The 144,179-nt window shown below is 44.8% G+C and overlaps 1 non-coding gene and 2 pseudogenes across 1 annotated transcript; all 3 read left to right on the plus strand.

The window, feature by feature from the left end:
- The first annotated feature begins 19,012 nt into the window (after positions 1-19,012).
- Positions 19,013-19,134, plus strand: LOC130363244 (U2 spliceosomal RNA; annotated as a pseudogene).
- A 791-nt stretch (positions 19,135-19,925) lies between these two features.
- LOC130363236 (U2 spliceosomal RNA) lies at positions 19,926-20,035 on the plus strand (annotated as a pseudogene).
- Positions 20,036-20,851: 816 nt separating this feature from the next.
- Positions 20,852-21,039, plus strand: LOC130363245 (U2 spliceosomal RNA). Its single transcript, XR_008891770.1, has one exon. It is a non-coding gene; the product is annotated as a U2 spliceosomal RNA (small nuclear RNA).
- The last annotated feature ends 123,140 nt before the right edge of the window (positions 21,040-144,179 follow it).

Consider the following 144,179-nt stretch of genomic DNA (forward strand, 5'->3'; position numbering starts at 1 on the left):
CAAAATGAGATCATTCGCACTTATTACAACGCCCTGGACTCTCTCACACATAGCAGAAAATTGCATTGTGTGATTAATTGCCTTCATTGTAATTTTCAGAAGGAGCTAATCATACGTTTTATAACTGGCTGTGTAAGGGGGTGTTAATGATCCTTTGCATTTAGATCTGTTGTATGACATGTTTTATTGTTGCAATTTTGGTTTTTATGCTTAAAATGTTTTATTTTGTTTTCTTATGCTTGTGGGTCCTATTGCAGCAGTCCAGTGGGAGTGCAGATGTTAGAATAAGGGAAGACAACTGTCGGATGCTGGGAATTGTAGTCATCTGCCAGTCACGGTGGATGTAGCTCTGGTCACAATGGCTCAAGGGCTTTCACAGGAATCCCCACTGCTTCCTTGGCTGGCACAATGTTGAGGGGGTTACATGATAAATGTTGATTGTTGTAGTTCTTCTGGGCCACACTATAATTATGACTTAAAGGGGTACTCCACCGGAAACCATCTTATCCCCTATCCAAATGATAGGGAATAAGATGTCTATATGCCGGGACACCTGCAATTTCCGCTGCGGCACCCCAGTCATCCGGTGCACGGAATAAAACTCTGCAACGTGGCAGGATGACTGACAACTACAGCCGCCAAGCCCCCTCCTTTCATGTCTATGGGAGGACGCTTTACAACTATGTACTAGCGGTCACACCCCAGCCTATAGACATGAATGTGTTACTGTTACGCCGAGCGCTCCGGGTCCCCGCTCCTCCCCGGAGCGCTCACGGCGTCTCTCTCCCTGCAGCGCCCCGGTCAGTCCCGCTGACCGGGAGCGCTGCACTGTCATGGCCGTTGGGGATGCGATTCGCACAGCGGGACGCGCCCGCTCGCGAATCGCATCCCAGGTCACTTACCTGTCCCGGTCCCCGGCTGTCATGCTCTGGCGCGCGCGGCTCCGCTCTCTAGGACGCGCGCGCGCCAGCTCTCTAGATTTTAAGGGCCAGTGCACCAATGATGGTGCCTGGCCCAATCTTCCCAATTAGCTTGATTAGTTTCCACCTGTGCACTCCCTACTTATACCTCACTTCCCCTGCACTCCCTTGCCGGATCTTGTTGCCCTTGTGCCTAGTGAAAGCGTTCCTTGTGTGTTCCTAGCCTGTGTTCCTGACCTCCTGCCGTTGCCCCTGACTACGATCCTTGCTGCCTGCCCTGACCTTCTGCTACGTCCGACCTTGCTCTTGCCTTATCCCTTGTACCATGCCTATCTCAGCAGTCAGAGAGGTTGAGCCGTTGCCGGTGGATACGACCTGGTTGCTACCGCCGCTGCAAGACCATCCCGCTTTGCGGCGGGCTCTGGTGAAAACCAGTAGCTACTTAGAACCGGTCCACCGACACGGTCCTCGCCAAACCCTCTCTGACACAGAGAATCCACCTCCAGCCTGCCGATCCATGACAGTTACGGATGCTGCAGCTGCTGGCCCGGAGGTCACAGGGGTCACCTCCGTGATCATACATCTTATCCCCTGGTGGCAGGGTCTATTGTACTAATCTATAACCAGAATTTTCCTGGAGATAGGAAAACCCACAAACTCAAATATAACAGGTTGTCTGAAACTTGCAGGCTCCCTTCTAGTTCATGTTACATCACTAGTCCTACTAGTCACTCTGTCTTTCCTGAGGGGAAACCTAGTGGGCTGGTTCCCAGCTTTTCACAAAAGTCTCAATGCACATAAAACCTGCAATTCCTAACTGAAAGATACAAATCTCTCAAGTTTTGATCTTGTGCCTGGCCTAAAGCCTAGTAAGGTCCAAGGGTGATGCTTTAGTACTCTTGTACAGATTGTATAACTTTCTTTTTTCCCTCTTCAGTGTCTGTCTCTTTTGCTAGCTTTCAAGAGGGGGCAAGAAATATAATCACTAGTTTAAAGTTCTTTGGAGCAACTGGAACATCCCAAGCAGTCCTGGGTACAAGACTAAGGCTAGGATTCCGGGTTTTTTTTTCCAGGGTTTTTTTCACTGAAAAAAATAACGCAAGTGCAATTTCCTGTGTCTGACGTTTTTTCGGGTGTTTTTGCTTTTGAGTTGAAATAGCATTTTTGGCCCCTTTGGCGCTTTTTCAAAATGTGTTGGGTACCAAAAAAAACAAGAAAAAAAAAGATGCAGTAGTGATGGGAAAAAACGTATTTAAGGATTTTTTTTTATAATGAACTTTTATCAAATTTTTTAAGAAAGTGTGTATGTGTGTTTCACTTTTTCTCTCTCTATTTTTTGGGTAGTACTACTACTCCCAGCATGGAACAGACTGTTCCATGATGGGAGTAGTAGTACTTGTACTAATAGACATATCGCCCCGGGTGTCAGTCCTGACACCCGATGCGATCGTCCATAATATAGCAGAGATGCAGAGTGGCTCTATATAGCGCTCGCATCTCTGCACTATACTCCGGCCAGTGATGTGAATAGAACATCACTCATTCATATTTTCCGCCCAGAATGGGGATTGGCCGGATGGTTGCAGCCAATCACTGCTCTCAGAGGAAAATATGAATGATCAATGTTCTATTCACATTACTGGCCGGAGTATAATGCAGAGATGCAGAGCACAGGAGAAAGGCACTCCGCATCTCTGCAATAGATAGGATGATCTCAGCGGGTGTCAGGAGTGATGCCCACTGTGATCTGTTCTTAACTGCGGTTACTACTACTCCCAACATGGAGCACACTCTGCAGTTAAGGAAAGATCACAGCGGATGTCACTCCTGACACCCACTGTCATCCTCCTGTATAATGTATAGATGTGGGCGGCCGCTGTTCTATGGTTCCCTGCACTGACGCATATATACACCTATTCATATTTCCCACAGAGTGTTGTGATTGGCTTGAACCATCTAGCCAATCACAACTCTCTGCGGGAAATATGAATAGGTGTATATATACAGCAGTGCAGGGGACCATAGAAGAGCTGCTGCCCCATCTATACATTATACAGGAGGATCACAAGGGACCCCTGTCAATTAGTACAGGTACTGCTATTCCCATCATGGAACAGTGTGTTGCATGCTGGGAGTAGTAGAACCACCTAAAAAATTAAGAAAAAAAAGTGAAAAACACACACATTACATTTTTAGTATTGTTGGCTATATTTTTTGTGGCTTGCCCGCACACATAAATTGATCCCTGTTTAAAATTAATTAAAAAAATGTTATAAAAAAGAAACATTTTGTCAAAGTGTACCTGTCATCAACAAAAACTTTTTATATAATGTAGATAATACCAGTATATGTATATTTGTAATCTACATTGGTTAAAAAATATGTATATTTTTGTCCCTGCAGCTATTGCCTGGGTGTCTTTATGAGGAGTCCAAATACAGGAATGTGGGTGGACAAGCAGGGCTCTGTACACTGAGGACAAACAGGGCTCTGTGCAGTGAGGCTCTGTGACATGCCCCCGTCTCACACAGCAGGATGATTGACAAGCCAGTATCCTGCACAGAGCCCTGCTTGTCCTGTCCTCACTTCCTGTATTTGGACTCCTCAGGGGCAATAACTACAGGGACAGCACTTTTTTACCTATAAATATACACATTTTTTAACCAATGTATATTACAAATATACATATGATTGTATTATCTACGTTATATAAAAAGTTTTTGTTGACGACAGGTACACTTTAAATACTATTTTTCCCATAACTACTGTATCTTTTTTGTTATTTTTTTTAACGGTACCCTACGAAATTTTATTAAAAAGGTATCTCCATCACTTTTTTGGATAGCAAAAGTCCAAAAAAGATGCAAAAATGGCAAAGTTAAAACCCACATGGTGTTTTTCTTCTATGGGAGAAAAATGCCACGATTTCAGGGAAAAAAATGCCATAGGCTCAACATGCTGCAATTTAGCAAAACCGCCAAGAATCTGAAAAACACCAGAAAAGAGTTTAAAAAAAGCCAAAAGGATTAAAAAACCTGAAACTGAAAAACTCCAAGTTGAAAAAGAATTTTGCGATTTCTCATTGATTTATAACTAACATCTGGCTTCAGCGTTTTTGGGCCGAAAAAACGCCATGCGGCAAAAAAAAAAACAAAAAAAAAAACAAGTGGAATTCCAGCCTTAGGCTTTGTTCGCAAGCCCGAATTTCATAGAATTTCGTATAAAAATTCTGCATGAATTTATAGCCAATACACTTCAATGGGATTCAGCTGTCCCATTCACACAGCAGAATTTGTGCTGCAGAATTTCCACAGCAGGAATTCCATTGAAGGGAATGGGCAATTAATTTCTGAGAAATTTACTGCAGAATTTCTACGCAAAATTCCGTTCAGAAATTCTGCCATGTGAACATAGCCTTACTCTTCATTAGTGATGAGCGGCATAGGCCATATTAGAATTCGCAAAATTTGGTCAATATATGGACGAATATTCGTTGTATGTTCGTGAATTTCCCATATTGGTTTACTTTTTTCCATGCAAAATTTGTAATTAAATTAGTATAGTGCGCATGCGCGATCATATCTTTCAACTCTCTGTGGGCAACTTTCCTATTGGTTTCTAGGGATGTTGTTAACCTCTCACAACTGTATTTGCATCCTTCTCTGTGGCCCACAAGCTAAAAGAAGGGAGGGATCAGTGTCCTCTGGAAGGGCCGAAATTCACAAATATTTGCATATTCGCATATACGAAATATTTGCGCTCCACACCGACTCACATAGTAAATACACAAGCTGGAAGAAGGGAGGGATGATCACTATTTTTTTTTTACACAGTACACAACATTGTGATGTGTACTGTGAAAAAAAAGGAATATTCGTCATTCCGAATATATAGCGCTATATATTCTAAATATTCGCCAAATCGTGAAGTGCCAATATTGGTAAAAATTTGCAATTCGAATATTCGCGCTCAACACTAATCTTCATATGGAAAGAAGCTTGACACATCCTCTCTCCATGTCAATTAGATTAACTCATTGGCCCACATTTATCATTGCAGTGCAAGTTTTTGCATTTTTTTACACTTTTTTTTTTGTGTGCTGATAATGTGTAGGAGCACCAAATTTATTAAAAGGTAAAAGAGCTTTGATAAATTTTGTGCAGGTCCACATTTTCAGAAATTTCTGTCTACACATACACCAAAAAGCTACACCATGTCTGAGCTGGAGTAGTTTTAGAGACTTTTCAATGGCTTTGTGCCTTTTTTTGCTCCCTTTTACAAAAAGGCGCAATGATAAATCCCTTCTATATCATGTGTATTGCCAAAATCAGTGGATTGCAACTCAAAATCAGCAGAAATGTGTAAACAAAAAGGGGCAAAAAAAGGCGCAAAAAAACCTGCTTGCGCCTTTTTTGCCCCTTTTTAAGACACAAAAAAACAGTCTAAAGACAATGATAAATGTGGGCCATTGACTTCCTCTCTGAAAAGAGAAAGCCAAAGGCAAGCTGACTGGTGTATATGGACATGTAAGTGCACATATTAGCCTCTTCCTCCTAGACAAACCTGCTAACCACCCTTTTTAACATGCCTTTTAATGTTTTATTCAACCTGTATAACTTAAAGGGGTGTACCAGGGAAAACAAATGGTTTCAATTTAACTGATGTTAGAAAGTTAAACAGATTTGTAAATTACTTCTATCTAAAAATCTTAATCCTTCCCGTACTTATTAGCTGCTGTATACTGTAGAAAGTTGTGGTTTTTCTAGTCTAAACACAGTGCTCTCTGCTGACACCTGTTTGTTTCAGATATAGAAAAACTTTTAATTAAGAAAAAAAAATTGTTACCACATTCCAAGATCCATGGGAGACATTTATCATTGTAGGTGCAGGTGAATCATTTTTTACACTTTTTTTTATTTATTTTTTTCCTGTCAATGTGTAGGAACACCAAATGTATTAAATGGATGCAGGGCATTTGATAAAATTTGTGCAAGTATACATTTCCTAGAATTTCTCTGGTTTATTTGTTGCACAAAATATTGAAACTGTTTATCCTACTTTGCAAAAATTTGCGACTTTTGTACACCAGAAGCTAAGCCAGGTCTGGGCTGGTGTATTTTTGTGATTTTTTGGAAGTGTTTGTGCAAAAATGTGTGACTTTTCACAAAAGTCACAGTTAATAGATACATGACCACTGCATAGTGAAAAGGTTAACTGATGTACTGCAGGTCAACAGTGTGAAGAATGTCTATTTGAATATTTGCAAAAAAAAAAAAAAACACTGGGGGATATGTATCATTTCCAGTGTATAATAGAAGTTTTTTACCCCTCTGCCTGTTGTCTAAATTTGGCGCAGCTGCGTTAAATTTATCATTCTTGTGCAGCTACTTTCTTGAATTGCGTTTAAATTTAGAATTCTCCTCAGAGCATAAATTTACACCGCAGCTCTATTTAGTAGGAGCTTTGTCTGCAGCGTATCTGCACCTAAACAGTAAATGTGTCCTCGTTATTAGTTTTAGAATTTTTTTTCTTCATTATGTAGAGTTTTAATCTCACAATAATACCACTTTTTGCATCCAATTATAACACATCAATAATACCAATGTCCTTATTCATTTAACATCTGTGACACCCCTGTGCAAACCACCTCAAATGTACATGGTGCACTTTAACTTATGGGCCTTGTTGTGCGCCTGCAGAGCACTTTGCGCCCACACATGTTGTATCTCCATACTCTGGCTAAATTGTGTCCCAAAAAATGGGGATCTTTTTTCCCATTTACCTCTTGTGAAAATGTAAAGTATGCGGCAACACCTGCATGTCAGTGTAAATAATTTTATTTTGATACACTAACATACTGGTGTAGACTCCAACTGTTCCTTTTCATAATGGGTAAAATGAGAAAAAGCCCCCCAAAATCTGTAAGGCAATTTCTCCCGAGTACGGCGATACCCCATATGTGACCCTAAAATGTTGCCTTGAAATACGACAGGGCTCCGAAGTGAGAGCGCCATGCGCATTTGAGGCCTAAATTAGGGTTTTGCATAGGGGTGGACATAGGGATATTCCATGCCAGTGTTTCCCAAACAGGGTGCCTCCAGCTGTTGCAAAACTCCCAACATGCCTGGACAGTCAATGGCTGTCTGGCAATACTGGGAGTTGTTGTTTTGCAACAGCTGGAGGCTCCATTTTGGAAACAGTGCCGTACCAGACGTTGTTCATATTTATTGGGGAGGGGAGGGGGGCTGTGTAGCGGTATGTGTATATATAGTGTTTTTTACTTATTTTATTTAAGTGTAGTGTAGTGTAGTGTTTTTAGGGTACAGTCACACGGGCGGGGGTTGACAGCGAGTTTGCTGCATCTCAATCTTGCAGCACTCCCTGTAAACCTCCGCCCATGTGAGTGTACCCTGTCCATTCACATTGGGGGGAGAGGGAAACATTCAGCTGTTGCAAAACTACAACTCCGAGCATGCCCTTTGGCTGTCCGTGCATGCTGGGAGTTGTAGTTTTGCAACAGCTGGAGGCACACTGGTTGCGAAACACGGAATCAGACTCAGTGTTTTGCAACCAGTGTGCCTTCAGCTGTTGCAAAAACTTCAAATCTCAGCATGCAGTGACAGCAGAAGGACATGCTGGAACTTGTAGTTATGCAACAACTGGAGGCATACTGCTACAACTCCCAGCATGCCCTTTGGCAGGCCGTGCATGCTGAGGGTTATAGTTATGCAACAGCTGAAGGCACACTGGTTGCAAAACACTTGAAAGTTTTTTACTTAACTTAGTGTTTCCAAACCAGTGTGTCTCCAGCTGTTGCACAACTTCAATTCCCAGCATGCATGGTCTGTCAGTGCATGCTGTGCGTTATAGTTTGGAGGCACAGCTGGAGGCACACGAGTTGGGAAAAAGAGTTAGGAAACGAACAATGTTTCCCAACTAGTGTGCCTCTAGCTGTTGCAAAACTATAATTCCCAGCATGGCCAGACATGCTGGAAGTTGTATTTCGGCAATATCTGAAGGGTCAGATGTTGACATACTACAACTCCCAGCGTGCTTGGGCAGTCTGGGCATGCTGGGAGTTGTAGTTTTGCAACAGCTGGAGGTCCACAGTTTGTAGACCACTGTATAATGGTCTCCAATCTGTGGTCTTCCAGATGTTACAGAACTACAACTCCCAGCATGCTTCGACAGAGTGGGCATGCTGAGATTTGTAATTTTGGAACATCTGGAAGAGCACAGATTGGAGACCATTATACAATGGTTTCCAAACTGTGGCCCTCCAGATGTTGTAAAACTACAACTCCCAGCATGCCCAGAAAGCCAAAGGCTGTCTGGGCATGCTGTGAGTTGCAGTTTTGAAACTCCCAGAGGCAGCAGTGAGATCGCTTTACGGCAATCTCACTGCTGCCAATGAAGATGCCGCCCTGCTGCCGGAAACTCACCGCCGGGACGCACCACCCCCAGGATCGCCTGGAGGACGCCGCTCGCACCGGGACTGCTCAGGACACCGCATGGCCGGGTAAGTGACGCCGGGGGACGGGTAAGGAACACTTAGAGCGGTGTGTGTCCCGATCCCCGTGATCCGGACTCACACACCGCGCTGCTAAGTATTCTCATAGCGAAACGCTGCTATCAGCTAGTCAGATTTGACTAGCTGATAGCAGCGATCTCTGGGGGGTGGGGGGGTGGGGGATGAAACCCCCCGTGGTCACATGATAAGATGGCTGGCTATCAGTGATAGCCACCATCTTACCGGGTGCTGGGGAAAAGTATAACGGAAAGCAGTAAATTTTAAAAATAAAAGGAGAATGATCTACAGTGTTAAGTGGATTACAAAGCTATTTTAATGTGACGGAGCTTGTTCAATGATAAGTAAGCTATCAAACATTTCCTATGTAAATGTATTAAATTGTTGGATCATAAAATAACAATACCAATATACAAGTGATCTAATGAATAACTGAACTGGAAACAAATATTCTATATGCAAATTATTTTAAAAGTGCTTTGGAATAACCAAGGAGTAAAAAGCAATATAAAGCAAACCAAATGAGGAATTGAGATAGGAAAGTTAAAACATTCTGGTGGTTCCTTAGCAGTACTTTCCTTCAGAAATAGAAAGGATTGCTACGTGCAGTTAAAGTTGCCTTATATTTACGGGGGAAAGGTGCGTAAAAATTTTTGGTGCAAAGGAAAAGAACGCAGGTAATAAATCCATGTGTACTATATATGCAGCTCCAAGGTACCCTGACTAGGCCACATCTGAACGACATGCTCTACCAAAACGTGAGCAAAAAAAAGGGCTTGCGCAAAATTTTGCGCAAAAAAAATACACACAAAACAGGGGTAAAATCTTTGATACATGTCCCCCACTGTGTCTAAACTGCGCCAAGTATAGACAAGAAAACAGCTCTAAATGCAATGATAAATGTCCCTCCATAACTTTTTCTCTTGACAGAGCTGTGTGGGCTTGTTTTATAAAAGGTTTATTTGCGATTGCTTTTGGAGATGGATAAACAAAATACAGAATATTTTTACAGCAATTACCATGCAGGTTTTTTTAACGGTTCAGTATTGTGCCCATGATGCCATGTTTAATGTGGATAAGTGCTGTGATGAATAGAAGACCTTAAGCTCTGCATCTTTCAGTGAGGCTCTGTGCAGCTTTCAGCTGTGTAGCTTTCGTCTGTGCAGCTGTCAACCAAGCTCAGTGCAGAGAAACACTTCCTGAGTTCGGTCTCCTGCCAGGCCAGGAGGAGACCAAACTCACTGTATTAATTGTGGCAGGGAACAGAACAGAGCCCCCTAGTGGCCATTTTTTCTATTACATTTTAATCATATTTATGTTGATAATTTTAAAAGCATGTGAATGGGAAAGTGTCTGCTAATTACACAAGGTATACTATATTTAAAGTTTTATTTGGTGACAGATACACTTTAACCCCTTAAGGACAATGGACGTACTCCTACGCCCCCGTTTCCGAGTCCTTAACCCGATAACGACCATGGACGAGTATAGACGTCCAGGTTGGCGGCCGTTCCCGCACCTGGACGTCTATACTCGTCCATTATTCTCGTGGGTGCTGCCCAGTGCACCCACGAGATCGCGGCAGGGACTCGGCTGTATCACACAGCCGGGACCCTGCTGCACTGCCAGGACCGAAGTAAACTTCGGTCCCGGCAGTTTTAACCCTTACAGCCGCGGTCGGAAGTGACCGCGGGCTGTAAGTGTTATGACAGAGGGAGGGAGGGAGCTCCCTCTGTCACTCCTGCAGCACCCCGCATCGCAATCGCGGGGTACTGTGTGTGTCCGCGGCTGGCCGGGACCTGCCACACTGCCGGGAGTGAAGTTCACTTCACTCCCGGCAGTTTAACCCTTACAGCCGTGGTCAGAAGTGACCGCGCGTTGTAAGGAGTTCTGACAGAGGGAGGGGGCTCCCTCTGTCTCCTCTGCAACACCCCGGAGCATCGCGGGGTGCTGTGTGTGGCCGCACTGCCGGGAGTGAAGTTCACTTCACTCCTGACAGTTTAACCCCTACAGCCGCGGTCAGAAGTGACCGCGCGCTGTAAGGAGTTCTGACAGAGGGAGGGGGCTCCATCTGTCTCTCCTGCAGCACCCCGGAGCATCGCGGGGTGCTGCTGCATACCTGGGCAGCCGGGGGTCCTACAAAGACCCCCAGGTCTGCCCTGGGTATTGCCTGCTAGTGAAATATGCTGCCTGCTAGTGAAAACTGGCAGGCAGCATATAACTGCAATGCTTTGGAATACTAAGTATTCCAAAGCATTAAAAAGTGTAAAAATAAATAAATAAATAAAATAAAAGTGTAAAAATAAATAAAAATGTAATAAAAGTGTAAAAAAATATATATATATTAAAAATACATTTATTAAATTAATCTAATAAAAAAAAAAGCATAATGTGTAGGATCGCATTGGCGGACATCCGCAGCATGTAATATGCTGCAGATGTCCGCCACGTGATCCTACACATTATGCAGCAGTCACGGTAATGAGCTCGCTGCTGCGGCTGGGTAGCTTTGTGCGTCCACTCATAGCGGCGGATTTTCCGCCAGCAGTCATGAGCGGACACACTGAGCTGCCCAGCCGCAGCAGTATTGGATATATTCGCCATGAGCGGGTGCTTATTCCCACAACATGGCGGATATATCCTTCAGGAGCCTTAACTGTCACAGACAGATGCGTTATACTGCCAGCCGACCAAGGACCAATCAGAGAGGTCCCTGGTCCAGCCAATAACTTGTAGGGGTGCGGTATATAAATGGGGTCACTTGTGGGGGTGGGGGTACTGTTCTGCCCTGAAAGCCAAATGGCGCTCCTCTCCTTCTGAGTCCTACCACGCGGCCAAGGAACCATATATGGCCAAAGCGGGGGTATTTCCGAACATGGGACAAGCAGCTAAATAAAATATAGGGTGCATTTCTTTCAATATCAGAAGTGATGTACAAAAAATATACCCCCCAAATGATGCATTTGTGAAAAATTGCAATTTTCGAATTTTTAACACTGACTTTGTAATAATTCCTGCCAAAAAACAATGGTGTTAAAATACTCACTGTACCCCCTAGCGAATACCTTGAGGGGTCTAGTTTTTAAAATGGGGTCATTTGGGGGGGGGGGGTGTTCCTATGTTCTACTACCTTTTAATTTCTGCAAACCTTGCAGAGCACATAAAAAAAGATGTACTTTTCAAATTTTCAAAATTTTCAAAATTTCAAGTTAAATTGTTAGGCTTCTAACTAATTTAAAATGTTAATTAAAAACTAAAAAATGACGTCAAAATAAAGTAGACATCTGAAAGTATAAGTTTCATAAACTATTTGGTCAGTATGTATAAATATATGCAACCAATTAGTGTTAAAATAGCAAAAAATCATAATTTTTAGTAAAAATTTCATGATTTTTTGCATTGTAAAAAAAAAACTACAAATGATATCGGCTTACTTTTACTATGTACATGAAGGACAACTTGTGACAAAAAAACAATGTCAGAATTATCGTGATTGGCAAAATGTTACCAGAGTTATTCTCTAATAAAGACAGACATCCCCGATTTGAAAAAACAGGCCTGGTCTTTCAGGGGCGTACAGGTTTATTTGCATTGATCCTTAAGGGGTTAAGGGCCGAGGACGTAGGAGCACGTCCTGTCCATTCCCGGCCCCCCGCCGCTAGCCGGAGGGGAGCCGGTGCCCGATGCCTGCTGAAATCGTTCAGCAGGCGTCGCGGCATATCGCCCAGGGGGGTCATTATGCCCCCCCCCATGTCGGCGATGGCCGCAGATCGCTGGACAATTCAGTCCAGAAATCTGTGGAGATTCCGGGTCAATCGGGTCTCCAGTGACCCGGAATTACTGGCTGATCGGGGCCATCAGAGACGGCCCCGAACAGCCATAGACAGCAGGGGTGAGGTGGCACTGGTGACACCTCACGATCGCCCTGATTCGTCGGCCGGTTTACCGGCTGACCAATCAGGGCGCCTGCTGCGGGTGTCACTCCCGCAACCCACTCCGCCCCTCTTCCAGAGGACGTGAGCGGGTGCGGGACGTGCACCCCGGGTGCTGGGGACCCCGATCCCCGGCGTTACTGTTGGGATCGGGGCCCCAGGAGCGGCGACGGTGAGGGACTGACCTGCGCGGCATGGAGCAGCAGCAGGAGGTGAGTGACAGCCTCCTGCTGTTGCTTAGCAACAGCTCCCAGCATGCAAAAAGGGCATGCTGGGAGCTGTAGTTATGCAACAGCAGGAGGCAGACCACCACAACTCCCAGCATGCCCTTATGGGCATGCTGGGACTTATAGTTTTTCAACAGCTGGAGGCACATTTTTTCTATGGAAAAGTGCACCTTCAGCTGTTGTATAACTACAACTCCCAGCTTGCACCATCAGCTAAAGTGCATGCTGGGAGTTGTAGTGGTGCATCTGGTGGTTGCATAACTACAACTCCCAGCATGCCCGTTGGCTGTCGGTGACTGCTGAGAGTTGTAGTTTTGCAACAGCTGAAAGCACACTGAGTTAAGTAGCAAACCAGTGTGTCTCCAGCTGTTGCATAACTACAATCCCCAGCATCCCCAGCCAAACTAGTATGCCTCCAGCTGTTGCATAACTATAAGACCCAGCATGCCCTTCCGCTGTCCGAACATGCTGGGGTTGTAGCTTTTGCAACAGCTGAAGGCACACTGGTTGCAAAACACTGAGTTTGTTACCAAACTCGGTGTTTCACAACCAGTGTGCCTCCAGCTGTTGCAAAACTACAACTCCCAGCATGCACTGATAGACCGTACATGCTGGGAGTTGTAGTTTTGCAACAGCTGGATGTCCCCCCCACCCCAATGTGAATGTACAGGGTACACTCACAAACTGCCAGCGATAAACTACTGTGAACCCCCGCCCGTGCAACTGTACCCTAAAAACACTACACCACACTAACACAAAGTAAAATAAAAATTAAAAAACACTACTTATACACATACCCCTACACAGCCCCCCTCCTCTCCCCAATAAAAATGAAAAACGTCTGGTACGCCACTGTTTCCAAAATGGAGCCTCCAGCTGTTGCAAACCTACAACTCCCAGCATGCACTGATAGACCCTGCATGCTGGGAGTTGTAGTTTTGCAACAGCTGGATGTCCCCCCCCCCAATGTGAATGTACAGGGTACACTCACATGGGCGGAGGTTTACAATAAGTATCCGGCTGCAAGTTTGAGCTGCGGCAAATTATCTGCCGCAGCTCAAACTGCCAGCGAGAAACTACTGTGAACCCCCGCCCGTGTGACTGTACCCTAAAAACACTACACTACCAAAAAATAAAATAAAAAGTAAAAAACACTACATATACACATACCCCAACACAGCCCCCCTCCCCAATAAAAATGAAAAACGTCTGGTACGCCACTGTTTCCAAAACGGAGCCTCCAGCTGTTGCAAAACAACTACTCCCAGTATTGCCGGACAGCCGTTGACTGTCCAGGCATGCTGGGAGTTTTGCAACAGCTGGAGGCACCCTGTTTGGGAATCACTGGCGTAGAATACCCCTATGTCCACCCCTATGCAAGTCCCTAATTTAGGCCTCAAATGCTCATGGCGCTCTCACTTTGGAACCCTGTCGTCTTTCAAGGTAACAGTTTAGGGTCACATATGGGGTATCGCCGTACTCGGGAGAAATTGTGTTACAAATTTTGGGGGGTATTTTCTGCTATTACCCTTTTTAAAAATGTAAAATTTTTGGGAAACCAAGCATTTTAGGTGAAATTTTTTTTTTTACATATGCAAAAGTCGTCAATCACCTGTGGGGTATTAAGGTTCACATTACCCCTTGTTACGTTCCCCGAGGCGTCTAGTTTCCAAAATGGTATGCCATGTGTTTTTTTTTTTTTTTTGCTGTCCTGGCACCATAGGGGCTTCCTAAATGCGGCATGCCCCCAGAGCAAAATTTGCTTTCAAAAAGCCAAATGTGACTCCTCCTCTTCTGAGACCTGTAGTGCACCAGTAGAGCACTTTTCACCCCCATATGGGGTGTTTTCTGAATCGGGAGAAATTGGGCTTCAAATTTTGGGGGGTATTTTCTGCTATTACCCTTTTTAAAAATGTAAAAATTTTGGGAAACCAAGCATTTTAGGTAAAAAAAAAAGTTTTTTTTTTTACATATGCAAAAGTCGTGAAACACCTGTAGGGTATTAAGGTTCACATTACTCCTTGTTACGTTCCCCGAAGGGGTCTAGTTTCCAAAAAGGTATGCCATGTGTTTTGTTTTTTTGCTGTTCTGGCACCATAGGGGCTTCCTAAATGCGGCATGCCCCCAGAGAAAAATTTGCTTTCAAAAAGCCAAATGTGACTCCTTCTCTTCTGAGACCTGTAGTGCGCCAGCAGAGCACTTTTCACCCCCATATGGGGTGTTTTCTGAATTGAGCTGCCATGTGGTTTTTTTTTTGCTGTCCATATGGGGTGTTTTCTGAATCGGGAGAAATTGGGCTTCAAATTTTGGGAGGTATTTTTTTTACATATGCAAAAATTGTGAATCACCTGTGGTGTATTAAGGTTCACTTTACCCCTTGTTACGTTCCCCGAGGGGTTTAGTTTCCAAAATGGTATGCCATGTGTTTTTTTTTTTTGCTGTCCTGGCACCATAGGGGCTTCCTAAAGGTGACATGCCCCCCAAAAACCATTTGTCGCTCCTTCCCTTCTGAGCCCTCTACTGCGCCCGCCGAACAATTAACATAGACATATGAGGTATGTGGTTACTCGAGAAAAATTGGGTTTCAAATACAAGTAAAAATTTTCTCTTTTTTACCCCTTGCAAAAATTAAAAAATTGCTGTCTTCCAAAATTGGGTCTACAAGAACATGCGAGTGTAAAAAATGAAGATTTTGAATTTTCTCCTTCACTTTGCTGCTATTCCTGTGAAACACCTAAAGGGTTAAAATGCTGACTGAATGTCATTTTGAATACTTTAGGGGGTGCAGTTTTTATAATGGGGTCATTTGTGGGGTATTTACAATATGAAGACCCTTCAAATCCATTTCAAACCTTAACTGGTCCATGAAAAATAGCGAGTTTGAAAATTCTGTGAAAAATTTCAAAATTGCTGCTGAACTTTGAAGCCCTCTGGTGTCTTCCAAAAGTAAAAACTCATAAATTTTATGATGCAAACATAAAGTAGACGTATTGTATATGTGAACCAAAAAAAATGTATTTTGAATATCCATTTTCCTTACAAGCAGAGAGCTTCAAAGTTAGAAAAATGCAAAATTGTCATTTTTTTCATCAAATTTGGGGATTTTTCATCAAGAAAGGATGCAAGTTACCATAAAATTTTACCACTAAATTAAAGTAGAATATGTCACGAAAAAACAATCTCGGAATCAGAATGATAACTAAAAGCATTCCAGAGTTATTAATGTTTAAAGTGACAGTGGTCAGAATTGCAAAAAACGCTCTGGTCCTTAAGGTGTAAAATGGCCTGGTCCTTAAGGGGTTAACACTTGCTGTGCACAGCATTTGACAATGGCTTATGCTTACAGCATAACTGCTTACCTTTAAGTGGTAACTGACCAGCAGGGATACATTGTATGCCTCGCTGCTCAGTCAACAGAGGAGCAGGGACTCCTGTCTTTGACCTCACTCCTGTACCGATTCTTCTAAAGCACATCATACAAAAAACTGATTCTGACAAATCCTCTTCCTTTCATTTGTTCTGAATAACATTGCTCAACTCTAAATATAATAACCATCAAGACGATTCTCACTACCATTGAGGTGCAAATTACTTCCATTTGTGCAAAAAAAAAAAAAAAATCCTTGCTTAGCAATTGTTTTTGCAAGAGACGTCACATAGACATTAATGCTTTGTGTAAACAGTGTACAAATGATTCGACATTTCTGGATTGTTCTGCCCTTTATTTTAGTTTTATCTTTTATAGTTGATCTTTTTATTTCATTCAGAAATAAGTGTCTCTTAGCAACAATTGGCCAAAGGCCAGATGTGCCCAATATTTTTATTATAAATGTTTCATTTTTATTACATATTAATATTTTAATCATATTATACATTGTCATTACATAATCAATTTACATTTGACAAACAATGAAAAAAAATCTGTTCTTTCTGTAAGCCAGCTGCTGCAATTCCTGCTATATACAACTGCAGCCCCTGTACGATGGCTTTTAAAAAAAAATCAAACAGGGCAATGTTTATTTTAAAATAGCATTTATCTCCGAAGTGTCTTGAAAGCTTTTTCAGTTCATTGATTTCCCTTTCACAGATGGCTGACTTGCTTACCAACTGTTGCTTGATATTTATTACATTAATTTACTTATGAAGCGAAGGTTTCACTCCAGAGTGCAGAGGTATTTTACACCTAGCTGACAAATCCAATGCCATTCTAATTGGACTGCCATACTTGGATTGCCATGCCTGACCTTGGTCATAAATCAGTGTGGTCCATGTTTCCCACATTCACCTTAGACATGAGCATAGCAGAAATATTGATCAAAATGCAGGGATATAGTGTGGCTTTTCGCAGAACTCTTCTGGCAACTCTGTTACAGTTATTTGGTAAAAGAAAAACTGTGACAAACATTTTTGTGTTTGAAAGTATTTTCGGAGGGTCTAGATTTTTTGTTTGTTTTATTTGCCTTATTATTTACTAATGTACAATTCAATGTTTATTATCCTCCTAACATCTTATTTATTAACCCTTGCCTTATTAGTTTTATTGAGGCTTGCAGTTATGGTTTATACTTGCAGTCAGGGTCGTATTTGTCGCTTGAGGGCTTGTGCCTAGTACAGTAGTGTACTAGTATAGTAGTGTCAAAAACTGTAGTAGAACTTGGCAAAATATTAACTTTCTAATTTACTTTATAAGAAAAAGTTATTTCCTTTTTATAGAAATTATTGCTAATAAAAAAAAAAACACTAGGGGTCCTTATACCATCCAGAACATCCTCCTGTGTGGCGGCAGCAGCATCTATGTTCAAGCTGAACCACATGCAGGGACAAAGTCCAGTAAGTAAGGGTGGGAAAGCACTCCTCTGTGCTCACTCCTGTCCTATCAGACTGCATCATGAAAACAGAGAGAAGGGGGCTACAGAGCAGCCTGTAGTGATTGGATGAAGGGATGAACACCTACTGTAGATTACCTTGCATTCAGCTTCATCATGAGTGGATCCTGGCAAATGTGATCCCTTGGGTGACAGTCACAGGCAGTTTTTCTGGTATCTAGCTATAAGCCCATTGAGTCACAGCATCTAGCCAGATGTGCCTGGTGCCAATGCAAGTATTGGTACTGAATGCTTTTGGAAATTTAACACCATGAGTTACTACCATCACATAATTTGGGATTTAGATAAGAAAAACCTGAATTTTATATGCAATTCATACTGCTACTAAAAATACTTTAAAAATACGATAAAATCACTACCTCTTCTATAAAAGTGTGGTAGCTTGGGCGGTGTAGGGTGAATAGGGTGTAGCTGTGCAGTGATGAAAGGGTGTTGAATTAACCCTTAACTGTCGTGACGCCAGGGTGAGGGTTCCTCCTCATATATATATATATATCCTACTGCAACCCGTCCCAGGAACGATAGGGAGGAATAAAGGATTGTCCAAAACCAGAATTGTAGTAAACTGGAAATAACTTTACTGCAGATTTTAGGCAGGATGAAATCAGCAAACAGTCTATACAGAGGACCGGTACTTGGGCTCCTCACAGGTTGGTTGGGACCTTGTAGGGAATAAGCTTTGAGGCTTGTTTTACGCTGTTCCACTGAATTTAGGGGTTTGATTTAGGTTCAGTAGTCACGTAGGATTTTAGGAGAGAGTTGGATAAACTCAGGCCTAGATTTGTCTTGTAGGTATGCACGGAGATGTGTTCTCTCTGTTAGTCCGGAACCCAAGAGAGAGTTGATTGGAAACAGCACACTTATATGGCAAGGGGGCAGGCTCAAAGCTTATTGGATCCCCAAACCTGTCAGTCCTATTACAAAAGATTGAGGTACATCAGGTGGCACAATCACGTGACCTGGAAGGTCCTTAACCTTAGCATAACACATTTACTGTAGATCACATGACCTAAGGTCCTGGAAGTAACCTTTATAAAAGAAAATATGTACAATATACACACTAAATTAAAGAAGGAGGAGGCGACTAGGGGTTATCCCATTAAGAGACTCTTATCAGGATGAAGGAACTCTGACTATGGTGACTTACGACACAAGGTACAGGACCATGTCCAGTAGCGGGACACCACAAAAGCTAACCTGTTTACCATAATTACAAGTGTATTGCTGGGATCCAAAGTAAACGCTTGTAGGCACCTACCCTTGGTGGTTGTGCAGACCCAGCACAACTTTGAAATTAGCATATATGTGTGTATCATCATGTGTCCCTGCCGCCTGAGAAAGTGGCTGTTGCTGTGAAATGCATTGCATGCTGGGTAATAAACCTGATGTTTCTTATGACTTGGTAGTGGAAGCTCTCTCCTCCATCTGGAGGAATTGTTTGCTGTACCTGATCCTATTGTACTCTGTTCAAATGATAATAATCCCTTCCATAGTGGGAAAAGCCCTAAAGTATACCTCCATCGCTTCTCGGCCTTTTGGCTAAGATCAAGTGTAGTATCTGTTCTTATCAGTTTTTCATGCCGGTGGACAGTAACGCCGGTATGGGGCTGGTGGGGATGGGTGCTGCATGGAGGATGCATAGTGTACCAGGGCTTTCCGGGGCTGGTTCTGAGGAATCAGCTCGACGGCTGCCCCGATGTGACCTGTTCCCTCCGGGTCTCGCCATGAGGCTGAGAGGGTCTAGAGCCGAGGTACTTTTGTGCCTCGGGGAGTGGTGACCCCGAGGTGCCGAAACTCACTGGGAGGATAGACTCACTGAGTTGAAGCACGGGCACCATAATCTCTTCACCTTGTGGCACTCACCTCTTGATTCCCGGCCTTCTGGCTAGGATCAGAGAAATTTTTATAGATCCGGCCGGATGTCCGGGCAGTATATCTGCACACATTCACTTATTTATTTCTTTTTTGTCTCACTGTGTCACTTTTTGCGTGTTGTGTGTTCACAGGATTTGTCAGGATGCGGTAGCCCTTCTGGGTGTCCCTCCTGGCGGTCTAGGGGAGGTGTGTGTGGCCATTAGGTTCCGCACCTCCCTGCAAACACCCCGGGTACTCCTGCTTTGGCAGGGTACCTACCGTAATCGGCTCTGCGGGCAGATACCTTGGCTAACGCTAAGGGGGATGCCGGGAGCATTTGTGGTCCCCTAGTAGCTTCGGCGAAAAGGGACATCGAACCTGGAACCTCGCAGGTACCTTTTGGTCCGGAGGCGAAGGGTAAGGTTTGTTGGGGGGCCTCTCTCCTATCGGAGAAGGGCTTGCGATAGACCGCATCCTTTGTGCACGTTTTTTTAGTGTAACACGTTTGCACTTTTTCTTGCACTTTGGGTGAATCGAAAGCACGTTCCTCGGCTTTAGATAAAAGAAAAGATACCTCCATCGCTTCTCGGCCTTTTGGCTAAGATCAAGTGTAGTATCTGTTCTTATCAGTTTTTCATGCCGGTGTACCGTAACGCCGGTATGGGGCTGGTGGGGATGGGTGCTGCATGGAGGATGCAGGTGTACCAGGGCTTTCCGGGGCTGGTTCTGAGGAATCAGCTCGACGGCTGCCCCGATGTGACCTGTTCCCTCCGGGTCTCGCCATGAGGCTGAGAGGGTCTAGAGCCGAGGTACTTTTGTGCCTCGGGGAGTGGTGACCCCGAGGTGCCGAAACTCACTGGGAGGATAGACTCACTGAGTTGAAGCACGGGCACCATAATCTCTTTACCTTGTGGCACTCACCTCTTGATTCCCGGCCTTCTGGCTAGGATCAGAGAAATTTTTATAGATCCGGCCGGATGTCCGGGCAGTATATCTGCACACATTCACTTATTTATTTATTTTTTTGTCTCACTGTGTCACTTTTTGCGTGTTGTGTGTTCACAGGATTTGTCAGGATGCGGTAGCCCTTCTGGGTGTCCCTCCTGGCGGTCTAGGGGAGGTGTGTGTGGCCATTAGGTTCCGCACCTCCCTGCAAACACCCCGGGTACTCCTGCTTGGCAGGGTACCTACCGTAATCGGCTCTGCGGGCAGATACCTTGGCTAACGCCAAGGGGGATGCCGGGAGCATTTGTGGTCCCCTAGTAGCTTCGGCGAAAAGGGACATCGAACCTGGAACCTCGCAGGTACCTTTTGGTCCGGAGGCGAAGGGTAAGGTTTGTTGGGGGGCCTCTCTCCTATCGGAGAAGGGCTAGCGATAGACCGCATCCTTTGTGCACGTTTTTTTTAGTGTAACACGTTTGCACTTTTTCTTGCACTTTGGGTGAATCGAAAGCACGTTCCTTGGCTTTAAAAAAAAAAAAAAAAAAAAAAAAAAAATACCTCCATCGCTTCTCGGCCTTTTGGCTAAGATCAAGTGTAGTATCTGTTCTTATCAGTTTTTCATGCCAGTGTACAGTAACGCCGGTATGGGGCTGGTGGGGATGGGTGCTGCATGGAGGATGCAGGTGTACCAGGGCTTTCCGGGGCTGGTTCTGAGGAATCAGCTCGACGGCTGCCCCGATGTGACCTGTTCCCTCCGGGTCTCGCCATGAGGCTGAGAGGGTCTAGAGCCGAGGTACTTTTGTGCCTCGGGGAGTGGTGACCCCGAGGTGCCGAAACTCACTGGGAGGATAGACTCACTGAGTTGAAGCATGGGCACCATAATCTCTTCACCTTGTGGCACTCACCTCTTGATTCCCGGCCTTCTGGCTAGGATCAGATAAATTTTTATAGATCCGGCCGGATGTCCGGGCAGTATATCTGCACACATTCACTTATTTATTTCTTTTTTGTCTCACTGTGTCACTTTTTGCGTGTTGTGTGTTCACAGCATTTGTCAGGATGCGGTAGCCCTTCTGGGTGTCCCTCCTGGCGGTCTAGGGGAGGTGTGTGTGGCCATTAGGTTCCGCACCTCCCTGCAAACACCCCGGGTACTCCTGCTTTGGCAGGGTACCTACCGTAATCGGCTCTGCGGGCAGATACCTTGGCTAACGCCAAGGGGGATGCCGGGAGCATTTGTGGTCCCCTAGTAGCTTCGGCGAAAAGGGACATCGAACCTGGAACCTCGCAGGTACCTTTTGGTCCGGAGGCGAAGCGTAAGGTTTGTTGGGGGGCCTCTCTCCTATCGGAGAAGGGCTTGCGATAGACCGCATCCTTTGTGCACGTTTTTTTATTGTAACACGTTTGCACTTTTTCTTGCACTTTGGGTGAATCGAAAGCACGTTCCTCGGCTTTAGATAAAAAAAAAAAATACCTCCAAATTATTGATCCACAGTGGGATACTTAACCCATAGAGTTTCATTAAATAAAATGCATAGCCCACAATATATATTTTTATCATATACATTTCTACATAATAGAATCAATAGTGCAGTTGCCCATAGCAACTGATCATTACTTCTCTTATTTTGCACAGGCCTCTTTAAAAATTAAGGAAGGAATCTGATTGATTTTTAAAGGCACCTGCACCACTCTTCTTCTATACAGGTGTTGATCCATCTCACCCATATCTTTTAATTGTATAGCAGCCTAATGCAGGCCAAAAGTGCAAATTTGTTATCTTCTGTTTGGTGAATATAATCCTAGGCGGTATATTTAGCATATAAATTAGGACATTTCCTGACATACAAAATGTAGATCACTAACATAAACTGAACAGGGCATTAGACGCAGTACTGTAAAGTAACTAATACCACCACAGCACAGCACAGCAGTTCCAGAATGAGCATCCCAGTAACTAAATAGCACCATTGCTACTAAGCTAAGGCTCCTGACTTTGGTCTACTCTACACCACTCCACTGATATGGGCACATAGCAGCAGAGACCACTACATGACAATGTAACCAAAGAAAGCTTACCTCTCATATGGCAAATTTGTTGTACAAATTTACACTATTTTATACATCTAGATCATTCCTCCTTGTTATGGAGTTTGGTTTGGTATTTTTCTATTTTGTATCCTAACCTGTATTCCTGTATGTTTTGGAGTTTGGTTTTGTGGAGTCTGTTCAGACTCATCCGTTTCTCAGTCCAGTGTTCTGTGTCTTATATTTCTGTTTCATTCTAGGCCAGTATCTTGATCTAGAAGTCTATTTGGTGTTTGTATTGATGTCCCGCCATGTTTGGAGTGGGGAGTCTTGTTTGTTTCTTTGTTCTATGTCCAGTGTGAACTGTGGTTTATGTTTCCTGACCTGTTTAGTGTTTTACATTCAGTTCATTTGTTCAACCCCTGCATCTCCTCGTTTCTGTTATGTACTTATTCCATATCTAGTCTTGTTTATTTATTCACATCTGCCATTTATCTTGATTCAGGATTCTGAACTGTATGTTAGTACGCTATATTCTGCCCTGTTTGTATATTTATATCCTGTCTGGTTTATCTGGTTGTTTTCCTGTTATGTTTCTGACCTGTCCCGACTATGTACAGTATTATTTGTGTACCTTACGCCAACTGCACTTTAGCGCAGGGAAGGACCGGCTCCAAGTTGTCAATACGCCGTTTAGGGCAGATGGGCAAGTAAGCAGGGAGTGTTTCTAGGGAAAGCTTTGGGCTCACTCTCCCTGTCCAACCCCGGTCTTGAAAATTAATAATAATAATAATTCTAAATAAATACAGATTTCCAGAGACCCTGAACTAGTAGATGCCCAAACTAGACTCCCCTATCTAACTAGTAACCATTACGGATAATAGACAATATATATTAAGAAGTAAAAGAACCCCCTTAAAGGAGAATTGCAGGGAAACATACTAATCACCTATCCACAGGATATGGGATAATTGTCCGACCACTGGAACCCCTCGTGATCACCCGTACAGGGCCCCGGCATTGCTGCACTGTGCAGCGGCTAATGCACGTGTTGTCAACCTCACTGAGCCCACCTACATGCCCTCCCATACAGCTCTATGGGTGAGGCGTGGATGCACAAATGCTGCATCCCTGCCTCTCCCATAGAGATACATGGAGGGGGTGTGAAGCCGCGGCAGATCCAGGGCCCCGTGCAGGAAATCGTGGGGGTCTGGGCCCCAGCATTCGGATCCCCCACTATCAGACACCTGTGGAAAGGGGATACGTTTATTTCACTGCAGATTTCCTTTAATACAAACTCCAGATCCCTTAAAAAAGACCCTAAATCAGATTTATTTTAATAAAGACCTCGGAACAGATCCACATTCATACAGACCCTAGACCAGACCCCTTTTCAGACCATATCTTCCGTGTACCAGATTACAACCCAAAACTAGACTCTAAATCAGAACCCCTTCATACAGACAAAATATTACATTTATTTAAAAAAATTTATATGATGCAGATGCACATTTTTCTTCGCTATTGCACTGCCGTGAGTCTGTATTCTCCCTTGTCAGCTAAAAGTTAATTGGTTAATTTAAGTTAAGTTAATTTATTGTATATAAAAAAGAAAAAAGGGGGGGCACTGCCTGGTGGAGTATATCAGTAGGTGTGCATCCAAATGCCACACCAATGTGATATACACTGCTCAAAAAAAACAAGGGGAACATTTAAACAACACAATGTAACTCCAAGTCAATCACGCTTCTGTGAAATCACACTGTCACTCAGGAAGCAACACTGATTGACAATCAATTTTACATGCTGCTGTTCAAATGGAACAGACAACAGGTGAAAATTATAGACAATTAGCAAGACATGCCCAATAAAGGAGTGGTTCTGCAGGTGGTGAAATCAGACCACTTCTCAGTTCCTATGCTTCCTGGCCGATGTTTTGGTCACTTTTGAATGCTGGCGATGCTTTCACTCTAGTAGTAGCATGAGACGGAGTCTACAACCCACACAAGTGGCATAGTGCAGCTCATCCAGGATGGCACATCAATGTGAGCTGTGGCAAGAAGGTTTGCTGTGTCTGTCAGCGTAGTGTCCAGAGCATGGAGGTGCTACCAGGAGACAGGCCAATACATCAGGAGATGTGAAGGAGGCTGTAGAAGGGCAACAACCCAGCAGCAGGACAGCTACCTCTGCCTTTGTGCAAGAAGGAGCACTGCCAGAGCCCTGCATGTGTCCACTCAAATCAGAAACAGACTCCATGAGGGTGGTATAAGGGCCCGACATCCACAGGTGGGAGTTTGGCATTTGCCAGAGAACACCAAGATTGGCAAATTCGCCACTGGCGCCCTGTGCTCTTCAAAGATCAAAGCAGGATTACACTGAGCACATGTGACAGACATGACAGAGTCTGGAGAACATTCTGCTGCCTGCAACATCCTCCCGCATGACCGGTTTGCCAGTGGGTCAGTAATGGTGTGGTGTGGCCTTTCTTTGGGAGGGGGGGGGGGGGGTCGCACAGCCCTCCATGTGCTTGCCAGAGGTAGCCTGACTACCATTAGGTACCTAGATGAGATCCTCAGACCCCTTGCGAGACCATATGCTGGTGCTGTTGGCCCTGGATTCCTCCTAATGCAAGACAATGCTAGACCTCATGTGGCTGGAGTGTGTCAGCAGTTCCTGCAAGAGGAAGGCATTGATGCTATGGACTGGCCCACCCGTTCCCCAGACCTGAATCCAATTGAGCACATCTGGGACATCATGTCTCGCTCCCTCCACCAATGCCATGTTGCACCACAGACTGTCCAGAAGCATACCTCATCAGGAGCATGCCCAGGCATTGTAGGGAGGTCATACGGGTGTGTGGAGGCCACACACTACTGAGCCTCATTTTTACTTGTTTTAAGGACATTACATCAAAGTTGGATCAGCCTATAGTGTGGTTTTCCACTTTGATTTTGAGTGTGACTCCATATCCAGACCTCCATGGGTTGATAAATTTGATTTCCATTGATCATTTTTGTGTGATTTTGTTGTCAGCGCATTCAACTATGTAAAGACGAAAGTATTTCATACGATTAGTTCATTCATTCAGATCTGGGAGGTGTTATCTTAGTGTTCTCTTTATTTTTTTGAGCAGTGTACTGACCTTATGAAGCTTGTGCTCTTAATAGGCACAACTGTGTAGAGGATGTAGAAGGTACATTATAGATGAGCTGTCACACTCTGACCAGATCCCACACCTTATAGGTGCGGATAAACAGCAAGTGGACAAACAATCCACTTGTCAGATGAGTATGCATTCCAACACAGCAGATCTGCTGCAAAATGTCCTGTAGCTGGAAATTTGTTGCATTCACTTGAAAGGGGTTGTCTTAGTGGCAAGCACATGAATTATAGATTTCTGCTAGTAACATTCTGATGAATTAAACAGTTGAAATCATGTCAGCAAATAAATCTGCACATGTGAATCCATCTGAATAATAAAAAGAATTTGACATCCATTTTGAATTAGATGTCCTATTTCACCAATTAGCAATTACCAATTACACACCATTCAATGATAAATAAATGCCAAGATTTTCTTTTTATTTTATTGTCTATTTGTTTTCTCAACAAGTGTGTTCTAAACAAATTAGTTGGAGAATTAGCCCCATGTGTATAACCAAACAAATATGTTTTTACTAGTCCAAGGATCATAATTTGCAAAGTCCATAGTAATTTGGAATTTGTGGAAGAAAAAAGCCATCATTGTGATTTCCAACCTCAATAAGCATGGCTGAATGTACATATAACTTAACAAATAACCTTTCCACTTGTCGCCTATTTGCCTCTGTGGAATTTAGTATCTTTTAGAGCGAACGTTTTAATGAAAAAAACATATGTGCTGCAATTGAAAAAAAAAAAAAAGGAATCAATAGCTTTGTGGTATATTGTTCATTGCCTTCAAAATCTGAACAGCTGGGACTGATAAAAATACCACCATAAACCCAATTGCCTCATAAAATCCCTCATTTTATATTAATGTAAAGTATCAGAACTGGAGCACTTTGTTTTATACACTCCACTGCAGAGTCCAGCTTCACTTGGAATGTATTGAAATACACTAGCTCTCCTGAGCTTTAGTTTAGCCTATTATGGCAATCAATTAAAATGCCTCCTTCTGTTGCAATTCATAGAAACATGGTATGTTCTATCCAGCAGGTTTTACACTTCTTTACTGAAAAGTATCTATTGTCTTATTCTCTACATTTCAAAACATGCAAAAAAAAAACCACCCCTCAGCATCTACCTTCATCTAATCTTAATTAATCTATTATGAACACTGACATTTCTTGTACTAAAAAAAGACTTGTATGGATAATAATCATGTTTATTTATATACCGTCAACAGATTCTGCACCACTTTACTATTTTGAAGGTACAAATGAAGACAAGTTAAACACTAAATATTCAAACAGGAAAAGTGAGGAATGGGGTTGAGACAAAAGGCAGAAACTTTTTCTCAATACAATGGTTTAGCCATGTTTTACAAATAGGGTGATTACATGTTTTACAAATAGGGTACCAGTTACCAACTAAATTTTGAATGTGTAAAGTTCATCGAACATGGGGGGGGGGGGGGAGGAATGCTGAATATGGCACATTTGATGTCTTCAAGACCTAGAGGTCTCAAAATGGGGCAAAGCGATAATACGGGATACCAATTAGGGAATATTAAAAAGGTAATAAAAGTTCCTGTAAACCGGATAGTATAACTAGAGGTAAGTGAACTGAACCCACAGAACCCCAGTTTGGGCAGAACGTTGCTTAAAAATTGATTAGGCTAAAACTCGAACTTAAGGTGGTTCACTTTGGCAGAACCTGCTAGAAAACCTCAGCCACATGACAGAAAGGATAAGAATCAAGGATCACATGACCTCAGGTAAAAGCAAAATGTCTTTCAAACAGCTCTCCCAGGCAATCAGGAGACGGTATAGGGGTGATGTCAAAGCCACTATAAAAACCTATGCACATAGCTTTAGTAGCCATTATAAAGATCGCAAGTGTTAGGTGAAGATCTCTGTGAGGGACACTAGATCTCTGCAGACAGCTGTTTCGGGGTTTTTGCCCCTCGTCAGTACAGAGCAGGGTGATCTGGCTTGGCTGTGGTGAGAGGCCTGAGGCTTTAAAAGGGGTCAGTACTTTCCCCAGGGAGAGGACACCTCTTCAGGTGTAACGGAGATTCAAGTTAGGCCATTTAGCACTCCGCAGGCATTCTGGGTAGGAGAATATGCAAAGCAGATCATTACACAACCTTTTCAGGTAGTGTTCCCTTGTATCAGCTTAGCTCCTGTTAAGGAATATAAAAAGCTGAACGGGATGTATGCCAAGCCAGACTACTCCCCAAAAGGGAAGTTTTGACCCATCTGCAGACAGCTTTTTATTTATTTATTTATTTTTTATTTTTTTTTTAAAGCCGAGGAACGTGCTTTCGATTCACCCTAAGTGCGCAAAAGGGAAGTTTTGACCCATCTGCACATTCCCCTACCCAGAATGCCTGCGGAGTGCTAAATGGCCTAACTTGAATCTCTGTTACACCTGAAGAGGTGTCCTCTCCCTGAGGAAAGTACTGACCCCTTTTAAAGCCTCAGGCCTCTCACCACAGCCAAGCCAGATCACCCTGCTCTGTACTGATGAGGGGCAAAAACCCCAAAACAGCTGTCTGCCCCATCCCGTCCCACCCCCGCCCCTCCTGCCCCATCCCGTCCCACCCCCGCCCCTCCTGCCCCATCCCGTCCCACCCCCGCCCCTCCTGCCCCATCCCGCCCCACCCCTGCCCCCCGTACCCCACCCCGGCCCACCCCTGCCCCGTCCTCCCCTGCCCGGCCCACCGCTGCCCCGTACTCCCCTGCCCGGGCACTCTCTCCTGCCCCCCGCCCCACCCAGCCTCCTTTCTCTCCTGGCCCAGCAGCACCTAACCCCCCTCCAGCTGCTGGTGCCCGCCCTTCGGAGGACTTTCCTGTGCTTCCTCCCCCAGGTACCATACAGAGGAAGAGGAAAGGAAGGGACAACGTATCAGAAGAGTCCCACAAAAGAAAGATAATCGAGACCTGCGAGACCCCTCAAGCTTCAGATGAGGAGGAGGAGATGGAGCAGGTCTGCGAGAGCCTTGAAGCTTCAGAAGGAGAGGAGGTGATGGAGCAGGCCCAAGTGGAGCAGGTCCAAGCAGAGCCAGTCCAAGCTCAATCTATGGAAGAGCTGCTGCAGGACCCAGAGGTTAAGAAAATCCTGGACACTCCGTCCAACACGGTCTACGACGAGTTCTTGGAAGGGCGCTACGAGAAGCCACACGAGCCGACAGGCGCCAGAGAAGAGGACCCGTCCGACCAGACTGGTAACTAGTATCAGAACTAACCTCTCTTTTTATTCCCATGGCTGATCTCAACATCTTCTGCATTAATGTGAGGAGTATTAGAGCTTGGTTTAGATTTCAGACTGTTCTTACGTTCTTAGATTCCCAGAGGTGTGATGTTTACATGTTGCAAGAATGTGCTTTGTCTGCTTCTAGGTCTTACAACCATCTGGCCAGGCAGTGGCCTCACGGCCCTTCCTACTGGTCTGGTGGGGGCGACAATAGGTCTGCGGGGGTGGCCATCCTGATCAGGGGAGGTAACTTTGCACTTGATTCCGTCCGGGAGCTCGTCTGTGGCAGACTTCTTGTCGCAGACGGTTCCTGGGCGGGTGAGCCCGTGCGGCTCATCAACGTGTACGCCTCCCCTGAGAGGGATGTCCGACTGGAGGTTCTCCAGGCCCTGCGGGCTGAACTCGCCACCACTAGGGCAGTAGTGTTGGGTGGTGACTTCAACTGCCCCATTGAGGTGGACGGGCGCAGTTCTGGCACATCCGCCAACCTGGACGTGACGTCTAAACTGCTGATTGAGATGGTGACGGAGGCATCCTTGCAGGACGTTGTCGGGTCCGTCGGGAACGGCTCCGTAAACTATACGTGGAGCCGCCCCGATGGCTCGCTCCGTTCTCGGATAGACTTCATCTTCACTTCGAGAGCAGTCAGAAAGGTGTCGTACTCTATGGTCCCCTGCTTCTTCTCTGACCACAGGGCCATTCGATTCCGGGGGACTCTGGGCCATGGATTCCCACCTGGCCCGGGCTCCTGGAAGTTGAATTGTGCCCTGTTGGAGCAGAGGGAGGTCATGGAGGAACTTAGGGATGCGTACCTTGTATGGCGAAATGACAAATGTCTGTTCAAGTGCATCAGCGATTGGTGGGAATATGTTAAAGTCGAATTCCGTTGTTTCTTTCAGGCAAAAGGCAGACAACAGGCGTGTGCGAAGAAGTGGGACTTGAGGAAACTGCAGCGCGAGCTGCGGTCCCTGCAGGACCTGCTCCAGTGTGGCTGGGACGTCAGGGAGGAGCTGGAGGAGACCAAAAAGAGCTTGAAAAGGCACTTTGAGGAGGAATCCAAGCGAATCGTCTTTCGTTCCAAGGTGGAGAACCTGGAGAAGGGTGAGAAATGTAACTCTTTCTTTTTCAGGAAGCTCCATGCCGGCCACACGCCCCTGACTGAGCTACGAGATGAGACCGGACACATGAGGAGCGGCAAGGAGGAAGTGATGGGGGTCGTCCACGACTTCTACAGCAACCTCTACGCCCCCAAGTCATCCGACCCCGAAGCCGCCGAGAGGTTCCTGTCAGGTGTCACTAACGTTGTTGATCCCGCAGGTGCGGCGGCTATGGACGATCCCTTGACGGTGGGGGAGCTGCTCTCTGCCGCTAAATCCTTTAAGCCCGGCAAGACCCCGGGCAGTGACGGTCTCCCGGCCGAGCTCTACGTAGCGCTGGGTGACCTGATCTGTCCGGACCTGTTGGAGGTGTACGAGGAGATGGTGGTGGGGGGCAGAATGCCTCCGTCGTTGAGGGAAGGGATGATCACGATCTTGTATAAGCGGAAGGGGGAGAGATGTGACCTGAAAAACTGGCGTCCCATCTCTCTCCTGAACGTGGACTACAAGATCCTCGCCAAGGTGCTGGCCAACAGGCTGAAACCTGTCATGGGGCAGATCGTCCATCCGGACCAGACCTGCAGCATTCCTGGCCGCAGGATTGCCGACAGCCTTGCCCTTGTGAGAGACACGGTCCATTACATCCAGGACCGCGGGGGCCGCGCCGCCCTGGTCAGCTTAGATCAGGAGAAGGCGTTCGACCGTGTCTCCCACGCATTCATGGACAAGGTTTTGCGCAGGCTGGGTCTGGGGAAGATGTTTTGCTCTTTTGTTAACGTTATGTATTTTGACATTTACAGCACGGTGTTGGTGAACGGCTGGAAGACTGACCCCTTTCCTATTCTTTCAGGGGTTAGACAAGGCTGCCCTCTTTCACCTCTCCTTTTTGTTTGTGTTATAGAGCTCTTCGCTGAGACTATCCGGCAGAATGGAGAGATCAGAGGGATCACCGCACCAGGACCAGATCGCCACGAGGTCAAGTGCTCGCTCTACATGGACGACGTGACCGTCTTCTGCGCTGACCAGCGTTCGGTGACTGCACTCGTCCAGACCTGCGAGGACTTCGGCAGAGCTTCGGGGGCAAAAGTCAACTGCGGGAAGTCGGAGGCCATGCTCTTCGGGGAATGGCACCTGGCTTCTTCCGCCCCCTTCCCCTTTACTATTAAGCCGGACTTCATTCAAATTCTTGGAGTCTGGTTCGGGAAGGAAGGAGCGGCCCTTAAGTCTTGGCAAGACCGACTAGGAAGGATAAACTCGAAGATCGGACTGTGGAGCTCCAGAAAGCTCACGATGGAAGGCAAGGCACTTGTCCTGCGGAGTGAAGTTTTGCCTGTGCTCCAATATACCGCACAGGCCTGGCCTCCCCATACCACCGTTTGCAAGGCCATCACCCGGACAGTGTTTGGCTTCGTCTGGGGCAAAATGGACAGAGTCAAGAGGACCGTGATGTACAAGGAACCCCGCAAGGGTGGGAAGGGAATACCCGACATCCCCGCTCTGCTGAGGGCCTCCTTTGCATGTGTCACGGTGCAGCGGACTCTTGTAGAAAAGACTGGCTCAGCGGGCAGGTCCATGTCTCGCTTGCTTCTCATGCCCCTCTGGAGACAGCTGGGCTGGGACAAGTGGGACAGCTCCATCCCTTACAACTGGAACACTCCCTGGTTCTATGGGGATGTTGTCCGGTTTGTGAGGGAGCACCAGCTGGAAGGACTGAAACCAGACCTATGGAAGCCAAAGACAATCCACAAGCTCATCCGAGCTAAGGACTCGACCGAGCTGGTTCCGGGACTCCCCGCAGCCACTGCAGAGACAGTTTGGAACAATGTGGCCTCAAAGCGGCTTACCAATGGACACAAGGACTTGTCGTGGATGGCCGTCATGGGAGGTCTCTCTCTCAGGTCATTCATGCATGCCCGCAACCTGTGCAAGACCCGGTACTGCCCCCGTTGCCCCTACGTGGAGGAAACATCTTTCCACGTGTTTTGGCAGTGCCCCTTTGCACAGGGTCTGTTGGACGCCCTAGAACAGGAACTCAGAGACTCAGTGCCCAGGAGCTGCCTATCGTACCATTCGGTGCTTTACGGCCTGTTCCCTGGGACCCACGACGTGGAGGCCATCCAGGAGGCCTGGCGCCTTATGAACTGTTTTAAGGACGCAGTGTGGCTTGCCAGGAACCGCCTCGTGATCAACAGGGAAAACATGTCCGTCCGGGACTGCCGCAGGTTCATCAAGAACCTGCTTAGAGACTATTCCATCTTGGACAGCTCGGCCGTTGATGAGGAAGAAGAGGAGTGAAGACCCCTCTCCTTCTCCCATGTCTCCCTGAAGATACAGCCCAACAGTTTGGCCCTGTGATCCGCCCCCTCCCTACCCCCACATAGTCGCCCACACCCCTACCCCGATCACAGATTGTATTATTTGGTTTTTGTTTGATCTCTTGTGCTTTTCTATTGCAGGATTGAGCTGAATGTTAGAGTAGCATGGTGTGCGATGTATAGCTTAGGGAACCTTTGCTGTGTATTGTACTATCATGCTTTGTGTGACTGTAATTTATTGTACGACTTGTAATGACTGAACGGAAAATAAAGCTCTTTCAATCAAAAACAGCTGTCTGCAGATGGGTCAAAACTTCCCTTTTGGGGGGAGTAGTCTGGCTTGGCATACCCAAGGGTGGGAAGGGAATACCCGACATCCCCGCTCTGCTGAGGGCCTCCTTTGCATGTGTCACGGTGCAGCGGACTCTTGTAGAAAAGACTGGCTCAGCGGGCAGGTCCATGTCTCGCTTGCTTCTCATGCCCCTCTGGAGACAGCTGGGCTGGGACAAGTGGGACAGCTCCATCCCTTACAACTGGAACACTCCCTGGTTCTATGGGGATGTTGTCCGGTTTGTGAGGGAGCACCAGCTGGAAGGACTGAAACCAGACCTATGGAAGCCGAAGACAATCCACAAGCTCATCCGAGCTAAGGACTTGACCGAGCTGGTTCCGGGACTCCCCGCAGCCACTGCAGAGACAGTTTGGAACAATGTGGCCTCAAAGCGGCTTACCAATGGACACAAGGACTTGTCGTGGATGGCCGTCATGGGAGGTCTCTCTCTCAGGTCATTCATGCATGCCCGCAACCTGTGCAAGACCCGGTACTGCCCCCGTTGCCCCTACGTGGAGGAAACATCTTTCCACGTGTTTTGGCAGTGCCCCTTTGCACAGGGTCTGTTGGACGCCCTAGAACATGAACTCAGAGACTCAGTGCCCAGGAGCTGCCTATCGTACCATTCGGTGCTTTACGGCCTGTTCCCTGGGACCCACGACGTGGAGGCCATCCAGGAGGCCTGGCGCCTTATGAACTGTTTTAAGGACGCAGTGTGGCTTGCCAGGAACCGCCTCGTGATCAACAGGGAAAACATGTCCGTCCGGGACTGCCGCAGGTTCATCAAGAACCTGCTTAGAGACTATTCCATCTTGGACAGCTCGGCCGTTGATGAGGAAGAAGAGGAGTGAAGACCCCTCTCCTTCTCCCATGTCTCCCTGAAGATACAGCCCAACAGTTTGGCCCTGTGATCCGCCCCCTCCCTACCCCCACATAGTCGCCCACACCCCTACCCCGATCACAGATTGTATTATTTGGTTTTTGTTTGATCTCTTGTGCTTTTCTATTGCAGGATTGAGCTGAATGTTAGAGTAGCATGGTGTGCGATGTATAGCTTAGGGAACCTTTGCTGTGTATTGTACTATCATGCTTTGTGTGACTGTAATTTATTGTACGACTTGTAATGACTGAACGGTAAATAAAGCTCTTTCAATCAAAAAAAACAGCTGTCTGCAGATGGGTCAAAACTTCCCTTTTGGGGAGTAGTCTGGCTTGGCATATATCCCGTTCAGCTTTTTATATTCCTTAACAGGAGCTAAGCTGATACAAGGGAACACTACCTGAAAAGGTTGTGTAATGAGCTGCTTTGCATATTCCCCTACCCAGAATGCCTGCGGAGTGCTAAATGGCCTAACTTGAATCTCTGTTACACCTGAAGAGGTGTCCTCTCCCTGAGGAAAGTACTGACCCCTTTTAAAGCCTCAGGCCTCTCACCACAGCCAAGCCAGATCACCCTGCTCTGTACTGACGAGGGGCAAAAACCCCGAAACAGCTGTCTGCAGATGGGTCAAAACTTCCCTTTTGGGGAGTAGTCTGGCTTGGCATATATCCCGTTCAGCTTTTTATATTCCTTAACAGGAGCTAAGCTGATACAAGGGAACACTACCTGAAAAGGTTGTGTAATGAGCTGCTTTGCATATTCCCCTATATATATATATATATATATATATATATATATATATATATATATTTTTTTTTTTTTTTTTTTTTTTTTACATGCGCTTATATATAATTTATAGTGAAAAGGTGAAAAAAATATTAGTCCGTAGCCACCATGTGGGAATGAGACCTGAGAAAGCCTTTGGCTCCCGTGGGCCAAAATGGGGTTGTAAAACTTGTGGTAAATGTGTTGCATGTGTTAACATTGAAACAACCAACATGTTTGTCAATTCACAGGGAAAGGAATACCAGATTACCCACAGCATTTCATGCAACACAATTGGAATCATATATCACGCCACATGCCCTTGCCGCTTAATCCATATAGGACTTGCCACTCGAGAACTGCGCAGACGGGTCCGAGAGCACGTACTGGAAATCCTTGCGGCAGCCAATGAAGAGAACTCATCCAGACTTACTACAATTCCCCAACACTTTAAAGAACCTCATGGATTTGACCCCGCAGGATTCCGGGTAAGGGGCATTGACCGGATCCTGATTAGCCCCAGAGGTGGGGCTTGGAAAATACTTCAGGCTTGGCTTAAAATGAAATGGATACATAAACTGAATACTATGATTCCTAGTGGTTTGAATGACAACATTAGCTTTGTTCCATTTGTATAATGATCATAAATACTTACCTTTGATCCTGATGCATTTTTAAGTCTGATCTTAAGGGTTACTTTAGATTTGACTTTTTAACTTGTATTTTTTGTATTAAAAATTTTATTTTTTAATTGCTTTTATCATGTGACATGTGCTATAAGTATTAATAGTTTTCCTCTCTCTTTGTTCCCCAGCTATGCTGTTTGGACCACAATTTACTTCTTTTCCTTCCTCCAATTTATTCTTGCCCAGACATACTGTACTAATGCATACCTAATTGGCATTTGAAGCTGATAAATTAAATTACCTTGAATCCAGTACCTATGATATAATTAGTCTTGAACTGCATGCACTTTATTATATGAGACATTAATTTTATTAACCATATATACATTTAATTTTACTTACCTATCATTTTAATAATTTGTAATTCATTCACACACACATATATATATATATATATATATATATATATATATTTTATGAATCACTGCTTTACTATTATGAACTTTTATCATTTTATTTATATTTTGCACCAAATTGTACATTATTACATGTTGTTATTTTTTTACATTCACTATAAATCATATATGAGTGCATGTAAATATATATATATGCATTCATAAATTTTCTCCTAATAGTATGCTCATGTTTACAGTTCACTATTATGAATTCACAAATATATTTTAATTACATTTATTTACACTTTGTATTATTATTATTTTATTATTGTATACATTATCATATGTTACTTACATTCAATTATTATGTACTTTATATTTTACTCTATATACTATATATTTTTACATGAGTGCAATATACATGCATTCATAGGTTTATAAGCTATATAATATTTCTCCTTTTATAATATACCTATGTTTATTCAATATTATTAGGTATTAATAAACATTGCTTTCACAGGTTGGGGTATGTAATCCACCTATTCACGCTGCACTAGTCACGTCACTTTGTTGTTTTTGATCACTGTGTGTTCACCTCATTTTTGTTGTGTTATTATGATCTTCTATCTCTATATGCATGCACCAGCAAAACGGCATCCTGATGCCTCTGAACATACTGCTTGCAAACACAGCGATATTGGGAATGGTCTTCTCGTCGGGAGTAAGCACCTAGCCGGTCATGTGATCAATATTGATCATGTGATTTCGGCTTTGGTGCGTAGTCTCGCGAGACACGGGATCTTACAGACTCAGAGGTATGACGTACTTCTAATAGATAACACAGCTGTGTACTAGCAGCAAGAGGAAGAACTATCAGATTTATTAGGCTGTAAATTATTGGCTAGCATGAATGGTGTGAATGCGAGAATGTATGTTACTGACCAATGATGGAAATATATAACCACAGGTGACCTGGAGTTAGCCACGCCCCTGAGGAAGCTCAACGGAGCAAAACATATGTAGGGGTCTGGCACACTCCTTGGTAAGGCTTAATATATGATTGGTACTTGTTATCTTTGTTACTGACTTTTCCCCTCGGCATCTGTACTTGCATCTATGCTATATTCTTATATTCAGTCACTATTGACTATATGGGAGTGTGTTCAATTGATTATATATCCATGTATGACATTTTCTAGCCTTCAATTGTTTGTGTCTACTATAGGGATCTTCTATTGTGCCATTATCCTTTTAAATATTTTATTATAATCCTCGTTATTTTCAATAAAGATTTACCTGGTTTTCTACAGTGGGAAAAAATGTTTAGTCAGCCAACAATTGTGCAAGTTCTCCCACTTTAAGAGGAGAGAGGCCTGTAATTTTAATCATAGGTATATGTGGTGAGGGTGTTGGAAGGGCAGATGTTGTTAACCCCATGTGTTCATGACGACAGGGCGTGGTTATCCTCTACACCACCCAAGGAAGGTATGGCCGCTGGTTCCTGGGCCAGGCGCGGGGTAAATAATCACTCCGATAAAAGGTTACGGAACAACGGTACTTTACTGAGGCAGACAGATGTTAAAGTCTTTAGAGTTCAGTTCAGGCCCAAGAAGATGCTCAGTGAATCTTAGGAGGCTTGTTGGATCACTGGGACTTGTAGTAGACTTAGACTGTTTGTGCAACCCACACTGATGCAAGTACAGATGCCGAGGGGAAAAGTCAGTAACAAAGATAACCAGTAAATGACAGACTTGACAGACTTGACTATCTTCACTAGGCTTGTCCCCTTTATTTGTGCTTATTAGGCTTTGACTTTTACCTGCAGGGGTTGCTGGTAGTTGCTGAATGGTTGCGTGACTAGGCCTTGGTCTCACTCAGGAACACCAGAAAACTCTCAGGTCTTCACTTGACTGTACCTCAGCATGCACTAAACTGAAACTAAGCTGACTCTTCCCAGATATATAAGGGAGCAATTTGGAGGAATCCCATAGGTCACCAACAAGTCACCTTGCACCTTCCTTGGTTACAGAGGCCTTGACAACAATATTTAAAGAGGCACAAGTACCTCAAAAGATTAACCAGCATATAACAAAAGAACATTTAACCCTTTAGAGTCTGTAGGAGGGATGTGGACCCAGAGGAACACTGACATAGAAAACACCACACAGGACGGACAGGTGTACAGGAGGACAACTCCTGTACTGGGCTACCACATATACCTCAACTATGAGAGACATAATGAGAAAAAATCCATAAAATCACATTGTCTGATTTTAAAGAATTTATTTGCAAATTATGGTGAAAAATAAGTATTTGGTCACCTACAAACAAGCAAAATTTCTGGCTCTCACAGATCTGTAACTTTTTCTTTAAGAGTCTACTCTGTCCTCCACTCGTTACCTGTATTAATGGCACCTGTCCACAACCTTAAACAGTCACACTCCAAACTCCACTGTGGCCAAGACCAAAGAGCTGTCAAAGGACACCAGAAACAAAATTGTAGACCTGCACCAGGCTGGGAAGACTGAATCAGCAATAGGCAAGCAGCTTGGTGTGAAGAAATCAACTGTAGGAGAAATTATTAGAAAATGGAAGAAATACAAGACCACTGATAATCTCCCTTGATCTGGGGCTCCACTCAAGATCTCACCCCGTGATGTCAAAATGATCACAAGAACGGTGAGAAAAAATCACAGAACCCCACAGGGGGCCATAGGGAATGACTTGCAGAAAGCTGGGACCAAAGTAACAAAGGCTACCATCAGAAACAGACTACACTGCCAGAGACTGCTTAACCCGATAACTACCATGGACGTCTATGCTCGTCCAATGGCCGTTACCGGGGTATGACAAGGGCTCCCGACTCAAGTCTGTGTCATACCAGCCGGCCCCCAGCTGATTCCTGTAGCTGGGAGCCGGCGTTAATAGCCAACATGCGGAGATCGCCCCGGCCAGCTATTAACCCTTTAGATCGCCACTGTGCCTGTATCCAGTCCCTATTGGTCCAGTGGGGTGGATTGCCCCAACCCCCCCGCAGTGTGATCGTGCGCACGGGGGGGGGGGGGGGGGCGATCCACTACTGAGGTAGCCTGAGGGCTTACCTCTCCTGCTGCGGGGGCTCCTGTGCTCTGAATGATACAGCCTGGCAGGGCCAGGCTTTATCAATCAAGCGCAGAGCACACAGATCAATGGGATTGTATGTAATCATATTGATCTGTATGAGGGATCAAATGATTCCTCCTAAAAGTCCCCTAAAAGAACTAAAAGTGTAAAAAAACAAAAAAAAAAAATACGTTTTAAAAAAGTTTTTAAAAAGTTTTAAAAAACACACATTAACCCCTTTCTTATTAAAAGTTTAAATCACCCCACTTTTCCCAAATTCCATATAAAAAATATATAAACATAATAAAAATAAACATATATGGCATCGCCGCGTGTGTAAATATCCAAACTATAAAAATGTATCATAAATTTAACTGCGTACTTTTAGTCACTTTTCATACCATAAAAAAAGAATAAAAAGGGATCAAAAAGTCTGATCAAAACAAAAATGGTAGCGATTAAAACCATTAATCAGCCCTCATACCACCCTGTACGTGGAAAAATATAAAATTTATAGGGGTCAGAAGAGGACAATTTTAAATGTATTAATTTTCGTGCATGTAGTTAGGATTTTTTCCAAAAGTACGCCAAAATCAAACCTATATAAGTAGGGTATCATTTTAATCGAATGGACCTACAGAATAAAGGCAAAGTGTAATTTTTACTGAAAAATGCACGACGTAGAAACAAAAGCCCCCCAAATTTACAAAATGGTGTTTTTTCTTCAATTTTCAAGGATTTTTTTTTTTCGTTTCACAGTAGATTTTTGTGACTGATGTGACTGATCTCATTACAAAGTAGAATTGGTGGCGCAAAAAATAAGCCCTCATATGGATTTTTAGGTGCAAAATTGAAAAGGTTATGACTTTTAAAAGGTAAGGAGGAAAAAACGAAATTGCAAAAACAGAAAAATGCTTGGTCCTTAAGGGGTTAAGCCAGTACATGTCCAGGCAGGTCAGAAGTTTGCTAGAGAGCATTTGGATGATCCGGAAGAGTATTGGGAGAATGTCATATCGTCAGATGAAACCAAAGTAGAACTTTTTGGTAAAAACTCGTTATGTTTGGAGGAGAATGAATGCTGAGTTACATCCAAATAACACCATACCTACTGTGAAGCATGGGGGTGGAAACATCATGCTTTGGGGCAGTTTTTCTGCTTAGGGACCAGGACCACTAATTTGTGTAAAGGAAAGAATGAATGGGGCCATGTATCGTGAGATTTTGAGTAAAAACCTCCTTCCATCAGCAAGGGCATTGAGGATGAAACATGGCTGGGTCTTTCAGCATGACAATGATGCCAAACACACAGCCCGGGCAACAAAGGAGTGGCTTCATAAGAAACATTTCAAAGTCCTAGAGTGGCCTAGCCAGTCTCCAGATCTCAACCCCATAGAAAACCTTTGGAGGGAGTTGAAAACCTTTTGGAGGGAGTTGAAAGTCCGTGTTTCATAACAACAGCCCCAAAACATCACTCCTCTAGAGGAGATCTGCATGGAGGAATGGGCCAAAATACCAGCAAAAGTGTGTGAAAACCTTGTGAAGACTTACAAAAAATGTTTGACCTCTGTCATTGCCAACAAAGGGTATATAACAAAGTATTAAAGTATTGACATGAACTTTTGTTATTGACCAAATGCTGTATTAATTTTCTACCATAATTTGCAAATAAATTCTTTAAAAACCAAACAATGTGATTTTAAAATCAGAGCACACAGCAGGGGCATGTTGGTCAGTCTATTCCCCACTGCTCATCTTTGCACCTCCTGTGCGCTCTGATTGCACGTGGAGCAGGGCAGCAGCGGGGACATGTCGGGCGGCAGTGGGGAATATATGAATGAGGCAGCATTGGGGGGTAAAAGTCAGGTACAGCGTTGGGGAATGGGGAATGAGCAGCAGGGAATTAAATGGCCTGTCCCTACTGTGCGCTGTGACAGCGCTAGAAGATGAGAAGATGCCTGGGCAGCAGACAGGGGGGAATCATACATATACACATGGAGGGAATAAAATGAATATACTTGGACACACGGAAGTTTAAAATCCCTGCCGGGAGCCCTGAATGGCTCCTCCGTACCGGCCATTCAGGGCTCCCAGCGGGGAATTAAAAAATGAAAGGAAAATACATTGTACATCGCAGGGGAGTGGAGCATGCCGTACGCTCCCATGCTTAATAACTTCTAATAGCATCGGGTCTCAGAAGTGAGACCTGATGTGATCATTCCCTCAGCCCCTGTACTACAACCCCCATCATGGAACAGAGTGTGTTCCATGATGGGGGTAGTAGTATAAACACTAATATAGCCTCCCCAGCCACCGTCAGACTCCCACAGCCGGAGAACTACAACTCTCATTCTGGAAATAAGTCTGTTCCATTATGTGAGTAGTAGTCCCGGCTGTAGGAGTCTGTAGGCAGAGGTGTTAAAATGGCCATAAAATAAGGGTACATGACGGATGTTCTAACGGGTCTTAACAGATGAATATGCCTGTATTTTCAACGTACGTTATTCAGCCGTTAGCACCCATTATTTCATCAGTTATTATACATCTGTTTTTACACAGATAACTGATGTTTAATAATAACGGATGAATGCTCATAATGTGAAAGTAGCCTTACTTCGCTATAACTTAAATTAATTTCGACTTGGACAAACTTTTTTTTTCTTTTCTTTATTATATTAAATAGAGATGAGCGAACTTTTGAAAACTTTGATTCGGCTGTAATTGTAATCCCTTATATGGTATGCAGATCTGTATATAGCTGGTATATACCTCTATATAGTCCTATATATAATCACTTATATGGTATACAGGATCTGTGTACAACATGTATATACCTCTATATGGTCCTGTATATAATCACTTATATGGTATACAGGTCTGTATGCAGCTGGTATATTTGCTCCTTGTTTAGTGGTATCCAATGGTAACTGCATGACTTGTATATTTAGGTGCTTTTTTGGGGGTGGGGGCAGTATTTCCTTCTTTGACCCGGGCAGCAGAATGCTATCTACCTACTAAGTAGCCCTACCTGATAGGGGAACATGTCTATCAGGGGCCCTTTCTACCTACAGGGGATCCTTATCTGCCTACCTGATAGGAGTGGCGATAATAAAAGCCATGCTCTTCAATACCCCACAGCTGCGGCACTGACACTCTCGGTCCTCACTCATCTCCACTACTTATGTATCCTCTCAACAGGAACTGCCTGCTCAGCCAATCACTGGCTACACCAGTGTCCTGCCTCAGGTAGTGATTGGTTGAATAGGCACTAGTGTGGTCTCCACAATATCACTGTGTGGAGCACAGAAGGGGGTACTTTTATACTGTGTGGGACATCACAAAGGAAACTATTACCAGTTGGGGCTTTACTATATGTATGGGAAATTTGTGTAGGTTGTGAAACGGCTGGATGGGAAGGTACAGGAAAAATGTGCAGCCTAAAATGTTTGTTTGGCAGATTCAGCAAAGCCAACTGGTGGCTGAAAGAAATTAGCATGATGGTCTGGGCAGGTTGGAAAAGAAAAGGGAAAGTAAACAGATATACAGTAGGTATATATCTCTATATGATCCTATATATAATCACATATGGTATACAGATCCTGTGTACAGCTGGTATCTACCGCTATATGGGCACTGTATAGGGGAATACTGGACTGTATAGTGGATTTATTTCATACAGTATGGTGATATTATCTAGTTATTGTGTGGTAGTAGGTTTCTTCCTTGTAAACTGGTATTATTGGCCATGGAAAATAATCTTACCTACATTAACACACACATATATATATATATATATATATATATATATATATATTTATACGCTGTATTTGAATAATTAGAGTCACGCTGGGGTCCTTGCTTTATTTGGTCAGGGGGCCCTGAGTGTTGTCAGTCTGCCCCTGTTTGTGTCATCAGCAAAAAGACATACCATACCATCGAGACCCTTTGCAAAATCACTAATGAAGATATTAAACAAAATTGGTCTCAGTACAGATCCCTGAGCTACCCCACTGGTAACAAGACCTTGCTCTGAATATTCTCCATTGACTACAACCCTCTGTTGTCTGTCACAGTCTAATCCACTCAACAATATGGGAGTCCAAGCTCAATGACTGTAGTTTATAGATAAGTCTTCTATGTGGGACAGTGTCAAAAGCCTTTCTAAAATCTAGATATGCGATGTCTACTGCCCCTCTGCCATCTATTATTTTAGTCACCCAGTCAAAAATCTATAAGATTTGTTTGACATGATCTCCCTGAAGTAAACCCATACCGCTACTCCCACCATCATTCACTCCCACTTACACTCCTCTCATCCACAACACTACTACACCCATCTTTCTCACATCCTGCACCCTTAGATTCCTGCTGGCTGGGACTTGTAAATCCATGGCTGTCTGGGACTTGTAGTATAGCCAACTTTAGTAAAGTCCTTTGTGCAGTCTTAGTTCCTGCTGGGGTCGATGCAGATGGTTCCTCCTCCATGGGCGATGTTGCTTCTGGAGTCTGGAGCTGCCCCACCGTGTGAACCCCAGCTCCTCCCACACTCTCTGACACACAGGAAATCCCGGCGCCTAGGCACTCCGCAGTGGATCCTGGCGCCCAAACACTCCCCCTCCCTTCACAGAGGAGTGCCCCGCAGCGCCTGCAGAACATATAGTACTCAGAGGACCTCCCCCCGAGCACACAGACCGATCGATCTCTGCCACCAGCACCCGGACACTCCCCCCCCCTCACACGGAAGTGCTCCACAGCGTTTATAATGCCCACAGTTCTGGAACAACATTCTATGGATAGATGAGACCAAGATCAACTTGTACCAGAGTGATGGAAAGAGAACAGTATGGAGAAGGAAAGAAACTACTCATGATCCTAAGCATACCAGCTCATCAGTGAAGCATGGTGGTGGTAGTGTCATGGCGTGGGTATGATGGCTGCCAATGGAACTGCTTCTCTTGTATTTATTGATGAGGTGACTGCTGACAAAAGCAGCAGGATGAGTTCTGAAGTGTTTTGGGCAATACTATCTACTCATATTCAGCAAAATGCTTCAGAACTCCTTGGACGGCGCTTCACAGTGCAGATGAACAATGACCCAAAACATATTGCAAAAGCAAACAAATAGTTTTTTTTAACCCCTTCAGGACGGAGCCCATTTTGGCCTTCAGGACCGGAGCGTTTTTTGCACATCTGACCACTGTTAATTTAAACATTAATAACTCTGGAATGCTTTTAGTTATCATTCTGATTCCGAGATTATTTTTTCGTGACATATTCTACTTTAACATAGTGGTAAATTTTTGTCGATACTTGCATCCTTTCTTGGTGAAAAATCCGTAAATTTGATGAAAAATTTGAAAATTTTGCATTTTTCTAACTTTGAAGCTCTCTGCTTGTAAGGAAAATGGATATTACGAATACATTTTTTTTGGTTCACATATACAATATGTCTACTTTAGGTTTGCATCATAAAATTGACGTGTTTTTACTTTTGGAAGACACCAGAGGGCTTCAACGGTCAGCAGCAATTTTCCGATTTTTCACAAAATTTTCAAACTCAGTATTTTTCAGGGACCAGTTCAGGTTTGAAGTGGATTTGAAGGGTCTTCATATTAGAAATACCCCATAAATGACCCCATTATAAAAACTACACCCCCCAAAGTATTCAAAATGACATTCAGTCAGCGTTTTAACCCTTTAGGTGTTTCACACGAATAGCAGCAAAGTGAAGGAGAAAATTCACAATCTTCATTTTTTACACTCACATGTTCTTGTAGACCCAATTTTTGAATTTTTACAAGGGGTAAAAGGACAAAATTTTTACTTCTATTTGTAGCCCAATTTCTCTCGAGTAAGGACATACCTCATATGTCTATGTAAAGTGTTCGGCGGGCGCAGTAGAGGGCTCAGAAGGGAAGGAGCGACAAGGGGATTTTGGAGAGTACGTTTTTCTGAAATGGTTTTTGGGGGGCATGTTACTTTAGGAAGCCCTTATGGTGCCAGAATAGCAAAAAAAAAACACATGGCATACCATTTTGGAAACTAGACCCCTCGGGGAATGTAACATGGGATAAAGTGAACCTTAATACCCCACAGGTGTTTCACGACTTTTGCAAATGTAAAAAAAAATAAATAAATTACCTAAAATGCTTGTTTTCCCAAAAAATTTGTATTTTTAAAGAGGGTAATAGCAGAAAATACCCCTAAAAATTTGAAGCCCAATTTCTCCCGATTCAGAAAACACCCCATATGGGGGTGAAAAGTGCTCTGCTGGCGCACTACAGGTCTCGGAAGAGAAGGAGTCACATTTGGCTTTTTGAACGCAAATTTTTCTCTGGGGGCATGCCGCATTTAGGAAGCCCCTATGGTGCCAGGACAGCAAAAAAAAACCCACATGGCATACCATTTTGGAAACTAGACCCCCTCGGGGAACGTAACAAGGGGTTAAGTGAACCTTTATACCCCACAGGTGTTTCACGACTTTTGCATATGTAAAAAAAAAAAAAATTTTTTAACTAAAATGCTTGTTTTCCCAAAAATTTTACATTTTTAAAAAGGGTAAAAGCAGAAAATACCCCCCAAAATTTGTAACACAATTTCTGCCGAGTACGGCGATACCCCATATGTGACTAAACTGTTGCCTTGAAATACGACAGGGCTCCAAAGTGAGAGCGCCATGCGCATTTGAGGCCTAAATTAGGGATTGCATAGGGGTGGACATAGGGGTATTCTACGCCAGTGATTCCCAAACAGGGTGCCTCCAGCTGTTGCAAAACTCCCAGCATGCCTGGACAGTCAACGGCTGTCCGACAATACTGGGAGTTGTTTTGCAACAGCTGGAGGCTCCGTTCTGGAAACAGTGGCGTACCAGACGTTTTTCATTTTTATTGGGGAGGAGAGGGGGGCTGTGTAGGGGTATGTGTATACGTAGTGTTTTTTACTTTTTATTTTATTTTTTGTGTTAGTGTAGTGTAGTGTTTTTAGGGTACAGTCGCACGGGCGGGGGTTCACAGTAGTTTCTCGCTGGCAATTTGAGCTGCAGCAGAACGTTTGCGGCAGCTCAAATTTGCAGCCAGATACTTACTGTAATCCTCCGCCCATGTGAGTGTACCCTGTACGTTCACATTGGGGGGGACATCCAGCTGTTGCATAACTACAACTCCCAGCATGCCCGTTGGCTGTCGGTGACTACTGAGAGTTGCAGTTTTGCAACAACTGTAGGCACACTGGTTATGTATCACTGAGTTTGTGACCTAACTCAGTGTTTCACAACCAGTGTGCCTCCAGCTGTTGCAAAACTACAACTCCCAGCATGTACGGTGCATGGTGTACGGTGACTGCTGAGAGTTGTAGTTTGCAACAGCTGGAGGCACACCGGTCGTGAAACACTGAGTTAGGTAAAAAAAAACTCTGAGTTTCACAACCAGTGTGCCTTCAGCTGTTGCAAAACTACAACTCTCAGCAGTCACCGACAGCCAACGGGCATGCTGGGAGTTGTAGTTATGCAACCAGCAGATGCACCACTACAACTCCCAGCATGCACTTTAGCTGTTTGTGCAAGCTGGGAGTTGTAGTTATACAACAGCTGAAGGTACACTTTTCCATAGAAAGAATGTGCCTCCAGCTGTTGCAAAACCATAAGTCCCAGCATGCCCATAAGGGAATGCTGGGAGTTGTGGTGGTCTGCCTCCTGCTGTTGCATAACTACAGCTCCCAGCATGCCCTTTTTGCATGCTGGGAGCTGTTGCTAAGCAACAGCAGGAGGCTGTCACTCACCTCCAACGATCCAGACGCTGCAGGTCAGTCCCGCTGCCGCAGCTGCTCCTGGGGCCCCGATCCCAACAGGGGCGCCGGGGATCGGGGTCCCCAGCACCCGGGGTGCACGTCCCGCACCCGCTCACGTCCTCCAGAAGAGGGGCGGAGCGGGTGCGGGAGTGACACCCGCAGCAGGCGCCCTGATTGGTCGGCCGGTAATCCGGCCGACGAATCAGGGCGATCGTGAGGTGGCACCAGTGCCACCTCACCCCTGCAGGCTCTGGCTGTTCGGGGCCGTCAGAGACGGCCCCGAACAGCCAGTAATTCCGGGTCATCGGGTCACTGGAGACCCGATTGACCCGGAATCGCCGCAGATCGCTGGACTGAATTGTCCAGCGATCTGCGGCGATCGCCGACATGGGGGGGCATAATGACCCCCCTGGGCGATATGCCGGGATGCCTGCTGAACGATTTCAGCAGGCATCCGGCTCCGGTCCCCAACCGGCTAGCGGTGGGGGCCGGAATTCCCACGGGCGTATGGATACATGCGTATCCATACGCCCTATGTCCTGAAGAGGTTAAGGGAAAGATGTGGAATGTTATGCAATGGCCAAGTCAATCACCTGACCTGAATCCGATTGAGCATGCATTTCACTTGCTGAAGACAAAACTGAAAAGAAAATGCCCCAAGAACAAGCAGGACCTGAAGACAGTTGCAGTAGAGGCCTGGCAGAGCATCACCAGGGATGAAACCCAGCAATGTCTGCTGACGTCCATGCGTTCCAGACTTCAGGCTGTAATTGACTGCAAAGGATTTGCAACCAAGTATTAAAAAGTGAAAGTTTGATTTATGATTATTATTCTGTCCCATTACTTTTGGTCCCTTAACAAGTGGGAGAGACATATGCAAACTGTTGTAATTCCTACACTGTTTATCTGATTTGGATGTAAAAACCTTCAAACTAAAGCTGACAATCTACAGTTAAGGCCCATCTTGTTTGTTTCATTTCAAATCCATTGTGGTAGTGTGCAGAGCCAAAAATGTTAGAATTGTGTCGATGTCCAAATATTTATGGACCTGACTGTACCTGTAGGTCAGTGTGATGCTACAAAATAAGAGAGACAAGGCAAGGCTTATGATTGATCGAAAGTAACTCCCCATAAAAGTAGTACGCATTTAACACCTTAACCCCTTAAGGACCAAGCCCATTTTCACCTTAAGGACCAGAACATTGTATGCAAATGTGACCACTGTCACTTTTAGCATTAATAACTGTGGAATGCTTTTACTTTTCATTCTGATTCCGAGATTGTTAAAGTAGAATATGTGACGAAAAAAACAAAGTGGTACATTTTTGGCGTTATTTGTATCCTTTCTTGGAGAATAAATCACAAAATTTGATAAAAATTTTGAAAATTTTGCTTTTTTTTTTTACTTTTAGACATACCAAATAAATTATACATTGATTCACATATGCAATAGGTCTACTTTATATTTGCATCATAAAGTTGACATGTTTTTACTTTTGGAAGACACCAGAGAGCTTCAAAGTTCAGCAGCAATTTTCCAATTTTTCACAACATTTTCAAAATCGGAATTTTTCAGGGACCAGTTCAGTTTTGAAATGGATTTGAGGGGTCTTCATATTAGAAATACCCCATAAATGACCCCATTATAAAAACTGCACCCATCAAACTATTTAAAATGACATTCAGAAAGTGTGTTAACCCTTTTTGAAATTTTACAAAAGATAAAAGGAGAAAAAGCCCCAAAACTTTGTAACCCAATTTCTCTCGAGTAAAGAAATATCTCATATGTGGATGTCAAGTGCTCTGCGTGTGCACTACAAGGCTCAGGAGGGAAGGAGTGACAATGAGATTTTGGAGAGTGAGTTTTTCTGAAACGATTTTTTGGGGCATGTCACATTTAGGAAGCCCCTATGGTGCCAGAACAGCAATGAAAAACAATATGGCATACTATTTGGAATTTACACCCTTCACAGAACATAACAAGGGGTCCAGTGAGCCTTAACACAAGTGTTACCCCACAAGTGTTTGATGACTTTCCGTTAAATTCGGATATGTAAATGAATATTTTTTTCATTAAAATGCTAGTTTTCCTTCAAATTTTACATTTTTACAAGGGGTAATAGGAGACATTGCCTCCCCAAATTTGTAACCCCATCTCTTCTGAGTATGGAAATACCCCATGTGTGGATATCAAGTTCACTGCGGGTGAACTACAATGCTCGGAAGAGAAGGAACCACATTTGGCATTTGGAAAGCACGGTGTACAAGGTGCGCTCTGAGCCATGTTGTGCGTTACAAAATGTGGGGTTCTTTTTTTCCTTTTACCGCTTGTGAAAATGAAAAGTATGGGGCAACACCAGCATATTAGTGTAATTTTTTTTTTTTTTTACACTAACATGCTGGTGTAGACCCCAACTTTACCTTTTCATAAGGGGTAAAAGGAGAAAAAGCCCCCCCAAGTTTGTAACACAATTTATCCCAAGTACGGAAATACCCCATGTATGGCCCTAAACTGTTGCCTTGAAATATGATAGGGCTCCAAAATGAGAGAGTGCCATGCACATTTGAGGACTAAATTGGGGATTTGCATCTGCCACAAAATTACCCTACCACAGTGTTTCCCAGACAGGGTGCCTCCAGCTGTTGCAAAACTTTCTGCATGCCTTGAAAGTCAGTGGCTGTCCGGCAATAATGGGAGTTGTTGTTTTTCAACAGCTGGAGGCTCTGTTTTGGAAACAGTGCCATACAAGATGTTTTTTTTTCTTTTTTCTTTTTTCGGCGGGGGGGGCTGTGTAGGGGTATGTGTATATGTAGTGTTTTACTTTTTATTTGTGTAGGTGTAGTATAGTGTATTGTTTTTAGGGTACATTCGCACGGGAGGGGGGGGGGTTTACAGTGTACCCTGTACATTCACATGGGGGGGGGGGGGGGCAAACCTCCAGCTGTTGCAAAACTACAAATCCCAGCATGCACTGACAGACCATACATGCTGGGAGTTGTAGTTATGCAACAGCTGGAGGCACATTAGTTGGGAATCACTGAATTAGGACACAAACTCTGTTTCACAACCAATGTGTATCCAGCTGTTGCAAAACTGCAACACTCAGTATGCATTGACACTCGAAGAATGCTGACAACATGCTGAGAGTTGTAGTTTTGCAACAGCTGGAGGCACACTGCTACAACTCCCAGCATGCCCCTTGGCTGTCCATGCATGCTGGGAGTTGAAATTATGCAACAGCAGGATGCACACTTTTTCATAGAAAAAATGTGCCCCCAGCTGTTGCATAACTACAACCCCTAGCATGCACAGACTACCAAAGTGCATGCTAGGAGTTGTAGTTGGAACTCCAGTTGTTGCAAAACTAAAACTCCCAGCATGCCTTATGGCTGTGCATGCTGAGAGTTGTCGCTAAGCAACAGCAGGAGGTGAACAGGCCTCGCCTCCTGCTGTATCCTGCCGCCGGGATTGCCCCCACTGCTGCTGCCGCTCCTGACGCTGCTCCTGATGTGACCCCCACAGGGCCAGGGAGAGGTAAGAGACCCCCGCCGGCCCTGATCACCACCCCGATTGCTGCCCAGCAGGGTAGAGATTGGATCAATCACGTGATCGTGAGGTGGCACCCTCACTCCTGCTGGGTAAGGGTGAATGGGGCTGTCTCGGACAGCCCCATTCACCCTTTTATTCCGGGTCACCAGAGACCTGATTGACCCAGCATCGTCGCAAATCTGTTGAAAGATTTCAGAAGGCATCCCGGTCCGGGCCCCACCTGGTGCGTGGGGGGGACCGAAATTCCCACGGGCGTACAGGTACGCCCTGTGTCCTTAAAGGGGTACTCCGATGGTCATCGTGTTTTTCCGTTTGTGACTTACCCTATTTGTTTTGTTTCATTTTTATTCTTGTTGTTTAAGCTACTCTATTTCCGTTCTTTGTTGTCTTTTTATCCCCCACTTTTTTTTCCTATCTTTGCTTCTATTTCCTGTTTCTTGCTGTGCTGAAAACTACAAATCCCAGCATGCCACATGCCTTGCTGGTTTGGGGCGACTCCTTTTATTTTTTTGTTTGTTTGTTCCACCCTTTACCCATCCTACTATTTTCCCGGGTCAGCCCCCTTATACACAGCACACTAATATAATCAGCCTTGGTTGGGATACGCTGTCATACACACACAAAAGGGACTACAACTCCTAGCATGTGTCATTCAGGAGACTTCAGTCTGTGGTATAACACCAGTATACTGCATCTGTAGTCTCCTGGGGGTTGTAGTTCACCACACCTCTGTAGGGCATACACCAGTGTTTCCCAACCAGCGTGCCTCCAGGTGTTGCAAAACTACAACTCCCAGCATGCCCTGACAGCCTTTGGGCATGCTAGGAGTTGTAGTTTTGCAACAGCTGGAGGCACGCTGGTTGGGAAACACTGGTGTAACATGATGTGTATGCTGAATAGGCTAGAACAGTGTTTCCCAACCAGTGTGCCTCCAGCTGTTGCAAATCTACAACTCCCAGCATGCCCAAAGTCTGTCAGAGCAGGCTGGGAGTTGTAGTTTTGCAACAGCTGGAGGCACACTCGTTTGTAAGCACTAGCATACACACACACAACAGGGACTACAACTCCCAGCATGTGTCATTCAGGAGTCCCCCCCCTCCCCCTTCACATATAGGGGGAGATTTATCAAAACCTGTGCAGAGGAAAACTTGCCCAGTTGCCCATAGCAACCAGTCAGCTTGCTGCTTTCATTTTTATGAAGGCCTGTGAACAATGAAAGAAGATATCTGATTGGTTGCTATGGGAAACTGGGCAAGTTTTCCTCTGCACAGGTTTTGATAAATCTCCCCCATAGGGATCATTCCCATTATGAGATTTATTCCCCTGCAGTCCATACATCCCCAGCCCGTGCACCTTCTCATCCTCCCCTTCAGATAACACTTATCTTCTCTGTGAGGTCCTTCTCCTGTGCTGACCTGCGTCCTTAGAATACAGAGCAGGGGGAGGTGAGGGGCTGTGTACTCAGCTGGATGAGATGAGGGGGCGTGGCTTATTCCTCTCATGCAGACAGAGGGAAAAAAACTGTGACATCTTGTCCACAACAGACTCAGAACTGTGGACAACAGTAAAAGAAAACCCTCTGAACTACAGAACTTCCTGCCCAACAAACAGGTAAGAAAAACACATACATGCTGCCAAAACATATAACATATGTATATTGCAAAAAAAACAACTTACAAAGAAGATGCCATATAGTCAAAAAAATTTACCACCGGAGTACCCCTTTAACCTCCCTGGCGGTATGATTCTTTCTGGAAATTTGTACCAAAAGCGGTACAATTTTTTGCACTGAATTTCACATCTCCCCCCGTCCATTTCACATCTCCCCCGTCACATTCCCCCTCCCTTGTCACATTCCCCCTCTCCCTTGTCACATCCCCCCCGTCACATTCTCCCCCCCCCTTGTCACATTCTCCCCCCTCCTTGTCACATTCCCCCATGTCACATTCTCCCCCTTCATGTTACATTCCCCTCCCCCTGTCACATCCCCTCCTTCATGTCACATTCCCCTCCCCCGTCACATCCCCCCCTTGTCACACCCCCCCCCTTCATGCCACATTCCCCTCCCCGTCACATCCCCCCGTCACATTCCCCCCCTGTCACATTCTCCCCCTTCATGTTACATTCCCCTCCCCCCTGTCACATCCCCCCCTGTCACATTCTCCCCTCTGTCACATCCCCCCTGTCACATTCCCCCCTTGTCACATTCTCCCCCTTCATGTTACATTCCCCTCCCCCCCTGTCACATTCCCCTCCCCCCCTGTCACATTCCCCTCCCCCCTGTCACATTCCCCCCCTGTCGCATTCCCCCCCTTGTCACATTCTCCCCCTTCATGTTACATTCCCCTCTCCTGTCACATTCCCCCCCCCCCTTGTCACATCCCCCCCCCCCTGTCACATTCCCCCCTTTGTCACATTCCCCCCTTTGTCACATTCCCCCCTTTGTCACATTCCCCCCTTTGTCACATTCTCCCCCCCCCCCCCCCCCTTCTCACCTTCTTGTCCTGCAGCAGAATACACTAGGTTTGCCGGGCAGATTTCAAACCTAGTGTATTTCCTGCAGAACAAGCCCTTTCCCCTTCAGCCAATCACAGGCATTACACCACTGCGGCCTGTGATTGGCTGAAAAGTGAAAGGTCCTGTAAGATGAATAGTGAAGAGAGCAGGGACCAGAGCGCACGGAGGGGAACAACATCTGCAGGGACCAGGATTAGGTGAGCAAAATTTTTTTATTTTACTACTTTTTCCTTTTTCACTTAGCTCAGTGTTTTTCTAACAGGGTGCCTCCAGCTGTTGTGAAACTACTACTCCCAGCATGCCTGGACAGCCTTTGGCTGTTCGGGCATGCTGAGTGTTGTAGTTTTGCAACAGCTGGAGGCCCCCTGGTAGGGAAACACTGACTTTTAGTATTTTTCTTTACCTGCTCTGGCCGGCCCCCGCAACGGGAGCCGACCTGAGCAGATAATCGCATGTTTTCCAGGGGGCCGCATCGCTATATCGCATTGCTTTTGCGATATATCGTGCAGCCCGGCCGGGAACTCTGCAATTCTACCCCGAGCGTGACTCGGGGTTACCGATCCTGGCAAGGAAAATTAACCCCGAGTCACGCTCGGGATTACTGCGCAGGAGGTTAACTACCAGGATGTCAGGGCGTACCTGAATGCCCTATGTCCTTAAGGGGTTAAAGGGGTACTCCACTGGAAAACATTTTTTTAAATCAACTGGTGACGACAAGTTAAACAGATTTGTAAATTACTTTTATTTAAAAATCGTAATCCTTTCAGTACTTACCAGCTGCTGTATTCTACATAGGAAGTTCTTTTCTTTTTGAACTTCCTTTCTGTCTGACCACAAGTGCTCTCTGCTGACACCTCTGTCCATTTTAGGAGCTGTCCAGAGTAGGAGTAAATACCCATAGCAAACCTATGCTGCTCTAGACAGTTCCTGACATGGACAGAGGCATCACCAGAGAGCACTTGTGATCAGATAGAAAGGAAGTTCCAAAAGAAAAGAACTTCCTCTGTAGTATTCAGCACCTTATAATTACTGGAAGGATTAAGATTTTTAAATAGAAGTAATTTACAAATCTGTAAAAATTTTTGGCATCAGTTGATAAAAAAAAATGTTTTCCAGTGGAGTACCCCTTTAACCCCTTAAGGACTCAGGGTTTTTCCGTTTTTGCACTTTCGTTTTTTCCTCCTTACCTTTTAAAAATCATAACCCTTTCAATTTTCCACCTAAAAATCCATATTATGGCTTATTTTTTGCGTCGCCAATTCTACTTTGCAGTGACATTAGTCATTTTACCCAAAAATGCACGGCGAAAAGGAAAAAAAAATCATTGTGCGACAAAATCGAAAAAAAAAACGCCATTTTGTAACTTTTGGGGGCTTTCGTTTCTACGCAGTGCATATTTCGGTAAAAATTACACCTTATCATTATTCTGTAGGTCCATACGGTTAAAATGATACCCTACTTATATAGGTTTGATTTTGTCGCACTTCTGGAAAAAATCATAACTACATGCAGGAAAATTTATACGTTTAAAAATGTCATCTTCTGACCCCTATAACTTTTTTATTTTTCCATGTATGGGGTGGTATGAGGACTCATTTTTTGCGCCGTGATCTGAAGTTTTTATCGCTATGATTTTTGTTTTGATCGGACTTTTTGATCACTTTTTATTCATTTTTTAATGATATAAAAAGTGACCAAAATACGCTTTTTTGGACTTTGGAATTTTTTTGCGCGTACGCCATTGACCGTACGGCTTAATTAATGATATATTTTTATAGTTCGGACATTTACGCACGCGGCGATACCACATATGTTTATTTTTTATTTTTTTTACACTGTTTTATTTTTTTTATGGGAAAAGGGGGGTGATTCAAACTTTTATTAGGGAAGGGGTTAAATGACCTTTATTAACACTTTTTTTTAACATTTTTTTTGCAGTGTTATAGGTCCCATAGGGACCTATAACACTGCACACACTGATCTCTAATGCTGATCACTGGCGTGCATTAACACGCCTGTGATCAGCATTATCGGCGCTTGACTGCTCCTGCCTGGATCTCAGGCACGGAGCAGTCATTCGTCGATCGGACACCGGGGAGGCAGGTAAGAGCCCTCCCGGTGTCCGATCAGCTGTTCGGGACGCCGCGATTTCACCGCGGCGGTCCCGAACAGCCCGACTGAGCAGCCGGGTCACTTTCACTTTCACTTTAGAAGCGGCGGTCAGCTTTGACCGCCGCTTCTAAAGGGTTAATACCGCACATCGCCGCGATCGGCGATGTGTGGTATTAGCCGCGGGTCCCGGCCGTTGATTAGCGCCGGGACCCACGCGATATGATGCGGGATCGCGGCGCGATCCCGCTTCATATCGCGGGAGCCGGCGCAGGACGTAAATATACGTCCTGCGTCGTTAAGGGGTTAAGGACAAAGGTTTTTTTGGTTTTTGTACTTTAATTATTTCCTCCTCACCTTCTAAAAATCGTAATGCTTTCAGTTTTCCACCTACAGACCTATATGAGGGCTTGATAGCTGCCAGGCCCAACCCGCTATCATGTGGGATCAGTTTGTGACCCTGCATCAGAGCTGGGGAACGAGCGCAGTGCGTACAGGTATGCCCTGCATCCTGGAGAGGTTAAGAAGTTATCCAGGAATGGAAAAACAGCTAATTTTTTTTTTACAAAAACAACACCACTCCTGCCCCTATGTTTTGTGTGGTATTACAACTTTGCTCCATTCACTTTAATAGAACTGAGCTGCAATACCACATACAACGTAAGGACAAGTGTGTTGCTGTTTGTGGAAGAAATCAGCTCTGTTTTTCTAACTGTGGAAAACTCCTTTATCTGTGTTGCTAAATGAACTGACACAAAGGGAGCAAAACTATTACTTTACAGCTTTCCACTAAATATGTATGTAGAAAAACAGTTTTTTTTTTCATATCAACTGGCTCCGGAAAAGTTAAACAGATTTGTAAATTACAATTCAGGTAGAAGAAACAGACATGGTCGCACATCTACATATTGTAATTTGATCTCATTGCTTCTCAGCATAAATTCAAAAACTAACAGGTTGTTAGTATACATTTTGATCAAAAGGTACAACCCCACTCGCCACGTCAAGGCCACCTAATTAGAGTGGGTCCCTAACGTCCCTAGCATAAAATGGCGTAGCACTGGGTGGTGACCACCACCGCCACAACACCAATGCCCACAGGGGGAACGACCCACTGGTAGAGCGGCCCCAGTGCCACTGAAACCAGTCCATGGGTCGCACCTCCCCACAGACACGGCGCCACGGCAGCAACGGATGCCACACAGCACCACACCAGTGTGAACAAGGTGTAAAAGCTCACTTACCATTGCACTCCCAGTCAGACTGGGAGGCTGCTAGGAAAAAAAAGGCCCTTTTGTAGCTAACTACTACTTATATAGGGTTGGGCTGAGGGGGTGGGGCAGAGTGCAGACACATGGTAAAACAAAAAAAAGGAGGGGATAGAAAACACAATGTGAATTCAGGTAGAAGAAACAGACATGGTAGCACATCTACATATTGTAATTTAATCTAATTGCTTCTCAGCATAAATTCAAAAACTAACAGGTTGTTCGTATACATTTTGATCAAAAGGTACAAGCCCACTTGCCACGTCAAGGCCACCTAATTTGAGTGGGTTCCTAATGTGCCTAGCATAAAATGGCGTAGCACTGGGCAACACCAGTGCCCACAGGGGGAATGACCCACTGGCAGAGCGGCCCCAAAGCCACTCAAACCAGTCCATGGGTCGCACCTCCCCACAGACACGGCGCCACGGCAGCAACGGACGCCGCACAACACCACTTCCCCACCCCCTCAGCCCAACCCTATATAAGTAGTAGTTCGCTACACAAGGGCCATTTCTTTCCTAGCAGCCTCCCAGTCTGACTGGGAGAGCATGGTAAGTGAGCTTTTGCACCCTGTTCACACTGGTGTGGTGCTGTGCGGCGTCCGTTGCTGCCATGGCACCATGTCTGTGGGGAGGTGCGACCCATAGACTGGATTGAATGGCATTGGGGCCGCTCTGCTAGTTGGTTGTTCCCCCCGTGGGCACTGGTGTTGTGGCGGTGGTGGTTGCCGCCCAGTGCTACGCCATTTTATGTTAGGGACCCACTCTAAATAGGTGGCCTTGACGTGGCGAGTGGGCTTGGTACTTTTTGATCAAAAATGTACACTAACAACCTGTTAGTTTTTGATATTATGCTGAGAAACAATTAGATCATTATACAAGATTGTAGATGTGCGACCATGTTTGTTTCTTCTACCTGAATTCAGATTTGTAAATTACTTCTATTAAAAAATCTTAATCCTTCCAGTACTTATCAGCTGCTGAAGTCGAGTTGTTCTTTTCTGTCTGAGCACAGTGCTCTCTGTTGACACCCCTGTCTGTCTCAGGAACTGTCCAGAGTAGGAGAAAGTCCCATAGCAAACCTCTCCTGCTCCGGACAGTTCCTGAGAAAGACAAAGGTGTCAGCAGAGAACACTGTTGTCAGACAGAAAAGAACAACTCAACTTCAGCACTGGAAGGATTAAGATTTTTTAATAGAAATTATTTACAAATCTGTTTAACTTTCTGGAGCCAGTTGATATGAAAAAAAAAAGTTTTTTTTCCCCCTGAGTACTCCTTTGACGACCACGAGTGTAAATTTACGCTCGTGGCCAACTCCCGTTATGTTGATACCCGGCAGGTCCTGGTTGCTATCAGCAGCAAGGACCCATGGCTAATACTGGACATAAGCCTTTAGACTCCGCAATCAAAGTTGACCATGGCATCTAAAACGGGAGAAAAGCCGGTTAGCTAATTTTTGCTGTACGTACTGCCGTGGTGAAATTGCGGTGTCTCGAACAGCTGAGAGGACAGCTGGAGGCTTCTTACCTTGTCCCCTGCCGTCCGATTGTTGCTCTGCGGCTCCATGTCTGAAATCAAGACTGGAGCAGCAGAGCACTGTTCACACTGATCAATGCAATGTTTTATCATAGCATTGATCAGTGGCTGCAACCAAGGTATTGCATGTTATAGTCCCCAATGGGGGCTATAACATTCCAAAAAAAGTGTAAAAAATAGTTAATAAATGTGATGTAACCCCTTCCCTAATAAAAGTTTGAATCATCCCCCTTTTCCCATTTAAAAAAAATAAAAATTTTAATAAAAATAAACATATGTGGTATTGCAGCATGCATAAATGTCCGAACTAGAAAAATATAATGTAAATTAAACAGCACGGTCAATGGCGTACACGTAAAAAAAATACCAAAGTCCAAAATTGCTAATTTTTGGTCACTTTGTATACCCTAAAAAATTTATAAAATGCGATAAAGTCCCATCAAAACAAAAATGGTACCGATAAAAACTTCAGATCATGGTGCAAAAAATTAGCCCTCATATATCCCCGTATGCAGAAAAAAAAAATTATAGGGATCAGAAGATGACAATTTTACACATACTAATTTTGGTCCACATAGTTACATAGTACGGTCGAAAAAATACATATTTCCATCAAGTTCAACCAGGGAATTAAGGGGTAGGGGTGTGGCGCGATATTGGGGAAGGGATGGGATTTTATATTTCTTCATAAGCATTAATGTTATTTTGTTCCAGGAATGTATCTAATCCTGTTTTAAAGCTGTTAATTTTTCCTGCTGTGACCAGTTCCTGAGGTAGACTGTTCCATAAGTTCACAGTTCTCATGGTAAATAAGGCGTGTCACCCCTTGAGACTAAACTTTTTCTTTTCCAGACGGAGGGAGTGCCCCCTCGTCCTTTGGGGGAGTTTAACCTGGAACAGTTTTTCTCCATATTTTTTGTATGGGCCATTAATATACTTATATACGTTTATCATATCCCCTATTAAACGTCTCTTCTCAAGACTAAACAATTGTAACTCCTTTAATCGCTCCTCATAGCTAAGATGTTCCATGCCCCATATTAGTTTAGTCGCGCGTCTCTGCACCCTTTCCTGCTCCACAGTGTCCCTTTTATGTACAGGTGACCAAAACTGAGCTGCATATTCCAGGTGAGGCCGTACCAGTGCTTTATAAAGGGGGAGTATTATGTCCCTGTCCCTTGAGTCCATGCCTCTTTTTATACATGACAATATCCTGCCGGCTTTGGAAGCAGCAGCCTGACATTGCATGCTATTCTGTAGTCTGTGATCTACAAGTACACCCAGATCCTTCTCTACCAGTGACTCTGCCAGTTTAAACCCCCCTAAGACATACGACGCATGCAGGTTATTAGTACCCAGATGCATAACTTTACATTTATCCACATTGAACCTCATTTGCCAAGTGGATGCCCAGACACTTAGTCTATCCAAGTCATCTTGTAACCTATACACATCCTCTATAGACTGTACCGTGCTACAAAGCTTGGTGTCATCTGCAAAAATAGAAACAGAGCTGTTAATACCATCCTCTATATCATTGATAAATAAATTAAACAACAGCGAGCCCAGTACTGAACCTTGGGGTACACCACTAATTACCGGGGACCAATCAGAGTACGAATCATTGACCACCACTCTCTGGGTACAATCCATGAGCCATTGTTCAATCCAGTTACAAACTAAAATTTCCTAACCCAAAGACCTTAACTTACCTGTCAGACGTCTATGAGGGACAGTATCAAATGCTTTAGCAAAATCCAGAAACACTATATCCACAGCCATTCCTCTGTCAAGGCTTCTACTCACCTCTTCATAAAAGCAAATTAGATTGGTTTGACAACTTATATCCTTAGTAAACCCATGCTGGTTATCACTTATAATACAATTATACCCTATGTATTCCTGTATGTAATCCCTTATAAGTCCTTCAAACAATTTACCCACAATGCACGTTAAACTTACCGGTCTATAGTTTACTGGGGAAGACCTAGAGCCCTTTTTGAAGATTGGCACCACATTCGCCTTGCGCCAGTCCCTTGGCACAATACCAGACACCAGAGAATCTCTAAATATCATGAACAGGGGTACAGATATTACTGAACTTACCTCTCTAAGAACTCTTGGGTGCAATCCATCTGGCCCTGGAGATTTGCTTACATTTATATTACTTAACTTACCTTGTACCATCTCTACATTAAGCCAGTTCAGTACATTACATGATGTGTTACCAGCACTGACCTGGCCAATGTCAGCTCCTTTTTCCATAGTGTATACAGAACTAAAGAACCCATTCAGTAGCGCATTCAGTTATAATTTTTTTTTTTTTAAGTAGTAAAATAAAATAAAACCTATATAAATTAGGTATCCTTGGAACCATATGGACCTACAAAATAAAGTTATTGTGACATTTTTACCGAAAAGTGTACTGCATAGAATCGGAAGCCCCCAAAAGTTACAAAATGGCGTTTTTTCTTTTTTTCAATTTTGATCAACAAATATTATTTTTCTGCTTTTGCTGTAAATTTTGTGGTGAAATAATTGATGTTATTAAAAAGTACAATTGGTGGTGCAAAAAAAAAAAGCCCTCATATGGGTCTGTAGGTGCAAAATAGTAAGTGTTATGATTTTTAGGTGAGGAGGAAAAAACGGAAATGCAAAAACGGAAAAACCCTGCGTCCTTAAGGGGTTCAATTCCAATTGCACAACAAAACTAACATTTACCAATATAAAATGGTTGTGCTTAGTGTGTGTGGCACTCGCATTCTGTGCAGGGCTGCCGCTCCAGTCTCGGAAACTTCTGTGTTTCTTGGGCTGGAGATGTGACGTCATGCCATGCCCCTTTGTGACGTCACGTTCATGAGGGCACCCCAAAGAACATCTGCCCCATAAGAGACCAGCATTATAAATGACACATGTGGCCCTATGGCAGATCTTGCAATAGGGGCCCAGAATCCACAAGTTACGCCACTGTATGCCTATCAATGTTGAGCCAATCATGTGACATGCTTCCATCCTAAGACCCACAATATTTTCTTTCCTTCTGCACGTGTGTGAAAGGATGATGTTAATATTGCAACTCATTTGCTAAACACTCTCTAAGGGTACATTCACACCTTGATAAACTCACAGCGAGTTTCAGTACCATTCACTTCAGTAGGTCCCCGGAAAATCTGCGATAGCAAACTGTGAACTGCTGGCTGACCTATTACAGTGAACAGTAGTGAAACTTTCAGCAAATTTCCTGCCACAGTTATCAACGTGTGAAAATATGCTTAAAGGGCATTTAAAAAAAGCCTCTCAGAAATATATACCGTATTTTTCGACCCTATAGGACGCACCGGCATATAAGACGCACACAATTTTAAAGGTGCAAAATCTAGAGAAAAAAAAAGATTCTGAATCCAACAGTGATCTTCAACCTGCGGACCTCCAGATGTTGCAAAACTACAACTCCCAGCATGGGAGGTAATACTCACGTGTCCCCGCGCTCCGTACCCGTCACCGCTCGTCACCGCTGCCCTGGATGTCGCTCCATCGCTGTTGCCGCGTCCCTGTGGTGTCCCCGACACTCCGGACGTCTTCTTCCCCGGGATCCACGCTCTCCGTCGTCGTCAGCATGTCGCCGTCAGCACGTCGCCGTCATCACGTCGCTACGCACACTGCTCCTATTGGAAGACGGGACGGCGTGCGCGACGACGTGATGACGTCAAAGGAGAGTCCCGGCCATGCAGGGGATCCCGGCATGGAGCAGACACCGAGGTGGCAGGTAAGGTCCCTCCCGGTGTCCTGTAAGATGTTCGAGATGCCGCGGTTTCACCGCGGCGGTCCCGAACAGCCCGACTGAGCCGGGTTAGTGTCACTTTCGCTTCAGATGCGGCGGTCAGCTTTGATCGCCGCATCTGAAGGGTTAATACAGGGCATCACCGCGATCGGTGATGTCCTGTATTAGCCGCGGGTCCTGGCCGTTGATGGCCGCAGGGACCGCCGCGATAAGTGTGTATTCGCCATATAAGACGCACCAACCTGCGTCTTATACGGCGAAAAATACAGTATAAGAAAAAAAGAAAGCACTGTGTACCAAATCTGATGTAGAATTCAAACCACCTCCTAGTAAACATTTTACCAGGCAGCCTCCGTTCCCCACACAGCAAGAAAGCCATGAAGAAATTGATGCATTCTCACATGAATCATACATTATCGTGTTTATTATACTTATTTATATTTTACACAGGGTAAATCATTTCCCACAGTTTAGTTTTTGATTTATTGATGTAATAATAACACCTGGTACTGCTGTAAGTTATTATTACGTTTGATTGCCTGCGTGGTTTTAAGACCTATAAAAACATCCTTATTGCTTAACACCTGGTGAGGCTTTAAAGCTGGAATAAAGCAGTCTAGTTATTCTGCACTGTCAATGGGATAGTTTACAGAATAATCATCTCTACATTGTTCTCAGAATAATGTCCTAGACTAAAGCAATTTCTCATCTGATGATACTTACAGTATATTCCACAGCTCTGTTTTAAGAAGAGAATGTTTAGTAATGATTGAATGCCAATACATATGCAAACTTCCAGTCAATGTCTATATGATTGCAGATCATGTTTTCATTACACAAAAACACATTCAGCTTTAGCATTGGGGGCTGTTTATATATTTCTATACTGGCATATACATTTCTTTCATACTCTCTTTAATAAAAAACATATAAATGAACAGCTGCATTTTTGTGCCAGAAATGCAATCGGCAACATCCCTCTTCACTATGGCACAATATGTAAAGCACAGATCTAAACATCTTGGGTAGATTTTTTGGCCCTCCTCAGTCTGCAAGTTAAGTGTGAGTACAACTTGTGAAACTTTTGTGGTTACACCTGTTTTGTATACTTAGTAGTATTTGGAGCTGTGTGCCAAGGATTAAGCAGTATTGCAATTTATTCTGTCAAAGGCCTGTCTCCTGGAACTTCCCATACACCCCACACACAAGCCTTTGTCAGTTACATAGAACTGCTGAGGTATTGTGTGGTGGCAGGCTCCAGTAGGAGGAGGAGGATCACTTCTTATCAGGTCCTTTGCGCCTGGCAGCTACAGCATAATGTTTGAAGTGGGATATCATTAGCAGTGTGCATGGAACTAAGACACCCCAAGGCCAAGACTTTAAAGGGGAACTCCAGTACATACATTCTAACTACTGGGACCCACTGTGATCTCCGGCCCTGCACCCAGCCCTCCGCTCCATGCACGGATTGCTGTCAACCACTTGTACGAAGCAGTGGCCAACATGCCCCTTCCATGTTCTCTATGGGAGTGTTGAATATACACATACGATGTATCTCCGGCTCTCCCACAGAGATAAATGGAGGGATGTGTTGGCCACCACCACTTTGTGCAGTGATCGGCAGTAATTTGTGCACAGAGCGGAGCCATCTCTGTGCATGAATAGAATGTAAGGAACCAAAGGGTTAACTTGCACTGAGAGCTTTTGTTTGGTCTTGTTGCTTTGGTTACGCCTGTCTGCTGAGACTGGTCAGCTGACCTTGATTGAATATCTGGTCTGGACGTATTTAAGTGGGCAGTCTACTCACAGTCTTTGCTTGCTAAAGAGTTCTGTTTGTCCCCTAGCTAGCTTTTTACTGTATCCGTGATATCTGGCATTTTGATCCTTTGGTTCTGCTCTCTGACCTGACTCTTCTCTCTGATATTAGCAATTTTGTACTTTGACATCTCCTGGCTTTTGACTCAGATCGTGGACATTTACACATTGTGTGAGTGTGTTAGTTTTGTTTTGTCTGTTCTCTACTGTCCCTTGACCTGAGTCTGAATTATTGTATTTTATTTTTTTGACATTTTACATCCCTCACTTGTCTAGGAAAGGACTTTTACCATGGTTAAGGACCTGTCGTTTAGGGTAGGTATGTAAGTAGGCAGGGACAAGGGAGTGGGCGAGAATTAGCATGACCAATTACTAGTAACATAGTTCATAAGGTTGAAAAAAGACCAGAGCCCATCAAGTTCAACCTATAACTCTAATGAGTCAATACTGAGTTGATCCAGATGAAGGCAAAAAAAACCTCATACTCGAGGTAAAAATTCCTTCCCGACTCCAAATGGCAATCAGAATAAATCCCTGGATCAACCTTCTGTCCCTATAGATCTAGAATCCATAACCTGTAATGTTATTATTCTCCAAAAATGCATCCAGAGTTCACCATGACCACTTCCTCAGGCAGAGAATTCCAGTCTCACTGCTCTTACTGTAAAGAATCCCCGTCGCGTGCTGGTGTAGAAACCTTCTTTCCTCTAAACGTAGAGGATGCCCCCTTGTTATAGATACAGTCCTGGGTATAAATAGATCATGTGAGAGATCACTGTACGGTCCCCTGATATATTTATACAAAGTTATTCGGTCTCCCCTAAGCCTTCTTTTTTCTAAACTAAATTACCCTAATTCTGATCATCTTTCTGGGTACTGTAGTCCTCCCATTCCCCGTATTACTCTGGTCTCCCGTCTTTGAACCCTCTCCAGGTCCACTATATCTTTCTTGTACACTGGTGCCCAGTACTGTACACAGTATTCTATGTGTGGTCTGACTAGTGATTGTACAGCGGTAGAATTGTTTCCTTGTCGTGCCCCTATTGATGCACCCCATGATTTTATTTGCCTTGCCAGCAGCTACCTGACACAACAGCTTAATTTACTATTAACTAAGACTCCTAAATCCTTTTCCACATCATTTATCCCAAGTGTTTTATTTAATACATAATCCCAGCTTGGATTTTTCTTCCCCATGTGCATTACCTTACATTTATCAGTGTTGAACCTCAAATGCCACTTCCCAGCCCAAACCTCCAACCTATCCAGATCCATGTGTAACAGTGCACTGTCCTCTATAGTGTTTACCACTTTACAGAGTTTAGTATCATCTGCAAAGATTGCTACTTTACTATTCAACCCCCCTAAAAGGTCATTAATAAATATATTAAATAGAATAGGACCCAAGACTGGCCCCTGTGGTACCCCACTGGTAACAGTCACCCAATCAGAATAAGTACCATTAATAACAAGCCTCTGCTTCCTTTCACTGATCCAGTTACTTACCCACTTCCACACATTTTCCCCTAGTCCAAGCATTCTCATTTTATGCACCAACCTTTTATGTGGCACCGTATCAAATGCTTTGGAAAAATCCAGATATACGACATCCAGCGATTGCCCCTGGTCCAGTCTGGAGCTCAGCTCCTCATAAAAGCTGATCAGGTTAGTTTGACAGGACCGCTCCCTCATAAAGCCATGCTGATATAGAGTCATACATTTATTTTTAGCAAGATACTCCAAAATAGCATCCCTTAGAAAACCCTCAAACAATTTACATACAACAGAGGTTAAACTAACAGGCCTATAGTTCCCGGGGTCACCTTTTGACCACTTTTTAAATATTGGCACCACAGTTGCCATTCGCCAGTCCTGGGGAATGGTTCCTGTCACTATAGAGTCCCTGAATATAAAAAATTGGGGTCTATTAAATTACTTAATTTCTTTAGAACACGGGCGTGAATGCCATCTGGACCTGACGATTTGTCTATTTAGATTTTTTGTAGGCGGCACAGAAGTTCTTCCTGGGTTAGACAGGTGACCTGTACTGGGGAGTTTACCTTACCTCTCTGTGTTTCACCTGGCATTTCATTTTCCTCGGTAAATACAGTGAAGAAGAATTGGCTTAATATATTAGCTTTTTCTTGATCCCCGTCTATAATTTCTTCTTTATCATTTTTTAAGGGGCCTACACTTTCATTTTTGACCTTTTTGCTATTTATATAGTTAAAGGAGTAGTCCAGTGGTGAAAAACTTATCCCCTATCCTAAGGATAGGGGATAAGTTTCAGATTGCGGGGGGTCCGACCGCTGTGGCCCCCCACGATCTCCTGTACGGGGCCCCACCAGCCCGCGGGAAGGGGGCGTGTTGACCACCGCACGAAGCGGTGGCTGACACGCCCCCTAAATTCAACTCTATGGCAGAGCCGGAGCGCTGCCTTCGGCAATCTCCGGCTCTGTCATAGCGATATATTGAGTGTGTCGGCTGCCACTTCATGTGGTGGTCAACACGCACTATCTGACAAGCGAGTCCGGGGCCCCATACATAGAGATCACGGGGGGCCCCAGCGGTCGGACCCCCCGCGATCTGAAAAGTATCCCCTATCCTTAGGATAGGGGATACGTTTTTCACCACTGGACTACCCCTTTAAAGAACATTTTGGGGTTAGTTTTACTCTCTTTGGCAATGAGTCTTTCTGTCTCTATTTTTGGGGCTTTTATCAGTTTTTTTTACATATTTTATATTTTTCTCTATTGTTTTTTTAATGTTTTTTCACTGCCATCCTGTTTTAGTAGTTTAAATGCTTTACTTTTGTCGTTTCTTGCCCCCTTAACATTTTTATTCATCCATATTGGGTTTCTTTTATTTCTGAGCCTTTTATTTCCATAAGTTATATACATCTTACAGTGAGAATTTAAGATATTTTAAAAAGTCTCCCATTTAGTGTCAGCATTCTTGTTTTTGAGGACATTATCCCATTTTATGTTGTTCAGGGCTTCTCTGAGTTGATCAAACTTTGCCTTCCTAAAGTTCATTGTTTTCGTGGCCCCTCGAGAGATTCCGTTATTGAAGAACAAGCTACAATGTATTATATTATGGTCACTATTTCCTAGGTGTCCTTCTACCTGCACATTAGTTACTCTGTCAGGTCTGTTGGTTAATATTAAGTCTAGTAAGGCACCCCCTCTGGTCGGGCCCTGCACCATTTGGAACAGATAATTGTATTTAGCTATAGTCAGAAACCTGTTTCCTTTATGAGATTCACAGGTCTCAGTCTCCCAGTTTATATCAGGATAGTTAAAGTCCCCCATTATTATCACCTCATTCTTATTTGCTGCCTTGTTTATTTGCCTCAGTAATTGATCTTCTGCCTCTTCCATTATGTTTGGTGGCTTATAGAAAACCCTATCAGAATTTTTATTTTCCATATATTTTTATTTTCCATATATTTCTACCCATTATGACGCCACATTATCATTTCTCTCCCATATATCCTCCTATCCTCCTGCAGTGCGACCTTCAGACTCGATTTCACATACAGACACTCCTCCCCCTTTCCATTTTGTCCGATCCTTCCTGAATAGACAATAACCCTGCATGTTGACCGCCCAGTCACAGCTATCGTCCAACCAAGTTATACCCACTATGTCATAAGACATCAACCACTCCAGTTCCTCTGTTTTATTGGACAGACTTCTGGCATTAGTCAACATGCAATTCAAAGGTGTATGTTTTTTCTTCCTATGAAGCCTATCTCTATTAACTATTTTAACCCCTCACTCAGCTCCACCCATAATACATTTATAAGTCCCACCTCTCTATCTACACTATCTTCCCCCTCTACGTTGTAGGCTCCCTCCCGGCTCCCTCCCACCCAGTCCCTAGTTTAAACACTCCTCCACCCTTCTAGCCATCTTCTCCCCAAGCACAGCTGCACCCTCCCCATGGAGGTGCATACATTGTGCAAGATGCACATTGGACTGCCTTTTCCAACAATGAGGCCATACTAGATTTGGGTATTGCAAAAATTAACAGTAAAAAACAATCAAATATTTAAATTAAACTCCCTGAATTTAACCCCTTAAGGACGAGCACTTTTTCACCTTAAGGACCAGAGCATTTTTTGAACATCTGACCACTGTCACTTTAAACATTAATAACTCTGGAATGCTTTTAGTTATCATTCTGATTCCGAGATTGTTTTTTCGTGACATATTCTACTTTAACTTAGTGGTAAAATTTTATGGTAACTTGCATCCTTTCTTGGTGAAAAATCCCCAAATTTGATGAAAAAAAAGAAAATTTTGCATTTTTCTAACTTTGAAGCTCTCTGCTTGTAAGGAAAATGGATATTCACAATAATTTTTTTTTGGGTTCACATATACAATATGTCTACTTTATGTTTGCATCATAAAATTTATGAGTTTTTACTTTTGGAAGACACCAGAGGGCTTCAAAGTTCAGCAGCAATTTTGAAATAAAAAAAAAAAATACAAAATCACTATTTTCCATGGACCAGTTCAGGTTTGAAGTGGATTTGAAGGGTCTTCATATTAGAAATACCCCATAAAAGACCCCATTATAAAAACTACACCCCCAAAGTATTCAAAATGACATTCAGTAAGTGTATTAACCCTTTAGGTGTTTCACAGGAATAGCAGCAAAGTGAAGGAGAAAATTCACAATCTTCATTTTTTACACTTGCATGTTCTTGTAGACCCAATTTTTGAATTTTTGCAAGGGGTAAAAAGGAGAACATTTTTACTTGTATTTGAAACCCAATTTCTCTCGAGTAAGCACATACCTCATATGTCTATGTTAATTGTTCAGTGGGCACAGTAGAGGTCTCAGAAGGGAAGGAGCGACAAATGGTTTTTGGGGGCATGTCACCTTTAGGAAGCCCCTATGGTGCCAGGACAGCAAAAAAAAAAAACACATGGCATACCATTTTGGAAACTAGACCCCTCAGGGAACGTAGCAAGGGGTAAAGTGAACCGTAATACCCTACAGGTGTTTCACGACTTTTGCATATGTAAAAAAAAAAAAAACATTTTTACCTAAAATGCTTGGTTTCCCAAAATTTTTACATTTTTAAAAAAGAGTAATAGCAGAAAATACACCCCAAAATTTGAAACCCAATTTCTCTGGATTCAGAAAACACCCCATATGGGGGTGAAAATTGCTCTGCTGGCGCACTACAGGTCTCAGAAGAGAAGGAGTCACATTTGGCTTTTTGAAAGCAAATTTTGCTCTGGGGGCATGCCGCATTTAGGAAGCCCCTATGGTGCCAGAACAGCAAAAAAAAAACACATGGCATACCATTTTGGAAACTAGACCCCTTGAGGAACGTAACAAGGGGTAATGTGAACCTTAATATCCTACAGGTGTTTCACGACTTTTGCATATGTAAAAAAAAAAAAAACATTTTTACCTAAAATGCTTGGTTTCCCAAAATTTTTACATTTTTAAAAAGGGTAATAGCAGAAAACACCCCCAAAAATTTGAAGCCCAATTTCTTCCGAGTACGGCGATACCCCATATGTGGCCCTAAACTGTTGCATTGAAATACGACAGGGCTCCAAAGTGAGAGCGCCATGCGCATTTGAGGCCTAAATTAGGGACTTGCATAGGGGTGGACATAGGGGTATTCAACGCCAGTGATTCCCAAACAGGGGGCCTCCAGCTGTTGTAAAACTCCCAGCATGCCTAGACAGTCAGTGGCTATCTGGCAATACTGGGAGTAGTTTTGCAACAGCTGGAGGCTCCGTTCTGGAAACAGTGGCGTACCAGACGTTTTTCATTTTTATTGGGGAGGGGAGGGGGGCTGTGTAGGGGTATGTGTATATGTAGTGTTTTTTACTTTTTATTTTATTTTGTGTTAGTGTAGTGCAGTGTTTTTAGGGTACAGTCGCACGGGCGGGGGTTCACAGTAGTTTCTCGTTGGCAGCTTGAGCTGCAGCAGAAAATTTGCCGCAGCTCAAACTTGCAGCCGGATACTTACTGTAATCCTCCGCCCATGTGAGTGTACCCTGTACGTTCACATTGGGGGGGGGCATCCAGCTGTTGCAAAACTACAACTCCCAGCATGTACGGTCTATCAATGCATGCTGGGAGTTGTAGTTTTGCAAGCGCTGGAGGCTCCGTTTTGGAAACAGTGACATACCAGACATATTTCATTTTTATTGGGGAGGGGAGAGGGGCTGTGTAGGGGTATGTGTATATGTAGTGTTTTTTACTTTTTATTTTATTTTGTGTTAGTGTAGTGTAGTGTTTTTAGGGTACAGTCACACGGTCGGGGGTTCACAGTAGTTTCTCGCTGGCAGTTTGAGCTGCGGCAGAAAATTTGCCGCAGCTCAAACTTGCAGCCGGATACTTACTGTAATCCTCCGCCCATGTGAGTGTACCCTGTACGTTCACATTTGGGGGGCGGGGGAACATCCAGCTGTTGCAAAACTACAACTCCCAGCATGTACGGTCTATCAGTGCATGCTGGGAGTTGTAGTTTTGCAACAGCTGGAGACACACAGGTTGTGAAACACCGAGTTTGGTAACAAACTCAGTGTTTTGCAACCAGTGTGCCTTCAGCTGTTGCAAAAGCTACAACCTCCAGCATGTACGGACAGCGGAAGGGCATGCTGGGTCTTGTAGTTATGCAACAGCCGTAGGCATACTACATTGGCTGGGGATGCTGGGGATTGTAGTTATGCAACAGCTGGAGACACACTGGTTTGCTACTTAACTCAGTGTGCTTTCAGCTGTTGCAAAACTACAACTCTAAGCAGTCACCGACAGCCAACGGGCATGCTGGGAGTTGTAGTTATGCAACCACCAGATGCACCACTACAACTCCCAGCATGCACTTTAGCTGATTGTGCAAGCTGGGAGTTGTAGTTATACAACAGCTGAAGGTACACTTTTCCATAGAAAGAATGTGCCTCCAGCTGTTGCAAAACTACAAGTCCCAGCATGCCCATAAGGGCATGCTGGGAGTTGTGGTGGTCTGCCTCCTGCTGTTGCATAACTACAGCTTCCAGGATGCCCTTTTTGCATGCTGGGAGCTGTTGCTAAGCAACAGCAGGAGGCTGTCACTCACCTCCTGCTGCTGCTCCATGATGCCGCCGCACAGGTCAGTCCCTCGCCGCCGCCGTCGCTCCTGGGGCCCCGATTCCAACAGGGACGCCGGGGATCGGGGTCCCTAGCACCCGGGGTCTTCTTCCCGCACCCGCTCACGTCCTCCGGAAGAGGGGCGGAGCGGGTTGCGGGAGTGACACCCGCAGCAGGCGCCCTGATTGGTCGGCCGGGAAACCGGCCGACGAATCAGGGCGATCGTGAGGTGGCACCAGTGCCACCTCACCCCTGCTGGCTCTGGCTGTTCGGGGCCGTCTCTGACGGCCCCGATCAGCCAGTAATTCCGGGTCATCGGGTCACTGGAGACCCGATTGACCCGGAATCCGTGGCAGATCGCTGGACTGAATTGTCCAGCGATCTGCGGCAATCGCCGACATGGGGGGACATAGTGACCCCCCTGGGCGATATGCCGCGATGCCTGCTGAACGATTTCAGCAGGCATCCGGCCCCGGCTCCCCTCCGGCTAGCGGTGGGGGCCGGAAATGCTCAGGGCGTATCCATACGCCCTCGGTCCTTAAGGACTTGGAAACGGGGGCGTATGGATACGCCCTATGTCCTTAAGGGGTTAAAGACCCTTAATTTTAAGTCCCACTCACTTGTATACTTCACACTCTTGTATACAGACTAGCTCTAGCTCAGACAATCGCTTAGTATACTTTCTTTTATAGTTACCAGACTCCACCTCCCTCTTCCACTGCCTGGAAGTGAATGCAAAGACTGCACAGACTGCACAGAAGCACCAGACTGCATCTGTTTCATTTTTGGTCAGATGCAGAACCTTACTCAGTTGGTCCAGGATTTAGCTGAAAAGGTACAGAAGCTAGAGATATCTCAGTCTAGAGTCAACCAGGACTTGGAACACCAGGAGCAGCTGATTCAAAGATTAATGGCCAGAATCCTGGAGCTTGAGTCATCACACACTACTGATCCTATTTCTCCACCATCAACCCCTTAAGAGCCGGGTGGTGGTGGTGAGGAGCAGGCTGGGAGGAGGATGAACACCCCTCCCCCCCCCCTTGCTGGGAACCCATGGCCGCGGGTGCTTTTTAGCCCTGGAGACCTGTCTGCCTACCGCCTGACAAACCCTGAGAGACGCTAGTGCTGGCCCTCTAGATGCACTGGACCCGGATATTCACATTACGGCACAGCTCTTAAACCTCAGCGCTTGTGTGCTAGTACATACCGGTCACCGGAGGTGGTTGCTGGGGCGGCTGTGGATGGGGGGCCCCTGTCTGCTTGACGAATCCCCGGAAGAGGGTGCTGGAGATCGGGGGAGCAGTGTGGCCGGAGTTCCACGGGAGCGAAAGGGAAAGAGAAGCTTGGACAGCAGGCTTCTGGGTGAGGGACGGAGCGACGCTGTACCACGTAGGACGCCGCTGCACGCCATCGCTTCACTGGAGGTGTACGGAGGAGCGTGGCAGCAGGAAACCAGCGAGAGCGCCCAAGACCTGAGGAGGCAGAGTGAGAGGCTGCCTCCAGGGATAAGACCAAGCGGAGAAACGGGCGTTTAGGGGAGGGGGTTTGGGGGAGGGGGTTGGAATGCCCAGAGGGGGTGGTGATGTTGTTTTTTGTTTATTTTCCTCTTTTTTTTTTCCACCGTTCAGGATGCTTAGGTGCTCACATGGAACGTTAGGGGACTAGGTGATAATATCAAGAGGATGGCAGTAATGGGGGTAGAGAGAAATCACCTCCCATGTGTGGTGGGGCTGCTCGAGACACACCTTACGGGGGACACAGTGCACCTACTGGGAAGAAATTGGTGGGGTAGTAGTCACACTCAAGGGGAGTTTCGGTTTTTTTCATAGGCTCAAAAAATGGGAATTGTTTGGGAAGAGGGTGGAGGAGTATGGGCGCTTTATTTTTTTATATGGTAATCTGGACGGTCTGATTTGTGTTTTAGCCTTTGTCTATATCCCTCCTCGTTTCTCCTCAGACATTCTGATTAAGCTTTTTGATTTTTGTGCAGGGAAGAATTGTTCTATGTTCCTGCAGTGAGACATGAATTGTGTAGGCTCAGAGGATTTGGATAGACTCCGCATGCAGGGAGCAGTTAGAAGTATGGGGGTGTCCCCATTGGCTAAAATCTGCACGGAGTTCGGCTGGAGGGATATCTGGAGGATGCAAAATCCGGAAGCTAGAAAATACTCTTGCTGGAATAAAACCAGCCGAACTCTGTCCAGAATAGATACATGTATTGTTAACTTGCAAAGCTGGGATAAAATAAGCCAGATCCGCTATCTCACCCGCTGCTTGTCTGACCACGCAGCGATAGAGATAAATATTGTCACGGTAGGGATGCCCTGTGAGGGGTTGCCAAAAATCAATGCACACTGGTTTACACTTATAGATAATGGAGGGATACTAAAGAACCTTGAAGAGTACTTTAGGAATAACTGGGGGACAGCGAGTGACCAAATGGTATGGGAAGCAGGGATGGCGTTCCTCAGGGGAGAGTTAGTTAGAGCAATTAAAAGAAAGAAGCGGGAGTTCAGAAGTAGGGAGGAAGAGTTGAGGAGGAATTGCGTGAGGCAGAAGAACAGCAAATACGGAATCCCACGGAGGAAGGAAAAAAGAAGTGGCAGGAAGCCTTGGACGGCTATCTGTTAAGTAAAAGTAAGAATAGGTTCCTCTTTCAGGGACACCAGAGACTGGTAGAGGCCGGCACCTCAAATAAGTTCCTGATGTCATTGGTGGGTCAGCAGATGGCCTCTCCAGGGCCTCAGAAAGTTATAGGTAGGGAAGAGAAGGAATGTGTGGGAAGGAAAGAGGGTTTAGAGGATTCAGGGAATATTAAAAGGAGCTATATACATCAGAAATACATAAAGAAAGAGAAGAAATAAAAAAGTACTTAGAAGAAGTTATGGAGGAAATGGAGAATCTAGTGAATGTGGGGGAACTAGAACATGCCCGTAAAAAACGCGGGGCAATACTACCCCCGGGAGTGACGGCCTCCCCTTTGAGGCATGCAGAAGATGCAGCAGTTGCTTGCTACCAGCATTGAACCGAGTTTTGTCCTCTAGCGGGGAGGGACTAGGGCTGCCGCCCTCTATGAGGGAATCCATCATAATTCTACTGCTGAAGGAAGGGAAGAGTGAGGAGGAGATGGGCTCGTACAGGCCCATGTCCTTGCTCAACACTGATATTAAAATCTACGCCAAGGCCCTGGCGCTTAGGTTACAGGGGGTAATTGGAGATCTGGTACACTGGGATCAGTGTGGATTTATCCCAGGCAGAATGGCCTGTCATAACATTTTTAGGGTTCTGGCGAATATAGAATTGGGGGCTAACTTGGGGGAGGTCTCCCACTCCATCCGCCGGTGGAGTGGTTTTTTTTGTGGGAAACGTTAAGGGGTTTTGGTTTGGGGAATAGGTTTATAAATATGATAAGTTTGCTGTATTATGACCCAGTGGCAAGGGTTTCAGTGGGAGGTGGTAGGTCAGAACAGTCTAGTCTGTCAAGAGGGACCAGGCAGGGTTGTCCTCTCTCCCCCCTGCTCTTTGCCCTTAGCATGGAGCCGTTGGCAGTGAAAATCAGAAAAAATGGAGGAATTGAGGGGTTTGGAGCGAGGGGGAGAGAGGACAAGCTTGCACTGTACGCGGACGACGTCTTTCTGAGAAGAGAAGTGGATCTATATGAGATTCTGAAAACAATTGGAGAATATGGGACATTTGCAGGGCTAGAAATTAATTGGGCGAAATCTACCCTTCTCCCCTTGGGAGAGGAGGGGCAGTGGTGCTGTCCAGATTAAAAAATTCTGGGTAAAAATGAACATTTTAAATATCTTGGGGTTAGGATCTCAGGGGAAATAAAAGATCACCATTCCTTAAACTTGCTTCCAATTGTTAGACAGATAGAACAGAAGGCCCAAGTATGGAGCTAATTTAAAGAGGTTGTGCGCTGCCCTGACTTTCGGAGCTCCGCTGACAGCGTCTGGAAGTTAATTATTCTGAACGCTGTGTGCGGGCTTCCGTGTTCGCGGCCTCCGGGCGTGACGTCACGCCCGGCCCCTCGTGACATCTCGCCCGCCCCCTGTCGCGCCCCCTTCCCATAGACTTTCGTTGAGGGGGCGGGCGAGACGTCACGAGGGGGCGGGCGAGACGTCACCAGGGGCCGGGCGAGACGTCACCAGGGGACGGGCGTGATGTCACGCCCGGCGGCTGCGAACACGGAAGCCCGCACACATCGTTCGGAGTAATGAACTTCTGGACGCTGTGAGCGGAGCTCCGAAAGTCAGGGCAGCGGACAACCCCTTTAAGATCTCGAGAGCCGATAGAATAGTACTGATTAAAACAATTTTACTCCCTAAGTTATTGTATATGTTTGCATCATCTCCAGTATGGTGTGACGACTTGTATTTAAAAAAAAAATTATAGCCGCATTCAATCTACTGATATGGGGGCGTCGGAGGACTCGGATTAAAATAGATTTTTTTGCAAGCCCAAAATAAATGGGGGGTTTTCCCTTCCTGACTTAAGGGCTTACTTTTTACCTGCACAGATGTATTTTTTAAGCTTTTGGAGGAAGTTAGATTTTTTTCAATATATAATGGACAATAGTAAGGGGCACTATTTAGATATATTTCATTATTTGGAGTCAGGGTTTGACACGGTTTGACAGGGTTAAGAAATATGACTTTGTTAAGCAATATTAAAAAAACATGGATAACCTTTAAAAGGAAACTAAAAATAAGGGGAGTGTTGGATGTTTCACCATTCTGGGATAACACAAATATTAGTGTGGATTTGAAGTACAAGGAATTTAGGTTAGCGAGTCAAACAAATATAAACAAAATTAAAGATGTATGGAAAAAGGGTAGCTTTATCACATGGGAAGAACTACGAGGGGGGATGGATATTGGAAAGGGGGGATGGTTAGAATATATTAGGATGAGAAATGCTTTTCAAGGTGCAATCAAAAAAGGGTTAGAAGTGGTGGACATGAATGTTTTTTTGAAAAAATTAATAGATGGTAACATGGAGAAGGGACTACTCTCCAAAGTTTATAAAGAGGTTATTGCGGTAGCAGGAAAAGATTTGAAACATGTTAGTAGAAAGAAGTGGCAAGAAGATATAGGTGAGATCACAGACTCCCAATGGGAAGATATATATATGAAAATACATAAGATCCCCGTGGGACAGAAGGACTAGACAGAGGCGAGGTCAGACGTAGCAGAAGGTCAGGGCAGGCGGCAAGGTTCGTAGTCAATGGTGATAGCAGAAGGTCTGGAAACACTGGTATGGCAAACACAGGAAACGCTTTCTCTAGGCACAAGGGCAACAAGATCCGGCAATGCAGGGAAAGGAAAGTGAGGTTATATAGAGCAAGGAGCAGGTGGAAGCTAAATACAGTGATTGGGCCAGGCACCAATCAGTGGTGCACTGGCCCTTTAAATCTTAGAGAGCTGGCGCGAGCGCGCCCTAGAGAGCGGAGCCGCGCGCGCCAGGACATGACAGCCGGGGACCGGGACAGATGAGTAGCTTGGGATGCGATTCTCGAATCGCATCCCCGCCGGCAGTGTCAGTGCAGCGCTCCCGGTCAGCGAGTCTGACCGGGGCACTGCAGAGAGGAAAACGCAGCGAGCACTCCGGGGAGGAGCAGGGACCCGGAGCGCTCGGCTTAACAGTACCCCCCCTTAGGTCTCCCCCTCTTTTTGCCTGCTTGTCCCCTCATAGGAGACGAGGCCATTGGGGGCGATTCTTGAGTTTCCTTCCGGAAGGCAGAGAAGTCCTGGGTAACTTCAACAATGGCAGGCAATCCAGAAGAAGTGGGAAGGGGGAGGGGGGCAGAAGGTGAAGCTTGCCACGGGGCAAAGTGTTACCAGGAAGGGGGCTATGAGGAGGAAAAATCCCAGCTTGCTTTATGCCGAAAATATCTTGTTAAGCTTTGGGCGGAGCCGGTATGGGTGGCACCTCAGGAGTTAGACAAGTGGGAGCAGATGTGAGGCATCGTTTGTGGCAAGATGAACCCCAATTCCTGATTTCCCCGGTGGTCCAGTCAAGGGTAGGAGAATGACGTTGGAGCCATGGCAGACCGAGGAGGACTTCAGAGGTGCAGTTGGGCAGAACAAAAAATTCTATTTTTTCCAATGCTCATAAGCAGGGGTTCTGTGCAGTAACGCACAGTGCAGTCCAATTTTACTCCATTGACAGAAGAAATGTAGAGCGGCTTGACGAGATGGGTCACAGGGATGTTGAACCTATTAACAAAAGAGGCCAAAATAAAATTTTCCGCAGAACCAGTGTCCAAGAAGGCCACAGCTGAGAAGGAGGAGTTGGCAGAAGGAGAAATCCGCACGGGCACAGTGAGACGTGGAGAAGCAGACTTCACACCAAGAGACGCCACTCCCACGTGAGCTGGGTGTGTGCGTGCGTTTCCCAGACGCGGAGGACGAATAGGGCAATCTACTAGGAAATGTTCCGTACTAGCACAGTACAGACATAAATTTTTATCTCTGCGGCGAGTCCTCTCTTCATGGGTCAGGCGAGACCGATCCACTTGCATAGCCTCCTCGGCGGGAGGCACAGGGGTAGATTGCAAAGGATACTGGGAGAGAGGTGCTCAGAGATCAAGGTCTTTTTCCTGGCGGAGCTCCTGGTGTCTTTCAGAAAAACGCATGTCAATGCGGGTGGCCAAATGGATAAGTTCATGCAGGTTGGCAGGAATTTCTCGTGCGGCCAGCACATCCTTGATGTTACTGGATAGGCCTTTTTTGAAGGTCGCGCAGAGGGCCTCATTGTTCCAAGATAATTCAGAGGCGAGGGTACGAAATTGGATGGCATATTCGCCCACAGAAGAATCTCCTTGGACGAGGTTCAACAAGGCAGTTTCGGCAGAAGAGGCTCGGGCTGGTTCCTCGAAGACACTACGAACCTCAGCGAAGAAGGATTGAACAGTGGCAGTGACAGGATCATTGCGGTCCCAGAGCAGTGTGGCCCATGACAAGGCCTTCCCAGACAGGAGACTAACCACTAAAGCCACCTTTGACCGTTCTGTGGGAAATTGGTCCGACAACATCTCCAAATGTAGGGAACATTGAGACAGGAAACCACGGCAGAGTTTAGAGTCCCCATCATATTTGTCCGGCAGGGACAAGCGGAGGTTAGGAGCAGCCACTCACTGCGGAGGAGGTGCAGGAGCTGGGGGAGGAGATGGTTGCTGCTGTAGCTGTGGCAGAAGTTGCTGTAGCATGGCGGTCAACTGCGACAGCTGCTGACCTTGTTGGGCGATCTGTTGGGATTGCTGGGCGACCACCGTGGATAGGTCAGCGAGACTTGGCAGCGACAACTCAGCGGGATCCATGGCCGGATCTACTGTTTGGATTCGGCAGGCTGGATGTGGATCCTCTGTGTCAGCGAAGGATTGGCGTGGACCGTACCGGGGGACCGGTTCTAAGCTGCTACTGGTATTCACCAGAGCCCGCCGCAAAGCGGGATGGACTTTCTGCGGCGGTAGCAACCAGGTCGTATCCACCGGTAACGGCTCAACCTCGCTGACTGCTGAGATGGCGTGGTACAGAAGGACTAGACAGAGGCGAGGTCAGACATAGCAGAAGGTCAGGGCAGGCGGCAAGGTTCGTAGTCAATGGTGATAGCAGAAGGTCTGGAAACACTGGTATGGCAAACACAGGAAACGCTTTCTCTAGGCACAAGGGCAACAAGATCCGGCAATGCAGGGAAAGGGAAGTGAGGTTATATAGAGCAAGGAGCAGGTGGAAGCTAATTACAGTGATTGGGCCAGGCACCAATCAGTGGTGCACTGGCCCTTTAAATCTTAGAGAGCTGGCGCACGCGTGCGCGCCCTAGAGAGCGGAGCAGCGTGCGCCAGGACGTGACAGCCGGGGACCGGGACAGGTGAGTAGCTTGGGATGCGATTCGCGAGCGGGCGCGTCCCGCTATGCGAATCGCATCCCCGCCGGCAGTGTCAGTGCAGCGCTCCCGGTCAGCGGGTCTGACCGGGGCGCTGCAGAGAGGAAAATGCTGCGAGCACTCCGGGGAGGAGCAGGGACCCGGAGCGCTCGGCGTAACACCGATATTTCACCAGTAGATGAGTTGGAGCCTGACAGATGTAAAGAAGAATAAAAGCTTTTTTAATACATTGAGAATATCAGTGTCAGAATCTACAACTTCACCTTGTTTAAGCTACGTTTCTACTTGTTATTTTTTATTTTTTTAAATGCCAATAAAAATGCCAATTCTGCCGCATGAGGTTTTTTCGTCCAAAAAACGCTGTGGCCAGATGTTAGCCGTAAATCAAGGAGAAATCGCTAAATTCTTTTTCCACTTGGTGTTTTTCAGTTTGGCGTTTTTTAATCCTTTTGAATTTTTTTCACTCTGTTTTGACATTTTTCAGCTCCTTGGCGGTTTTGCAAAATCGCAGCATGTTGAGCCATTTGGCATTTTTTCCTGAAATGGGAGCAAAAAAAAAAAAAAATGCCAAGAAAAATGCCATGTGGGTTTTACATTTGGTGTTATTTCAGGCTGTTTTTATTCTCTGATGGAGATACATTTTTTAATAAAATTTCGTAGGGTACCATTAAAAAAAAAAAAAAGATATGGTAGTGATGGAAAAAATTGTATTTAACGAAATTTTTCTTTTTTTATAACAAAATTTTTATAAATTTTTAAACAGGGATCAATTTATGTGGGCAGGCAGGGCACTAAAAATATAGCCGACAATAATAAAAATGTAGTGTGTGTGTTTAGAGTCGCTCCGCATCTCTGCTATATTATGGACGATCGCATTGGGTGTCAGGACTGACACCCGGGGTGATATGTCTACTAGAACAGGTACTATTACTCCCATCATGGAACAATGTGTTCCATGCTGGGAGTAGTAGTACTACCTAAAAAAAAATTCAAAAAAGAGAGAAGAAAAAAAATGAAACACACAAATTTTATTAAAAATTCATTAAAATGTTGTTATAAAAAATATACATTTCGTTAAATATTTTTTTTTCCATAACTATTGGCCAGAGGGGCCAAAAATGCAATTTCCACACAAATGAAAAAAAACTTCAGAAGGATACACCAGAAAAAACACCAGACACAAGAAATTGCACTGGTGTTTTTCAGGCGTTTTTTCTTGCATTTTTTTCAAACCAAAAAACGCAGGACAAACAAACAAGTAGAAACAGCCTTATTTTTCAACGACACAATATAAGAGGGGGGGTCCTGAGTCTTTTAAATTAAATTACATTTTTGACATATTCCCCACAGATTCCCCTTCTACAAAGAAGGCCTGTTTCTGTAGAATCCTTTGATTCTTAGCATCTTCCAGCAGGTGAAGTCGTAAGTTATTCTGCGTTTTATTCAACTTCTCGCCTGTTTGTACCAAAGCATTTTCATTAAACAGTGCTTCCAACCTCGCTACTTCCTTAGTTAACCTAAGTTTAACCTCAGACATTTTTGCTTTTTTTACTGCAATATATTTTATCAGTATACCGCTTTCATAACTTCCCATACAGTACAGATGGGGGCGCTATTTTCATTAAATAAAAAACATTCTGCAAGTTGTGCCTGAAGATTAACTTCCTCATCCAGAATTGAGAGCCAATTTTGGTTTAGTTTCCAACCTGGTTTTGTGGGTCCATCATCAAAACAGGAAAATTTTAAACGTAATGGAGAATGATCTGATAGACCTCTAACATTATAGGCAATTTCCTTTTATATATGTAAGTGCCAAAGTATTCCCAAATGCCAAATCTATTCTGGATAAGGAGTTAAAAGTAGGGGAATAACAAGAAAAACCAACTACATTTGGATGTTTCAGTCTCCATAAATCCAACAAGCCTGTCTCCTCCACTAAATCCCCAAATGGCGTATTTTTTGTCCCCATACCAGTTTGTTTCGGTGAACATCTATCTAGACCTAAATTTACTACATTATTAAAGTCACCAAACATCACTATTGGAATATCTGGGTACAATGATATTATAGCCATTATTTTATGAATTATAAGTGAAGTATAGAGTGGAGGTATATATATATTAATTAGAAAAATGTTGACATTGTTTATAGTGCACAAAAAACATATATATCTACCTTGAACAGCAATGTATTCACTAAGATAATTGAACGGTATGTTCCGGTGAACCAGGACACTGACTCCACACCCATAGCATGATACGCTGCCTGAAAACCTAGATTATCGAATATATCCAAATGTTCTCTAGTGGCGTGAGTCTCCTATAAACATTAAATTACAGGTTGAAACTTTAATAAATAAGGTAGTGGAAGATGCTATTTCGTTTATTACTATTTAAACATCCCACGGACGTTCCAACTAGCTATAGTCAATGACATTTATTCAAAACCAGAATAAAAGATAAAATAATCAAGTACTTTATACCAAGTAAACCCCTAGTATTAACCAAATTCATAATAATATATTAATAATAAGCCCAATGAATAATCCCAAAAGAAAAAAAAAAAAAAAAACAACCTTCAGCACCCATAGACCCCGGTTAACTTGCACTGAGAGCTTTTATTTGGCCTTGTTGCTTTGGTTATGCCTGTCTGCTGAGACTGGTCAGCAGTCTACTCCCAGTCTTTGCTTGCTAAAGACTTCTGTTTATCTCCTAGCTAGCTTTATACTGTATCTGTGATATCTGGCATTTTGATCCTTTGGCTCCGCTCTCTGACTCTTCTCTCTGATATTAGCAATTTTGTACTTTGACATCTCCTTGCTTTTGACGTGGAACGTGGACATTTACTCATTTTTTGAGAGTTAGTTCTGTTTTGTTAGTCTGTCTGTTTCCTACTGTCCCTTGACCTGAGTCTGAATTATTATATTTTATTATTTTGACATTTTATATCCCTCACTTGTCTAGGAAGGAACTGTCACCGTGGTTATGGACCTGTCATTTAGGGCAGGTACATAAGTGGGCAGGGACAGGGGAGAGGATGAGAATAGTGTGCACTCTTTCCATGCCCATATGTGACAAGGAGATTGCAGGGGGTACCATCAGTCAGACTTACCGTGATCAGACACTTATTAGAAAGTATGTACCAGAGTTCCCCTTTAATGCTTTTTTTTTTTTAACGAAAAATAAATAGTTATTTTTGGTAAACGAAGGCATTTACAAATAATGTTCAAAATCATCTGGCCTACAAGATAAATTAAGGTTCTTTGAAACAACAGTAAACTTGTAAATAAATTAAATATGACCAAGACTCCAGGACTAGATGGATTATAGCCATGAATTCTAAGACTAGGGTCACACGTTGGAATATCTGTGCGGAATTCCACTTGGAATGTCTGCGCGAAAATTCCGCTGCATCAAAGTCCCGTTGAATTCAAAGGGATTCTGCTCTCTGTGCAAATGGCATAATTTCTACGCCAGATGTTTCCAGCACAGTGCTCTTTGCTGACACCTGATGCCCGTATCAGGAACTGTCCAGAGCAGCAGAAAATCCCCATAGCAAACCTATGCTGCTCTGGACAGTTCCTGACATGGACAGAGGTGTCAGCAGAGAGCACTGTGGACAAGACAAAAAAGAAATTCAAGAAGAAAATAATTTCCTCTGTAGCATACAGCTGCTAATAATTACTGAAAGGATTAAGATTTTTAAATAAACTTAAATTACAAATCTGTTTAACTTTTTGGCACCAGTTCATTTAAAAACAAAAACTTTGACGGGAGTACCGGTTTAAAAAACGTAGTTTAGGTATTTTTTTATGCCTGTTCATAATGGTTAGATATTGGCTGGTATGAGGCAAAGCAACTGTAATTTCTTCAGAAACTATAAACATGATAATTGATTAAATGTTGTAACCAGTATATAGTTTAGGCAATCTAATGCATGCACTTTATCAATGCAAATAACAATTCTCAATAAAAACACAAAAATTTTTTACACTTGTCCACTTTTTCCTGCTTCACATTAAACTGCTTATCCATGGTTAGAAAAACAGAACCAATTTTTTTTCCAATAACAGCACCAGAAGAGGTTTGCTATGGGGATTTGCTTTTACAGTGCTCCCTCAACATACGATGGTAATGTGTTCCAAATGGACCATCGTTTGTTAATGGAGGCAGACTTCAGACATAACCATCATATGTTGAGGGATCCGTGCAATGTAAAGTATAGGACAGTGGTCTACAAACCTGCGGACCTCTAGATGTTGCAAAACTACAACACCCAGCATGCCTGAACAGCCGTTGGCTGTCCGGGCATGCTGGGTGTTGTAGTTTTGCAACATCTGGAGGTCCGCAGGTTGTAGACCACTGTTAGAGAAAGTTGTACTCACCTGTCCCCGCCGCTCCGGACCGTCACCGCCGCCTGGGATGACGCCGTCCATCGCTGTCGCCGCGTCCCCGAGATGTCCCCGACGCTCCGGCAATGCCTCTGCTTCCCCAGCAACCGTGCTCTCTGTCGCCGCCATCACGTCGCTACGCATGCCGCTCCTATTGGATGACGGGACATTGTGCGCAGCGACGTGATGACGTTGGAGGAGAGTGCCGACGATGCATGGGATCGTGAAGAGGACGCGCCGGAGCCCCGAGGACAGGTGAGTGACTATCACCGGAGCTCACAGGGCACCGTAAACGGCTATCCGGCGGCAGCTGAAGCAGTCAGCGCTGCCGAATAGCCGTATATGCGATGGCCCCGACGTAAAAAAGCATTGTATGTTGATGCTGCCTCCAACATGCGATGGCCTCTGAGAGGCCATTGCATGTTGAAATTATCGTATGTCGGGCCATCGAGGGGTCACTCCGGGGCCATCGAAGGGTCACTGTACTTTGGACAATTCCTGACATGAACAGAGATGCCAGCAGAGAGAACTGTGGTCAGACTGAAAAGAACTATAGAACTTCCTCTTGAGCATACAGCTGATAAGTAATGGAAGGATTATGATTTTTAAATAGAAGTACTTTACAAATCTGTTCAACTATCTGGCACTAGTTGACTTGAATTTTTTTTTCCCCCCACCGGAGTACCCCTTAACTGATCATTGTGAAAACACTAGTAGATATTTAGTTGCATGTACCATAGCCATGAAAATAGAAAACTACTTCGAAGAACACTTTCTGCTAACCATTTAATACTGACTAGAAGCAACCCAAGCCCTCTGCATGACCTTTCTAGATGACACTGCATCAATCCCAAGGAAAATAGACTTTTTATTGACTATATAATGTTTTTTCTAAAGCAAAACCTAGCACTCATGCTCATAAACTGGAAACAAGTCATTAAAGAAAGAAGAGTTAAGTGTTCCTGATAAAAACAGTGAGTATAACAATGACCTGGGAGGGTTTCATCTCTTACAAAGGCCAAAGTCTAAGTGAAGAAATGTGAACAAAAGCATTTATTCTTTGTCAATTGGTAACCTGGAGAGAAACAAAAATAATGTAAAAATTGGACGAGTTTAGTATATAGCCTGCATTCTATAGTACATGAAATATAATACAAGATGGTAATAATATAACATACATCATCCAAACTACCAATGTGTCAATATATACAAAATAAATACTGATCTCCTATACGTGTTACATTTGTACTTTTTAGAATATTGTACTGGGGGTCCCGATATATAAGATGTAAGGAGTTTGGAGGCATTGGGGGGAGATTTATCAAAACCTGTGCAAAGGAGGAGTTACCCAGTTGCTCAAAGCAACCATCCAGATTGTTTCTTTCATTTTTAAAAAGGCCTCTGAAAAATAAAGACACAATCTAATTTGTTGCTATAGGTAACTGATATCCTGCTTCAAATATCCTCTATACCACTGGTGGTCTCACATCCTTTGCAGTCCATCATGAGCCACACATCAATCCACAGCCATGGAAAAGCTCAAGGAATTCCCCCAGCCTGAATTCCAACATTGTGCCGTGTTTCTATGCTCAGAAGAACAGCAAGGGTTACTGCTCCAACTCAGCACAGGCGTCTGATTAGGACTTTTACTTGCCTAGCTCTCTGCCGATCAACTTGAATGGTATCTAGTTGCTGGGCAGAGAGCTAGGCAACATAAAGTAAGTGAATGTAGATATGGGACTGTTGCATGCCAGTACTTTCAAGCATGTAGGACCAGGTGCGCAACACATACCTACCAAGCTGGAACACCAGTTTAGATTTTAGAATGTGAGTGGCATTGAGTGCTTCCTCAATTTCTATATAGATCCCTTCCAGATTGTGAGACAACCAATGTTGGATTTGTCTAAAAGCATACGCGGTAGTCGTCTCCCAGATGGCTTAGCACAAGACCCATCAACCTGGACAATGTGGAATTGTGAGTGCTGGATGGGGGACAAGATGTCTGATCTATGGTGCGGTGTACTAGCAATCTGGTACACAGAGCAAACTCCTCTCAGTGCCAGATGATGAGAAAACAGCCGTCACGCCTCCTCCATTTATGGAAGGAGGCATGACGGCTATGTACTAGCTGTCACACCCCCCCCCCCCTCCCCCATAGACATGAATGAAAAGGGCATGGGTGACATCATGAACAAGGATGTTCCAAGCTTCAGTGTGTTTCTTAGTCTGTGCCTGCCTGATCCCCTTAAATGTGGACCCCCTGGTTGGGTATTTTTGGATAGGTTAAAGATTAAACGAACCTTGCCTTTTCCATTGGGGGTCACATGTAACTTATTAAGATGGTGGTGCTATCCAAGTTTCTATTCATGCACCAACATATTTTTGTCACTGTTGCAAAGATATTGCCAGTTTTGTGGGGCAGTTTACATATCTAGAATCTTTTACACAAATAGGTACTCCACCTGCCCCTAAGATCCAATTACTGGGTTTTGTCTCCTCCTCCATTATTCATTGTAATTGTAGATTAAAAAATCTATTTTATGTCCATATTCTGCTGTTAATTTTACGGTGTGTGAATCCAGCCTTACTCTCTATACTGATTGTGTCTTCTGTTGGACTGTTGTTACTTTTTACTTTGTTGTATAACAATAAAGTTTAAAGTAGCAGCACAGTGTATGACCCTTGTGCAGTATATGCCTAAAGCCCCATGCCTCGCCCGATAGAGACCACAGCAATGTTTTCATGGCAATCTTATATGAAAAAGGCACCACTTGAAGGTTCAACCAAAGTGCTTATTCCACCAGATGCAACATTTCAACTCTAAACACTCTTTTGCATATTTAAAGGGGTACTCCACTGGAAAACATTTTTTTAAATCATCTGGTGCCAGAATCCTTCCAGTACTTGTCAGCTGATTTATACTATAGAGGAAGTTATTTTCTTTTTGAATTTCTTTTTTGTCTGACCACAGTGCTCTCTGTTGACACCTCTTTTCATTTTAGGAACTGTCCAGAGTAGGAGCAAATCCCCATAGCAAACCTCTCTTGCTCTGGACAGTTCCTGATATGGATAGAGGTGTCAGCAGAGAGCACTTGTGGTCAGACAGAAAAGAAATTCAAAAAGAAAAGGACTTCCTCTGTAGAATACATCAGCTAATAAGTACTGGAAGGATTAGAATTTTTAATGTAAGTAATTTACAAATCTGTTTAACTTTCTGGCACCAGTTGATTTAAAAGAAAATGTGTATCCGTGGAGTACCCCTGTAACCCCTTAACAACCACAAGTGTTGTATATAAAGCTTGTGGCCGGCTCCCGTTATGCTTCACACCAGACAGGTCCCGATTGCAGTGGCGGCTAATACCGGACATCGCCGATCTGACTGATGTCCGGTATTAACACTTTAGACACTGCAATCAAAGTTGATCACAGCGTCTCAAATGGGAGATAGTATCGCCGGTTAGCTCAGTGAGCTGATCGGGACCGCTGTGTTGAAATCACATCGTCCCAAACAGCGGGAGTCTTCTTACCTTTCTCTTGGATGTCCGATTGGCGCTATACCATTGCAAAAAAAAAATTGTAAAAAATAATTAATAAATGTGATTTAACCCCTTCCCTGATAAAGGTTTAAATCACCCCTTTTTTCCCCATAAAAAAAAGACGTAAATAAAAATAAATACAAACATATGTGGTATTTGCCATGTGTGTAAATTTCCGAACTATAAAAATATATTGTTAATTAAACCGCATGTAAATGCTGTGCCCATAAAAAATTCAAAAGTCCAAAATAGCGCATTTTTGGGCACTTTTTTACCATAAAAAATGAATGAAAAACAATCAAAAAGTCCAATCAAAACAAAAATGACATCGATAAAAACTTCATATCACGGCTCAAAAATGAGTCCTCATACCGCTCTGTAGGCAGAAAAATAAAAAAGTGATAGGGGTCAGAACAAAACATTTTTAAACAAATTAATTTTGTTGAATTTAGTTATGTTTTTTACCCCAAGTAAAACTAAATCAAACCTTTCAAATCAACCTTTTTTTTTTTCTATTTTGTCCCACAAATATTTTTTTTTCCAATTTCACCATAGATTGGGTGGTTAAATGATTGATGTCATTACAAAGTAAAATTGGTGGCACACAAAACAAACCCTCATATGGGTCTGTAGGTGCAAAATTGAAAGTGTTATGATTTTTAGAAGGTGATGAGTAGAGATGAGCGAACTTACAGTAAATATGATTCGTCACAAACTTCTCAGCTCGGCAGTTGATGGCTTTTCCTGCATAAATTAGTTCAGCTTTCCGGTGGGCTGGAAAAGGTGGATACAGTCCTAGGAGACTCTTTCCTAGGACTGTATCCACCTTTTCCAGCCCACCGTAGCACCGGAAAGCTGAACTAATTTATGCAGGAAAAGTCAGCAACCGCCGAGCCGAGAAGTTCGTGACGAATCGAATTTACTGTAAGTTCGCTCATCTCTAGTGATGAGGAAAAAACAAAAGTGCAAAAACTGAAAAACACTGCGTCCTTAAGGGGTTAATGCTTGTGATGACTCTGTGGAGTTGGAACGTTGCATCTGTTGGATTAAACACTTTGTTTGAATCTTCAAGTTCTGCTTTTTTAATAAATGAATGTTCTGTTTGTTGGCTTAATAAAAGTGTTTGTAGGTTGTTGATTTAAATTTTTCTGAAACACTATTCATGTTATCTACCTATTGAATTGCATTCTGGAAGACCTTGGCGTATTATTTTTCTAGTCACCATTTAGCAGCTGAAATGTGTGGTTTTAATGTATCCCCTTGACTCCCAGAATCTGACCATAATGAATGTTTTACTTTTCCAGCCAATGTGGCTGTAATTATAGACTCCAGCTGTATTCAATAAATCAGTCTTATTTGTCAGACATGTTATTTAATAAGGCAGAAATATGGAGAAGTAAATAATAAGGGTCATGCCAAGGTTGGGCTGAATTTATACATGGCAGATTTGTTGCAGAAATTTCTGTTATTGTCTCATTTATATGAATGGAACTCTATTCGTGCAGAAATCTATTTGTTTGCCACCAAGACACTTCCATGTCGATGAATGGAATTGATTTTCAGTCTAATTAATTTTTCCAATAATTTGGCATGTGTAAGTTCAAACCACACTACTTACACACATATATTTCATTATTTATGACTAGCCTCATAAAACTAATGGCAACCTATCATATAAAGTAAAATCGGCTTTCTCACCACGTCCTTTTGTCCTCCATGACATCCTTGTTGGGGAAGATAATAGGGGAGATTTATCAGTGACAGGGATGATACAGAGAGGCAAATTCATTAAAATTGTAATCTTTGTGGCAAAACATTTTTAAAAGCCTAACAGCAAAAATAGTGTAAAAAAACAACAAAATAAAAAAAAACTTCAATGCCTACATGTTTTAGGTGCGACCGCACCCTTAGTCTTGGCTGATTTATCAAGAACTGTGTAGAGGAAGAGTGGTGCAGTTTCCCCTTGCAACAAATTAAATAGCTTCTTTCATTTTTCATAGGCCTCTTTAAAAATGAAAAAAGCCATCTGATTGGTTGCTGTGGGCAACTGGACTACTCTTCCTCTGCACAGGTTTTGATAAATCTCCCCCAATGAATTTTAAAAGTGTCCCATGCTGCATTCTAATGCCCCAAAAGTAGTCACTGCTTCTCCAAGCGGTAGCCACTCCTATCCACGTGATGGACAGCCCAGGCAGCCAACATGACTACTCTGCTTTCTCTCCTTATGTAGCAGAGCGGTGATGCAGGCCTTGGCATATCAGAAAAACTCTGGTGGCAGCATCCAGTCCATAATCTTCAAGAGTTTATTTTATTAAAACCTATTCTGCAGCTCATGGACAAATTGGATCTATACATTGGAACATTTTGGATCCTTATCTTAAGTTGGTTCTTCCCAAGGAGCCGGGTTGCTTAGAGGCAAGCCCCTACCTTTGGCACCAAGTAAATTGAGACAGCATAATTGTAAGGTTAAGCAAAGTAAGAATTTAGGAAAAGGGGTCTATAGGTGTGGGTGCCCAAGATGCCTTTGCTGCTTAACACAAATACTAGACTAAACCTTTGAGATCAAATTCAATACAGACTTTTGTTCCAGCTATGTAGTGTATGCAGATCAAATTCAGTTGCTAATGTTAATACAGTGGGGCAAAAAAGTATTTAGTCAGCCACCAATTGTGCAAGTTCTCCCACTTAAAAAGATGAGAGAGGCCTGTAATTTTCATCATAGGTATACTTCAACTATGTATCATTCTAATTTAGACCCCCATGATCTCCGGCATAGCACCCTAACTCTCCTTGTGCACAGAGCGGGCTCGAGATACAGAAGTTCTGTACTTGTGTATCGCTGACTCATACAGATAAATGGAGGAGGCGTGATGACCCCGCTCCATTTATGAGGAGAGCCAGGGTGCCATGCAGGAGATTGTGGTGGTGGGTGGTGGGGTGATGGAGGGGTGGTGTGGTGGAGGGGTGGTGTGGTGGTGGGGGGGGTCCTTATTAGAATGTTACCTTTTTATGTGACATTGCTGTGCAGTGTAATATCTTAAGAAATGGGATAGTATTTGGGCCACAGTATTTAAATTTCTGAACTGTTTTGAGCATATTATTTTACTTGCTCGGTTTATCGATGCTGTGTAATATAAAAAGTCAATATTTGTGATTAATAAGTAATTTGCCTGTTCTCCTATAACTCACCTATTTATCATAATGCAGCAGTACCTTGCAGTCTTTACGTTTCTGTACCTTTTGAGCAGCATACAACATACATAGCTTAAATATGCTATGCTCTTGGGTCTACACTGTGCTTTAAAGATATTAATATTTACAGACAATAAGAGTAAAATAAAGTATGGAAGACATAACGGATATTGAAGAATAGATGCTGTTCGGAGGTAGTTTCTGCCTTATTACATCTCGCATATAACGCTGCATTACAAGATGCACAACATAGCAATACTGCTGCTATTCGCTTCCCAATTTCCTCCATGTTGCAAATTTCGAGGTTCCACTTCAGTAACACATCCGTTTGATTTCCTCTTCAAGGATTCCTATGGCACACTTGATATTTGCACAGGCTAATCATTCTGGTGACCTGGATTAATTCAGAACTGCTGCTTGTATTACTCTATACTCATGAGTTCAGCTCTAGGAAGAGCAAGTCCCAGTGGCCTAACACGACATTCTCACTCATGTAGAACTAATGGTAATTCAAGGACCGTATATGATATTACAGAACAGGCAATTTATTTTTAAATTAAAATGCAAGGTAAGAAATAAGATGAATGATCTCAAGAAAGCTATGAAAATGTATGACTGCAGCACCTACATCACTTTTAGGGAGAAAAACTCGTAGAGATGTTTCTTATCAATGGGATAATGAAGAAATACATAAAATGTATGATCTATTAGATTACTTACATAGGTTGTAGGTTCAAAGTTGTCAGCAGAGTATCTCCTACATATAGATACCACAAAACAAGAAGTCTTGGTTATTTACTAGGTGACCAGAGATTTCATTTACTGCTATTCAAGGTTAAAAAAAAATTTCCTAATTAAACTTGTATAATGTATTTCTGGCCTCTGGGACTCCCTAAGAATAAACCTGTTTGTTTTGAACCATCAATGAAAAGGGGCCCCTTATGTATAATGAATTTCCAAGTAAATTCGATTTAGTCTAGGGCTACACAATAACTTTTACACAACATAAGGGCATGTTATTATTATTATTTATTTTTTATGGAATGCCCTTAGTTAAAGGGGTTCTCCGGTGCTTACACATCTTATCCCCTATCCAAAGGAGTCCCGTGGGAGTCCCGCAGCTGGAGACGCCCATGATCATGCACTTGGCACCCCGTTTGTAATCAGTCCCCGGATTACGGGCGACTACAGGGCCGGTGGCGTGTGACGTCACGCCTCCGCCCCCGTGTGACATCATGCTCCGCCCCTCAATGAAAGCCAACAGGAGGGGGGGCGTGATAGCTATCACGCCCCCTCCTGTAGGCTTGCATTGAGGGGCAGAGCGTGACGTCACACGGGGGCGGAGGCGTGACATCACACGCCACCGCCCCTGTAGTCGCCCGTAATCAGACCTGGAGCGAACACGCTCCGGGTACTGATTACAAATGGGGTGCCGCGTGCATGATCACGGGCGTCCCCAGCTGCGGGACTCCCACGATCAGGCATCTCATCCCCTATCCTTTGGATAGGGGATAAAATGTGTGAGCACCGGAGAACCCCTTTAAAGGATAGAATGCATAACACACAAACAAAAGTACAATGGACTTATATAGGGGAGAGAGTGCCCTGCCAGCGAGGGGCTACAATCTAAAAGGGGAAGGGAGATGCTAAGACCGCAACCAAATTCTTAACAGAAAATCTAGCTAAGATGGATTTTTAGTCATGGTTGTGGCAGTTTGTGTGCCATATTATTGTTCATGTTCTTACTGTAGGCAAAATAAAAATTGCAGCTAATCGAAAAAGTTCTGATGTTACTGACCTCACTGAGCTGATAAACGTGACCCATCTCAACTACATAATAAAACAATCCATTGTAAATGGATTGTATTTTTTAAAGGGGTTATCCACCATAAGGTGATTTTAGCACTTACCTGCCAGACAGTAATAGCCATGCTTAGGAAGGATCCACACTTGTCTTGGGGCCGAATGGCTATGTTGTGACATTACCCATAAAACTGTGGCTATCTTTTTGTGAACTGGCTATTTCCTGTTGGAGTTTGTTCCCTTAAACCACAAATCCCATGATTCCTTGTTTGTAAGTGTGAGATGACTTTTCTCCCTTCCACACATCAGCAATCCCACCCATTAAAACACACCTCTCGTCAATCTCTTCAATGCAACAGACCAGTGTTTTCTGATCAGAGTGCCTTCAGATGCTGAAAAACAGAATGATCTTCCTTCCACCCAGCAGTTGCTCCACCCTTTGAAGAATTCTTTCCCACCTGACGAGTGATGTAATGTCTCGGGCTGCACTGAAACCTGGGAAAACATGAGACAACACTTATTCTGTATGCTGTTAAAAATAAACCTTGGGACAAAAATCACAGAAGAATTGCGAGACCACCATGAAGCACAGGTACAGACACTATATTATGAACTACAATAACTTTACAGCCCTTGTAGCATAGTCAAATAAAAAAAATAAAAAAAAAACAGAATCCCCCTTTGCTTTTCTATGACTTGGTCTAAATGGGTTGAGTTTATGGGTTTATAGGTGTCCCTAGTATATATTTTCTTCTAATATGCACACGTAACAATTCTCTGTCCTTTGGGTTTACATTACGCTACTTAGCTGATTCGTCCACAGGAGTTCCATTCTGTTGTGTTGTGTTGTGTTCTGTTATGCTATGTTTTTGTTTACTTCTTTTTACTTAATTTCATTGCTCATACTGTTCTATTGTAAAACTGCATTTGAAAAAAAATTACCTGAACCGTTTCGACAAAGGCAACCCCTCGACAAAGGCATTTGCCGAAACGCCAGCGTTGGTGTGGTGTCGTTCTGGTGCCTGTCTTGTTATTTCCTGTGGTAATGTATAGTCTCTTATTGTTCACCTGAATGAATTGATGTATGATGCGACTTTCCGCACTGTGATTGCACCTCATGCGCATTCAGCAATGTACTGTGTTAAAGGGGTATTCCAGGCCAAAACTTTTTTATATATCAACTGGCTCCGGAAAGTTAAACAGATTTGTAAATTACTTCTATTAAAAAATCTTAATCCTTCCAATAGTTATTAGCTTCTGAAGTTGAGTTGTTGTTTTCTGTCTAACTGCTCTCTGATGACTCACGTCCCGGGAGCTGTGCAGTTCCTATGGGGATATTCTCGGATCATGCACAGCTCCCGGGACGTGACATCATCATTGAGCAGTTAGACAGAAAACTTCAGAAGCTAATAACTATTGGAAGGATTAAGGTTTTTTAATAGAAGTAATTTACAAATCTGTTTAACTTTCCGGAGCCAGTTGATATATATAAAAAAAAAGGTTTTGCCTGGAATACCCCTTTAACAGCAATTTCTCTGTATAGACATATAATGGCTACCTAAGCGACACCAGTGTTTTCTTCCCCTGTTGGGTGGAATCCATCTTATTTTTAACTTATGTTTCTAAATGAAGTTTGTTACATGAATTTACATCTTTTGTAAATGACTCCATTTTTTTTTTTTATAAGTTCCTGAACCGCATCATGCATAGCATTTCCTGTTTTTACCTTGATGTCTGATGCCTTGCTTGATCCCACTACTAAGTGTTTTACTTTGGATACCAAATAAAGAAAAGTTAATTTTACTGCTGGCTCCCTTTTGTTCCTCTACTGTTTTATTGTGCTCAGCGATGCGTGTGTATATACAGTAGCTTTTTCATGAGGAATCATCATTAAGTCTGTGCTGCAGACTTCTGGCTCCATTCTTAACCCTCTGATCACATTGCACAACTGCCTTTGATTGGTCTTTTATTACTTTGTATCTAGCTACATTTGATATGTCCTTTATTCTTACCATTTGACATTGTTATGTTGCGCAATATGTACATTGTTCATTAATAAAGATGAGTGAACTTTTGAAAAAATTTTTTCGGACCAAATTAATTCGCTATTAAAAACAGCTATTTCTGGCCTACAGAGAGCCTCAATAGGGGTGTAGAGCATTTTGCCTTGTCCTAACACGCAAAGGGAGTGTACTGTGTTAGTGAAATAATACTGTTATTCCGTTTAACATGCAGATTACAGGCATTTCTATTAGAATCAATGCAGTAGACCATCAATGTGGCAGCAGGGAGACCATATGGTGTCAAAATTGAAGAGAATGAAGAGATGTTTTATGTAACTTTAATTTAATTTGAATTTATTTAAAAATTTTGAGTACTCATTTGGTGAGCATGGAGCTGGGGGTCCTCCGCAAGGCGAGATACCACCTGTTCCAGCCCCTGCCTCTCAGTGCCCCCCTGACTATAAAATTGCGCATGTTTCATTTAATCAGTTATGGTTCATTGTTATTGTTCCAAGCTGTTCCATTGGGTTTTTGTGATAATTCCGCAGATAATAGGACCTAGATGACCATAGGGCCTCAGTCTTGAAAAGATTACATTAATTTATTTAAATTTAAGATTTATATTAGATTCCCAAGTTTAATGTCCAGGTGTTTACTTTGAACTAATACTGTATGACCACAAAACCCAATCTAACAAGGAGGCACATGGTGGCACAATGACAGAGCCTAGAGGTGGCAGCAGCATGAGGAGACCATAATCTGGCAGAATGACACAGCCTGGAATTGGCGGCAGCACGAGGAGACCATATAGTGGCAAAATGACCCAGTCTGGAGGTGGCAACCGCCTGACAAGACCATAGGGCCTCACAATAGAGAAGATGAAAGATATTTTTGACATTTTGAATTGAAGATTTTAGATATATTAACATTTTAAAAGCTCAATTAAAGGTGCCAACAGCATAAGGAGACCATATCGTGCCACAATAATACAGCCTGGAGCTGGCGGCAGCATGAGTAGACAACAGGGCTTCACTATCCCTAGAAGATTGAAGATTTATGGTAGCTAGTGCTACCATAAAATATTTTTAGATAATGTCCCAGTCCCAGCAGCATCAGTAAACCATATAGTGGCTGAATGGCACAGCCTGAAGCTGGCGGCAGCATGAGTAGACAATAGGGCTTCACAATCCCTAAGATTTAAAGATGAATTTTAAAATTGAAATTGAAGATTTTGAAATTGAAATGTAAGATTACACTCCCAAATTTTAAACCCTTAAGGACTCAGGGTTTTTCAGTTTTTATACTTTCGTTTTTCCTCCTTACCTTTTAAAAATCATAACCCTTTCAATTTTCCACCTAAAAATCCATATTATGGCTTATTTTTTTTGTCACCAATTCTACTTTGCAGTGACATTAGTCATTTTACCCAAAAATTCAAGGCAAAACGGAAAAAAAATCATTGTGCGACAAAACCATTTTGTAACTTTTGGGGGCTTCCGTTTCTACGCAGTGCATATTTAGATAAAAATGACACCTTATCATTATTCTGTAGGTCTATACGGTTAAAATTATACCCTACTTATATAGGTTTGATTTTGTCGTACTTCTGGAAAAAATCATAACTACATGCAGGAAAATTTATACGTTTAAAAATGTCATCATCCTACCCCTATAACTTTTTTTTTATTTTTCCATGTACAGGGCAATATGAGGACTCATTTTTTGCGCCGTGATCTGAAGTTTTTATCGGTATGATTTTTGTTTTGATCGAACTTTTTGATCACTTTGTATAAATTTTTTGATGGTATAAAAAGTGACCAAAAATACGCTTTTTTGGACTTTGGAATTTTTTTGCACGTACACCATTGACCGTGCGGTTTAATTAATTATATATTTTTATAGTTTGGACATTTACGCACACGGCGATACCACATATGTTTATTTTTTTTTTATTTACACTGTTTTATTTTTATTTTTTTAAGGGAAAAGGGGCCCTCCCTGTCACGATGCCGGCTGGCAGGTAGTGGATCCTCTGTGCCGGAGAGGGATTGGCGTGGACCGTGCTAGTGGATCGGTTCTAAGTCACTACTGGTTTTCACCAGAGCCCGCCGCAAAGCGGGATGGTCTTGCTGCGGCGGTAGTGACCAGGTCGTATCCACTAGCAACGGCTCACCTCTCTGGCTGCTGAAGATAGGCGCGGTACAAGGGAGTAGACAGAAGCAAGGTCGGACGTAGCAGAAGGTCGGGGCAGGCAGCAAGGATCGTAGTCAGGGGCAACGGCAGGAGGTCTGGAACACAGGCTAGGAACACACAAGGAAACGCTTTCACTGGCACAATGGCAACAAGATCCGGCAAGGGAGTGCAGGGGAAGTGAGGTGATATAGGGAAGTGCACAGGTGAACACACTAATTGGAATCACTGCGCCAATCAGCGGCGCAGTGGCCCTTTAAATCGCAAAGACCCGGCGCGCGCGCGCCCTAGGGAGCGGGGCCGCGCGCGCCGGGACAGGACCGAGGGAGAGCGAGTCAGGTACGGGAGCCGGGGTGCGCATCGCGAGCGGGCGCTACCCGCATCGCGAATCGCATCCCGGCTGGAAGCGGAATCGGAGCGCCCCGGGTCAGTGGATCTGACCGGAGCGCTGCAGTGGGGAGAGTGTAGCGAGCGCTCCGGGGAGGAGCGGGGACCCGGAGCGCTCGGCGTAACACTCCCGGTGTCCTGTAAGCTGTTTGGGATGCCGCGATTTCATCACGGCGGTCCCGAACAGCCCGACTGACTAGCCAGAATAGTTTCACTTTCACTTTCGAAACGGCGGTCAGCTTTGACCGCCGCTTCTAAAGGATTAATAGCGCACATTGCCGCGATTGGCGATGTGTGGTTTTAGCCGCGGGTCCCAGTCATTGATGAGCGCCGAGACAGACGAGATGTGAATGCTTCATATCGCGGGAGCCGGCGCAGGAAGTTAAACAGATTTGTTTTAATTACTTCTATTAAAAAAATCTCAATCCTTCCAGTATTTATTAGCTGCTGAATACTACAGAGGAAATTATTTTCTTGTTGGAACACAGAGCTCTCTGCTGACATCATAATGCTTTCAATCAGGGCCGGCCTTAGGGGTGTGTGAGCTGTGCGACCACACAGGGTGCCATAGCATCAGGGGCGCCGGGCGGCCGACACAGCTCACAGTGTAACAGGCTGGCCGAAGATGGGGAGAAGCCATAGGCGTGCGCACGGGGTGTGCCCAGGCACACCCTAATCAAGCCCGGGGGGAGGGGGAGCCGCAGCCGCCACTAAGCAGCCCGCAGGGGCCCCCGTCACATTCTGGACATCCCTGTGTCCCGAAAGATCTTTTCGTCACACAAGGATGTCTCGTTACCTCTCTGCGGTGGCCCCCGCGTTAACTTTATAAATGCAGGGGCCGCTGGGACATAGGGCACGCAGGGACGTCACTGACGTCACGTGTGTGCGCCCATAGCAACAGCAGAGCGGAGCAGCGAGGAAGAGGATGCGCGCGCATGGTAAGTTACCTGTATGTTGTACATCATCTTCAGTGTTCCGACCACCACTCCTCCGGTCCCAGGACCTACTGCTATGGTCTATAGGCCATAGCAGTAGATCGTGACCCCGGAGCGGTGGTTGGAACACTGAAGTGGGGCAGTACAAAGACATACAGCCTCCAGCCATACACTGTATATGCCTGGAGGCTGTATGTCTGTGGGGGAACATACTGCACCTAATATGGGGAACTATACTGCCAACCTAATGTGGAGAGCTATACTGCACCTAATGTGGAAAACTATACTGCACCTAATGTGGGGGAACTATACTGCACCTAACGTGGAGGAACTATACTGCACCTAATGGGGGGGAACTGTACTGCCCCTAATGTGGGGGAACTGTACTGCACCTAATGTGGGGGAACTGTACTGCACCTAATGTGGGGAGCTATACTGCACCTAATGTGGATTACTATACTGCACCTAATGTGGGGAACTATACTGCACCTAATGGGGGGGAACTGTACTGCCCCTAATGTGGGGGAACTGTACTGCACCTAATGTGGGGGAACTGTACTGCGTACCTAATGTGGGGGAACTGTACTGCACCTAATGTGGGGAGCTATACTGCACCTAATGTGGATTACTATACTGCACCTAATGTGGGGAACTATACTGCACCTAATGTGGGGGAACTATACTGCACCTAGTGTGGGGAACTATACGGCACCTAATGTGTGGGAACTATACTGCACCTAATGTGGGGGAACTGTACTGCCCCTAATGTGGGGGAACTGTACTGCACCTAAGGTGGGGGAACTGCACTGCACCTAATGTGGAGAACTATACTGCACCTAATGTGGGGAACTATACGGCACCTAATGTGGGGGAACTATACTGCACCTAATGTGGGGGAACTATACTGCACCTAATGTGGGGGAACTATACTGCACCTAGTGTGGGGAACTATATGGCACCTAATGTGTGGGAACTATACTGCACCTAATGTGGGGGAACTGTACTGCCCCTAATGTGGGGGAACTGTACTGCACCTAAGGTGGGGGAACTGCACTGCACCTAATGTGGAGAACTATACTGCACCTAATGTGGGGAACTATACGGCACCTAATGTGGGGGAACTATACTGCACCTAATGTGGGGGAACTATACTGCACCTAATGTGGGGAACTATACTGCACCTAATGTGGGGAACTATACTGCCTCTGATTAAGGAGGGCAGGGGACTGGTGAAGGGGGACATGGGACTGATTAAATATAAAAAGAAAATTTGTTACAAAGATTTTTTTCCTCTTTGTGTATGTTTTTGGGGTAATAGGGGGGCGGGTACACAAGGTTAGCTTGCACAGGGCGCCTGAACATCTAAGGCCGGCCCCGCTTTAAATTTTGCACCTAAAATTCCATATTGTGGCTTATTTTTTCCGCCACCAATTCTACTTTGCAGTGACATTAGTCAGTGGCTGAATGGCACAGCCTGGGGTTGGCTGAAGCATGAGGAGACCATACAGTGTCTTAATGGCACAGCCTGGAGTTGGCTGAAGCATGAGTAGACCATATAGTGGCTGAATGGCACAGCCTGAAGGTGGCTGAAGCATGAGGAGACCATATAGTGGCTGAATGGCACAGCCTGGAGTTGGCTGAAGCATAAGGAGACCATATAGTGGCTTTATGGTGCAGCCTGGAGTTTGTGTCAGCATGAGGAGACCATATAGTGTCTGAAATTCACAGCCTGGAGGTGGCTGAAGCATAAGGAGACCATATAGTGGCTGAAAGGCACAGCCTGGAGTTGGCTGAAGCATGAGGAGACCATATAGTGGCTGAATGGCACATCCTAGAGGTGATGAAGCATGAAAAGACCATATATTGGCTGAATTGCACAACCTGGAGGTGAGTGCAGGGACCCCCCGATTCAGACTTGCGAGAGGATGAACGATGGCACTGACTGACTACATAGGATGCCTCTTTAGTAGGTCAGTTTGTCTTCCCTCTCAATGGGGGACATGTATCATTATTTGTGTATGGTAGAATCATTTTACCCCTTTTCCCGAATTCTAAATTATGTGCAGAAGCGCTAAATTTATCAATCAAGCGCAATGAGCTTCATAAATTGCGGGTAAATATAGTAATCTCCTCAATCCACTATTTGGAAAATAGAATCGATGATTTAGAGCATCTTGCTACGTTAAGTCCAAGATGGTTTATATTTGCGCAAAAAAAACAGCTCTTGCGGCAAAATTTTTGGTGTAAAGGAAAAGTACGCAGTTAATAAATCCATGTGTACTATAGATGTCACTCCAAGGTACCCCTATTCAGCCACATCTGGAGGACATGCTCTACCAAAACGTGCGCAAAAAAATGCGCAAAAAAAGGGCTTGCGCAAAATTTTGCGCAAAAAAAATACACACAAAACAGGAGTAAAATCTTTGATACATGTCCCCCCAGGGGTGTAAAAAAGGCCCCTATTTTGTGACAGTAGCCAGGGTCCAATAAGGTGAAAAGCCAGAAGTCATCCCGCTGCCGAATGGTGACAATTCGGCTGTCACTACGCATCAAGTGAGCATGCATTGTGCCATTTGAGCAAGTAAGGCTGGGTTCACACTACGTTTTTGCCATACTGTTTTCAATCCGTTTTTCTAAAGAAAACCGTATGGCAAAAAAACGGATGGAACAGTTTGGAAAAAAAGTAAACCGTATGCGTTTTTAAACAGTATACTGTTTTTAAAACAGTACGGTTTTTTAACCGGAGACAAAATTGTGGTCAACCACGGTTTTCACTCCGGTTTAAAAACCGTACTGCAGCCGCATACGTTTTTTTTTAACATGGACGTCAATGGGAAACGCACATGTATACAGTTCCATACGGGAAAAACGTATACGTTTTTACTTTGAACATGCGCATTTGAATCCTAAAGTCCCCACCCAAGACCCCTCCCATTAAAAATGGACAACATTTCAAAAACGTATGGGTTTTTTTTCTATAAAAACGGACGGAACTGTATGCACTTTTAAAAACAGTATACTGTTTAAAAACGCATACGGTTTACTTTTTTCCATACTGTTCCATCCGTTTTTCTGCCATACGGTTTTCTTTAGAAAAACGGATTGAAAACAGTTTGGCAAAAACGTAGTGTGAACCCAGCCTAACTGGGAGCATTTCTCTGCCTCCATCCCCACTGCATACTGCCACGGTGTCTCGCCTTCCTCATAACCCTCTAGCTCCCCAGGCTGCTCCTGCTCCTCTTTTCCTGTCAGATTACTCGAAAAACCGCCCATTTGGCGAAACCTAAACTGTGCTCCACTGTGCCCCTGCCCCTCCTCCTACTCCTCCAGTACAGCCCCCACAGGGCTCATGTGGCCGTGAGATGTAGGTGCCACATCTCCAGTGCCCTGACCAGTCATCGTTTCCAACACGTGTTGTAAGAAATGAAGCAGTGGAGTGACGTTGTTCCTCCCGTATTCCTGGCGATTTACTAATAATGTGGCTTCCTTAAATGGCCTGAGCAAACGGCAGGTGTCACATATGAGCTACCACTGGTTTAAATTGAAGTTTCACAGGGGAGTACCCCTATCTACTTGGATCATCAAGAAATCGGTGATGGCTTTTCTCTGTTCATACAGATGGTCCAACATTTGGAGGGTAGAATTCCAACATGTGGTGACGTCACAAATCAGACTATGTTGGGGGAGACCTTTATGAAGCTGCAGCTCAAGGAGGATGTGCTTTGCGGTGTAAGAGTGGGTGAAGTGCATGCAAAGTTTCCTTCCCATTGTTAGGATGTCTTGCAAATGGGGGGAACACTTCGGGAACCGCTTGACAACCAGATTGAACACGTGTGCCATGCAGGGAGCATGACTCAGCCTTCCCAGTTGCATCGCAGACTAGATCTTCTTCCCGTTGTCAGTCATCATGGTTCCCATTTCCAGTTTTCGGGGAGTAAGCAATGCTCCGGTTTCTTTATGAACGACGTTTAGCAGTTCCTCCCCTGTGTGACTCTGTTTGTCAAGGCAAACCATGTGAAGAACAGCATGACACCGCCGTGCCCTGCACACATGGTGTGCTGAAGGGGCACTGGGACTTGTCTGGGCAGTGGAGGCTGAGGACTCGGTGGAGGTTGAGGAGGCGGAGTCGCACACTGTCATAGGACCAACGGCCTGAGAGCATGGAGGAGGAAGCAGCGTGACCTGTCCAATTTGGTGTTGTGACTGCAAAAACCACATTTACCGAGTGAGCCGTAGAGGACATGTATTGTCCTTGACCATAGTTACAGCTCCAGACTTTGGTGCTGCCGTGCACTTTGTTACACACCGACAGGCTCAAGGACTGGCCCGACTTCTCTTCCACAAAATTGTGCAGGGCTGGTACTGCCTTCTTCGCAAAGAAATGACGGCTTGGCACTCTCCACCTTGGCTCGGCACAAGCCAACAGTTCTCTGAAAGGTGCAGAGTCCACCACTTGAAAAGGAAGGGACAGCAGCAGCAGCAACTTGGACAGGAGCACATTCAGCTTCTGCGCTGTTGGATGAGTGGGCGCATGCTGTGGTCTCTTGGACATGGCTTCGCCGATGGATTGTTGGTGGAATGACTGACTGAAGGTAGGAGGAGCAGGAGCATCTGGAGCGACAGAAGGAGGGTAGGACACACAGCTCCCTTCGGCTGAGGTGGTGGAACCTTGGCTGGCTGAAAGAGGGAGCGGCGTGTATGAGATCTGTATGTTCAGTGTAATAGCCACGGGGGGGCTGTAACACTGCAAAGAAAAAAAAAGTGTGAAAAAAAGGTAATAAAGATCATTTAACCCCTTCCCTAATAAAAGTAAGACTCACCCCCCTTTCCCATTTAAAAAAAAACGGTGTAAATAAAATATACATATGTGGTATCGCTGCGTGTGGAAATGTCCAAAATATATCATTAATTAAACCGCACAGTCAATGGCGTACGCGCAAAAAATATTCCAAAGTCCAAATAAGCACATTTTTGGTCACTTTTTATATCATAAAAAAATGAATAAAAAGTGATCAAAAAGTCCGATCAATATAAAAATGGTACCAATAAAAACTTCAGATCACAGCGCAAAAAACTGAGCCCTCATACCTGTCTGCACATGGAAAAATAAAAAAAATTATAGGGGTCAGAAGATGAAAATTTTTAACGTATATATATTTTCCTGCATGTAGTTATGATTTTTTTTTTTTTAGAAGTAATACAAAATCAAACCTATATAAATATTGTATCATTTTAACTGCATGGACCTACAGAATAAAGATAAGATGTAATTTTTACCAAAAATTGCACTGCGTATAAACAGAAGCCCCCAGAATTTACAAAAGTTTTTTCTTCAATTTAGTCACACAATTAATATTTTTTCTGCTTTGTCGTGGATATTTTGATAAAATGACTAATGTCACTGCAAATTAGAATTGGTGGCGCAAAAAATAAGCCATAACATGGAATTTTAGGTGCAAAATTGAAAGCGTTATGAATTTTAGAAGGTGTGTACTTTTGGCTGTCCTTTCACAGTATCTAGGCCCTTGACAGATTAACAGGTACAAAATTGTACACTACTTAGATGTGCGTATGTGGTATGCACTTATGAGGGCAGAAAAATGCACTACAGTACACTTTAAAAAAACATATTAAAGTAAAACACCAGCCGTTGATTACTTTTGCCTGGACTTTCAGAGCATGTAGGCCCTTGACAGATTAACCGGTACAAAATAGTACACTACTTAGATGGTCTTATGTGGTATGCACTTATGAGGGCAGATAAATGTGCTACAGTACGCTTAAAAAAATGTATTTTTGCACAACACCAACAGTGCACAGTCGCTGTGTACTAAACCCAAAATCTCAAAGACTATACGGAAAGGACTACTGGGTATTATACCGTCTAAAGACTAGTATAGCCAGCAGACTATTTGTTGTGGCAAAAAAGACACAGAATTGCGTTGAAAAATTATTCCTCCATCCTCTTAAGGTTCATTAAGATGATGAAATGTTAGAGGCAACACACAGCTCTCTGCCCCTCTCTGTAATACAATTCTGTGGAAAGTGACTGGGAGGTTGATTACTGCAGTAAAAAATCTTTTCTGTGCAAAAAAGCACTGCTCTCTGTCCACCAGGGCGCTGATGTGACTAGGAGGTGAAACGCTGCTGGAAAAAGCTTTTCTGCATGATACACACACAGCCTGTCTGTCCTATCTCTCTGCAGTGAAAGGATGAAGTGACGATCCGGAATATGGCTGCCGAATATATAGGGTTGTGACATCACAGGGGTGACTGGCTGCTGAAAGGCTGCATCCTGCATGTGATTCAGGGTCATCCTGCCTACCCGCCATGCCTTCCCTCCTTCCCAGAGTTCCTTGCTTCATGTCCTCACATGTGGATCTGCCATTTTAGATGCCCTGGAGCCTGGACCGCACAAAATGGTGTTCAATGAAGCGATTTGAGCATTAGAATTGCGGCGATATTCACATTAGTTGTGAATCTAATTTTTCATGAAATTTGTACCAAATTCGGATTTGTCAGCTTCGATTCGCTCATCCCTATTCATTATTCTTTATAGCCAATAAATATTGAGTTATAAAAAAAAAGGAAGAAGGAGAATATAGGCTATATCAATAAATTTTTAGTGTATAGACATTTAAGTACAAGAGAGTTATTTAATCCAAATTACATCCATATGATGATTTGTATTGTGATATCCATTTATAAAGGAATCCACAGCACAGTGTGGTTATACAGTCGATACCAATGACATCCTACAGAACCCATTGACTTCCAAGAACTTTCTTAGGCTGTGTTCGCATATCAGATTGTCCGTGTGGAATTTCCCCGGAATATTTTCCACAGACATTCTGCTGCAGCAGAGTACCATTATTTTAAATGTGATTCTGCTGCACTGTGCACACGGCAGATGTTTCTGCCATTGAAATCTGGATTCTGGCATTCACAGAAAGAATAGACTTGTCTATTCTTTCTGTGGATTCAATTTTGAAATGGATTATTCAAATGTGCAGAATGTCTGCCTGTGTTTTCCGGGCAGACATTCCACACATTTTTGGTCGTGTGAACCCTTACCTACTGGTGGAGAAATAGTAAAAGTATACATAACCAACAGGGTATTTCAAAGTTCTTAGTTAAAGTACTTAGTTGAAGCACCTTTGGTAGCGATTACAGACTCCAGTCTTTTTAGGGTATTATGCCCCAATTCTTCTATTTTCAGGTCTCTCCAGAGATGTTTGATTGGTTTAATTCAGAATTGTGACTGGGCCACTCAAAGAAATTTACATAGTTGTGTGCTGTGTGCTTATAGTCATTGTATTGTTCAAAGGTCAACAGGTACAGAGAACTCTGGATCAGGTTTTCATATACTTTTCTCCACTCCTCAACCTTAACTAGTCTCCTTGTCACAGCCACTGAAAAACAACCCAAGCATGATTCTACCACCTCCATACTTCACTATAAGAATGGTTTAGGCAGGTGATGAGCAGAGCCTGTTGTCCTCTAAAAATAACACTGAGAATTGAGGGCAAAAGTCCAGATTGGTGGAGTGATGGTTGACCTGCTAGAAATATTTTTGTACCCATTTTCAAAACTGTGCCCACACAATCTTGTTTCTCTGTGCTCTACAGGTGGTTCTTTTTACCTCAGGACTTGGTTTTTGCTCTGGTAAGCATTGTCAACTGTGATACTTTATATAGACAGAGGTATGGCTTTCCAAATCATATTCTATCAACTGAAAGATAATCAAGATAATTCAGAGACTACAGAGCTATATTTCAAGTGATAGGGTTTGTCCTTTTTGCAAATTTTCAAACATTTCTAAAATTCTTTAGTTCTCACTTTTTAGGTTTTAAGTGCAGAACAATGGTGGAAGACTTTTTTCTTTTATGTTTAGTACAAGGATGCAACATACCAAAATGTGAAAAAGGTCAAAGGGTCTGAAAAGTTTATATGATTCATAAATCCCATTGGGTGCAGAATAATTTCTTAACCTTCAAAAATATGCAAATAATGCAAATGGTTATACATAGTAATATACCTAGTAATGATATTGAAAACTATGAATGTGACAAATGGCAAGAGCTTTTAAAACAGAAGATGTGTGAAAAAGCTATATATGAGATAAAGTGTCCATATATTTTATGATATTATTGACTTACCCAAAGACTAATACTCATCGGTGTGAGTCTGATGACTGGGACTCCACAGAGAATTATTAGTAATTATTACTGAAAATGGTCTTAGGATAAATATAATAGATATAATTTATAGGGCTTTTAGGAAATGGTATGATGATGAAAGTAAGATTCTTGAATACATCCTCTTTCCCTAGTTTTCAACATAAGCATCAGCACTAAATACCGTTCAAGTACTAAATTCTGCCCGTGGCAGCAAGATGTAAGCCCAAGGTGAATGTCTTTTATTGATCACATTGTTAGAGAAGATCAATTATACATGGAGCAGAGGACAGAAACCCCAAGATTTATTATTTTCATCATACACAGCAGAATTATAAAACATGTACATGAGTGAGTTCTTAAAGAGGACTCCAGTTCTTAAGAAATCTACCATGTGGTGAAAAAATTGACAATTCACAGCTAACTCAGATAAAGGGTGTTTAAAATTCTACATTTATTTGGTTTTTAAAATGGCATTAACTGTGACAATTTATAATAATCTAATACGAAATACAGTATAATACAAAAGATTGCTTAATGTGGCTTAGAAATATAAAAAAACAGGCATTGCAAGTGATTGTCCAGCCTATAAAAATGAGTGGCCCCTTCTCTTTATAGGAAATTATACTTAGATTTATGAGAGTCCACCGTCAAGCACCTCTGTCAATTGCCTGTTTGTAGGGACTGCAACACACTCATGTTACGCCTAGCGCTCCGGGTCCCCGCTCCTCTCCGGAGCGCTCACGGCGTCTTTCTCCCTGCAGCTCCCCGGTCAGTCCCGCTGACCGGGAGCGCTGCACTGTCATGGCCGTCGGGGATGCGATTCGCACAGCGGGACGCGCCCGCTCGCGAATCGCATCCCAGGTCACTTACCCGTCCCGCCCCCCTGCTGTCATGTGCTGGCGTGCGCGGCTCCGCTCTCTAGGGCGCGCGCGCGCCAGCTCTCTGAGACTTAAAGGGCCAGTGCACCAATGATTGGTGCCTGGCCCAATTAGCTTAATTGGCTTCCACCTGCTCCCAGACTATATCTGATCTCCTCCCATGCACTCCCTGGCCGGATCTTGTTGCCTTGTGCCAGTGAAAGCGTTTAGTGTGTCCAAAGCCTGTGTACCTGAACTTCTGCTATTCATCCTGACTACGAACCTTGCCGCCTGCCCCCGACCTTCTGCTACGTCTGACCTTGCCTCTGCCTAGTCCTTCTGTCCCACGCCTTCTCAGCAGTCAGTGAGGTTGAGCCGTTGCTAGTGGATACGACCTGGTTGCTACTGCCGCAGCAAGACCATCCCGCTTTGCGGCGGGCTCTGGTGAAAACCAGTAGCCTCTTAGAACCGGTCTACTAGCACGGTCCACGCCAATCCCTCGCTGACACAGAGGATCCACTACCTGGAAGCCGAATCGTGACAGTAGATCCGGCCATGGATCCCGCTGAGGTGCCGCTGCCAAGTCTCGCTGATCTTCCCACGGTGGTCGCTCAGCAATCGCAGCAAATTGCCCAACAAGGACAGCAGCTGTCGCAGTTGACCGCCATGTTACAGCAACTTCTGCCTCCTCATGGCTCCCGTCCTTGTGTCTCCCTGCCCCGTGCCAAGCTTCACCCTCTGCCCTCCCTCCCCATTCCAACTCCTGCTGTACTGCCTGCCGTTGAGGAAACCCTCCATTCTTTCCCGGTGTCCTCATCCCAGGGGAGGCAGTCACCGGACAAAAAAAAGGGGAGACCTAAGGGGGGGGGTACTGTTACGCCTAGCGCTCCGGGTCCCCGCTCCTCCCCGGAGCGCTCACGGCGTCTTTCTCCCTGCAGCTCCCCGGTCAGTCCCGCTGACCGGGAGCGCTGCACTGTCATGGCCGTCGGGGATGCGATTCGCACAGCGGGACGCGCCCGCTCGCGAATCGCATCCCAGGTCACTTACCCGTCCCGGCCCCCTGCTGTCATGTGCTGGCGCGCGCGGCTCCGCTCTCTAGGGCGCGCGCGCGCCAGCTCTCTGAGACTTAAAGGGCCAGTGCACCAATGATTGGTGCCTGGCCCAATTAGCTTAATTGGCTTCCACCTGCTCCCAGACTATATCTGATCTCCTCCCATGCACTCCCTGGCCGGATCTTGTTGCCTTGTGCCAGTGAAAGCGTTTAGTGTGTCCAAAGCCTATGTACCTGAACTTCTGCTATCCATCCTGACTACGAACCTTGCCGCCTGCCCCCGACCTTCTGCTACGTCTGATCTTGCCTCTGCCTAGTCCTTCTGTCCCACGCCTTCTCAGCAGTCAGTGAGGTTGAGCTGTTGCTAGTGGATACGACCTGGTTGCTACTGCCGCAGCAAGACCATCCCGCTTTGCGGCGGGCTCTGGTGAAAACCAGTAGCCTCTTAGAACCGGTCCACTAGCACGGTCCACGCCAATCCCTCGCTGACACAGAGGATCCACTACCTGGAAGCCGAATCGTGACAACTCATATGAGCACCTGTTTGTTTGTCCTTGACACCTTACTATTAGTAGCAGTAATGCAAATAACTGCAATATTATTCTATTCAACTAAATGGGACAAAGCAGCACTGTTCTTACAAATAGTACAGCGATGCAATTACAAGTGCAAATAAACATCAAAAAGGCTGTGGGCTCACATGCATGCGGTGGTCCCTGTAAACAATTGATCCGTTGGAGCCCTGCTGTTTTAAAATTGAAGTAGACCATCAATTAAAAAACTTATTTATCATGAATCATTACCTAGTTTAATCTTAAACCCTTAAGGACACAGCCCATTTTGGCCTTAAAGGGTACTCCAATGCTAAAATTCTTATGCCCTATCAAAAGGATAGGGGATAAGATGTTAGATCACGGGGATCCCCCTGCTAGGGACCCCCACAATCTCTCCTGCAGCACCCCCGTTTTTCAGCTTCATAGAGCAAGGATTACTCTGTGGCTGATGACGGGCTGTCCAGGGACGGAGTATCGTGATGTCATGGCTCCGCTCCCTCATGACGTCATGCCCCACTCCCTCAATGCAAGTCTATGGGAAGTATTTTTACATTTTTATGCCCCCATAGGGGACTATTTATAGCTATCAATAGATAGGCATAGCACTGATCAGTATTATCGTTGATCTTCTTCTCTGGTCTGCTTGATGTAGAGGAGAAGACTCCAGGATGAGGGCCAGAGCATGTCAGGGGACCTCCAGCAGCCATGTTGGATGTCGGATCCCTGCGGCAGTGACGTGGGCTATCCACTCATCCATTCAAATGACCGATTGCCACAGATGCTGTGATCTGTATGGATCATGGCATCTGAGGGGTTAATAGCGGACATCAGTGCAATTGCAATCTGCTGATAGCAGCTGGGACCTACCGTGCATGATGCGAGCACTGCTCCGTTGCTCACGTCATGTACAGGATGTAACTGTATGTCCTGGTGCGTTAAGTATCAGAACACCAGGAAGTACATTTATGCCCTGTGTTGTTAAGGGGGTAACCATTCTGTAGATAGAACCATGCTTTGTAGGAGCCTTAAGGCTAGGCTCAGACTATGGAATTTCCACCTGCAATTCCGCTTTGAAATTGCAGGAGGAAATTCCGCTCGCTAAAATGCATAGTGTAGTGAATGGGTTTTCGTTCACAAATTCACACTTCGGAATTTGTGAAGCGGAATTTGTGAATGGAAAATCCGCTTGGAAATTTCCGCCTGAAAAATGGTGTTGCTCTTTCTTCAGGCGGAAATCCGCGAGGAACACATTGCAGTCTATTGGAGACTGCAGTGTCCGCGCGGTCCTAGCGCTGACTGATTCAGTCAGCGCTGGCCGCACTCGGTATCTCCGGGCAGAAATTTTCTGCCCGGAGATTCCGTAGTCTGAACCTACCCTAAAGGAAAACTGTTAGCCTATTCACCCACACTAAACCCAATACACTGGAGTACAGTGTGGGTGAACAGGAGTCCAGCAAGGAGAAACTTGCTTAAATATGTCCAGTAGATCCTGACATATGTCCCCCCGAAGAATCTCTGCTAAATTCAGTGATTCGCATGCAGGGCGCGGGGCTACGCTGGTTCAAGTTACACATTTATAGTCTGTGACTCCACATCCTAGTGAAGTGGACAATGGAGAATGGATATGTAAATTGATACAGCAAAGCCCCGCCTCCAGTGTGAGATTCACTGAATTTAGCAGAGGATCTTCTGGGGGACATATCTCAGGACTTAATGGACATATATAAGAAAATGACTAGAGAAGAGCAATGTTTTTGAAAAATTTGATTCAACCAATTCGCCAATTTTGTGAAAATTTGGTTCAATCCGAATTTATTCACAGTGAATGGCTATTAAAAACAAACGGCTATTTCCGGGCTACAGAGAGCCTCAATAGAGGTGTAGAACACTTTGCCTTGCCGTAAAACGTGCAGGGAGTGTGCTGGGTTAGTGAAATAATACTGTTATTTAGTATGACATGCAGATTACAGGTGTCGCTATTAGAATCACTATCGAAGAGCGTCTGGATGTGACAGCAGGGTCGGGAGACCATATGGCGTCACAATTGCAGAGATTTTTTTAATAACATTTTTTATTTAATTAAATTTTAATTGATTTTTTTCAAATCATTTTTTGAGGACCCATTGGAGGGCAAGTCTGGTGCCAGCAGCCACTGTAATTTTAGTTCCAATAGTGTATAATTGCTTCAGTGTAAACTATGGAAAAGCTCGTACTGGTATCTTAAAATTGAGCCTGCGGTCCGTCGCGCGGCAAACTACCACCTGTACCAGCCCCTGCCTCTCAGCGCCCCCCCCCCCCTCCCATGCTCATGTTTGAGTATCCCGGGTGCCCGAAGTGTTACTTCTTACTGTCTTACTACAAAACCAATATAACAAGGATATTACATTGTGGCACAATGACAGAGCCTAGTAATTGGAATGAGCAAACTTTTTGGAGGACCCATTGGAGGGCAAGTCTGGTGCCAGCAGCCGCTGTAATTCCAGATCCAATAGTGTATAATTGCTGCAGCGTATAAGTTGGTGCAGTGAAAAAGCTCTTACTTGTATCTTAAAATCAAGCTGGCAGTCCGCCGCAAGGTGAGCTACCACCTGTTCCAGCCCCTGCCTCTCAGGGCCCCCATGATGCTCATGAGTGAGTGTCCCATGGGCACGAAGCATTTACTTTAAACAAAAACTGTATGACCACAAAACCAATATAACAAGGAGATCACATGGTGGCACAATGACAGAGCCTGGAGGTGGTAGCAGCATGATGAGACCATAGGGTGGCCCTATGATAGAGCCTAGAGGTGGCAGAAGCATGAGGAGACCAAATGGCATCAGAATGACACAGCCTGGAGGTGGCGGCATCATGAGGAGACCAAATGGCGGCAGAATGACACAGCCTGAAGGTGGCGTCAGACTATGTAGGCTACAGAGCGGCACAATGACAATGCCTGGAGGTGGCATCAGCAAGAGGAGACCATATGGCGGCAGAATGACACAGCCTGGAGGTGGCGGCAGCACGAAGAGACTAAATGGCAGCAGAATGTCCCAGCCCAGAAGTGGCGGCAGCATGAAGAGACCACATGGTGGCAGAATTACACAGCCTGGAGGTGGCGGAAGCATGAGGAGACCAAATGGCGGCAGAATGACACAGCCTGGAGGTGGCGGCAGCATGAGGAGACCAAATGGCGGCAGAATGACACAGCTTGGAGGTGACAGCAGCCTATGTAGGCTGCAGAGCAGCACAATGACAAAGCCTGGAGGTGGCATCAGCATGAGGAGACCATATGGCGGCACAAGGACACAGCTTGGAGATAGCGGCAGCAGCATCAGGAGTCCTGAAAGTGACCTGGTAACAATACCAGTACCCGCTGACGAAGGTGGGTGAAAGAAGGAGCACCTGGCATCAGATGTGTCGCATCAGGCTGGTGGCAGGATCAGAATAGTAACTGAGGCAAGTAGGCAGAAGAAACTGGTGTTTTTGTCAAAGTGTTGGTGTGCACAAGTAAGTATTGAGGATAATCATTAGCTAAAACTTAACTTTTAATGATATTCTTAGGATAAAATGTATGGAGCCAAAATTATTTTTAAATCAAACTAAAGGAAAAGTGTGCAAAAAACACCATGTACCACCTACACCACCAAGTATTGATGTGATGCAAAGACCTCTAAAAGGTGGAAGGGAACAACATATGGTCCATCGTAACAGGTGGGGGTAAAAACTGACCCTGTAAGGCTCTACTCTCGCCTCTCTCTTTTTAGAGGTTTTTGCATAACATCAATACTTGGTGGTGTAGGTGGCACATGGTGTTTTTTGCACACCTTTCCTTTTGTTTAATTTCCCAAAAATGTTGGGTCCATATATTTTATCCTAAAAAAAAAAAAAAGTTTTAGCTAATGCATATCCTCAATACTTGCTTGTGGTCTGATGCAGAGGAATTTCGGTAACTGGGAAGCAGCACCTTAAATATTTTTTGCTATATCCATATTTGTAAAGTGTTTTTGTGGCACCATGGTTAATCTAGTCCAGTGTTTCCCAACCTTTTTCGGCTCAGGGCACCCCATGGAAAAAAAAAATTTCACTGGACACCCCTACCGAAGTTGATGAGAAAAAAATATAAAAAGGGGGAAAAGCCGCAATGCACAATATCGATTTATCTGTGGGTATGAAGATTACAGTGCTACTTTATACAGCAACTCCCAAATGACATCTTCTCTAATCAGCGTCGTTCCCTTTTCTTCTCCATCTGGGCTGGGCCATCATTGTCACAATTCTTCACCGTTTCACCGTTAAACCTGCAAAGCAAACCTATTAGGCTCCACACTTTTCCAGCATCAGCCTCCAGATTCCCCTGGGGTGTATATGTGTAAAAGGGTAACAGAGGGGTGTAGAGGTGTGTACATGGGTGATAGATGGGTGTACATGGGTGACAGAGGGGTGTAGAAGAGTGTACATGGGTGACAGGGGGCGTAAGGGGTGAAATAAGGGTGTACATGGGTGACAGAGAGGTGATGGGGGTGTAGAGGAGTGTATATGGGTAACAGAGGGGTGTACATGGGTGACAGAGGGGTGTAGAGGAGTGTACATGGGTAACTGAGGAGTGTAGTGGAGTGTTTATGGGTAACAAAGGGATGTACATGGGTGACAGGGGTGTAGAGGAGTGTACATGGGTGGCAGAGGGGTGAAGAGGAGTGTACATGGGTGACAGAGGGGTTTTGGGGATGTAGAGGAGTGTATATGTGTGATAGAGGAGCATAGAGGAGTGTAATGGGTAACAGGAGTGTAGAGGAGTGTACATGGTTAACAGAGGGGTGTACATGGGTAACAGATGGGTGTAGAGGAGTGTACATGGGTGACAAAGTGGTGTAGAGGAGTGTACATGGGTGACAGAGGGGTGTAAATGAGTGTACATGGGTGGCAGAGGGGTGTAGAGGAGTGTACATGGGTGACAGATGTGCATAGAGGAGTGTACATGGGTAACAGAAGGGTGTACATGGGTGACTTAGGAGTGTAGAGAAGTGTACATGGGTAACAGAGGGGTGTAGAGGGGTGTAGATGAGTGTACATGGGTGGCAGAGGAATGTAGAGAAGTGTACATGGGTAACAGAGGGGTGTACATGGGTGACTGAGGGGTGTAGAGGAGTGTACATGGGTGACAAAGGGGTGAAAAGGAGTGTATATGGGTAACAGGGGGGTGTACATGGGTGACAGAGGGGTGTTGGGGGTGTAAAGAAGTGTACATGTTTGATAGAGGAGCATATTGGAGTGTACATGGGTAACAGGAGTGTAGAGGAGTGTACATTGTTAACAGAGAGGTGTACATGGGTGGCAGAGGGGCGTAGAGGAGTGTACATGGGTGACAGAGGGTCAGAGGGGTGGACAAAGGGACAGAGGGGTTAATAGGGGATGGGCATTGGTGACAGAGGGGTAGACTGGGGGTAGTCAGAGGGGGGTGAACATGGGTGACAGGGGGATGGACAGGGGTGACAGAGGGGTGGTCAAGGTGGACATGGATGACAGGGGGTGGACATGGGAGACAGGGGGTCAAAGGGGTGGACAGGGGTGACAAGGGGGTGAAAGAGGGTTGGACAGGAGTGACAAAGGGACAGAGGGGTGAATAGGGTGTGGACATTAGTGTTGCTCGCGAATATTCGCAATTCAAATATTATTCGCGAATATCGCATATTTGCGAATTCGCGAATTTCGCGAATATAGCGCTATATATTCGTTATTACGAATATTCTTTTTTTTTTTTTTTTTTTCTTCACAGTACACATCACAGTGATCATCCCTCTCTGCTTCCAGCTTGTGTGGTGTAAAGAAGGCTCTAATACTACTGTATGAGACTGGCGCGCGAACATTCGCATATGGGAAAATTAGCATATGCGAATTTTCGCATATGCAAATTTTCGCGTATGCTAATTTTGTATATGCTAATTTTCACATCTGTAAATTTTCGCATACGCGAATTTACGCATATGCGAAAATAAAACAAGGATATAACGAATATGCGAATATTCGCGAATATATGACGAATATTCGTCCATATATTCGCGAATTCGAATATGGCCTATGCCGCTCAACACTAGTGGACATAGGTAACAGAGGGGTAGACTGAGGGTGGACGAAGGGGGGTGAACATGGGTAACATGGGGATGGACAGGGGTGGCCAAGGTGGACATGGATGAAAGGAGGGTGGACACGGGAGAAAGTGAGGTGGACAAGGAAGAAAAGGGGGATGGACAGGGGTGACAGAGGGACAGAGGGGTGAATAGGGGGGGACATGAGTGACAGGGGGTAGACTGGGGGGTGGATGGGGGGTGAACATGGGTAACGAGGTAGACTGGAGGGTGGACAGGGGGGGGTGAACCTGGGCGACAGGGATGGACAGGGGGTGGACAAGGTAGAAATGGATGACAGGAGGGTGGACATGGGTGACGGGGGAGGGTGGACATTGATAACGGAGGGGGGTGGACAGGGTTGAGAATGGACTGTAGTCTCAGGCTGCGGATAGAGGTGGTACTGCTCCTGCCAACCCCCTCCCAAACATAACCCTGTTGTATTCATAGATTAAGCTTTATGTATACCTACCTTTGTGTGCATCATGACCCCTTCACGTGTCCTGTCAAAATGTGCATTATGATGTCACCATATCGATGATTGTACTACCATCTATGTCATATATTTTGTGTACGGTGGGAGTTATGATTTATGGACTATCATCTGTGATTGAAAGGAGGTTGAGACATTTAGGAGGAGGATGATGTGTCCTCCCTGTGGGCTTATCTAAGAAGAAGGTTGAGACCCTCCTAACCCAACCCCCTGCTGCACCCATAAAAGTACTGGTCCAACACCATCTAGTTGTTACAAGTTTGGGGCCCATTCAGGATGGACTTGAGCATTATTTTCTTCCTTGGCCCCAGGACAGATGAGAACTTAACTATGTTAAGTATGGAACTCTTCTGATTTTTATTCCTTTTTATTTTATACAACTGTTTTGCTCATTTTGTATGTCTATTTCTTTAACTCTTTTTGTAACTAAGTACAGTACCCTTTATGTACATTAGAGCCATAACTTTAATGCTTTGCCTTGTATGCTCTAATGAACCGATAACCTTATATAGTTTATATATAGCTTATATAGTTGTATCAGTGTATAAGTGGGGCTCGTGTCGTTACCATAGTTTTGATGTCATTGAGTGCAGAGTGTAAGAATCTGTGTATGAACAGAGGCGTTCTATTGGCTTTCTGAGGGATAGTGGCAGCGTATTTGTGTGTGGGTGTGTGTAGCTAATTTTTAGGGCCTATTGTGATAAGTATGATTGAAAGTGGGTGTGGAAGAAGAATACCCCTGAACCGTCATAGCCGAGGCCAGGTGTGCAGTGAAGACACGGGGACCTACAAACAGTGTGTATTTGAGTTGTGTCACTGGCTCATAAGGGAGCAGAGCATGCTCAAGGGAGCTGAGAGTGAACAGGCCAAGGTGGCAGCGTAGTATTAGAAAATATTATGTGGGCTTTGTGTTTTTTAGTCCACACACCGAGAGGTGTGGAGGTGTCCGTACGCCCAGTCTAGTGGTCTGTACGTGACAGTATATATTTCACGTATTTGCGGATAATACGCCCCAAAAAGGTTGCACCAGAAATAAGTGTACTCTCTCACACTCTGAACTGAGCCTGCCTGCAGTGATGCAAGCTTGAGGTGAATGGATTTGCTGCTGTGAAGAATAAGATCTGTATTGTGATTGTCAGTAACGCACAGTCTGCTGTAGTCAGAAATGCCTGTCTACAGCAATGGCTGCCGAATATTTAGGGCTGTGACATCACAGGGCTGGCTGCTGATCGGCTGCATGCCACCAAGTGATTCAGGGTGATCCCTCCTACCCACCTTCACAGAATTCCTTGCCCCATGTCCTCACTCGTGTAGCCCCCATTTTAGGTCAGCACAAAATTGAGTTAATTAAACAATTTGTGTTATCGAATCACAGCGATATTCAAATTTGTTACAAATCAAATTTTCTTTGAAATTTGCAACAAATTTGGATTCGTCCGATTCAATTTGCTTATCTCTAAAAGTGACCCCTCGTTGGACTCCTGTTCACCCACTGTCACGATTCGGCTTCCAGGTAGTGGATCCTCTGTGTCAGCGAGGGATTGGCGTGGACCGTGCTAGTGGACCGGTTCTAAGAGGCTACTGGTTTTCACCAGAGCCCGCCGCAAAGCGGGATGGTCTTGCTGCAGCAGTAGCAACCAGGTCGTATCCACTAGCAACGGCTCTACCTCGCTGACTGCTGAGAAGGCGTGGGACAGAAGGACTAGGCAGAGGCAAGGTCAGACGTAGCAGAAGGTCGGGGGCAGGCGGCAAGGTTCGTAGTCAGGATGGGTAGCAGAAGTTCAGGTACACAGGCTTTGGACACACTAAACGCTTTCACTGGCACAAGGCAACAAGATCCGGCAAGGGAGTGCATGGGAGGAGGTCAGATATAGTCAGGGACCAGGTGGAAGCCAATTAGGCTAATTGGGCCAGGCACCAATCATTGGTGCACTGGCCCTTTAAGTCTCAGAGAGCTGGCGCGCGCGCGCCCTAGAGAGCGGAGCCGCGCGCGCCAGCACATGACAGCAGGGGACCGGGACGGGTAAGTGACCTGGGATGCGATTCGCGAGCGGGCGCGTCCCGCTGTGCGAATCGCATCCCCAACGGCCATGACAGTGCAGCGCTCCCGGTCAGCGGGACTGACCGGGGCGCTGCAGGGAGAAAGACGCCGTGAGCGCTCCGGGGAGGAGCGGGGACCCGGAGCGCTAGGCGTAACAGTACCCCCCCCCCCCTTCTCTTTGTCCGGTAACTGCCTCCCCTGGGATGAGGACACCGGGAAAGAATGGAGGGTTTCCTCAACGGCAGGCAGTACAGCAGGAGTGGGAATGGGGAGGGAGGGCAGAGGGCGAGGCCTGGCACGGGGCAGTGTGACACCAGGACGGGGGCCATGGGGAGGCACAGAGGCTTGCCTGACGGGACTGGGAGGGGGGGAGAGGCACTTCCTGTGGCAGGCAGAGTCCCAGTTCCTGATCTCCCCGGTGGTCCAATCAATGGTGGGGGAATGAAGCCGGAGCCAAGGCAGACCGAGGAGGACCTCAGAGGTACAGTTGGGGAGAATGAAGAACTCAATCCTCTCAAGGTGGGGTCCAATAGACATGAGGAGGGGCTCTGTGCGGTAACGCACGGTGCAGTCCAATCTGGCTCCGTTGACCGCGGAAATGTAGAGCGGCTTGACGAGACGGGTCACCGGGATGCTGAATTTATTAACAAACGACTCCAAAATAAAATTTCCAGAGGCACCAGAGTCCAAGCAGGCCACGGCTGAGAGGGAGGAGTTGGCTGTAGAAGAAATCCGCACGGGCACCGTGAGACGTGGAGAAGAAGACTTAGAACCAAAAGATGCAACACCCACGTGAGCTGGGTGCGTGCGTGCGTTTCCCAGGCGTGGAGGACGGATAGGGCAATCTACCAAGAAATGCTCAGTACTGGCACAGTACAGACAGAGATTTTCTTCTCTACGGCGATTCCTCTCTTCCTGGGTCAGGCGAGACCGATCCACTTGCATGGCCTCCTCGGCGGGAGGCCCAGGCGAAGACTGCAAAGGATGCTGTGGGAGAGGTGCCCAGAGATCTAAGTCTTTTTCCTGGCGGAGCTCTTGGTGTCGCTCAGAAAAACGCATGTCAATGCGGGTAGCCAAATGGATGAGTTCTTGGAGGTTGGCAGGAATCTCTCGTGCGGCCAGCACATCCTTGATGCGACTGGATAGGCCTTTTTTAAAGGTCGCGCAGAGAGCCTCATTATTCCAGGATAGTTCAGAAGCAAGAGTACGGAATTGTATGGCGTACTCGCCAACGGAAGAATTACCCTGGACCAGGTTCAGCAAGGCAGTCTCAGCAGAAGAGGCTCGGGCAGGTTCCTCGAAGACACTTCGGACTTCAGCGAAGAAGGACTGGACTGTGGCTGTGGCAGGATCATTGCGGTCCCAGAGCGGTGTGGCCCAAGACAAGGCCTTTCCTGAAAGAAGGCTTACTACGAACGCCACCTTAGACCGTTCTGTAGGAAACAAGTCCGACAACATCTCCATATGCAGGGAACACTGAGACAAAAATCCACGGCAGAGTTTAGAGTCCCCATCAAATTTGTCCGGCAGGGACAAGCGTAGGTTAGGAGCGGCCACTCGCTGCGGAGGAGGTGCAGGAGCTGGCGGAGGAGATGGTTGCTGCTGTAGCAGAGGCAGAAGTTGCTGTAACATGGCGGTCAACTGCGACAGCTGCTGTCCTTGTTGGGCAATCTGCTGCGATTGCTGAGCGACCACCGTGGGAAGATCAGCGAGACTTGGCAGCGGCACCTCAGCGGGATCCATGGCCGGATCTACTGTCACGATTCGGCTTCCAGGTAGTGGATCCTCTGTGTCAGCGAGGGATTGGCGTGGACCGTGCTAGTGGACCGGTTCTAAGAGGCTACTGGTTTTCACCAGAGCCCGCCGCAAAGCGGGATGGTCTTGCTGCGGCAGTAGCAACCAGGTCGTATCCACTAGCAACGGCTCTACCTCGCTGACTGCTGAGAAGGCGTGGGACAGAAGGACTAGGCAGAGGCAAGGTCAGACGTAGCAGAAGGTCGGGGGCAGGCGGCAAGGTTCGTAGTCAGGATGGGTAGCAGAAGTTCAGGTACACAGGCTTTGGACACACTAAACGCTTTCACTGGCACAAGGCAACAAGATCCGGCAAGGGAGTGCATGGGAGGAGGTCAGATATAGTCAGGGACCAGGTGGAAGCCAATTAGGCTAATTGGGCCAGGCACCAATCATTGGTGCACTGGCCCTTTAAGTCTCAGAGAGCTGGCGCGCGCGCGCCCTAGAGAGCGGAGCCGCGCGCGCCAGCACATGACAGCAGGGGACCGGGACGGGTAAGTGACCTGGGATGCGATTCGCGAGCGGGCGCGTCCCGCTGTGCGAATCGCATCCCCAACGGCCATGACAGTGCAGCGCTCCCGGTCAGCGGGACTGACCGGGGCGCTGCAGGGAGAAAGACGCCGTGAGCGCTTCGGGGAGGAGCGGGGACCCGGAGCGCTAGGCGTAACACCCACACTATAACCCAGAGTGTTTAGTGTGGGTGAACAGGCTGACAGTTTTCCTTTAAAGGGGAAACTCTGTTATTTCACTACTCATCACTTAACCACAGGATAGAGGATATGTCTGATCGCAGGGGGTCCAACAACTGGGACTCCTTCTATCTCTTGCCCAGTGCCCCAATTCTCCTAATGCAGGGACCGCCCACGGCTTAGTTCACTGAACAGCGTCAACCTTTGTGTGGAACGGTGCATCTCTATAGGGAAGCCCGAGACACAGCGTTTGGAGGAGTGCTGGGCATGAGAATTTGAGGGTCCCAGCAGTAAGACCCTCCGCGATCAGACACTTATACCCTATCCTGTGGATGTGTTTGTTTGTCTCCTGTCTGTCCTTAATGTCTTCTTTGCTCTGTTGTCTGCCCTATTGTAGTTTTGACTTCTTCAGTTGAGTTATTTAACTACCTGTGTTTATCATATCACTCATCCCACGACAATTTACCCCTTCACCAAAGGCAAACAAGTGGCAGGACAGTTTAGTTGGATTAAAATTTCACACTTCTGTAACTTTTACTATAGCAGCAATACTTTTTGTACTAGTCACTTTGAGAGGAGAACATCTTAAAGGATGCTTAAGGATGTTTTCTTGGACTTTAACCATAGGGTTTTAGACATGGAGGCATCGCTGATTTTAACATTAAAAACTATGCCGTTTTAGTTAAAAAAATAAAATAAAAAGAACACAACTTCCATTGACTTTACTTTCTTCCAGGAGATTCATCTCTGAAAGTCCCATTGAAATCAAAAAGAGCTTTAGGACCCAACCCCCATGCTGACCTCTACGCAGAGATGCCTGCAGCACAGCACCGCCACAGGCATTTTTGCCTATGTGCACATCCTCTTAGTCTGTGTGTAGGCATTGTATTCATTGTGTTGTTTAATTTATGTCTATTGGTAGACAAGAGACATGAAGATTTCAATAACTCATGAAGACTTGTGTAGTTGAAAAGACAACATTCTGCTGTCATTAGTTTTATGTCACTGATTCTGAACACCATGCAGAATGTACCCTCTAACTGTCTTGTGTTTTATTTACTAGGATTTGTTTGTATTAAAAAATATCTTATGAATAATATTTTGTTGCCATTTGGGACTGGGGAAATGTCACTGCTCATCTTAATCTACTTAATTAGGTTTGATTTTTTTTAACCAGCTGCTTCATATAAGTGTGCTCATTGACCTCAAAAGAATAAAGTTTAGAACATGTGATTTGTCTATCAAAATAATGAGCTAGCATTTTGAAATGCCACCCTCTAAAAAATCTTTTTAGGTTTTTATTCTAAATTATGTATTAATAAGGTTTACCGAACCATCTTTATACCACACTTTGATATAAAGCCTACGGGCCACGATGATTTTCATAATAAACCATGTGTGCTGAAGATAAAAGCATGGATTTTAGACTTTAACTGCTTTGGAGTTGGGTATCAAGAAAAGGCTGAAATGCTTGTTCTATCTCTAATAGGGCTCACAATCTATAATTCATATTAAATTATCGTTTTTTTGAATGTGGGAGGAAACAAGGGTACCCAAAGGAAACACACACACAAATATATGGAAGACATTTGAACCCAGGCCTCCAGTGCTGAAAGGCAACAGTGCTAACCAATACGCCATAGGCTTAACATGAGAATAGTTAGTTCTGTATGTGAGAGAAAACATTACAATCTTAATCCACAAGGGTGCTCTTAATATCTTAGAACCTATGGAAATATTGTGTAAAATTGAATCTATGCATTTTGTCCGAAGGAGAACAACCTGTAAGACAAATTTCTACAGAATATTTCCCTTTTCAAAAGCTGAAGATTAAAACATATAGCATAGTTACAAAAAACAGTCAGAGATGTTCCCAGTCTGTCTTAGCGATAAATTAAAAAAGGGGAATCAAGCAGTCTCTACAATACTGAACTGCTGACAGCTAAGTATAATGGTAAAATGGAGGTTTTTGCCCTTGTCACCATTTACACTGATGGTACCAGGCCAATGAAAGAAAGCTACTAGAGATTAGCAAATCGAAGCTGACCAACCCGAATTCGTTACAAATTTCATAAAACGTTTGTTTTGCAACAAATACAAATATCACCGCAATTCTATCGTGCAATATGCTTCATTAAACTCCATTTACTGCGGTCCAGGCTCCAGGGCATCTAAAATGGCGGATCCACATGTTAGTAAATGGGGCAAGGAACGCTGGGAAGGCGGGAAGGCAGTTAGGCGGGATGACCCTGCATTACATGCAGGATGCAGCCAGTGACCCCTGTAATGTCACAGCCCTATATATTCGGCAGCCATTTTCCGTCTCGTCATTTCATTCATTACACTGCAGAGAGATAGGATGGACATCGCTGTGTGTGTGTTACACAGAAAAGCTTTTTTCAGCGCAGCGTTTCACCTCTTAGTCACCTCAGCCTTCTATAGGACACAGAACACAGCTTTTTTGCACAGAAATTAATTATTACAGCAGCGATTAACCCCTCAGTCACTGTGAACAGCACTGCATTTCAGAGGGGGCAGAGAGCAGTGTGTTGCCTCAGCTGCAGAAATGTTTTCAGAAGAGGGAGAATTTTTTTTTTAGGGCAAATCTGTGTCTTTGTTTTACAACAACTGGTCTGCTGGTTATACTAGTCTGTAGACGGTATAATCCATACCCTGCAGTTCATTCCTAATAGTATTTGAAAGCGAGTCTTTTTGCAATTTTGGGTTTAGTACACAGTGACTGTGTGCTGCAGCATTGTTGTGTACTGCTGGTGTTGTGGGCAATTTTCTTTTTTTTTTTTTTTTTGCGTGCTGTAGCACATGTTTCTGCCCAAATAAGTGCATACCACATACCTACATCTAAGTGGTGCACTATGTTGTACCTGTTAATAAGTAAAGGGCCTATATACTGTGAAAGTCCAGGCAAAAGTACTCACCAGCTGGTGTTGTACTCAGATACTTTTTTAAGTGTACTGTAGCGCATTTTTCTGCACTCATAAATGCATACCACATATGTACATCTATGCAGTGTACCTGTTGATCTGTCAAGGGTCTAGATACTGTGAAAGGACAGTCAAAAGTCATCACCGGCTGGTGTTCTAGACAAATACTGTTATAAGCATAGTGAAGCGTATTGTACTCCCCTCAAAAATGCACTAAATATGTCAGGCTGAGAAGTGCCTGGATGTGCACAGAGGAATGGCAGAGGCCTAAATTAATCAGGCAAAGGTCGCAGCAGTCTAGGGGCGAGTGGCAGCAGGAGTCGCAGCTAGAGGCCTGAGCTCCCTGTATCAGCTAGTGTATCGACCAGCAACCCATCTGCCTTCATCGATTGGTTAACACGGTCATCCACTTCATCACAAGTGACATCTGATACCCCCAGTCAATAGTCGGTGGGTTCCTCAGACACAACCCTCAGTTGGCATTGCCCGGGAGAAGTCCCTGTCCTGCCATTGCCTCTGTCCTATGCTGTTCCCTCCCCTATAGAAGTATCTTATGCTATGGATTCAGCTCCACTATTCACTGAGGACGATCTAATAGAGGACAGTCAGCAGCTACTGCCCAGCCAAGAAGTGTAGGAGACATCTGCCGCTTCCTCCGCTAGCCCTGCAATTAGTGATGAGGAGAGTAATGTGGGAGGCAGTGTTGCAAGCATTCAGGGTCCTGAAGACACTGTTGAGGAACCTGAAGAGGACATCAGTGACGTGCAGACACTTGATGATGATGATGATGAAGCCGATCGCAATTGGGAGCCGAGTGCAGAATGGGCTTCATCATCATCAGGAGAAGAGAGTTGCAGGTTGCCCGTGAGGCAGCAGCTGAGCTAGCAAGGTGGTAGTATGATTGGCAGAAGTAGAAATTCTGGAGCCAAACATGCCCAGGGGGAGAACACCTACTTCGCGGCAGCCTACCTTCCCGGGAGGTAGTGGAACAGGGGTTTCTGTAGACGGCGGCAGCAGCAGTCAATTAGTGCGGATCATTGGTGGGAAAATCAGCTACTCGGTGGTGTGGCAGTTTTCCATGAAGCATCCGGAGGAGGTTCACATAGCCATATGCAAGTTATGTCGGCAGAAGGTGAAGCGTGCCCAGGGTCCCAATGTTGGCACCACAGCCCTGCGTCAACATATGCTTTGCCGTCATAAACTGACCTGGGAGAATCGTGGCTCCGATGTAGTGGTCCAGTCTGCTGTATCACCCAGTGGCACGCCGCTCCCTCTTTCAGCCAGCCAAGGCTCCACCACTCAGACAAAGGGAGCTGCATTTCATACCCTTCTTCTGTCGCTTCAGATTCTCCTGCTCCTCCTTCTTTTAGTCAGCCATTCTGCCAACAAACCATTCCCGAAGCCATATCAAAGAGACAACAGTATGCGCCCACTAATCCAATGGCGCAGAAGCTGAATGTGCGCCTGTCTAAGTTGGTGGTGCTGCAGTTCCTCCCTTTTCAAATGGTGTACTCTGCACCTTTCAGAGAACTGATGGCTTGTGCCGAACCGAGGTGGAGAGTCCCAAGACTTAATTTCTTTGCGAAGAAGGCAGTACCAGCCTTGCACAATTTTGTGGAAGAGAAGCTGTGCCAGTCCTTGAGCCTGTAGGTGTGTACCAAAGTGCACGGCAGTGCCGACGTCTGGAGCTGTAACTATGGTCAGGGACAATATATGTTCTTCACTGCTCACTTGGTGAATGTGGTTCCTGCACAGCCACAACACCAACTTGGACAGGTCACGCCGCTTCCTCCTCCACGCTCTCAGGCTGTTGGTCCTGTGACAGTGTCAAACTCGCCTCCTCATCCTCCACCGTGTCTTCAGCCTCCACTGTCCAGACAAGTCTCAGTGGCTCTTTAGCATACCATGTGTGCAGGGCACAGCAGTGTCACGCTGTTCTTCATATGGTTTGCCTTGGCAAACAGAGTCACACAGGGGAGGAAGTGCTAAAAAAATCGGAGCATGGCTCACTCCCTAAAACTGGAAATGGGAACCATGGTGAATGACAACGGGAAGAACATCTTGCATGCGCTGCGACTAGGAAGGCTGAGCCATGCACTCGGCATGGCACACGTGTTCAATCTGGTTGTGAAGCGATTCCTGAAGTGTACCCCCATTTCCAAGACATCCTAACAATGGGAAGGAAACTTGCATGCACTTCTGCCACTCATATACTGCAAAGCACACCCTCCTTGAGTTGCAGTGTCAGATCTGTATCCCCCAACATAGTCTGATTTGCCACACGTTGGAATACCACCCTCCCATATGTTGGACCGACTTTATGAATAGAGAAAAGCCATTATCGATTTCTGGATGATATAAGCGGATAGGGGTACTCCCCTGTGTAACTTCAATGTGAACCAGTGGCAGCTCATACTTGACACCTGGCATTTTCTCAGGCCCTTTGAGGAAGCCACATTGTTAGTAAGTTGCCAGGATTACGGGATAAACAACATAATTCCACTGCTTCATAGCTGCTGGGGAGGGGTGGGGTGACAGGAGCAGTACCAGCTCCATCAGCAGCAGCCTGAGTCTACAGGCTGTCTAATTCAGCCTCTATATGGTCTCCTCATGCCTCAGCCAACTCCAGGCTGTGCTATTCAGACACCATATGGTCTCTACATGCTTCAGCCAACTCCAGGCTGTGCTATTCAGCCACTATATGGTATCCTCATGCTTCAGCCAACTCCAGGCTGTGCCATTCAGACACTATATGGTCTCCTCATGCTTCAGCCAACTATAGGCTGTGCCATTCAGACACAATATGGCCTCCTCATGCTTCAGCTAACTCCAGGCTGTGCCATTCAGACACTATATGGTCTCCCCATGCTGCCACAAACTCCAGCCAATCTATTGGTCTCCTCATACTGATGCCACCTCCAGGCTCTGTCATTGTGCTACTATGGGACATGTCACTCCTTGTTAGATTTAGTCCTTTGTACCCACACGCCGGGGCCCGGGACACTAAATCTTGGCAAAATCTTAATTTTAAATTTAAAAATCTTAAATTTCAATGGTCTCCTCATGCTACTGCCAACTCCAGGCTGTGCCATTCAGACACTATATGGTCTTCTCGTGCTTCAGCCAACTCCAGGCTATGCCATTCAGACACTATATGGTCTTCTCATGCTTCAGCCACCTCCAGGCTGTGGCATTCTGCCACTATAGTCTCCTCATGCTTCAGCCACCTATAGGCTGTGCCATTCAGCCACTATAGGGTCTCCTCTTGATTCAGCTACCTCCGGGCTGTGTCATTCAGCAACTATATGGTCTCCTCATGCTGCCAACATCTACATTCTGTCTCATTCAGCCACTATATGGTCTTTTAAAGGGGTTGTGCGCTGCCCTGCCTTTCGGAGCTCCGCTCACAGCGTCTGGAAGTTCATTACTCCGAACGCTGTGTGCGGGCTTCCGTGTTCGCCGCCGCCCCCTCGTGACATCACGGCCAGCCCCTCGTGACGTCACGCCCCCCCCTCAACGAAAGTCTATGGGAAGGGGGCGCGACCGCTGTCACGCCCCTTTCCCATAGACTTTGGTTGAGGGGGCGGGCGTGATGTCACGAGGGGGCAGCCGCGAACACGGAAGCCCACACACAGCGTTCGGAGTAATGAACTTCCGGACACTGAGAGCGGAGCTCCGAAAGGCAGGGCAGCGCACAACCCCTTTAATGCTGCCAACACCTCCACGTTGTGTCATTCAGCCACTATATGGTCTTCTTATGCTGCCAACACCTCCATGTTGTGTCATTCAGCCACTATATTGTCTCCTCATACTAATGCCACCTCCAGGCTCTGTCATTGTGCCGCTCTGTGGCAGTGATTCTAATAGTGATGCCTGTAATCTGCATGTCATACTTAATAACAGTATTATTTCACTACCCCAGCACACTCCATATGCGTGTTAGAACAAAGCAAAGTGTTCTACAACCCTATTGAGGTTCTCTATAGGCCAGAAATAGCCATTTTTAATATATATTCGATGCTAATAAATTGAACACGAAAAAAAAAAATTCAAAGAATTTGGCGTATCGGCTAAATCAAACTTTTCAAAAGATTGCTCATCTCTGAAAGCTACCAGTGGAGGTCCACCGAATAACCTAAACCTGGTGAAAAAATTACCCGTTTACCCTTTTCATGTGGCAGCTTAAAATGTGTTTGCCATACAAATGATGGCTCTGCTCCGGAGTAAGATGATGTAAAAAAAAAAAAAAAAAAAATAGAAAAGGACCTTTTTAGCCCCTAGTCACTTAACAGCAGCTAAAAAGAAATACCTAAAGAAGATGCTATATATATAGTAAAAACGGTGTAAGACAAGTATGGTTTGTACAGACTGCATTGTACATTCTCAACTGTTTTAGTTTTAAATTTTTGTTTTGTGCCACTTAACCCCTCAACAATCCCTTACATAGTATAACATCATGGGGCCATTAAGAGGTTATGAAATGGGCTCAGGATGCTAGCCAGTTACATTCCCAGCGGCCCCCGACTGATTTCAGAAGCAGAGGGCCGATGCTATAGATTAGTGCGAAATGATCTCCACTGCTGACAGCGGCATAAAAATGCCCCTTTTATTTGCATCATTGGTGGTGCAGTGGTTTGGAAGTGCTCCATTGCCATGGCAGTCCGAGGCCTCTGCCAGGACTTTTATTAATACAATTCAGATCTCACAGTTAAAAGCAGTGTAAATGTGCTTCATGAATCTGTATAATAAATCTAATGAGTGCTCATACAATTCCCCAAGAGAGACTAAACAAGTGTCAAAAATAAATTCTAAAAGTTTTTTTTATATATATAAATTAACCTCCTCTGTAAAAAAAATGTAAATCTTTCCTTTCACATTTTTTTTTTATATAAAAAAAAAAAAATTTGATACATGTCCCACATGATCTGCCGAAGGGGCACAAAACCACTAGGATTCTAAAGATGGACATTCCCAGTTCATCTGCACACATGGTTCCCTACTTTACCTTCATAGGAAGAGTGGACCCCCTACACTAAAACCAAGTCCCTAAAGTGCAGAGCTGAGATGCCATCCCAGACGGTCACTTGATTTTTTCATATCCTTTTGACCTTACACTTAACATGTTGGACCGCAACTTATATCACGTGTGGGACTTGCCATTCCATTCAAAACAAATGGATAGGGGAAAGATGCCTGATTGTGGGTGTCCCACCGCTGTAGACCCCTGCAATCTCAGCTGCAGAACCCCAGAGATCCAGTGCACAGAGCAAACTTTACTCCGTGCCGAATGACTGGCGATGCAGGGCGGAGGCTCATGACATCACGACGCTCTAAACAAACGCCAGGTGCAGCACAGAGATCGCCGAGGTCCCCAGCGGTGGGACCCCTGTGATCAGACATCTCATCCCTTATACGTTGGATAGGGGATAAGATGCCTAGGGGAAGAGTACCCCTTGAAGATACCAGGTATCCTGTGGATAGGGGATGAGTGTGTTAACTTGAGATTATATCCCTTTGAAATTGATAGTAGCTTAATAATGCTATAAGTATACTCATGTTTTTGTATGCTACAACCCGAAAAACCTGATCCACTGTCCCAATCATAATGTCATGGCATTTTTTAGAACGTTATTAGCATTTTAAGATGAGATTACTCCTTTTACTCTAGGCCTACAGCATTGTGTAACTGATGATTTGCTAAATTATTTAAAGGGGTACTCCACTGGAAAACATTTTTCAGAAAGTTAAACAGGTTTCTAAATGACTCCTATTAAAAATCTTAATCTTTCCAGTACTTATCAGCTTCTGTATGCTCCACAGGAAGTTCTTTTCTTTTTGAATTTCCTTTCTGTCTGACCACAGTGCTTTCTGCTGACACCACTGTCCATTTTAGGAACTGTCCAGAGAACAAGCAAATCCCCATAGCAAACCTATACTGCTCTGGACAGTTCCTAAAATGGACAGAGGTGTCAGCAGAGAGCATTGTGGCCAGTAGTGTTGCTCGCGAATATTCGCAATGCAAATTTTATTTGCGAATATCACATATTCTCGAATTTGCGAATATAGCGCTATATATTCGTAATTACGAATATTCATCCCTCTCGGCTTCTAGCTTGTGTGGTGTAAAGAAGGCTCTAATACTACTGTGTGAGACTGGCGTGCGAATTTTCGCATATGCGAAAATTTGTATATGCTAATTTCCGCATATGCGAATTTTCGCTTATGCTAATTTTTGTATATGTTAACTTTCGCATATGAATATTAACTTTCGCATAAAAAGTGAATATTACGAATATGCTAATTTAGCGAATATATGACGAATATTCGTCCATATATTCGGAAAATATCGCAAATTCGAATATGGCCTATGCCATAACACTAATGGTCAGACAGAAAGGAAATTCAAAAAGAACTTCATTTGGAGTATACAGCAGCTGATAAGTACTGGAAGGATTAAGATTTTTAAATACAAGTAATTTACAAATCCGTTTCGGTAACTTTCTGGCACCTGTTGATAAAAAATAAGTTTTCCAGTGAAGTACCCCTTTAACCTCTTAAGGACCAAGGACGTCCGGGGCCGTCCTGGCACCCTGTGCCTTAAGGACCAAGGATGTCCCCGGACGTACTGGTGTTTCCCCGGTCTCTGCCGCCCACCGGGCAGAGATCGGAACGACATTCCTGCTGAAATCCTTCAGCAGACATGCCGTGCAAATACCGAGGGGGGTCATCAGACCCCCCCATGTCGGCGATCGGCGCAAATCGCGAGTGAATTTACACTTTCGATTTGCGCCGATTCCGGGTCATACGGGTCTATGGTGACCAGGTGACCCGGAATAGAAGGGGGATCGCGGTTGTCCATGACACCCAGGATCCCCCTGTAGAGATAGGAGTGAGGGGGCAGGGGTGCCACCCCTCCTATCCCTGCTATTGGTTGTCTAGACGCGACCACCAACAGCAGATCGGGGGCGGGGGGCTTTACTTTCGGTTTCCCCGTTCTGCCCACCCACAATAGGCGAGGCCGAATGGGGAAACCAACAGGCACCGATTAGTCCACTCACCCACCGGCGGTGGCAGCGGGCGACGATCGTCGGAAGAAGAGGACGGCGACGCAGCTCCCTGGATCCTACGGAAGTCGGTGAGTTACTTAGCAACATCTGGAGGGCTATAGTCTGAGACCACTATAGTGATCTCTAAACTGTAACCCTCCAGATGTTGCAAAACTACAACTCCCAGCATGCCCAGAGAGCTTTTAAGGCATGCTGGGATTTGCAGTTTTGCAACAGCTGGAGGTCTACAGTTTGAGACCACTGCACAGTGATCTCTATACTGTGCACCTCCAGATCTTGCAAAACTACAACTGATAGCATGCCCACACAGCAGTTTGCTGTCTGGGCATGCTGTGATTTGTAGTTTTGCAACATCTGGAGGGCCACAGTTTGGAGATAACTGTGCAGTGGTATCTAAACTATAGCTCTCCAGATGTTGCAAAACTGTAAATCCCAGCATGCTCAAACAGCAAACAGCTGTCTCTGCATGCTGGGAGTTGTAGTTGCGTACATCCAGCTGTTGCATAACTATATCTCCCAGTATGCCTTTCGGCAATCAGTACATGCTGGGAGTTGAAGTTATGCAACAGCTGGAGGCACATTGGTTAGAAAATACTGAGTTAGGTAACTTAAGGTTTTCCAACCAGTGTGCCTCCAGCTGTTGTGAAAGTTCAACTCCCAGCATGCACAGTCTGTCAGTACATGCTTGGAGTTGTAGTTTTGAAACAGCTGGAGGTTTGCCCCCCCATGTGAATGAACAGGGTACATTCACACAGGCAGTTTTACAGTTAGTTTACTGCTTCAAGTTTGAGCTGCGGCAAATTTGTCGCTGCAGCACAAACTCTTATCGGTAAACTCACTGTTAACTCATAATAAAGGGTAAAACCCTACATATACACCCCAATAAAAATGAAAAACGTATCGTATGGCAGTGTTTCCAAAACAGAGCCTCCAGCTGTTGCAAAGCAACAACTCCCAGCATTTCCGGACAGCCACTGACTGTCCAGGCATGCTGGGAGTTTAGCAACAGCTGGAGGCACCCTGTTTGGGAATCACTGGCGTAAAATCCCCCTATGTCCACCCCTATGCAATCTCTATGAAGTCCTCAAATGCACATGGCGCTCTCTGACTTCAGAGCCCTGTCGTATTTCAAGGAAACAGTTTAGGGCCACATATGGGGTATTTCTGTACTCGGTAGAAATTGCACTACAAATTTGGGGGGCTTTTTATCCTTTTACCCCGTTATGAAAAGGAAAAGTTGGGGTCTATACCAGCCTGTTGGTATAAATGTTTTTTTATTTTTTACACTAACATGCTGGTGCTGCCCCATACTTTTTATTTTCACAAGCGGTAAAAGCAAAAAAAGACCTCCAAATTTGTAACGCAATTTCTCCTGAGTACGGAAATACCCCAGATGTGGGCGTAAAATGTTCTACGGACGCACAAAGCTCAGGAGTGAGAGTGCACTATGTACATTTGAGGTATAAATAGGTGATTTGCACAGGGGTGGCTGATTTTACAGCGGTTCTGACATAAACGCAAAAAAAAAACAAAAAAAAACACATGTGACCCCATTTTGGAAACTACACCCCTCATGGAATGTAACAAGGGGTATAGTGAGCCGTAACTCCTCACAGTTGTTTGACAGATTTTTGGAACAGTGATCCGTGAAAATGAAAAATTAAATTTTCCATTTGCACAGCCCATTGTTCCAAAGATTTGTCAAACGCCAGTGGGGTGTAAATGCTCACTGCACCACTTATTAAATTCTGTGAGGGGTGTAGTTTCCAAAATAGGGTCACATGTGGGGGGGTCCACTGTTCTGGCACCACGGGGGGGCTTTGAAAAGTCACATGGCCCCTGACTACCATTCCAAGCGAATTCTCTTTCCAAAAGCTCAATGGCGCTCCTCCTCTTCTGAGCATTGTAGTTCACTCGCACTTCAGGCCAACTTATGAGGTACCTCCATACTCAGAAGAGATGGGGTTACAAATTTTGGGGGGTATTTTCTGCTATTAACCCTTTCAAAAATGTGAAATTTGGGGGGACACACACATTTTAGTGAAACATTTTTTTTTTTACATATGCAAAAGCCGTGAAACACCTGTGGGGTATTAAGGCTCACTTTATTCCTTGTTACGTTCCTTAAGGGGTCTAGTTTCCAAAATGGTATGGCGTGTGTTTTTTTTTTTTTTTTTTTGCTGTTCTGGCACCATAGGGGCTTCCTAAATGCAACATGCCCCACAAAAACCATTTCTGAAAAATTTACTCTCAAAAACCCTTGTCGCTCCTTCGCTTCTGAGCCCTCTACTGCGCCCACTGAACACTTTACATAGACATATGAGGTATGTACTTACTCAAGAGAAATTGGGCTACAAATATTAGTATATATTTTTTCCTTTTACCCCTTGTAAAAATTCAAAAATTGGGTTTACAAGAACATGCGAGTGTAAAAAATGAAGATTGGGAATTTTCTCCTTCACTTTGCTGCTATTCCTGTGAAACACCTAAAGAGTTAAAATGCTGACTGAATGTCATTTTGAATACTTTGGGGGGTGCAGTTTTTATAATGGGGTCATTTGTGGGGTATTTCTAATATGAAGACCCTTCAAATCCACTTCAAACCTGAACTTTTGAAAAGTTTGAAAAGTTTGTGAAAAATTGAAAAATAGCTGCTGAACTTTGAAGCCCTCTGGTGTCTTCCAAAAGTAAAAACACGTCAATTTTATGATTCAAACATAAAGTAGACATATTGGAAATGTGAATAAAAATTTTTTGGGGGGGAATATCCATTTACCTTACAAGCTTCAGAGAGCTTCAAAGTTAGAAAAATGCTAAATTTTCACATTTTTCATCAACTTTTGGGATTTTTCACCAAGAAAGGATGCAAGTTACCACAAAATTTTACCACTATGTTAAAGTAGAATATGTCACGAAAAAGCAATCTCAGAATCAGAATGATAACTAAAAGCATCCCACAGTTATTAATGTTTAAAGTGACAGTGGTCAGATGTGCAAAAAACGTTCTGGTCCTAAGGTGTAAAATGGCCTGGTCCTTAAGGGGTTAACCTTAATGTGGAGTCTTGCTTTAATGGGAATTTCCATTCAAAAATATTAAACAAATTCTTATACAAGTTTGTTGTTGAACACAAGTGTATTGAACATATCATTATTAAAATATTTATCAAGGGTAGGATGAATAATTTAGGGAAGGTGCACAGTCCAAGAGTGATCACTACATCCTCTAAAGAGATTTCCTTCTTTCTTTCTTTCCTTCCTTCCTTCTTTCATAATCTACCATGACATCCATAAAGTGCAGTCTCACAGCATGCTAAAGAAGGTGTACTATTGCTAATCCTGAAAAGTTAAACTCCTTTACCTGACAGGACCTGACAGAACTTGTGGATGTATGTATAACACTGTTCAGAGAGAGAGAGAATGAAAAGGAATCTAAACAGACAGCTTCATGATTAAGTAAGAGGCCAATACACTTGACATTCCTCATTAGTTTTCTGGATAGCAGTTCATTAAAATCATGAATTTCCTAGTATGCTTCTCCTTTTTCTTCACTTTACTCTTCTCGTACTTTCCTTTAAATGACCGGTATCTGTCATTTTAGGTTTTTCCTTTGCCTTAAAACAAGGTCATAGTCAAGCTAGATTGTATTTGTTAAACGGTGGATCCTACTGGGAATAAAAAACTATTTTTACTGACAAAGTACAGCAGCCCATATGTGAGAAAGGTGACCTGGACACTCCCACTAACATATATGGTTTGTGTACAGTGACCCCCCAACCTACAACTCTCAGAGGCCATCGCATGTTGAAGGCAGCATCAACATATGATGCTTTTTCATGTCGGGGCCATCTCATAAACAGCTATCCGGCAGCGCTGACTGCTTCAGCTGCCACCGGATAGCCATTTACGGTGCCCTGTGTGGTCCGCTGACGATCACTCACCTATCCTCGGGGCTCCAGCGCGTCCTCTTCAGGATCCCCTGCATCGTCGGCACTCTCCATCGCCGTCATCACGTCGTCCCGTCATCCAATATGAGCGGCGTGCGTAGTGACATGATGCTGGCGACGTGAGAGCGAGGATGCCGGGAAAGCAGAGGCCTTGCCGGAGCATCGGGGACACTCCGGGGTGCAGCGATGGACGGCGACATCCAGGGCAGCGGTGACGAGCAGTGATGGTCCGGAGCAGCGGGGACAGGCGAGTACAACTTTCTATACCAGTGGTCTTAAGCCTGCGGACCTCTAGATGTTGCAAAACTACAACTCCGAGCATGCCCGGACAGCCGTTGGCTGTCCGGGCATGCTGGGTGTTGTAGTTTTGCAACATCTGGAGGTCCGCAGGTTGTAGACCACTGTCCTATACTTTACATTGCACGGATCCCTCAACAAACGATGATCCATTTGGAACGGATTACCATTTGGAACAGATTGCCATCGCATGTTGAGGGACCACTGTATTTGTTATTGCTTTGTTAAGACCTATGTATAGTCCAAAGTTCAAGTTATGCTACAACTAAGTTTCAGTGGCTTGTTGTCAAGGTAAGTGCTGGTATAGTGATATATGCATCATAGCTGTAGTTTGGTTAGTTTAGTACTTAAAAAAGTCTGAGTGATGTATTGAAAAATTTACTCCTAATTTTGTCACACAGTAAAGTAAATAGTGTTCAGATTTCCATTGCACTGTTATAGCACTTGTAATAATAATGTAGTATAATATATATTTTTTTACCATGTTATTTTTAATTTAAATAACAATGTGGGTGTTTTCCTTTGTTGTATAGTGAATGCCTGAAACTTTCTTTAAGTTTCTACCTTAGATTTAAGTTCATTGACAGATCTGGCTGGAGAAATTCAAAATTGTACGCTGCCATATCCCCGCCGGTCCTGCGCTGCATTCCATTTATTTGAATGAGCCGGATCATTTTTTAACCTCATCTGTTTAATTGCCAGACTAAAAAGTCAGGCAACCAAACCGGATATGGTACAAAAATGAGCCGATCGGAGCCACTATCTGACCTTAGCTGTCCGTAGTGCACAGGGCAATATTCACTCCATGTAATAGGGCCCTAAGTATTTGCTAAAAGACAGAAGGTATCATCAAATAATGTAGATAACTGAGCTGAGTTTACAAGCCATTAGAAAATGTATAGCTATTTACAATTGCCTACTCTTAGGCAGTATAATACTGTGGTACACTCTAGATACAAGCCATATTTATGGAAATATTTTGAAAACATATCAGCATAATCTGTACATTAATTCTAACAGCATTCTGAGGTTTTTAGGTCTATGGCTGCTAAAGATGTGTGTTACAAGTACAAATGTCCTTTAGATTTGTCACATGGGACACTGCACTATGGAGCTTTTCAAGCGCTGTTATCTTTTCCACATCCTGTTTCATCGCATCTTTAAAGCATAGTGGCTTTCCATCCCTGCACAACTTGTTTTACTTTTCTATTTATGTCATAGTGATCACAAGGTGCATGGAACAAAAAGTCAAGAGTAGTGTTGCTCACGAATATTCGCAATTCGAATATTATTCGCGAATATCGCATATTCGCGAATTCGCGAATTTCGCGAATATAGCGCTATATATTCGTAATTACGAATATTCGTTTTTTTTTTTGTTTTTTTTCACAGTACACATCACAGTGATCACCCCTCTCTGCTTCCAGCTTGTGTGGTGTAAAGAAGGCTGTAATACTACTGTGTGAGACTGGCGTACGAAAATTCGCATATGCGAAAATTAGCATATGCTAATTTTCGTATATACGAATTTTTCGCGAATGCTAATTTTGTGTATGCCAATATGCACATATGATAGTTTTCGCATACGCGAATGTTCGCATATGCGAAAATAAAACGGGAATATAACGAATATGCGAATATTCGCGAATATATGACGAATATTCGTCCATATATTCGCGAATATTCGCGAATTCGAATATGGCCTATGCCGCTCAACACTAGTCAAGAGGGGTCCTTTAAACCCAGTGGAGATTTATAGGTTTAAAGATGCTCACCCCATAAATCTCTGGACGCATGGTTAGCAAGTCCAGAGACAATCTGTAGATTATACAACCTGACCCAGAGCTGATGAAACATTCTGTATGAAAATGCCAACTCGCAGTATGTGTTACCCTTTTCTTCACCGATAAAAGCAGCTAAAATAACTTGTTTGTGTTGCTCAGTTATTTGAAACTTCCACACCTTTATGCACAGGTTTAAAACATCTCTTATCTATAAATGTTAATATGTTTATGCCTAATGTCTTTAGCAGCTGATAAAGGAAAAACATCTCTTTAAGGGTTCTAGTTAGTTGGCTTCAGGTTTTCTTGAGGAATTATTAAACATAGACAAAGGGATCAGAAAGTAGAATTGTCAGAAGCGAAACTGATAGAGAAAGAAAAAAATATTTAGCCACATTATGAACACATTAAATATGAACATTTAAAGCTATGGTTTATGGCAAAATCACAACAATTCTATGATTCATATTAGTAAATTATTGAAACTGTTACGCCGAGCGCTCCGGGTCTCCGCTCCTCCCCGGAGCGCTCGCAGCGTCCTCTCATTCGCAGCGCCCCGGTCAGACCTGCTGACCGGGTGCGCTGCGATATTACTCCCAGCCGGGATGCGATTCGCGACGCGGGATGCGCCCGCTCGCGATGCGCATCCCGGCTCCCGTACCTGACCCGTTCCCCGTCTGTGTTGTCCCGGCGCGCGCGGCCCCGCTCCTTAGGGCGCGCGCGCCGGGTCTCTGCAATTTAAAGGGCCACTGCGCCACTGATTGGCGCAGCAAGCCTAATCAGTGTCATCACCTGTGCACTCCCTACTTATACCTCACTTCCCCTGCACTCCCTCGCCGGATCTTGTTGCCATTGTGTCAGTGAAAGCGTTTCCTTGTGTGTTCCTAGCCTGTGTTCCAGACCTCCTGCCGTTGCCCGACTACGATCCTTGGTGCCTGCCCTGACCTTCTGCTACGTCCGACCTTGCTCTTGTCTACTCCCTTGTACCGCGCTTATCTCAGCAGTCAGAGAGGTTGAGCCGTTGCCGGTGGATACGACCTGGTTGCTACCGCCGCTGCAAGACCATCCCGCTTTGCGGCGGGCTCTGGTGAATACCAGTAGCAACTTAGAACTGTCCACCGACACGGTCCACGCCAATCCCTCTCTGGCACAGAGGATCCACCTCCAGCCAGCCAAATCGTGACAGAAACCATTGTAAATGTGAATGTATCACTATCATTTAGTCTCCTTTATACACACTTCCCCACAGCACAAAAAATAAGTTTTCATAAACCCCCTATACGGAAAAATTAAAGTGTTATAGGGGTCAGAAGAGGACATAAGAGGCCAGAAAAGGACTATTTTGAGAATACTAATTTTCTTATATAAAAAGCTATATAAATTGGGTACCATTGTAATTACCATATTTATCGGCGTATAACACGCACTTTTTAGGCTAACATTTTTAGCCTAAAGTCTGTGTGCATGTTATACGCCGATACACCCCCAGGAAAGGCAGGGGGAGAGAGGCCGTTGCTGCCCGCTTCTCTCCCCCTGCCTTTCCTGGGGTCTAGAGCGCTGCTGTCGGCCCTTTTCACCCCCTGGTTATCGGCGCCCCTGCCCGTTCTGTCCCCCTGACTATCGGTGCCGGCGCCGATAGCCAGGGAGAGAGAAGCGGCGCCGACAGCCAGGGGGAGAGAAGGGGCAGCGGCACCCATTGCCGGCGCCGCTGCCCCGTTGCCTCCCCCCATCCCCGGTGGCATAATTACCTGAGTCGGGTCTGCGCTGCTCCAGGCCTCCGTCGTGCGTCCCCGGCGTCGTTGCTATGCGCTGAATGGCGCGGCGCATGACGTCAGAGCGGCGCGCCGTGCATAGCAACGACGCTGGGAACGCACGACGGAGGCCTGGAGCAGCGCGGACCTGACTCAGGTAATTATGCCACCGGGGATGGGGGGAGGCAATGGGGCAGCGGCGCCGGCAATGGGTGCCGCTGCCCCTTCTCTCCCCCTGGCTATCGGCGCCGGCACCGATAGTCAGGGGGACAGAACGGGCAGTAGCGCCGATAACCAGGGGGTGAAAAGGGCCGACAGCAGCGCTCTAGACCCCAGGAAAGGCAGGGGGAGAGAAGCGGGCAGCGACGGCCTCTCTCCCCCTGCCTTTCCTAGGGGTATATCGGGGTATACACGCGCACACACGCACCCTCATTTTATCATGGATATTTGGGTAAAAAACTTTTTTTACCCAAATATCCTTGGTAAAATGAGGGTGCGTGTTATAGGCCGGTGCATGGTATACCCCGATAAATACGGTATTTTGATTCACAAAATAAAGATAAAGTCATTTAAACCACAAAGCAAACTGCATAGAAACGAAAAACTCCAAACATTTTTTGCTTCACTGTAGGTTTAGTTATAAAATCAGTAATGTCATTACAAAGAACTATTGGTCCCGCATGAAACAAGCCCTCATATAGCCCTGTAGGTAACAAACTTTAAAGACTTGTGGCTATTAAACTGCGAGGAAGAAAAAAAGAATAAATCAAAATTTTTATTAAGTTTTTCAAATAAACAATCATATACAAAACAAATAGGGGTGAGAAGGTGCCACAAATACATGAGAGCAGGCACGCAGGCTGTCATGACAAGGGGATAAACAGAAAAACTGAATGCCAAAACCCTACACAGATCAGGTAACATAGGACACTGTTCACACTGGACTACAAAACAGAAACAAACTGGACACCCCACTCCACAAAAGGAGTAGACAGCACAATAAGGCCAAATAGACTATTAGACAGCGGGCACACTCCACCGTGTGATCAGGATGCTGACCTAGTAAGAAAAGTAAATATAAGCGGACATACAAATCCTAAAAACCGACAGATGTAAAACAGACTAAAATCTACAATAAACAAGACTATTTAATCATGGCTAAAACTCAGATAATATCACAAGATAAATACAAGGTGCATGCTCAAGCAGACATGAAGTGTATTGCACAAATAACCAGCAGAGAACTCTGGTATAAATAACCCCACCCGAGTTCTTATTGGTTCAGTGCATTAACTATTCCCATATCCAGGGAGAATAGCAAACTGCTCAGAACAACCTTGTGTGAATACACACCTAAACAGAAAAATACAAAAACAAATAAATAACAGACATTACACAGACCTCTTTAATTGTCAGACATATAGTTACATAGGAGAGACAAACCTGAACTGTATCTGGTCACACATCCTATTAACATTGTGTAAAGGAGGAATATTCCCCAGCCTTTGTGCAGAAACCATGTAGTAAGGACCTTTCTATCTAGAGCAACAGTCTAAAGGTGCATTAACACCATGTTTTGGGGATACAGCAGGCAGATCTGGCTGGAGAAATTAAAAACTGAATGCTGCCGTATCCACGCATTCCATTTATTTGAATGAGCCGGACAAAGTCAGATAGTGATTCCAGTTGGATAATTTTTTAACCTCATCTGTTAAATTGCGAGTCTAAGAAGTTCGACAACAAAACCGGAAATGGTACAAAAACGAGCCGACCGGAGTCACTATCTGACCCTAGCTGTCCTTAGTGCACAGAGCATGTAATAGGGCCCTAAGTGTTTGCTAAGAGACAGAAGGTATCATCAAATAATGTAGATAACTGAGCTGAGTTTACAAGCCAATTAGAAAATATGAACATTTGGGGCTATGGTTTATGGCAAAATCACAACAACAATTCTATGACCCATATTATTGTTGAAACCATTGCAAATGTAAATGTATCACTATCATTTATTCTCCTTTATACACACTTCCCCACAGCACAAAAAAATAAGCTCTTATAAAGCCCCTATATGGAGCATTGTTCTCAAAAACAGCATAACAAGGTACAGTATTAATCTATTTTTTATCTACAAACAGGGGGTCAAGGACCCAAACTATATACAGGCCAGGCAAATAAGTGCTCTGTTTTTTGAGGAATTGTGTCTATAAATGTGCAAAACAGAACAGTTAGAGGCTATGACTTGTGCCCCAAAAGACCATTTTTTTAGGTCCTACAGTATGGGAATTGGTTCATTTTTTCCTATCCAGCAAGGAATTGATCCACCAAATGATACCTGTGAAGCTTCGTCTAGAGATATACCTGTATTTACTAGGATCACTGGGCTGACATTTCTTCTCCCACAACACGCTTTCCATCTGGTATGTAATCTATTTTAGCCATAGCCATTAGCTATGTAAGTTCTTTCACAGGAAGAAAAATATGTCTCATATTGGGATTATAATTATTCTATAATATCTGTGCCTAGTTCTTTATAGCTTCAGGTAAGATTCCTGGTATTCCTGTCTACATTTATTTAGATTAAGATTGCAATATTCACGGAGTAAATAGCATTTAACAGATAGCCTTTGCAGCAAATATAGGCCAGGTGGCAAAACATCTGCCTTTAGAGGTCAGGTGTAAATATTCATCATCTCTCCACATGCTGTACAAGGCATTATTAATGTCATTCATTCTTACCTTCGTCCCACCCACATGTTCATAGAGGCAATGAACAACATGACATGTAGAGAAATGTAAGTAATCAGGCTTACAGCTTGTAATTTCTTTTCTTACATATTTAAAGCTTTACTGCACACTATGGCAGTGGCAACTTTTTTTTTTTTTTTTATAAAATCCATACATATTAAAGGGGTACTCCAAAGAAAAAAAAGTGTTTTCAAATCAACTGTTATACATATTTGTAAATTACTTATATTAAAAAATATGAAGCTATAATTCTTAAAGGGGTTATCCAGGAATAGAAAAACGCAGGTAATTTCTTTCCAAAACCGCTCCCTGTCTGTCTCCAGGTTGGGTTTAGTTCTGCAGCTTAGTTAATGCAGCCAAGTTGTATTTGTTAATGAAGCCAAGTTGCTAATTCATTAGCTGCATATTCAAAGTGCTGCTATTCAAAGTGCATTGGAGAGATACTGCAGGAGACTGACTTAGAATTTGCAACTGCAACATCTGTGTTTTTTTTCCCTCTGGTGTACGCCTTTAACTAATATAAGCTTCTAAGTTAAGTTAAGTTATTATTACAATTATTATTATTATTACACAGTCAGAATACATTTGTATGCATACAATCTAAGATTTAATTCAGATATTGCTTTGGCAGCTTATAGTTTATTTCAGATTAGAGATGGGATATGTTTTATTTTTTTTAGAAAGTAGATATGCAAAGTAGCTTTTGGAGGTGCAATTTCTGCAAGTCAATTGTCACTAGAGACATTTATATGTTTACTGTAGGATGTACTGGAGAGTTATCTATTGACCAAACAAACCTTCTGTTGACAACTATTAAAAGTGTATTGGCACTTTTAGTGTAGTCTTTCAATTGGCTTTGCTAGTTAAAGGGGTTATCCACCATAAGGTGATTTTAGTACTGTTACGCCTAGCGCTCCGGGTCCCCGCTCCTCCCCGGAGCGCTCACGGCGTCTTTCTCCCTGCAGCGCCCCGGTCAGTCCCGCTGACCGGGAGCGCTGCACTGTCATGGCCGTCGGGGATGCGATTCGCACAGCGGGACGCGCCCGCTCGCGAATCGCATCCCAGGTCACTTACCCGTCCCGGTCCCCTGCTGTCTTGTGCTGGCGCGCGCGGCTCCGCTCTCTAGGGCGCGCGCGCGCCAGCTCTCTGAGACTTAAAGGGCCAGTGCACCAATGATTGGTGCCTGGCCCAATTAGCTTAATTGGCTTCCATCTGCTCCCTGGCTATATCTGATCTCCTCCCTTGCACTCCCTTGCCGGATCTTGTTGCCTTGTGCCAGTGAAAGAGTTTAGTGTGTCCAAAGTCTGTGTACCTGAACTTCTGCTATCCATCCTGACTACGAACCTTGCCGCCTGCCCCCGACCTTCTGCTACGTCTGACCTTGCCTCTGCCTAGTCCTTCTGTCCCACGCCTTCTCAGCAGTCAGCGAGGTTGAGCCGTTGCTAGTGGATACGACCTGGTTGCTACTGCCGCAGCAAGACCATCCCGCTTTGCGGCGGGCTCTGGCGAAAACCAGTAGCTTCTTAGAACCGGTCCACTAGCACGGTCCACGCCAATCCCTCGCTGACACAGCGGATCCACAACCCGTAAGCCGAATCGTGACAGTAGATCCGGCAATGGATCCCGCTGAGGTGCCGCTGCCAAGTCTCGCTGACCTTCCCACGGTGGTCGCTCAGCAATCGCAGCAGATTGCCCAGCAAGGACAGCAGCTGTCGCAGTTGACCGCCATGTTACAGCAACTTCTGCCTCTGCTACAGCAGCAACCATCTCCTTCGCCAGCTCCTGCACCTCCTCCGCAGCGAGTGGCCGCTCCTAGCCTCCGCTTGTCCCTGCCGGACAAATTTGATGGGGACTCTAAACTCTGCCGTGGATTTTTGTCTCAGTGTTCCCTGCATATGGAGATGTTGTCGGACTTGTTTCCTACAGAACGGTCTAAGGTGGCGTTTGTACTAAGCCTTCTTTCAGGAAAGGCCTTGTCTTGGGCCACACCGCTCTGGGACCGCAATGATCCTGCCACAGCCTCAGTCCAGTCCTTTTTCGCTGAAGTCCGGAGTGTCTTCGAGGAGCCAGCCCGAGCTTCTTCTGCCGAGACTGCCCTGTTGAACCTGGTCCAGGGTAATTCTTCAGTGGGCGAGTACGCCATCCAATTTCGTACTCTTGCTTCCGAGTTATCATGGAATAACGAGGCTCTCTGCGCGACCTTTAAAAAAGGCCTATCCAGTCGCATCAAGGATGTGCTGGCCGCACGAGAGATTCCTGCCAACCTGCAAGAACTCATCCATTTGGCTACCCGCATTGACATGCGTTTTTCTGAGCGACACCAAGAGCTCCGCCAGGAAAAAGACTTAGATCTCTGGGCACCTCTCCCACAGTATCCGTTGCAATCTACGCCTGGGCCTCCCGCCGAGGAGGCCATGCAAGTGGATAGGTCTCGCCTGACCCAGGAAGAGAGGAATCGCCGTAGGGAAGAAAATCTCTGTCTTTACTGTGCCAGTACCGAGCATTTCTTGGTGGATTGCCCTATCCGTCCTCCACGTCTGGGAAACGCACGCACGCACCCAGCTCACGTGGGTGTGGCGTCTCTTGGTTCCAAGTCTGCTTCTCCACGTCTCACGGTGCCCGTGCGGATTTCCCCTTCAGCCAACTCCTCCCTCTCAGCCGTGGCCTGCTTGGACTCTGGTGCCTCTGGTAATTTTATTTTGGAGTCGTTTGTGAATAAATTCAGCATCCCGGTGACCCGTCTCGTCAAGCCGCTCTACATTTCCGTGGTCAATGGAGTCAGACTGGATTGCACCGTGCGTTACCGCACAGAACCCCTCCTGATGTGTATTGGACCCCACCACGAAAGGATTGAGCTCTTCGTTCTCCCCAACTGTACCTCTGAGGTCCTCCTCGGTCTGCCATGGCTCCGGCTTCATTCTCCCACCCTTGATTGGACCACCGGGGAGATCAAGAACTGGGACTCTGCCTGCCTTAGGAAGTGCCTCTCCCCCCCTCCCAGTCCCGTCAGGCAAGCCTCTGTGCCTCCTCATGGCTCCCGTCCTTGTGTCACCCTGCCCCGTGCCAAGCTTCACCCTCTGCCCTCCCTCCCCATTCCTACTCCTGCTGTACTGCCTGCCGTTGAGGAAACCCTCCATTCTTTCCCGGTGTCCTCATCCCAGGGGAGGCAGTTACCGGACAAAAAAAAGGGGAGACCTAAGGGGGGGTGGTACTGTTACGCCTAGCGCTCCGGGTCCCCGCTCCTCCCCGGAGCGCTCACGGCGTCTTTCTCCCTGCAGCGCCCCGGTCATTCCCGCTGACCGGGAGCGCTGCACTGTCATGGCCGTCGGGGATGCGATTCGCACAGCGGGACGCGCCCACTCGCGAATCGCATCCCAGGTCACTTACCCGTCCCGGTCCCCTGCTGTCTTGTGCTGGCGCGCGCAGCTCCGCTCTCTAGGGCGCGCGCGCGCCAGCTCTCTGAGACTTAAAGGGCCAGTGCACCAATGATTGGTGCCTGGCCCAATTAGCTTAATTGGCTTCCATCTGCTCCCTGGCTATATCTGATCTCCTCCCTTGCACTCCCTTGCCGGATCTTGTTGCCTTGTGCCAGTGAAAGCGTTTAGTGTGTCCAAAGCCTGTGTACCTGAACTTCTGCTATCCATCCTGACTACGAACCTTGCCGCCTGCCCCCGACCTTCTGCTACGTCTGACCTTGCCTCTGCCTAGTCCTTCTGTCCCACGCCTTCTCAGCAGTCAGCGAGGTTGAGCCGTTGCTAGTGGATACGACCTGGTTGCTACTGCCGCAGCAAGACCATCCCGCTTTGCGGCGGGCTCTGGCGAAAACCAGTAGCCTCTTAGAACCGGTCCACTAGCACGGTCCACGCCAATCCCTCGCTGACACAGCGGATCCACAACCCGTAAGCCGAATCGTGACAAGTACATACCTGTCAGACAGTAATAGCCGTGGCTAGGAAGGATCCATGCTTGTCTTGGGGCTAAACGGTTACGTTGTGAGGTTACCATAATGCTGTGGCTATCTTTTTGTTAAAGGGGTTATCCAGGCAAAAACCATATATATTCCAGGACAAAAACTTTTTTTTAATTTTTATATCAACTGGCTCCAGAAAGTTAAATAGATTTGTAAATTACTTCTATTAAAAAATATTAATCCTTTCAGTACTTATGAGCTGCTGAGGTTGAGTTGTTCTTTTCCGTCTAAGTGCTCTCTGATGACACGTGTCTCGGGAACCGCCCAGTTTAGGAGCAAATCCCCATAGCAAACCTGCACTTTGCTTCAGTTCCTGAAACAAGCAGAGATGTCAGCAGAGAGCACTGTTGACAGACAGAAAAGAACAACTCAACTTCAGCAGCTGATAATTATTGAAAGGATGAAGATTTTTTAATAGAAGTAATTTACAAATCTGCTTAACTTTCTGGAGCCAGTTGATATAAAAATTAAAAAAAGTTTTTGTCCTGGAATACCCCTTTAACTCCTGTTGGAGTTTGTTCCCTCATACTACACATTCCATAATTACTTGTTTGTAAGGGTGAGGTAATTTTTCTCCCTCCCACACATCAGCCACCCAACACACCTGAGATCCCTTCAATGCAATAGACCACTGTTTTCTGACCAGGGTGCCTCCAGCTGTTGCAAAACTGCAATTCTTGCAGAATGATCTCCCACCCAGTGGTCACTCCACCCATTGAAGCAAAGACAGGCTCCCTCTGATCACCTAATTAGTGATGTACCGCACTTCAACCTGGGAAAACCTAAGACAGCAGTCATTTTGTATGTTGTTAAAAATAAACATTGAAGCAAAAATCCCTGTAGAATTGCAAGATGACCATGAAAAACAGGTACAGCAATTATATTATGAACTTCACTAACTTTACAGCCCCTGTAGCATAGTTAAATCCCGGAATACATCTTTAATAAATTCAGTAAAAAGAAAAGAAAAAAAATTACATTTGGCCTTCTATTCACATGAATAATACTGGAGCTGATTTTTTTTTGTCATTAATATTCATATTAAAACTCATTAAAACAAATTTAGTAAAAATGGACTAAAAAGAGAATATATGATGATGCCAACAATAAACAACCCTATGGGAATGTAGAGAGTAATCAACAACAATAAAACTGTCTTTTATAATTAACTAAACTCATTATTCATACATTAAAGTTCTACAATATTCCATTATGCAAGGAAGGTTATGATAGTAACAAGGAAGGAATAAAAGGAATAAAGGTGATATTTACATACACTGTACTGGATATTATAAAAGTCAACCATGTTGAATTAATTAACAGTCATTATTCTATGAATATGAATGATTATAGATCTGCCTGTCAAAGGTGTCAAATAGAAATGAGTGAATCGAATCGGACGAAGTCAAATTTGTTCCAAGTTTCATGAAAAATTCAATTCAGACAAAATCCACCATGTTGAATTAATTAACAGTAATTATTCTATGAATATGCATGATTATAGATCTGCCTGTCAAAGGTGTCATATAGAAATGAGCAAATCGAATAGGACAAAGTCAAATTTGTTCCGAATTTCATGAAAAATTCGATTCAGACCGAATCCAAACTTTGACTTGATTTGAAATAACGAATTTCTTCATTAGCTACACCCACTGGGATCTTCCTGTATAATGTATAGATGCAAGTGGCTTTCTCCTGCGCTCGCATCTCTGCAATAGATAGGACGATCGAACCGGGTGTCAGGAGTGACACCTGCTGTGATCAGTCCTCAACTGCAGGTACTACTGCTCCCAACATGAAGCACACTCTGATCAATAGACAGATCAAAGCGGGTGTCCCTTCTGACTAGTGTTGAGCGGCATAGGCCATATTCGAATTTGCGATATTGTTACGCCGAGCGCTCCGGGTTCC

The sequence above is a fragment of the Hyla sarda genome, chromosome 3 (genome assembly GCF_029499605.1).
Source record: "Hyla sarda isolate aHylSar1 chromosome 3, aHylSar1.hap1, whole genome shotgun sequence".
NCBI classification, from domain to species: Eukaryota; Metazoa; Chordata; class Amphibia; order Anura; family Hylidae; genus Hyla; species Hyla sarda.